The sequence below is a fragment of the Leptodactylus fuscus genome, chromosome 1, assembly GCF_031893055.1.
Source record: "Leptodactylus fuscus isolate aLepFus1 chromosome 1, aLepFus1.hap2, whole genome shotgun sequence".
Classification (NCBI taxonomy): domain Eukaryota; kingdom Metazoa; phylum Chordata; class Amphibia; order Anura; family Leptodactylidae; genus Leptodactylus; species Leptodactylus fuscus.
The window spans coordinates 38,586,180-38,730,358 of record NC_134265.1 but is presented as its reverse complement, the minus strand read 5'-3'; the positions used below and the strand labels follow the sequence as shown (position 1 = coordinate 38,730,358).

Genomic DNA, 144,179 nt, shown 5'->3' with positions numbered 1-144,179 from the left:
GGCAAATTGCAGAGGGAAATGTATAATGACAGAGTGTAAATCCTGCACGGTGGAGAAGCGGTCCAGGCGCGCTCCACACAAGACTGAGCAATGATCTGTTATGTTATAGGTTCCTTTCTATCTATTGGTATGAACAGAGGTTACAGTAACTTGAAGCTTCTGGGCCCCAATGCAAAACATGTAAGAGGGGGCCCCTCACCTACCATGTATCATTTATGATACCAATGACAGGGCCTGGATGCAAGTACTACCTGTGTACTATAGCTACTCCCCTAGATAGAAGAGACTTGATGTAGGTTGGTTAGTCCTTATACCAGCCCTGTGTAACAGATTTATCTACCATTACTTATATAGTGCCTGCATATGCCATGGTGCAGTACATAAAATTGCAATCATCATAGCTCCCCACCGTCCCAGATCTGACAGTCCCAATTTTACACTGCTGTATCGCCTTGGACGGCTTACAGCTTGTCCCGCTATGCCCCTGAAGTTTTGATCATTAACAAACTTTGCCCCAATCCAATGGCTCTTATCCCAGGTAAAGGCTAAATGCTACACTTGGTTAGGACCTTCTGATGTCAGCCAATCACTTGGTATTCTTTAGTCACATAAATAGGTAGGTACATCTTTGCTTTTAAGAAAATCCTTCTGCATGAAGAAAAGTTGTGTCCCATGCAGTGGAGGAATGTGGAGAGTTTCAGGTTGCAGAGTGTACTGTGTGTGTGTGTGGGGGGGGGGGGAGATGTGGGGTGTAGGGTGTACTGTGGTGGGGGGAGAGATGTGGGGTGCAGGGTGTACTGTGTGTGTGGGGGGGAGCTGTGAGATGCAGGATGTACTGTGGTGGGGAGAGATGTGGGGTGCAGGGTGTACTGCGGTAGGGGGGAGATGTGGGGTGCAGGGTGTACTGTGGTAGGGGGAGATGTGGGCTGCAGGGTGTACTGTGGTGGGTGGAGAGATGTGGGGTGCAGGGTGTACTGTGGTAGGGGGAGATGTGGGGTGCAGGGTGTGCTGTGGTGGGGGAGAGATGTTGGGTGCAGGGTGTACTGTGGTAGGGGGAGAGATGTGAGGTGCAGGGTGTACTGTGGTGGGTGGAGAGATGTGGGGTGCAGGGTGTACTGTGGTAGGGGGAGATGTGGGGTGCAGAGTGTACTGTGTGTGTGGGGGAGATATGAGGTGCAGGGTGTACTGTGGTGGGGGGAGAGGTGTGAGGTGCAGGGTGTACTGTGGGGGGGGAGATGTGAGGTGCAGGGTGTATTGTGGTGGGGGGAGATGTGAGGTGCAGGGTTTATGTGGTGGGGGAAGAGATGTGGGTTGCAGGGTGTAGTGTGTGTGGGAGAGATGTGGGGTGCAGGGTGTAGTGTGTGTGGGAGAAATGTGGGTTGCAGGGTGCAGTTTGAAGGGGAGAGATATGAGGTGCAGGGTGTACTGTGGGGGGGGAGATGTGAGGTGCAGGGTGTATTGTGGTGGGGGGAGATGTGAGGTGCAGGGTTTATGTGGTAGGGGAAGAGATGTGGGTTGCAGGGTGTAGTGTGTGGGGGAGAGATGTGGGGTGCAGGGTGTAGTGTGTGTGGGAGAAATGTGGGTTGCAGGGTGTAGTTTGAGGGGGAGAGATATGGGGTGCAGGTTGTACTGTGTAGGGGGAGATAGATGTGAAATGTAAGGTGTACTGTGAGGGTAGAGATGTGGGACGTAAGGTGTACTGTGTGGGGAGAGAAGTGGGGTGCATGGGTGTACTGTGGGGGGGAAATGTGGGGTGCAGGGTGTACAGTTTGGGGGAGAGATGTGGGGTGCAGGTTGTACGGTGTAGGGGGAGATAGATGTGGAATGTAAGGTGTACTGTGGGGGCAGAAATGTGAGGTGTAAAGGTGTCCTGTGGGGGGGGGGAGATGTGGGGTGCAGGGTGTACCCAAAGAGAAATGGATGAGTATGGACAAAGTCAATTTAGAAGTGGGTGGGGCTAAATTTGCTGCAGCGTGCATAGTGTGCCCACATTTTGTCCCTCTTTCTGTTGGGAGGTATGCAATTAATCCTTCTTCCCAGACTCAGGAACCTCACAAGTTATTCATCTTATTACAATGGGGGAATTTGCTAACCTGTCTATGCCAGTTGTGTCACGGGGTGACTAATGCTATACAGTCTCAGAACACTTCTCACTGACAAGTGTGTGATGTGATAATAGCAGTGGTAAAAGGAGATGTTTCTGTAATGAAAAATTCTATTGTAGTAATTCTTTTTGACCACAAGATGCCGCTGTGTTAGGTAAAGGAAAAACCAGGAAGTGACGAGTTCAGGAAGTGGACTGCTGTAGTGGGGGAGAAGAAGCTGGCTGTGAGCAGTGAGAGAGCTGAGGGACAATCCATTGCCATCCGCTGCCCTGCAACGCTTGTTTCAGGCCAGGGCCAGCTCTGGAGAAGCCCGAACCTGTTGCTGGTTCCCATGTCAGGAGAGTTGGAGACGATTGCTGTGCAGACGCCGCGGAGCGGATGACAAGAAGGACCAGCCCTTGTGACACCGTGTTCCAGTTGCCTGGAGGCAAAGAAATTCCTGTTTCCTTCGGAAAGTCCATCTGACTGTTCGCCCCCTTGCTAACCCGGGTAAGCGGAGCTCCGATTCACCTTTCATAAGGGTGAATAGTGTATACACGCAGTAAATAGTTTTTTTTTTTTTTTGGCGCCAAAAACCTATCATAGACTGGTTCCGGCCATTTTGCTTTAAAGCGAGTTCTATCCAAACGGAGATACAGCACGTGTTGTCCTGCTATTCAAAAGAGACACTATATCCTGGATTATAGTACCAGAAGTATGTCATAAGAGGAGTTATTTGTTTCACTAAGACTTGTGCAGCTAAGCACCAACTTCTGATAAAACAAAACCGGTTGCTGAAGTCTTCCCTGCAGGGTTGGGGTAGTGTGTTGAAATGTGGATATTGGGGAGTGGGTAAGTTAAATAGTAAACTGTGATATTGTTAACCCCAGTGTGACACCGCAGGTGATCTTCCTCTGCATACTTACATTGTTTTGTTAGCTTGGTATTAATAGGTAAATTGCAGCTGCTATATATATGTAGCCGCTAGTTAAAGGCATAGTTCACTAGTTCTGACATATTAGGTCACGGTGCAGTGTCACTCAGGGGTCTCAGCCCTCGGCTGAGTGTCTTGTAATTATTGATTTCATCAGGCCTGTTAGCCTGGAGTTCACCCCAAAAGGGTATAGAGTAAAATTTATATTTCTTACTTCGTGTCTGGTGTGGTTGTGCCTGTCCGTGGAACCGCTGTATCCTAAAAGTTCCTGCAAGAGCCCCGGTAGCCAGTCGGCTGCCGTGTCTTTCCCTTCCTCCTCCCCCCTTACATTTTTGGCGTAGTCGGCAGGATACGGTGCCACCATGGACATGGACAACGCATCTGGGGACGCGCCCTTGGTGGACGCGGACCGTGTGCCTAATGGCGGGGTGGCTGTAGGTGCTGTCCTCCCGCCTGTTGCACCTACCCTTGCACCGACAGCCCCAGTCAGGTGTTTACCAGCAGGTGCCATCTTAAACCAACTGACTAAATTTGACGGACATAACATGTTGCTGACCGATTGGACTGAACGACTGAGGAGTGCGATTAAACTGTGTAATCTAGCCCCCGAACTCCAACCGGAGGTAGCGATAAATGCTCTGGAAGGGAATGCCCGACGGACAATCACATTACTGCCAGAGTCCCAGAGGAGTACGGTGACAGACATAGTAAACAGGTTGGAGAAGGTTTACGGGAACCGTGCCCCGTCAGTTGATTTACTTGCCCGGTTTGTTAATCGGAGACAGAGGGAGGGGGAGACCGTCCCTGAGTATGCTAATGAACTACAGGGGTTGTTAGCTGATGTCCGGAGGGCCGAATCCCACGCCCAGCGTGCCCCTGAGGAAGATGACGAGCTGTTGAGGGACTATTTTATTCGGGGATTATGTTTGAGTACGGTGAGGCGGGAACTACAGAACCGCGTGCTGGCGGACAAGACCCTGACCTTTGTCCAGATTCTGGAGGAGACCATCGCCAGGACTCAAATGGAGGAGCCAGAGGTGGGTCAGGTCGCCATGCAGAGAGCTGGAAGGGTGATGACCAATGCTGTAGGGGGTGAGACAGAGGCCCAGATGAGAGAAATGCAGCGTACTATAGATGCGCTAACCCAACAATTGAGCCAGGTGCAGAGTAGGGTACAGACTCCTGCTGCTGGGAACCCGTTACCAACTCCCTCAGACGGGCCCCCATGTCAATGCTCGGCAAGACCCCCCATGTGGCAAACAGAGGAACCACAGGGAAGGCCATCTCCATCACGGCCGTGGTATCGCTCTCCTCCTGACCCCCAACTGCGACAAAGGCCACCACCTCGGGAGTGGGACTATAGCAATGTTCAATGTTGGCAATGTCAAGAGTTCGGGCATATCTCAAGGAACTGCCCAGGACCGAGAAGGGCCAGGCCCAGCAACTCACCGCCGTTAAACGGGAGACCTCCGCGATAAGAGGGCGCACCGCGGGGGTATCAGGGGGCCCAAGTGCTCCAAAAAGCCCACATGATTTGATCGCAAAAAGCCCCGTGCTGGAAGTGAGTTTTGAGGGAAAGAAGGTCCCCTGCCTAGTGGATACGGGTTCTGAAGTGACAACAATGCCCTTAGACTATTTTGAACGGCATCATGGCCACCTTATGCGACCAAACACCGGAATGGTTATCCGACTGAGAGCGGCAGATAATGGAACTATCCCTGTACATGGGGTAGTCTGGATGCGGCTTCGGGCCTGTGGCCAAGAATTAGGAGTCAAGGGAGTTATCCTTGTCAAGTCTACCTACTTGCCGGAGGTCCCGGTGATTCTAGGCATGAATGTGTTGCGAGACCTGAACCACGTGCTTTTCACCAAGAAAGGACCGGAGTACTGGAAGCGGACTACGGCACATAGGCCAACACAGCAAGTTTTCCGGCAAATTGTCCAGACTTGCCGAATCCAGAAGGGACTCCCTGAAAACCACCGGCTGGGGGCGGTGTATACCCCGAATGGTGCGCCCGTAAAAATACCTCCCCGGCAGGAACGGACATTGATGTTGCCTGTGGGGACCAATCTGAATGTGGACGGATTGGATGTCGAGCTGGAACCGGTAGAGCGGTGTGAAGAGATAACTGGTGTGATGTTTGGGCGAGTGGTGGCCACAGTCCGAAACGGGCGAGTGCCGGTGCGGTGCGTGAATCTACAGGATCATGAAGTGACCCTACCAAGGAGAGTCAAGGTCGCCAGAGTCTTCCTACACCAGGGTGAGACAGCCCGGAGAAGACCCTTTACTCTTAGGGAAGAGAGAGGGGACGTTTGGACCTTGGCGGTACAGATGGATCAACCTGAAAAACCCACGCCCGAGTGGAATGGGAGGAAGATCCTGGAAATAATGGGAATAAACCGTCCCTCTTTGAGTCCAGACCAAGTACGGCTAGTGGAAGAGACCCTATGGGAGTTCCAAGCTGCATTTTCTAGGCATGACGAAGACTTTGGCTGTACGTCTGCTATCGAGCACCGAATACCGACCGGGAACACGGCCCCAATCCGTGAAAGGTATCGACAGATCCCACCAAACATGTACCAAGAAGTGAAGGAGATGTTACATCAAATGTTGGATAATGGCGTGGTACAACCAAGTCAGAGTCCGTGGGCTGCCCCGGTGGTGCTGGTCCGAAAAAAAAGACGGCACCTTACGCTTCTGTGTCGACTACCGGAAGCTGAACGCAAAGACAGTGAGAGACTCTTATCCCTTGCCGCGGATCGAGGAATCCTTATCCGCATTGGGAAAGGCGAAATACTTCTCATCCCTAGACCTGGCGAGCGGATACTGGCAAGTGCCAATGGCAGCAGAAGACAGACAGAAAACAGCGTTCATCTTGCCGATGGGCTTGTATGAGTTCAGAAGGATGTCCTTTGGATTGTCCAATGCCCCCGGCACGTTCCAAAGACTCATGGAGTATTGTCTTGGTGACCTAAACTTTGAGTCAGTGCTCATCTATCTGGACGATATTGTGGTCTTCGGATCGTCCTTCGAACAACATCTTCAGAGGCTGAGACAAGTCCTGAAGCGCCTGATGGAGCATGGGCTCAAGGTCAAGCCCAAGAAGTGCCAGCTGTTCCAGACACAGATTGAGTACCTGGGGCATATTGTCTCTGCTGAGGGGGTGCAACCGGCAAGCAGCAAGGTGGAAGCGGTACAACGCTGGCCTGTCCCAAGAACCCTCAGGGAACTTCGCGCATTCTTGGGCCTAGCTGGATATTACCGGCGCTTCATAAGAAATTTTTCAAAGAAGGCAGGACCGCTGAACGAATTGCTGAGGGGGACCTCCCGGGGGCCAAAGAACCAGCCCATTCCATGGGGAGAGAAACAACAACAGGCGTTCGAGGAGTTGAAGGAAGCCCTGACGAGTGCACCAATACTCGCCTATGCGCAGTTTGACAAGCCCTTCATGTTATACACAGATGGGAGTCTCCATGGCCTAGGTGCGGTGCTCGCCCAAGAACAAGATGGCCGTGAGAGGGTCATAGCCTATGGAAGCCGGTCCCTGAGGGAGACAGAGAGGAACTTTGACAACTATAGTTCATTCAAGCTGGAACTACTGGCCCTAGTGTGGGCCATGACGGAGAAATTCTCAGAATACTTGACAGGAGCGGAAGTGACTGTTATGACCGACAACAATCCCTTGGCGCACCTAGACACTGCAAAGTTGGGTGCTTTGGAGCAGCGATGGATGGCCAGGTTGTCCAGGTACAAGTACAAGATCAAGTACCGATCCGGTAGAGAAAATGCAAATGCGGATGCCCTGTCTCGAGTGACGCCGGATGACTCCGGACGAGATAAGGATGGAGAGTTGGAAGACTCAGAGGTTCCCCACTTGGGTAGAATACCCTTGTTTGTGATACTGGCACGGACAAGTGGGGTGGTGACAGACCGACCAGTGTTGCTTGGGAAAACCCATGGAGATTGGGTATATGCTCAGAATGATGACGTGACCCTAAGAAAGATCAAGCAGTGGGTGATGGCAAAGGAGTGGCCTACCCCGATGGAGCGCAAACGCTTGCCACCTATGGGGGCAAGAGTAATGCAACAGTGGGATAGACTGAAGTGTGAGAATGGGTTACTGTACCGTAAAGTATATTTAGAGACTGAGTTGGAGGTGAGATGGCAACTAGTAATACCAAGTACCAGTGCCAGGGAAGTTGCCCGTGAGGCTCATGTGAGAGGGGCCCACTTTGGTCCTGATAAAACGTTCAAGTGGCTCCAGCGATTTGTCTATTGTCCTGGTCTTGAGCAGACAGTGCAGGACGTGTGCCAAGCCTGCAGGGCCTGTGAGCTCGCTAAACCCCCAGAACAAAGGGCCCCCACTCAGACGATTAGGACCACTGCGCCGTTGGAGGTGCTGATGATTGATTATGTCCTGATAGGACACTCCAACAGCGGACATCAGTACTGTTTGGTAATGACCGATCACTTTACCAAGTTTGCAGTAGCAGTAGCTACGAAAGATCAGACTGCCGAATCTGCCGCCAGGGCTGTGTGTAAGCACTTCATCCAAGTGTATGGGTGCCCCACTCGTATTCACTCAGATCAGGGGGCATGTTTTCAGGGGCGGCTCATGTCGGAGTTGTATCGGGTGTATGGTATCCACAGATCCCGGACGACTCCTTATCACCCAGAGGGGAATGGGGCCTGTGAGCGATTCAATCGCACCCTCCTTCAGATGTTGCGAACGTTGGAGAAAGATCAAAAAGCTCGGTGGCCAGAGAGCTTAGCTGAGTTGCTCTGGGCCTATAATAATCGGGTCCATAGTACCACCGGCTACACGCCATACCTGATGCTGTTTGGGCATCCCGGACGGGAGATTGAAGAATTGAACTTGACAAATCCTGAGAGAGAGGGCGCTCGCTCGCCCGATGACTGGGTAGAACTACACCGTCGAAAACTGCAGACCATACACCGATTGGTGATTGACAAAACCCGACTGTCCAGTCACCCAGACAAGACCCCGGTTCAACATGAACCCTTCCAACCTGGGGACAGGGTGTTAGTAAGGGCCAAGAGACCCTCGGGAAAGTTGGATGATCGGTGGGAGGCAATGCCATATCGAGTAAAACGAAGGGTCATCCCTGACGGACCAGTGTATGAGATAGAGCCTGAAAGGGGTGAAGGAGTTACCCGGACTCTTCACCGTAATATGCTCAGACCTTGTAATTCAGAGACTCCCACAACGGAGACTGAGGTGCATCGGTTGAATCCGACAGCCCCAACCTTCACACCTGCTGCACAGATTGATCCCGATGAGTGGTGGGATGTACCAGTTCCCATGTCTGAAACGGTTCCAGCCGTGGTGATCTTACCTCCACGGGAGGGGACGACACTAATGGCTGCTCCTGTACAGGAACCTGAGCCGACCTGTGGGAATGAAGTGACTGATGCCCCGACTTTACGCAGAACGCCAAGGTCTAATGCTGGGGTTCCCCCACAGCGATACGCCCAGGATGAGTTTGTCTGGGGAGGTCTGTCGAGGACGCCGACCTCTAGTGGGGTGGTGTGTCACGGGGTGACTAATGCTATACAGTCTCAGAACACTTCTCACTGACAAGTGTGTGATGTGATAATAGCAGTGGTAAAAGGAGATGTTTCTGTAATGAAAAATTCTATTGTAGTAATTCTTTTTGACCACAAGATGCCGCTGTGTTAGGTAAAGGAAAAACCAGGAAGTGACGAGTTCAGGAAGTGGACTGCTGTAGTGGGGGAGAAGAAGCTGGCTGTGAGCAGTGAGAGATCTGAGGGACAATCCATTGCCATCCGCTGCCCTGCAACGCTTGTTTCAGGCCAGGGCCAGCTCTGGAGAAGCCCGAACCTGTTGCTGGTTCCCATGTCAGGAGAGTTGGAGACGATTGCTGTGCAGACGCCGCGGAGCGGATGACAAGAAGGACCAGCCCTTGTGACACCGTGTTCCAGTTGCCTGGAGGCAAAGAAATTCCTGTTTCCTTCGGAAAGTCCATCTGACTGTTCGCCCCCTTGCTAACCCGGGTAAGCGGAGCTCCGATTCACCTTTCATAAGGGTGAATAGTGTATACACGCAGTAAATAGTTTTTTTTTTTTTTGGCGCCAAAAACCTAGCATAGACTGGTTCCGGCCATTTTGCTTTAAAGCGAGTTCTATCCAAACGGAGATACAGCACGTGTTGTCCTGCTATTCAAAAGAGACACTATATCCTGGATTATAGTACCAGAAGTATGTCATAAGAGGAGTTATTTGTTTCACTAAGACTTGTGCAGCTAAGCACCAACTTCTGATAAAACAAAACCGGTTGCTGAAGTCTTCCCTGCAGGGTTGGGGTAGTGTGTTGAAATGTGGATATTGGGGAGTGGGTAAGTTAAATAGTAAACTGTGATATTGTTAACCCCAGTGTGACACCGCAGGTGATCTTCCTCTGCATACTTACATTGTTTTGTTAGCTTGGTATTAATAGGTAAATTGCAGCTGCTATATATATGTAGCCGCTAGTTAAAGGCATAGTTCACTAGTTCTGACATATTAGGTCACGGTGCAGTGTCACTCAGGGGTCTCAGCCCTCGGCTGAGTGTCTTGTAATTATTGATTTCATCAGGCCTGTTAGCCTGGAGTTCACCCCAAAAGGGTATAGAGTAAAATTTATATTTCTTACTTCGTGTCTGGTGTGGTTGTGCCTGTCCGTGGAACCGCTGTATCCTAAAAGTTCCTGCAAGAGCCCCGGTAGCCAGTCGGCTGCCGTGTCTTTCCCTTCCTCCTCCCCCCTTACAGTTGTCTGGTGTAGATGGGTGTAAATGTGGCACATCTTTGACGCTTGGACTGTTTTTGTGCCATAAGCAACTCATCATTGTCTCTGTGTTCCACTTGCCACTTTTTATGAAAATGGGTGTAGCGGAAAGGAGGCCAAGGAAGGTCAGGGGTCCTCACTGGCGTGAATTATACCTAAAAATGACACCAGTACCAATCTATACCAGATCTTCTTTAATCAGGTTCATCTCGTGGCCGAGCATGCATCACATTACAGCACGTCTCATGGACCCAGAGACATTGAAAAGCTTAGGAAATGTTTTTTTAAAAGTTGATCCATTTTTCACAGACATCACATGTCCACAAAATGAAGACACATGGATAAGGCCTGACTATCCCTATAAGTAACTTTATCCATCCCATGTACCAGCTCAGCAGACAGTATCCCCCATGAAGGGCATAGGATCTGTGCAGGCCGGGTCTGAGGTGGTATAAATCAGGAGGACTTGATGCCGCATGATAGAAGGACATATGATACTGCTGCTCTCTTTCATTAACCCGAATCATAGAGGGGCGCAGTACCATTCACAGCCACTATACAAAGCAGTGCTTGTGTCGTTGCCTGCTCCATATTGCCGCAGCCATTTCGATCATCTGATCACAGGTGGTCCAAGTGTCTGATATTGACCTATTGTAAGAATAGGTCATAAATATTAACGGTGCAGAAAATTCCTACAAAACCACTATATTGCTGCAGAGTATCACTCCCTCCTTGGTGTGTTCCTCTAGGTGCTAGAGAACAGGTCTATGGCCGTGACCTCTTCATTATTCAAGTTCCATTTATGTAACGTTAATACATTGATAACAAGCCATCATTGTGCTATTGTTTCCTCCCTGATACATTGTATCAAATAGCAAACACCCATAACTGGAATGTTCCTGACAATGTAACAAGAATACGATTTCAGTTGTGTAACATTGACTTGTACATTTTGCTTGTAACAGCTTACTATTTAGGTGTCTTTCTTTCCAGTCTGTGGATAAGTGGCATGACCAAAAAAAAATGGGTACCATGTTGGGAGCACAGTGGGTATTATTCTGCATGGGGGCACTGAGAGGGAATTATACTGTGTATCAGGGCTAGGGAACGTACGGCTCTCTAGCTGTTGCAAGACTACAACTCCCAGCATGCATACTTGCTCTGCCATTCTTGGAACTCCCATGGAAGAGAATGGAGCATGTTGGGAGTTGTAGTTTCACAGCAGCTGGAGTGCCGAGGGTTGCTGATCTCTGCTCGATGGAGACCACTAACGATACATTATAGTGGGTGTGGACCATTAGATGGTGTGAGAGAGTGAAGGTGTGGTCTGTGAAGACAGGTATGTCCCAGCCAAGCAGCTAAAGGGTGTTTGGTAAAGGCCCACACCAGGGAGGTCAGCTGACTAATCAAGGCCTGATAATAGTCTGTGCATGAGGAATAGGAGCGGTGTCCCCGCACTGACAGAGCTGACCTCTCCATACCAAACCTACAGAGCAGGTACTGTGCCACCCGTTGTTGTTGCCATGGTGGGAGACTGATAGCCAGTCTCCTGTATAGTCAGGGAAAAGTTTCCTTATGTGTAAGTTAGTTCTCAGCCGAGAAGGGTTTTGTTTTGGTTATTTGTGCCTTTGCATAGGCAGTGAATAAAGCCTGAATCTGTGTGCAACCCAGTCTCTGTATCCCTGTTTCCTGCACTGCTAAAAGCATCTACCTGAGCCCAGACTGGGCTCACATGGGATCTAGCACTTCTGTTCTATGTGTCAGCATGACCGTGCAAAACTATCCCATCTATGTAGGAAATGCATTGGAAAATGGAGTCTAATATTTCGCTCCCTGGAGTCATTGTAATGCAATTCTGGGTTTCTTTAGATGTTCCCTTAACAGTTTTATGGAAAAACTGCATAAAATATAATGTTAATGTATTATTTTATTAACCCCTTCCCAACACAGACATTTCTCCACCTTCCAAAACCCATAACTTTTTATTTTTCCATTCACAGAGATGGCTTATTTTTTGCGGGACAAGTAGTGCACACATGATGGCGCCATTTATTATTCTGTGCAATGAACTGGGAAGCTGGGACAAAACTCAAAATGCAGTGGAATTGAAAAAAAAAAAGTAAATGTGCCATTTCCTTACAGGTCTTGTTTCTACATTGTTGACTGCACAATAAACATGGCGTGATAACTGCAGTATATTCTACGGGTCAGTACGATACCGTACCAATATCAAATTTGTCTAGATTTTTTCATGCTTAAAGGGGTTGTCCAGGAATGACAGTACTTAGGCAAGAGGCCAGGAAAACTGAAAAAGAAATCCACTTGTACTCCAGTGTTCCCTGCCACTGTCCAGTTTAGGACTGGTGAGATCACTCAGATACATTGCAGGTTCCTTTCCTTAGGCTGCTGCTTGGTCTCAGTGGCCACATGTGGTGAGGACTTCTGCAGGTACAAGCCCCGGTGCACATATCTATATGGAAGTCACCATTGGAGACTCCGTTGCAGAATCCTCCAAAAATCAGTGGAGAGAAAAGTCTTTCCTGGAGGATTTTTTCTCCATCGCTTGAGGACTCCATTATAGTCAATGGGGTCCACCAGTGTCCGTGTGTAACCATTGTTTTAGTGGTCTTGCTCTTCCCCGGTGAACCTGAACGATGGAGACCATAGCACTACTGTGAACATAGTATAAGGGCTGAACATTCATGAGTACAACAGAAACCATTGCCTGAATGCACCATTTTATTAAGGCTCTGAACAACAAAGGTAGAATCCAAAGAAGTCTGCCAAAAAATCGGCATGGGTGCACACTCCCTTACAGATGACAACCGGAGAAATAGATAAATGAAGATACGGCTTTATTGGAGATAACGCGTTTCGGGGCTTTGGTATTAAACAAAATACCACCCCTTCGGCAGATCTGCACCGTTGGTGAAGTCGGACATACTCCATCGGGCATGCCCAACTTCACCAACGGTACAAATCTGCCGAAGGGGTGGTATTTTGTTTAATACCAAAGCCCGAAACGCGTTATCTCCAATAAAGCCTTATCTTCATTTATATATTTCTCTGGTTGTCATCTGTAAGGGAGCGTGCCCCCACGCAAATTTTATGGTAGACTTCTCTGGATTCTACCTTTGTTGTTTGGTGTCTACATACAGCGCACCTTATTTGGCGGCTGTCATCTGTGTGGTTGCAACCCCCAGCCTTAGCGACAGAACAATCGCTTCAAGTGCTTCACCCTCCTCAAAAAGGAAAGAGTGGTGTCAATACGATCCAGAGAAAGTACATCACATTGGGTTCCTCCACCAGGAAGCAGAAACCCTCCATTTAGCCTTTTCGTCACCCAGCACATTTTCTTACGGCTGTGTTGTGTGACGTTTGTGATTTATTCCTTTACTTGAACTTGATGTTGCGCCACGAGTGCCACCATATTATCTCCATCACTACATGGACATCTTCATCATCCCTATTGCAGTGTTATAATGTGTAACTGCCAGCGGGTTTATCTTCTTGGTTCCTCTTTGTTCTGACATTGACGTGTACAGAAGGTTGAACCAAACTACTAAAAAAGGGAAAATGAAGCATCATGTGTGGTCAGACACAAGAATCAGTCCTCATTCCTTTTTTCTTGTGCAATGTAAACAATTTGTAGGAAAAAAAGGAACCCGTACTCAGATCCCTTTTATGAAGGGTATTTCCACTTTCACACACAAGTCACGAATCACCATATGTATAAAAATTAATGGATTTGACAATTCACTTCATTACTACATTAGGTTACACATACAAATACAAATATGGCGGCTTATCCTGTAAATGGATCTCAAAAGCCTAAATGGGAAGAGAATTTTTGGTTCAGGCTATAATACCAGTGTAGATAGGGGACATAACACGTTGCAGTGTGTGGTGCGCTGTAATACAAAACACAATAGTCAGTTGCTTTCCAGACATAAATATTACATCCGTGTTGGCCGCGTCCTGAATAAACTGCATAAAATATGGCAGATTTCTATATACAGTCACTATTATTAGACTCCTGGAGCGCTGTTTATATTCAGCTCAGGAACAGGAAGTTATTGAAGAGGAAATTCCCCAGATCCAGAAATAAGTAAGAGGACGAGCAACGCAAAAACCCAAGTCTACAGTGTGACCATACTGCCGAAATACCAGCCAGGAACAGAGTGTGGAAAGCTCTGGGGCCCCAGTGCAAAACATATATTGGGGCCCCTACCTACGTTGACCTACAATCGTGTTATATTTTATGTGTCAGCGGGACCTTATGGGTCCCTCTCAGGGTCCAGGGTCCTATAGCTGCTGCCACCGCTACACCTTCCATTGATACATGTTTGGGCACAAAGTAAAACTAGCTATGCTACTAGATGTTATTTCCATAGAGTCCTGGATGAGGTAAGAAGGGTGTATGTCTTACAGTGGCTGTCCGTTTCTTATGTTCAGAAAGAACTCAAGGGTGCATAGACTTTTAAGAGTAGTATTATAGCAGTTATATTCTTGTACATAGGAGCAGTATTATAGTAGTTATATTCTTGTACATAGGAGCAGTATTATAGTAGTTATATTCTTGTACATAGGAGTAGTATTATAGTAGTTGTATTCTTGTACATAGGAGGCAGTATTATAGTAGTTATATTCTTGCACATAGGAGCAGTATTATAGTAGTTATATTCTTGTACATAGGAGCAGTATTATAGTAGTTATATTCTTGTACATAGGAGGCAGTATTATAGTAGTTATATTCTTGTACATCGGAGAAGTATTATAGTAGTTATATTCTTGTACATAGGTGCAGTATTATAGTAGTTATATTCTTGTACATAGGGGGCAGTATTATAGTAGTTATATTCTTGTCCATAGGGACAGTATTATAGTAGTTATATTCTTGTACATAGGAATAGTATTATAGTAGTTATATTCTTGCACATAGGAGCAGTATTATAGTAGTTATATTCTTGTACATAGGAGCAGTATTATAGTAGTTATATTCTTGTACATAGGAGCAGTATTATAGTAGTTATATTCTTGTACATAGGAGCAGTATTATAGTAGTTATATTCTTGTACATAGGAGTAGTATTATAGTAGTTATATTCTTGTACATAGGAGTAGTATTATATTAGTTATATTCTTGTACATAGGAGTAGTATTGTAGTAGTTATATTCTTGTACATAGGAGGCAGTATTGTAGTAGTTATATTCTTGTGCATAGGTGCAGTATTATAGTAGGTATATTCTTGTACATAGGATCAGTAATATAGTAGTTATATTCTTGTACATAGGGGGCAGTATTATAGTAGTTATATTCTTGTACATAGGGGGCAGTATTATAGTAGTTATATTCTTGTACATAGGAGCAGTATTATAGTAGTTATATTCTTGTACATAGGAGTAGTATTATAGTAGTTATATTCTTGTACATAGGAGTAGTATTATATTAGTTATATTCTTGTACATAGGAGTAGTATTGTAGTAGTCATATTCTTGTACATAGGAGCAGTATTATAGTAGTTATATTCTTGTGCATAGGTGCAGTATTATAGTAGGTATATTCTTGTACATAGGAGCAGTAATATAGTAGTTATATTCTTGGCAGTATTATAGTAGTGGGGGCAGTATTATAGTAGTGGGGGCAGTATTATAGTAGTTATATTCTTGTACATAGGAGCAGTATTATAGTAGTTATATTCTTGTACATAGGAGCAGTATTATAGTAGTTATATTCTTGTGCATAGGTGCAGTATTATAGTAGGTATATTCTTGTACATAGGAGCAGTAATATAGTAGTTATATTCTTGTACATAGGTGCAGTATTATAGTAGGTATATTCTTGTACATAGGAGCAGTATTATAGTAGTTATATTCTTGTACATAGGAGGCAGTATTATAGTAGTTATATTCTTGTACATAGGGACAGTATTATAGTAGTCATATTCTTGTACATAGGAAGTAGTATCATAGTAATTATATTCTTGAAATCATGGTCATAAGTGTTAGCACCCCTGAAATTTTTCAAGAAAATGAAGTATTTTTCCCAGAAAATTAATACAATTACACATGTTTTGTTATACAAATGTTTATTTCCTTTGTGTTTTTTGGAACTTAATATTTGGTTGCACACTCTTTGGAAAAAGTAACTTAAATCAATCACTTACTAAACCATCAATAAGCTTCTTACTCCTCTCAATTGGAATTTTGGGCCCCTCTTATTTTGCAAACTGTTCCAGGTCTTTCATACTTTGGGGGCGCCTTCACTGCTCCCAACAGCAATTTTAAGATCTCTCCACAGGTGTTCAATAGTATTTAGATTTGGACTCATTGCTGGACACTTCAGGATCTCAAAAATACAAATGGCAACCGCTGCATCTGACTGGACTGTGGATACAATGTGATTACACAGGACAAACCCAGACTGCATGAGGTCAACAGCATCCAAATTCACAAAAAAGTATGTCCAGCAACCATTATATAAAATATAACCTTTACTTTGTTAATAAATAAAAAGGAAACCTCTTACATGTTCCAGGAACAAGAGAAAAAGAAAAACCATCAGCTTACGCGTTTCAGGACATGTTGTTGTTTCCCTTACTCATAACTTCTTGATTATGTTTCACACCATGGACAAAGGAACTTCAAGATCTCCTGAGATGGACTTGTCACCTTGAGATTGTTGATATTTTTCCACAATTTTGATTCTCAAGTCCTCAGACAGTTCTTTTCTCCTTTTTCTGTTCTCCATACATATTGTGGCACACACAAACACATAAGGCATACATTGACACAACTTCTCTCCTTTTTGTCTGGTTTCAGGTGTGATTTTTATATTGCCCACACCTGTTACTTGCTACAGGTGAGTTTGTACCAGCATCAAATGCTTGAAACGTCATTTACCCACAATTTTGAAAAGGTGCCAACAATTTTGTCTGACCTGTTTTTGGAGTTTCGTGTGAAATTATGTCCAATTTGTTTTTCTTTGTTATTTGTGTTGCCCCTATTCACACAAAGGAAATAAACACGTGTAACAAAACTTGTGCAATTGCAATAGTTATTTGGGAGAAATACTTCATTTTCTGGAAAAAGTTCAGGGGGGCCAACACTTACAGCCATGTTTCAGTATAATCTGTTTCATTAAGGTACAATGAACCTGTGACAAGTCCTCTTAATTATTCTGTTTTTTTTCCAGAGAATTCTTGGCTTGAACCTGACTCATTTTTGTCTGCACTTCCAGTTACTGTTATTTATTCTATAATGGGTATTGTGAAAACATGATTGACGTGTGTGGGAATATGACCTGATCCTGTGATCTTGTTCCATATTGTATCTTGCTGTGACGTGTCCCGTAAATGAAGCACACTTCATGCTGCCAGTTTTGCTAAGAACAGTGCAAACTATGTAGAGAACGTTGTGAAATCCTTTTCAAGAGCAAAACCACAATATGGTGCAACCTCGGTGGTATCCTTAAAATGCATTCACTTGTGGTCAGACTGCAAGCTCTTAAGTCCAGGAATGTGTCTATAACATTTGTATGAGGCTTTCATGTGTTCGGTAAGAGGGACTGATAATATTATAGAATAATATATACCTTAGATCAGGGGTGCCCAATACGTCGATCGCGATCTACCGGTCGATTGCGATCTATCGGTCGATCGCGGGATGCAGCCAGGCTGAGAATCATCTCTGGACACTGGCAGGCCGGGGCCTTGCACTCATTCGCAGTCAGGGCTGCGGCAGCCCCGCCTGCAAGTGTCCGGAGATGACTCTCAGCCTGCGCTGTGAACAAGCACTCCGCGCTCCCCGCTGTTAGGGATGAAGGGAGCCGGGGTGCTGCTTGTTCACAGCGCAGGCTGAGAGTCATCTCCGGACACTTGCAGGCAGGGCCGCCGCATCTCTGACTGCGAACGAGTGCAAGGCCCAGGCCTGCCAGTGTCCAGAGATGATTCTCAGCCTGCGCTGTGAACAAGCAGACACCAGAGAGCTGTTTCCTGCAATCATGCTCCGCCCCGCCCCTGTCTCCGCCCCGCCCACAGGCCCCACCCACAAGAAGTGGGTAGTAGATCTTATCCCTTGGTCAGTTTATAAAGTAGCTCACATGCTAAAAAAGTGTGAGCACCCCTGCCATAGATAAACTTCCATGTTCTAATATCTTTACCCCGTGCTGGTATCAAGAAAGTTTTCCCCTAGTTTTTATTTTATAAATTTTTAGCGATATTTTCCAAATTTTGACAACAAATTAATACAGTATAATTAATAATACTACCAAATAGCGCCAAGTAATGTTGCACAATACTGCTATATGGTACATTTACTACTGAATACTTAATAACATGTGCAAACGGAACCTCTATGCAACTAATACTCTACCATAATGTGACCACATAATACCTCCAGACAGTGCCAGACTATAGTAATATTAAACCCAAATAACGTTGCATGTTAGTGTCCAAATAATGCCATTATACGGTCTACATTGTACTGTGCTAAAACAATATTGCCATATACTGTACAGTCCACATATGACCACACTGTAGATCCCAAGTAATATGTGATATCCAAGAGATATCCACATGGTATCTAAAGCCATGGTATATTGCTGGTATACATTATGACTTTATGATCAGATGGAGCCTGACCTTTGAGACCCCCACAGAGTATGAAAGAATTGATGTACTTTTTTTTTCCTGACATCAAACCCCCGAAGCCTTCTGGAGAGGTAAGTAACAGTGTTTTTATGTTCCCCCACCTCTCCTAGGCCTCCGATCATTATACTCAGGGTCTGAAAAGTGCCCTAAGGTCCCGGGCCCTGTGGCAACCAATGACGCTGCTACCGCGGTAGTTGTGCCCCTGCCTACAAGGCACCATTCACGGTCTAGTCACTGTGTGGGGTCTCCTATTGTCAACTGTAAACTTCCACTAAGCCAATGGTGTCAATTTCAGAATAGACCAGAGATCAAAATAATCTTATTCTACTACGCACTGCAACGCTATAATATACAGCAGATAATGGATACTTCCTCCCTCTTGTTGTTTGGCCAAGAAAACCTGCTCCCATCTAAGCCAACAGAGAAAGACACTCAATAACGTTTGTCCATGTTCCCTCCACGAAGAGCCTTATGGATTGGGTATAACCCTCTCCATCAAAAATTATAGGCCCCTGGATTTTAGGTGTACTGGCCCTTTAACAAGTTCCTGCCATAGTAATTGTGTAAGGCTGACTGCAGTGACTAGCGATGAATATTATTGTAACTGTAGTCAGTAGAATACCATACTCACCAGTCACACCCACTGGCACCAGCAAGGATTAGTGATAGATAATGGGTGATAAAACGCCTGAGCGCACAATACCTGGCACTTCACCGACAAGATATGCACAATATGTCCGTGACTCAGTGACCAACGTTAGATAACGTGAATGAAATATTCATGATCCCGACAGTAATGTGACCGGGTTTCATCGCCAACACCCTTCTTACCAACCACCAGGAGAGGTAATTCCCTTAGTACAGTTCATACATCCATCAGCAAAATCTGCCTAATATTGTGTAGGTCCTCCACGTGCCACCACCAAACATAAACTCGTAAATTTACCAATGATAAGTCTTTTTTTCTTAATGTAGATTGTGAGCCCCATTTCGGGATCACAATGTACATTTTTTCCCCCTATCAGTATGTCTTTGTAGAATGGGAGGAAATCCACACAAACACAGGGAGAACATACAAATTCCTTGCAGATGTTGTTCCTGGCGGGATTCAAACCCAGGACTCCAATGCTGCAATGCTAACCACTGAGCCACCATGTTGCCCAATCAATGATAATTTTTGTTAGAATAGTGTCTTGAAACATTTGGATTAGGTCTCATATGTTTCCCAATCCCTACTTGCTGTTTACTTACCGATCTTCAGTCCTGCTCAAGGTCGCTTGCGCTTCCCCTTCTGCAGATGCAGCTGTGAGCAGGAGGGGGGGATCGGAAAGTAAGGCCACGGGCCCACGAACCCCAATAAATATTGTTATCATTATACTTGGGGGTCTTTTCAGACACAGAAACTGGAGACACCAGGGACTTCCCTGTAGGGTGCTTTACTAGATGTCAGATACAGTGAAACACCAATGCTTTCCTGGACCCCCGAGCTTCTGCTGGTGTAGGGGACGTGACATCTTCCTCCTAGAACCTGTATCATTGCTAGTGTCTGGCTAGTGCTCAAGCTGAACAGGGCTCCAAGAATCAAGCCACTTCTCCCCTGACAGTTGCACAAGTCCACCTCTCTTCCCAGTACTGGAACCAACGCTTAAAAAGTATGCCCCCTTCAGCCATTGACATCAATGGGTTGCTCCATGGGAGAGCACCACATGAATTCACCCACAAGGTAACCCCATTATGCCCATTGAGAGCCATTGCATGATCCACCTTCCGGAAATCTTCTAGAGCACAACCACTCAATGGCCTGCACCACCCACAATGACTTGCAGTGATCAAGACATCTACCTATAGTACAATGGTACTACTAAACAGGAACTAGAAATGGGTGACAGCATTAAACAATGGCAGATTATGAATCTCTATCAATGATCTTGCAAATGGTGTTTGGAATAGTGCTTTATAGATAGTCATATGAAACTGAATATCACATCGGCCTGTGAACCATTCATATGATGTCAACTTATCTTTCACCAGTGTCCATTGCAGAGAATATGAAGGTGTATCCTGAGATTCCCGATGAACTGATCTCTGGGGATACTTTTCTTACATAAACGCATTAGGTTAAATAACTAATGAATCTGCATTGTGTAAGGTGTTTGGCAGTAGCGCCGGCTCAGCATTGCACAACACGGTCCTACTAACCCACTTTGGCTCGAGGGAGAGTGAACACCTTGAAAGATTAATTAGAAGATACAGCGCAACGACAAAAAGCAGACCGAGGGAAATAAACAAGTCCCATCCCCGTGGGTTGTGCTGACTCTGAGAATGAGATCGGCTGGCAGGATAATACAAGACACACCCTGATGCACAAGGAGTCAATTCGATGGTTCATGAACCTTTTATAGCCTCTCATGTCAGGACTGGCACCATATGGGCAGCTGACACTAATGATTAGGTGGTGCACAAGTCCAAGACGCAGAACATCTTTACCTGTTGATATTGAACCTGGGAAACAGTGAAACTGATTATATTAATCTGTCCTCTGGGCCGCCCGTAGGTTGACATTGGCCAAACCAGGGGGTCGTGTCTAAACTAATCTCCTTCCTTTACTTCCAGTTGAACGCCATCGTTGATGCCACTCTAGGAGCTCAATGAGGTCAACGGCAATAAAAAGGGGTTGGCCTATTTGGATAACCCCTTTAAATGAGGATCTGGTAAGGATGAGCTCATCGCGGTCAGTCTGAGAGTGAAAATCTATGGTGATAAGTTGCAAACTTTTGCAGAAATATAATGTGGTGCTAATGCACACCTTAACCCAAGGGTGTCCAAACTTTTTGCAAAGCGGGACAGATTTGATGTGGTGAAAATGTGTGGGGGCCGACCATTCAGCCTGATATTCTTTCAAAAATTAGCATTAAACGCAAATTGGCTGTTTTATGAAATATTTGTTGCAAATGGTACACTTTTCATTTCTTCACACACTATCTGCTAGCCGATAAAAAATTAACCCTTTAATGCACCTCCCTAATGCCCCACACTTTCATGTCCACCACACAGGATATTAGCCCCCATCACTGACCCCACACAATACGATTGGCCCATTACTGGTCAGTGAAGTGGCCACTGTTTTGGGGGTAATAGTGAATAGGCTTCTGTATGGGTCATATAGTGGCCCCTTCTGGTCCCCCCATAGCAGTATTGGGTCATTCATGTCTGCTCCCCGGTCCCACTCCTTCTATATTCCAGGTGCACGGTTCTGATGTAATGTGTGCCCACAGCAGGACGAAGCAGGAGGCGCCAGAGAGCAGACAGGTGAGTATTGGTACTTAGCTGGTTGGTCACAGGCTCAATGTGGGCTGTGGCCTACAAGTTAGGGAGTGGTAGAACAGGAAGCCTACAGCTTCCTGCTGTACCAGTAGTACAACCTAGTCAATGGAGCCACTTCTTCCCTGTTCTGCCAGTCCGGTTGTTAAGACGCGGAGAACCTGGCTACATTCACATACTGCTCCCCACTCCCGCTCACAGCCTCTTCTTCCCACTTCAACTTTCAGTGGGCCCTGTTTGCTGCACATCAAGTCAAGATGTTGTGATGTGTGGCGCACAGGGGCTTCCAGGAGGCTAAGTTAGTAGGGGCCTTTACCAGACCTCCACTGCCTATTAAAAAAGCAGTGGGGGTCCAGTAGGCACCTCTAAAGGTAAGGGGTGCACTGAGGGATTCCCCGGGACTCCGGTGGTCCAGTCCGAGTCTGGAAGTCTGGCCAGTTTTGCTTTGATGCAATATATGGCAATATCAATGGTTAGCGATGAGCAATAAGCCCACAACCTACCAAGAGATCAGGTTTACAAGGGGTAGAAATAAATGGCAGTTTGGCGCAAACTCTACAAAGAAGACAGATGGACCAAAATGGCAAAGTTCAGTGCCACCAATGTGCCAAGTTATTATACTTACTCCAAATCACGACATTGCAGGGAGAACTTTGTAACCTTACTTACTAGACATATAATGCTCTGCTCAGTCTAGCATGAGATTTCCTTAGGTATCCTGTGCCAAAAGTTCTTGGCATTGGTAAACCAATCACACCCATCTAGGCATGAAAATGTAGGTGTGGTGATAGTGGCAGCGCTACAAACACCCTGACTCCGATAATGTGAAAAAAACAGTCGGAGCTGTACGCTCATATTCAGGAGGAGGGATCGGGTCACATTTGATCATAGGTCCTCAACTATATCATAAGAGAGTCTTGAATGAACAATTGTTGGAACAAGATTGACCAGACTTTAGCAACAATGAGAGGCTTAGCTGGCTTCTTCAGGATGCTACCAAGTAAGACACGTGACAGGTCAACAGAATTTTTTAAGTTACACCATGTTCATATCTGGTCTACCAGAGGACCAAAAGGACAGTAAAATGGCCAAAAAGGATCAGTGAAAAGACACAAATGGACCGCATTGACTACAATTTCTGATGGGGCTCCATTGGGCTGACAACTGGCACAGATGTGAATGTCCTCTTAAAGGGTGGCTCTTAAAGGGTTTGGTAGAATCAAGATACTGGTGACCTGTCCTTATGTTGAGCCATGAATGTCAGATCCTGGGGTTAGAACATCCACAATTCGGCTGTTTAAAAGGACCATGGATGGCATTCATGTGAGTCTGGCAGCCTCTTCATTGTATCCCTCAGTCCATCCACATGTATGCCATATGCTTATTAGTGGTAGTGCATGGTATTACAACGTTGTCACATTGAAATAAATGAAAAAAAAAGCTGCAATGCCATGCACCACCACTAATAAATGGCATGTGCAGCAAGCAATAGGGAGAGGCCAAGAGACTGGACGTAGTGGTGCTTGCAATGGTTACAGTAGCTAGAAGTGAGATCAAATCCGCCAGCTCTCCTCCTGGGCTGGTGCAGTGCTAAGGGGGCATGCAAAATAACTTATGGTGGTCATGTTTTCCACAGGGCACATCTTAGTTGTTGTAAGCCTCCTTGAGCCTGATGGTAGTTGGAGTATCCATGTTGGTCTTGCAGGAATAAGGCTCAGGTGACAAGAGGTTTGCAGAACAGCGTTCCTCACAGTCTGAAGAGGAACAGGGTCAAACAGCATCCAGTTACTAAGAAATCATTTGGGTTTGTAGCTATGAGGTCCATATTTCATTTATTGGGCACACTTTCACAATGTGAGCAGGGACTTTTCCCATCTCCTGAGTCTTAACTTCTGAATGATATAGACTGATAGCTTCCAGCCTTGCACGGGGCTCTGGCTCTCTTACTAACTCCAAGAGGAAGAGAAGACTCACTGTTTCTTCTCCTTTCCAGAACTCTCTCTGTCTTGGTCGTACCATCACACGGCACCCACTCTAAAGTGGTTTGGTCCAATAAAGACATCGATAACACAATAGATAACACAAAACAATTGTCCATCATGTAAGGGTTCAGTATGTCTGGATCCTACTGAGCTGCTAGAACATTGATAATGAATGACACTTATGTAAAAATAAAAAATAAAAAGTATTGTCTATCTGGTATTGAGCCAAACAGTCCCATACCTCCCAACCTTCCCGGATTCAGAGGGACAGTCTGAGTCCTGTCTCGTGGTCCAAGTCGACGGAAGGTATGAGCTGGATTCAACTCATCTGTGTCTGGAGAGGACACAGATGAGTTGAATACATTGATGTAACAGGAGCGGATAGCACTTGCCTCACCATTGTGTCCCCTCAGTGCAACGGCTCGATGTGATGATGTCACTCACATCACTCCTGCAGCTCCATGAAGACTCTGGGACAAGAGACTGGAGACTTCGCAGCAGGTGAGTGAGGAGAGATGAGTATCAGTGATTTCTCTGTTAAACTTTGTCAGATGAAGAGGGACATTAAACTGTGGGGACAGATGGAGGGGGTAACAATAAACTGGGGGGTATATGAGGGGCATATTAAACTGGGAGGGCATATGAGGGGGGACATTAAACTGGGGGGCATATAAAAAGGCACAATAAACTGGTAGGGCATATGACGGGGACATTAAACTCAGGGGGGCATATGAAGAAGGACATTAAACTGGGGCCAGATGGAGGGGGCATTAAACTGTGAGGGCTGATGAAGAATGACATTAAACTGGGGGGCAACTGGAGGGGGACATTAAACCAGGATAATAGCTGAAGGACATTAAAATGGAGAGAACTGGAGGAGGATATTAAACTGGGGGCAGCTGGAGGGGGACATTAATGGAGGCATATAATAGGGTGACTGTAGGTGCCTCATATTGTGGGGGGAGCACAAAGAGAACGGAATTGGAATGGGCGGAGTCAATTTAGAAGTGGGTGGGGCCAAATTTGCCACGCCCCACATTTTGTCCCTCTTTCTGTCCTTTGAGGATTGGAAGGTATACAGTCGTGTCATATGGTTTCTATGGTCTCCAAAGACCCAATCTGTATCAGTAAACTCAATTTTAAACACATAATAATTCGGATTGATAGTTGTGAAACTCCTACTGTAATATTAGTCATATTTCTGTCATTGCGAAATTCAGGTTCTTACCAGGGGCGTAACTACCGTGGTAGCAGCAGTAGCAGCTGCCACAGGGCCCGGGCCATTAGGGGGCCCGGTGACAGCCGCTACCGCTGCGTTTTTTGTTTTTTTTTTTAAAGTCCGTTACGGGCCCCATTCACTTGCCGATCCTGGCTGGGCCGGGATCGGCAAGTGACACCGCGGGGCCCACAGAGGCTATCATTATACTCGGGGGTCTTTGCAAACCCCCAAGTATAATGATCGGCGCACCGGGAGGGGTAAGGTAACATAAAAAACAGTGTTACTTACCTCTCCGCGATCCTGCCAGGCCTCCGTCATTTGTGTCTGACGTCTCTGACGTCACATGACCCAGGCCAGCTTCCCGGGTCATGTGACGTCTGATGTCATTAAAGCTGAACAAGAGCGGACAGGACCGCCGACAGGAACAGGTAAGCAAATGTCTCTGTTCTTTTAATGGTTTTAATCCCCCGGGTCTCCGATTATTATACTCTGGGGTCTTTTCAGACCCCAGAGTATAATAAATGTTTATAGGTGTCCACAGTGGGACATATGGGGACACTATGGGGGATAATACTGTGTGTGCAGGGGCACTATAGGGGTTAATAATACTGTGTGTGCAGGGGACACTATAGGGGTTAATAATACTGTGTTCATTGGATACTATAGGGGTTAATACTGTGTGTGCATTGGACACTATAGGGGTTAATAATACTGTGTGTGCAGGGGACACTATAGGGGTTAATACTGTGTGTAGGGGACACTATAGGGGTTAATACTGTGTGTGCAGGGGACACTATAGGGGTTAATACTGTGTGTGCATTGGACACTATAGGGGTTAATAATACTGTGTGTGCAGGGGACACTATAGGGGTTAATACTGTGTGTGCAGGGGACACTATAGGGGTTAATACTGTGTGTGCAGGGGACACTATAGGGGTTAATACTGTGTGTGCAGGGGACACTATAGGGGTTAATACTGTGTGTGCAGGGGACACTATAGGGGTTAATACTGTGTGTGCAGGGGACACTATTGGGGATTATACTGTGTGCAGGGCTTACTAAGGGACATAATAGAGTGCGGAGGAGGGGGTCAGTCGAGGTCTTCGGCATCGGTTTGGGGAGGGGGGGCCCCATGTCAAAAGTTCGCCACGGGGCCCCGCCATTCCTAGTTACGCCACTGGTTCTTACTATCACATACATAACGTCTATTAGTTATAGCCCTAAGAGACATATTCATACAATGACTGCCTTGTAACATATGAGCAGATGAAAAGATACGAGAGGATATTGCAATAAAAAGCCTACACCTTCTTCATGGCGCACCTTGGAAGCCGCCCGACACCACTCTGCTATACAACCAGTAGTTATAATCCCAAAATAACAGAGCGACGTGCTACACCTTCATGTTTCCATGCCCAGGTTACGAAATCTCAGCATTATTTGCACCCATGAAAATTTTTACTGATTATTTCCATAGCATCATTACATTTTACTTCAAGGGATCTGGTAAAGGCCCAAGGAAGATAACAATCTCTGGGCAGCTCCATTGAGGTTCATCGTTACGCAAAAACTGGCGGAGGAGGTTCCCGCTGTTAAGGTAACCCGGTAGCTGAGTCACGGAGCATCTGTATTCATGAATATACAGTACATATAGAAATATATTAAAAAGCTATTGAAAATTAATAAATGCCAGGGAAAAAACTCCTAATGAGCAGTGTATTATAACACCATAGAACGCAGGGCTGTAAAAGGATACTGATTCTTAGGACCTCGAATACCGTTCTTGGTGCCTTGTGGGATTATAGGGAGCCTACCACCTCCTCCAAGCATACTGACCCGTTCAAATCCTTAATTATGTATGCAAATGAGCATTAGGTGCACTGGGGCGGGCCGTCAGCTCTATGGAGGTGGTAGACTCCCTTTAAGCTTTGTATAGTAAGATAGTCTGATGCTGACCTTACACTTCTGGTAGCAGTTGCCAAATGCTTAAAGGGGTTTCCAGGATAACCCATTTTTTTTATATGAGTTAAGCCTATGAGACCTAAGCGTTCGTGTGCGGTAGGGACAATACAAGACACAGGAGCAACAGGACAGACCGTGGTAGGAGACACCAGAGCATCAGGGACAGGTGAGTATGGGTTTTCTTCCTATTTTTTTCATCTTCTCCAGCCTCATATTGAAAAACTATTTTTCCTGGACAACCCCTTTAACCAACAGCCATTCTCCTGAAGCTCTCCCTACACATGCATACTTGGCATGTATTTTGGTATTTTGAATGGTGAGGGATGATAAGTCGCTGCAAGACACCTCTGAGGTAGCTTATCTCTCCAAAGGGATTGGCCATCAAAGGAAAGTCAGGACACCCTTCTCCCATAAACAGTAGGTGTATTTTTTGAAAAAACATGCCCAGTTTTGTATAAAAGTTTATTGTTCCAGCAAAAACGCACAATTTTAGTGCAATTCAGTTTCCACGTCCGGTAGTTTTGGGCCGGCTTTTAGTTAGCTGACTAGTTTCCTTAGTTAGTGGTAGTTAGGCCACAGCAGGCAGTTGGGTCCAATGTCCCCCATAGCTTACAGAAGATACCCTTGTATGTGACTAAACATCTCCACTGCCATATCAGTGAGGAAACCTTGGTATCCATGGTCTAAATATGCCCTACATTGCCCAATAGTAACAGAGAGAGAGGGTTAAGTCTGAGGGGCCGCCATCATGAGCATCCTCCCCTGCACCATCTCAGCACTGCTACCTCTGGGGTATTGCATATGGGTTTTGAAATCTGCAGCCTGACTATTTCTGGATTGAGATGAAACCCATGGTTGCACAATATATTTAGCTGCAGGGTTGCAACAAGATGGGCGAACCACCAAATATCCCGAACCGGTCGTTATTTTGATGAAACTCCAACAAAATAAAATGGTATAATAGGTGGAGGCCCAGGGGAGGTAAAAAAATAAATCATTCATACTTACCTTCCCTCTTTTGGTCCCCCTCGCAGCATCTGGTGCTCTCCTGGTGATGAACCTGGGGTCACCACTGAGGCCTTTGGTTGGACCACAGTGGTCACACGAGCATACCGAGCATTATAACATCATGACACTTGGTGCGCCCATGTTACCTCTGAGGCCCAATCACAGGCCTCAGTGGTGACCCTGGACAAATGATGCAACAAGGTGAACAAGAGAGAGCCCTGAAGGCTGCAAGGAGGCAAAAAATAGGTGAGGGAGGTTGAGTATAAATGTTTCTATTTTGTACACCTCCCCTAGAGCTCCACCTATACTCCGAGGTGTGAAGAGACCCCAGATTATAATAATGTCATTTCCAGTTCATACCAAAATGAACCTGGAACCAGAAGGAACCTTTGGAGGTTTGCCCTCTATTTGCAACAAAATTCAGAGGTGGATTAGTGGTGGAAAAATATTGTGCTTGTGGACCTACCCTAACCTATCCTGAGACATGGCTGCTTAATCCTTTCATTTCCACCCTTACAATGTAGTTGGTTCTATTAAGTAAATGTCACTTCTCCTCCACTTTCATCCTGCGGTGGAAATGACGACACGCAGCCATTGATTGGAAAGAATATGGGTGTTGTATTCTTGAGCCGGGTGTCCCTGTGTCAGCACATTCCCAGATGAGCTCTATTCTCCATGTGTTTACTTTGGTTCCCGCGCATCTTTCAGCCCTCTGTATAGTCGTACTTTTCATCTGGTCACCTTTAACCTGCCTGAATCCAGTCGCTGAGCTTCCTGCCGCCTCTGAACAGCCTCCAGCAGCCACAAAACTGCTGCAACCAGGATTTCATTCTTACTGTGTAATGAAAGCCATTTACATGGAACAGGACAGCGGTGTCAGCACAGGCATAGGGAAATGACTGTTATTCATGGACGCTGAAGACACAAACATGAATAAGTTGCCTGTTTTCAGAAGACTGTCATGGTGCCAAGAGTCCATAGGAACACAGCAGCAAACACATTATTTAAAGGGAAACTCAAGCTACAATTGATGTTAACCCCATTGGTGCAGTAACACTCCTAGAATTTCTGGTGCATTTTATAAGTAGATAATGTATTATAAAGTAAGATAAATACCATTGGCAAAATTTTATAGCTTCCTGTAGCCACCAGTAGAGGGAGCTTATAAGTTTACTGCATCTTGTTTTTTTCAATGTACAAATTGAAGGCTCCCAAACTCCATCTAGTGGTGGCAACAGGTAAACGAAATTTTATCATTTAACTTTTGTCATTGGCATATGTGTTACTTTTGATAAGTAGGAAGGCATTCCCATAGAATCTCATACTCGTATTAAAAAGTGGTTGCAAAGGAAAACATGCCTGTTTATTTTCTGCCATTTTTCCAAAATAAACACATAGGGTAAAACCTGTTTATACCGGATTTTTGTGTGTCTGTCTCTGACTGTCTGGGTTCACTGCTGTTACCTCTGAGCCTACTCCCCCACATTTGGCGCTTCGGATGCGAGCAAGCCCAGTTTAAAACAGCTCTTAAAGAGACAGACACTTATTTTTTCCATTTTTCCTCCTACACCTTATGTCCTGGGTGAAGGCCATAGCAGAGCCAAAAAAGGACGCTGCCATCATGGAGGACGTGGTTAAACTACTGGTGCAGGCCCAGCTGGATGCTGAGATGCGTCAACAGTGTGCCATGGAGGCGACCGAAAAATGGCAGCGAGAGATGACCGCCATGGTATTTTGCACTCCATTTTCTACATGCAGATTGTGAAGCCATCAATGTATCCTGTGTTTCATGTTTGGTTTTGACTTCCTCTATTGTATGTAAAAATACAATAAAAAAAACTTGATACAAAAAAAAGTGAAAAACAGACACATTTTCCCTTCTCTTTGTTTATATTTCCCCCAAAATTAAAAAAAAACAAAAACGCAAAACTAAAAACACAAAAATAATGCCCTATGTGTCACTGAAAAAAAAAACCCATAGAAATTAGTTGAATAAACCGAATGATAAAAATGTTCCTCAAAGTGGAACATACAAAAAAAACATAAAAATGTGTCTGGTCCTGAACCAGAAATTGGCCGATACTGAAGTGGTGAATCTATTTTTTTTTTTAATAAACTCATTTTATTGAATATTATATAACAGTACCAATAATACAATCAACCCAAACACATCCTCCATATCGATAGCACAATAAAGATCAAAATACCATGGTGTCAGTAATCGCACATCATACCGACGCAAGGGGTCATGGACCTACCCAGCAGACGTCGTTCCTCAGGATGTAAAAGCGTCCAGCGCTGATCGCAATGAGGGGGCAGAGTATTGGGTTGCGGGGGAATCACACCACACTCCCCATACCTTGTTAAATTTCTGGGGACAACCCCTCCCTTTGTATATAATTTGGTTAAATGGAAGAATTGAATTAACCAACTTCCGCCACTGGGATATCGACGGAGACTGTGCGGCCATCCACCACAGGGAGATGGACTTCCTGGTGTAGAATAAACATTCCTGGAGGAAAATCTGGGTATGATGCTGCTACAATTCCTCCTCCAGCACGCCAAAAAGGCAGAGTTTGGGAGAAAATGGGACAGGGTGGTCCAAGACATCTGCCAAGAGGTCCACAACCCCCCTCCAAAAGTTTTGCACGATTGGACAACTCCACACCATGTGCCAAAAATCCGCATGAGGACAGGGACACCTAAGGCAGTTCGGACCCGGCTAACAACCCATCTTATGCAGACGGGCTGGGGTCAGGTAACATTGATGCAAGATGAAAATTTGAATAAATGTATTAGTGGCCGAAGGTGAAACGTACTGAGGAGACTCTAAAATGTCCTGAAACGTCTCATCCACCAACTCTGGAATATTGGTGCGCCAGCGTGTCAGAGCCAGGGCCACGACTAAGGACACTTTCACTTGAATTAAATGTTCATAGAGAATGGAAATAAGACCCCCAGGACCCTGAGAACACAGCACACTAATCAGCGGATATTCAGAGATGGCACTCAGCTGGGTAGGGAACAATGAGGAAAGAGCATGTCGTATTTGAAGAAACCTAAAGAATTGATGTCGAGGAATCTCATGTGAAGTAGTTAAGGAGTCAAATGTAACAAATACCCCTTGTGTGTACAGATCCGCCAGGGAGGTCACACCGTATCGTGACCAGTATCGGGCAACTCAGGCAAGCCAGGATTATCCCACAAAGGAGTTTCTGCTGGGGTATCAGAATAGGAAGACACCTTCCGATCTTACCTCCAAACCTGCACTTCTAAGGTGTGAATGAGCAAAAGCCTACCCCTAAATAGCTGAGACTGTTCCAAGTCCTGCAAGGAAGACTTTTTGCTCCTCTGGTTTCAGTATAAAAACAGTGGAAACCGAAGGAAACCTGACAGATCCCATCATTTCAGTTCTAAATTCCTAGCGTGATATACATAGTTGGTGGTGGTGGGGGGGATTTATCAAGACCCCCATGTTTTTCTTATTCTCTACTTTTTTTTTATTTCTTATCGTTGTCTGGGAAGGATGTATCTTTCTTTTGTGACTGTTTTTACTATGCTTTTGTCTCAGGAAAGTGGCTATTGTTTATCTGGGGTGAAACAGTGAATAGAAGATTTAGAAAATAAATGGTGAAAAGGGGAAGGTTGCAGAAGGGCTTTGGCCTATAATTTGCATATTCCATATGAGGTCATAGAATGATGTGATTTCATAAAGACATTTCCCTTACGTCAGTATCTGGGGCTGAGAATTGTCAGTTCTGTGTACTACTAGTGAGATAACAGTTCATTTCCCTGCGACCTTAGCGACTATTTGCTATTGGAAGCGATTTTTCTCAAAACCGTCTAATTTGATCTAGACCATGATGTGGCATCTAATGCTAATAACATCTTTCTTTATCGGCCAATTCCTCTGCTGCATACAATGCGACCCCAGAGGGAAAGAGGCCATGAATGAATTTAAGAACCTCATTTGAAGCCAAGTGGATGAAAATCCAGAGGCTTATTCGAACATCCAGCGGTTTGCTAAAGCCGCTCAACAAGAGCTCCTGGATTACCTTGAGGATGAAGTCGGGATGTTGGGTAAGTCTTATAGTTATTATTATTCTATAGATTATATGGAGGATGAATGATAGATTCTGGTTATAACTGCTCTGTTCTCATTCCAGATACCTATGCAATAACTGAACTAGTGTCCGAATATAAAAGATCTATTAATGTCATCGAAGGCACCAAGTTTAAAGGTAATTTCTGCATTTTCCACATCTGTAAATTCCTTTAGCAAAAAACCCCTGAAAATAGCCTTTATATTGGGGGCTCAGATTAATAGATGAGGGCTTGTATTTTATCTGATCTGTATTATTATTTCTCTTTGTGTATTCTAGAGGTCCAACTTCTTCATATCATTGCTCTTCATTTCCAAACACTTAAGAGCAAAGTCAAGGTTATTGCCCAGGACTCCACTAACAGTAAGTGTCTTCATTTCTAACAACACGGACTACAGGGATAAAGCCCCTGATATAAGTGGGTATTATTGTATATGTATGAGCAGTGGTGTAACTAGGAATGGCGGGGCTCCGTGGCAAACTTCTGACATGGCCCCACCCCCAAGCGACGCCAAAGACCCCAACGACTGACCCCCCCCCCACATTCCTGCGTGCTCTATTATGCCCCATAGTGGCCCCTGCACACAGTATTATGGCCCATAGTGGCCCCTGCACCCAGTATTATGCCACATTGTGGCCCCAGTACACAGTATTATGCCCCATAGTGGCCCCTGCACACAGTATTATGCCCCATAGTGGCCCCCGCACCCAGTATTATGCCCCATAGTGGCCCCTGTACCCAGTATTATGCCCCACTGTGGACACTCATGAGCAATTATTATTCTCTGGGTTTTTTTCCCCGAGTATAAAAATAGTGATTGTGGGGTCCGTGGCATCACTTACCGATCCCGGCCCCTGTAACTGAGTAACTCCAGCCGGTAACGGCCTATTAAGAAAAAAATCACAGTGGTAGCAGCTGTCGGGCCCCCTAATGTCCCGGGCCCTGTGGCAGCTGCTACCCCCGCTACCCCGGTAGTTACGCCACTGAGTATGAGTATATAGCATATATATGTAAATATAACTATATATACAGATACAGTATATAGGAAAAGAAAAAATGGCAGCGCTCCATTAGTTTCCAAACAAAAGTGGGTTCACTCCAAAACAGGCAAGCCTTGAGAAATGTTCCTGAGAGGAAACGTTGCCTGTTTTGGATTAAACCCACCTCTGTTTGGCAACCACCGAAGCGCTGCCACTCCTTCCCTTTCTATATATGCTATATGAGGATTTGCCACCCTCTTCTTTTGGACTTGCACACATCTTCTATTGTGCTGTTTGGGGTTATATATGTTGCACACCTAATGAACTAACACTGGTGTGGTTGGGGGGGGTTTATATTCTTTATTCACTTTATCTGTAATCATAAGGGACATGCATCAATATGGAGAGTAGGACCTCCCTTCTTCTTGCTATCTGAGGTGCACTACAATAAGTGTCCCACCAGAAACACACCTCTGAGATACATGGTCCCACTCTAGTGTCAGATTACAGGACCTGTAAACTGCTAGTCTGACACTAGGTAATATCCAAATTTTTGTGTGGTGGATCTTTCTGTATATATCTCACATTCTTCCCCACTAAATTAATGTCGTCCTCGACATTCCGCATTTCCACAATTATGTGGATTGTCTTAAGGTACTTTAGTAATTGAGAACAATCAATTGGTGGTGATATCTCCAATAGAGGTCAATGCCTCATTGTGACATATGTTCCTATAAAAATGTCACAAGTTATTTCTAGGTCCGTTGCTAGCTAAGAGACCTAGAAGAGCCAATGTTAGCACTGGTTCTCAGTAGTATTGGACCACCATGCATAACAATGCTACTACAATATCTGAACCTCATTTTATGAGGTGGAGATTGGTCAGGTCTAATTTTTGCATTAAATACGACCATATGACCTTGTAACCTCACAGTTTCTATCGCTAAACAACTAGAAACATTGCCAAATAAACAAACTAATTGTAAACGTAACAGTGCAATTGCTTTGAAGGTAAATAGTCTTTATATCCGCTCACAGTTCTCCAGAAAATATGCTGGTGGTAGGTACCATTCAGGTTGTCTCTCTTGGCCAATGGTGTTCACTACCTGTTTAGCATGAAAACTTCTTGGTACCCTACTTGGTTCTCCCATGGTATCATAAGTAAGTGTAACCGGCCTTCGCCTTTCTCTCGCAACAGAAGATCTTTTCAAAGTCTGTTGTCCTGAAGTTTCTGTTTCTTCATCTGTTTCTGGGTCTGTTGATTCAGATTTCTCCATCCATACTTCTTCCTCTGGAGTTGTTGCAGATTCCTCTGATGACTTTTCTGACTCTGACAGTAGACCTTCAGGTGATGCCAAGATCTCTGATGAATTTTGTGGTTCAAATTCTGCTGCGTCAGGATTAAGTTTACTGCCTTGTGCTGTATAGTTATCTGTTATAGGTGAACTTAATGAGCACATTTCATCTTCTTCATCAACACTATCAGTTTCATATCCTACATGCAATGTTGGTTTTGGTCGCTTTGCTTTGGAGGATCTCTCTTGGCCTAACAATTCAGCAGTCTGCTGTACATCTGGAAGATAGTCACAAGATAATAACAGATTACGGTGCAAAATCCTTGATCTGTTGCCACCTGACTCTGGTTTTACCTCATACACTAGACTGTTTTCGTGTTTTCTTCTCACGACAACATAAATCTTATCTTCCCAATAAGAGCGAAGTTTTCCTGGTCCTCCTTTCTCATGTAAGTTCTTCACTAGAACTCGACTTCCTGGAGTCAGTTCAGCACCATGACTTTTTTGATCATAGTATTCCTTGCTTTTACATGCTGACTTCTTTGCTGTTTCTGAAGCTATTTTATAAGCTTCTGCCATTCTCTTTTTCCAGACTGTAACATAATCTGCGTAAGTTTTGTATTTCTCTGATACTGGAGTGTCAAACATTATGTCAATTGGAAGTCTTGGTGATCGACCATACAATAGGTAGAAAGGTGAATACCCTGTTGCTTCACTTTTAGTACAATTGTAAGCGTGGACAACTTTTGACAAAGAGTTCTTCCAGTCTTGCTTTTCTTCCTCTGTAAGAGTTCTCAACATTGACAACAATGTACGATTAAAACGTTCAACCTGTCCATTACCCTCTGGGTGATATGGAGTTGTATGAGAATTCTGAATTCTGCAGTATTTCCCAAGTCTTGCAAATAACTGATTTTCAAATTCTCTTCCCAGAGAAAGCCAAACTTTAGAGCAAAATCATTAAATATCTTGTCTGCTGCAGTCTTACCAGACTTGTTTGTGGTAGCATATGCCTGTGCAAACCTTGTAAAATGATCCATTACAACAAGGATGTACTCATATCCTCCTTTGCATTTTTCCAGATGCAGAAAATCAATCGATACCATTTCAAAAGGATAGGTGGAGACAATGTTGTTCAATGGTGCTCTGGTTGGTTTATTGGGACGTTTGTCTTTTAGACACTTGCATTCTCTGGTGACATAATGCTCAATATCCTTCTGCATGTATGGCCAGAAAAAGCGTTCTCTAACAAGATTGACAGTTCTTTCTACTCCTAAGTGTCCCATTTGCTCATGGAGTTCTTTGAATACTGTCCTATGGTAGACTTTTGGCAGGACTAATTGTAAGTTATGGCTAGTCTTCCTATAAAGAATACCATCTGAAGTGAGGTATAACTTAGACCATTCTCTGAATAAGGCAGTTACAGCTGGTGGTTCTGTTTGTCTCTCCTTCTTAGCTGGAAATCTGTTTTGATGTTTGTAGTGTAGCAGTCTCCCAATGATCTTGTCTTCTTCTTGTGCTTTTCTGATAGTTTCTTTTGGGAGCTGGTTAACGCTTGCTCTGAGGCTTTGTTCAGCTTCTCCAGCTGTACTTTCTACAGTTACAGGGCACCACCATGGCATATGTTCCTCCTCTTGTATCTGAACTGCTTGGACAGTGCTACCAATAGCTTCCATGCTGATTTCTTGGGAACATTCCTTCATATACTGGTCAGGATCTAGTGGCATTCTTGACAATCCATCAGCGTCTGCATTTGCTTTCCCTGGGCGGTATTTAATGCTAAAATTGAAGTCTGCAAGTTCTGACACCCATCTATGGCCAGTTGCATTTAATTTCGCTGTAGTGAGAACATAGGTAAGTGGATTGTTGTCTGTATATACAACAAATGATGGACTATAGTACAAGTAGTCTCTAAAACGGTCACATATTGCCCATTTCATTGCCAAAAACTCAAGTTTCCCTGAGTGCAAATGGTAGTTTTTCTCTGCTGCAGTAAGAGTTCTTGAGCCATAACCAATAACTCTCAACTTGCCATTTTGCCTTTGATATAGGACAGCACCAAGTCCTTCCTGAGACGCATCACAGTGCAGTATGAATGGGATGTTGAAGTCTGGATATCCCATCACTGGTGGCTTAACTAACAAATCAATCAGTCTCTCCAGGATTTCTTGATGATGGGCAGTCCAATTGATGGGCTGATGTGCAGGAAGTTGACTTTTTTCCTTCTGTTTGGATCTATCTCTCTTTGCTTTCTTTTGTGTGGGTGATGGTGAACAAGGCCCTACCGACAGTAGATCATACAGTGGAGCGGCAATCCGGGAGAAATTTTGAATATATGTCCGGTAGTAAGACAGAAAACCTAGTATTTTTCTAAGCTCTCCCACTGTAGATGGAGGTTTGTTTTTCAAAGCCATTACTGGAGCAATTTCTGCTGGATCCATAGTATAGCCATCAGCAGAGACACTCTTACCTAGGAACCGGACTTGTCTTTTGAACAGCTCACATTTCTTCGGTGTTAGCTTGATTCCATGCTGTTGGTAGCGCTGAAGCACAGTCCGTACATGTTCCACATGTTCAGTGAAAGACTTACTGTGAACCAGGTTGTCATCAAGATATGGTTGACAGATACTGTCTCTCAGTCCTTCCAAGCATTCTTCCATGCTTCTCTGAAATTCCGCTGGAGCTGAGCTGAGCCCAAAAGGAATACGGATCCATTCATATAATCCCCAAGGTGTTATAAAGGCTGTCAAAGGCCTACTGGATCCTTCCATAAATCCTTGGTGATAGGCTTTCCCTTGATCAAGCACAGAAAACCATGAACTTCCTGACAAACTATTCAGCATATCTTGGATTCTCGGTATAGGATGACGGTCAGGAACTGACTTCTGGTTTAGTTCTCTATAATCACAGCAGAGTCTCAAGCTACCATCTCGTTTTCTTACACATACTATAGGAGAAGAGTAGGATGATTTTGACTTTCTAATCCACCCTCTATTTATCAGGTCTTGTAGGTACTCCTTCACTTCGTTATGAAGCGGTTTCGGCACGGAAGTATATGTCTTTTTAACGGGGGTGGTGTCTTTTAGATTAATCTTTAATTGGAGTGATGGAATACATCCAACATCAGACTCATCTCTGGAGAAGGCATGACATTCTTCTCTTAACATCTGCCTTACTATGCACTGTTCGTCTGCATCAAGATGATCCGTAGGAACCGGAGGATCCCATTCCTCTTTAACTGAAGACACTTCACCCTCTGCTTTGTCAACATTTTCCACTGTTTGTATGTTTGCAGTCAGAGAAGAAACTTGAACAGGTTTTATGCAAGCTGGATATACCGCTTTGACTGTTTCCAAGTGACCCAACATGGTTTTTGGATCCAGTACAATATCATGTTTAGTGGGGTTCATTACTGGAATGGTTACCCGAGCATAGTTGTCATAAGGTACAATCACAACTGTCTCATCTGTATATATTCCCTCTGGTAACTGTGCAGTGTTACTTGGCACAAAGAGCTTTTCCTGGTTCTTCTTATGAGGTCCCACATGGACACCACACTTGACACCCATTATAGTACCTGCAGGAATAATGGTACGACGTACTCCAGTTCTTACCTCCTTCACAAATGTTTCTGCTTGGCTCACTTGGACGGCTTTTACCACCATCTCTGCTCTTCTTGTCGGCAGTGAAAATGATGCAGCCAGTGTACTCACCAAACATGATGAAGGGATTTTTCTCAGGATGACTTCCTCAATCACATTATATCCAATGATTGGCTCTTCAGCTACATTATTGTCACTGGATACTAGAAAAGGCACCAGAAGTTCTATGTTGTCATTACCAGAGGACAGCTGGAAGGTTACTTCTATCCAACCAATGAAAGGAATTTCGGTCTTGTTTACCGCTCTCCCGCATAATGGTTCAGAGCCTAGTAATTCTTCCACTGCCCTTACTTCTGTTTGAGGAAGGTACTGCTGCCGCCAACTTTCATTGATGATACTTGCTTGAGCTCCAGTGTCCCATAATGCCTGAAGAGGAACCCCATTTAGTTTACATAGGACCATACACCTTTTTCCTATTAAATTGATGAGTTTTCTTTGGCCTCTCGACACACTTTCACTCATGTGTAAGTTAGTTGTCGTGCACTTCCTAGAAGTGACTTGCTGTATATTGTTCTGTTGAAGCTCCAGTTGTTGGATACGATCACATACATTTTGGAAATAAGTATGTAGCAGATTTTCTTTGGCTTCCATACCTGAAGATGGTACTTTCTTTGGTTGGGACTGGGGCTTGGCACAGGTTACTGATTGTCCCTCATCAGCAACCTCCTGTCTTTTAACTGTGCAGATCTGGGTGCACAACATCCCCTAGCATAATGTCCTTCTTTACCACATTTGTAGCAGTGGCGACATGTATGACCTTGATTTGATGTCTTGCAGGCCTCACAAATTGGATTCTGCTTATTTCTGGAAGTTACTTGGGATGAAACCAATCTTGGTTCTTGAGAAGTCTTAAGTAACTTTTTCAATTCTGACATCTCATTCCTCAGTTCTTTCACAGCCTCCTCCCAGTTTGTCACTTCTGTATCTCCTGGAGGTGGAACTTTCTTTGATTTTAGCGTAGGTGGGGCGGTTTGAGTTGTAGATGACTCTACTTTTGTGAGTAATCCTTGTTGTGTGGTACCAGCCTGCATTTCACCAAGTTTGCTGATTTTGCTGGAAGAGTACTTCTTTAATTTCTGTTCCCTCTCTTGTTCCCAACTGGCAGCTTCATTCATTTTCTTTATTAATACGTCATCAGTGACAGTGGGATCATCCAAATAAGGTTTCAATTGGAATTTAATGTGTTCACTGAGCAGTCCTGTTCCTACTGATCTCAGGAATTTCCTTTGAATCAAATCCGTTTCAAATTTTTCCTCTGCTCCCACTTCTCTAGAGGCAAAGAGAAGTCTGTCCTTTAGTTCTATAGCCCTGAAGAGGAAATTTTGAGGAGATTCTTTGCTGTCTTGCGAGATATTTACCAGCCGGTGGTATAAGTCCGAGTTGCTCTCCTCCTTGTAGTGTCCTTTTAGGATAGTCTTCAGCTGTGGCAGTGTTAGATCACTTTTCATCTCTAACATATTTCTTATACTCAGGCCAGGGCTTATTGCTTTAACTACTGCCTCAATCACTTCTAATTCACTGTAGCCCTTTTGCAGTCCCATGTCTATCTGGTGCATGAGATTTGTGTAAGACAGTTTGTCTTTTTGACCTCTTTCACCAATTTGACCACTAATTTTAAAGTCTTTCCGTATTGTCATTTCTGGCCACATGTTCTGTGGAGAAGTCCTGCAGTAAGTCTCTCTCTCTGACACCTCTTGCTTTGCTTGACTTGATGTCTCAGAAACAAGGGCTTTTTCTAACAGTTTGCTAGATTCCTGGAATGCTTTCTGCAAAGCAAGGTACTGTGCCTTTAAATCTTCCAATTGAGTCTGGGTCTTAGTCTCTTTTGCCTGTGCCCCGACCTCTGCCTCTGAATGCAGATCTGTAATGAACTGTTTGCACTTTTGGAGGAACAGACAGGTAATATCTTCATCCTCTGTTTCTCCCACTTCATCAAGCAGTTTATTGATAGCATTCAGCAGGTGCCTGCAGGTTCTGGCTTTAGAGATTTGCTCCCCTGGCACTTTAAGATATTTGCTAACAGCACCCAGTTCATCAAATGTTAGATGCAGCAAGGACTCACTAATGTCATTAATACAGCTCTCCACATCCATTGTCAGTCTGCTGGGCAGGATCTCACTGAGGGGACACTCACAGGATATCACTGAGATGGCTGCACTGTACAATTGGTTCTTTTCTATCTCTTATTGAGTGAATTCTGCTCTGTATCTTCTATGAATTGTCACTCAATCCCATCCTCGTCGCCATTTTTGTTGCACACCTAATGAACTAACACTGGTGTGGTTGGGGGGGGTTTATATTCTTTATTCACTTTATCTGTAATCATAAGGGACATGCATCAATATGGAGAGTAGGACCTCCCTTCTTCTTGCTATCTGAGGTGCACTACAATAAGTGTCCCACCAGAAACACACCTCTGAGATACATGGTCCCACTCTAGTGTCAGATTACAGGACCTGTAAACTGCTAGTCTGACACTAGGTAATATCCAAATTTTTGTGTGGTGGATCTTTCTGTATATATCTCACATATATACATACGGTATATATATCCCCACACTCCATGTATAGACATATTAATAAAGTTGAGTTTGGCTGCAATGATGTAGCAGGTTTCCCTGCAGTCCTATGCAATAATAATGTCTATTCCTGCAGTTCTCTATTAGTCTAGGTTGTGTATAAATGTATATATTCATACTTATACAGTGTGTCACTAGGCTCTAGTCATTTCTAATAAGACATTTTGTTTTCTTTTTTCACATTTTAGGGAAGTGCCCAAATAAACAAGGTAAGTTCTTCTCTATTCATTATTACTTCCTAGCACGTTACAGTAACATTCTACATACATGTAATACACGCCCGTGGCTTTATGGAGAAATCCTCGTAGGGACATGAACTAGCTGATTGGCTGCCAGGGATGTTTGTAGTAGTCACTGCTATCCTCTAGAGCGGCGCTGGAACCTCCTGGGGCAGCTCCGAGATTTCTGTTATTGGAAATCTCCCATAATACAAGACAGGACGTCGCTACCAGAATATAATAATATAGAAACACAAAGAATAGCATTCTATAGAAAGTTTACTGTTGAGTCTAAGAATAAAACCTTTCAGTAATCTGTTCTTGTTCTTTTCCCTCCTTAAGGTGCAGACAGTTGTGGTAAGTACATTTTATATGACTCTTCATCTTATATATATTATATTCTCTATAACATTGTAAGTCTCTAACACAAATGCTTTTCCTAGGATTAATGATTCAATCCTTCACCAACTGTAAGTCCTGTGTGGAAGAAAAGATTGTCTGTGCCGGAGGCCCTCCAAAAAATCAAGGTATAGTATGACATGTACAAGGTACAAGATACAAAGGGGCTTTATTAGCATGACCGAAGAAAAACATTTGGTGTTGCCAAAGCAAAGAATGGTTGGGGTTGGGGGAAGGGGGTGTGTGTGGGGTGTGTGGATTGGGGGTCTTTGGGTTGTTGTTGTTCTTGTTTGGGACGTGTGGGTATGGATGGGTGTGGGGTGGGCGGGTGATGGGGGCTTATAGGTCTTTGGGTGGTTGGTGGGGGGTTTAATAGTCTTTGAGGTCTCATCTTCCTCTTGTTTGGTGACAGCTGGACACGTATTGGGCAGCGATCTCCACAGTGGCCTCTTCTTCTCCCAGTAGGATGTAGAGTTTCCTCTTCTCGTCTGCAGATGTGAAGTCTGGGATTTGGGCAGAGAGTCTTTGGTAGTAGACGGCCCTCACCACTGAGTACTTGGTGCAGTGTAGCAAGAAGTGGGCCTTGTCTTCTAGGGCCCCTTGGTCACAGTGTTGGCACAGTCTGTTCTCCCGTGGCTTCTAGGTCTGCTCGTGCTGCCCCGTTTCAATCTCTAGATTGTGGGTGCTCAGTCTGTATCGGCTCATGGTCTGTCTATGTTTGGGGTGGGGTATTTTCTCCAGGTAGGTGGCCATGGTGTAGTCCCTTTGCAGGGATTGGTACATGGTGAGTTTTTTGGAGTTATTTATTTCATTTCTCCATTCTTTGATGTACTGCTCTTTGTTTGCCTCTGTGGTTGCCTTTATTTGGGCCTTGGTCATCGTCTGTTTGTCTTTTTGGTTTGGTGGTTAGCTGTTATTTGGTTGGAGGGTGTTGTGTTTGTTTCGTGTTATGTGGCTTAGCCATGCTTGGTGGTGGTAAGAGTCAGGGTTGCTGCTTTGGATGTGTGCCTGGAACACTAGTGCCCTCTTCTGTATGGTGAGCCATAGGGGGAACCTGCCTAGCTCCGCCCTGCAAGCTGTGTTGGAGGTGCTGCGGTGGACATGGAGCAGGTATTTGCAGAACTCCAGGTGGAAGGTCTCTGTTGGGCTAGAGTCCCAATTCAGCTGATCTGGGTAGGTGGCTGGACCCCAGATTTCGCTGCCGTAGAGAAGGATCGGGGCTATGACTGCATGGAAGATTTTTAGCCAGACCCTCACCGGTGGTTTGAGGTGGTACAGTTGTCTTCTGATGGCATGGAAGGTTCTGCAGCCTTTTCCTGTCAGGGTTCCTATTGCTACTTTGAAGCTTCCTGATTGGTTGAGCTCCAGCCCCAGGTGTAGCTGTTGGTTTTCTCCAGTGTGGAGACGTTCAGTGTGAATTGTGGGGTAGGGGCTTTGTTGTGGCCCTTCTTCTGAAATACCATGACTTCGGTTTTCTTGTGGTTGATGGGTAGGGCCCATTTGGTGCTGAATTTTTCCAGCACCGATAGGCTGAGTAGGAGGTCGTCGGCGTATAGTAGGAACTTGTATGTAATAATCCAGAGGAACTAGGATGACAGTCTTACTATTATTATAATACATGTCAATGGACTTCTTATTGATGTCTTTGTACATTATATGGGCGTTTTATGTTCACTGTGTTGTCAGATAGTTGTCAGTGATCTGCTGATCTTTGGATCAGGATAAGAAAGTTCCATGTGAGCGACCGCTGACTGTATACCTCCATGTAACTATGAGAGATGACAGCTCAGTAGGGGATGGGGGGGAAGCCAATACACAATGGCCGCTGTACTTGGGGGGCTTATTACACGTGGCGCTATTTAGAAGCTTGGCTATTGTGGTTGCCATTACCTTGGTGCACTCACTGACATGTTGTGAGGTTCTATGTGTCCAGCATCCTATGGAGACATTTGTGCATGATATTATAAAGATGTGTCTTCTCCTTCCATGCCGAGTGACTATATTCTCTTATATGGATGAAGTTATTTGTTATAACATGCTTTTTCTTTTTTTGACAGAATACTTTGATAAGTGTAGGTGCATGTGCCCCGGGAATAGATGCTCTGGTAAAGTAGCCCTTTATATTCCTATCTATAAATTCAGATATTTATTTGGTAAAAGCTCAGGACACGAAATACCCCATATATACTATATTTATATCCAGAACACTTCCAACAGTCACCAGATAATTCTAGAAAATCTGATTTACTGAGCCCAAAGGACAGTGAGATTAATATGACTCTGTCCAGAAAGAATCCTACATGTGCCACAAGCAGATAAAGCAATGTATGTGGCAGCTTGTGTTCTGTCATATACCCAGAGGTGATACAGATCACCATATGCCATAGATTCTTATATAGTCTCCGCTTACATTAGATAGTTTTATAGATTCTTATATAGTCTCCACTTACATTAGATAGTATTATAGATCCTTATATAGTCTCCGCTTACATTAGATAGTTTTATAGATTCTTATATAGTCTCCGCTTACATTAGATAGTTTTATAGATTCTTATATAGTCTCCGCTTACATTAGATAGTTTTATAGATCCTTATATAGTCTCCGCTTACATTAGATAGTTTTATAGATTCTTATATAGTCTCCGCTTACATTAGATAGTTTTATAGATTCTTATATAGTCTCCGCTTACATTAGATAGTATTATATATTCTTATATAGTCTCCGCTTACATTAGATAGTTTATAGATTCTTATATAGTCTCCGCTTACATTAGATAGTTTTATAGATTCTTATATAGTCTCCGCTTACATTAGATAGTGTTATATATTCTTATATAGTCTTTGCTTACATTATATAGTATTATATATTCTTATATAGTCTCCGCTTACATTAGATAGTTTTATATATTCTTATATAGTCTCCGCTTACATCAGATAGTTTTATCTTATATAGTCTCCGCTTACATTAGATAGTTTATATATTCTTATATAGTCTCCGCTTACATTAGATATTTCTCTTTTATCAGACCTGAAAACTGGCCTATTCTGCTTTCCCTGCAAAGACCATAAGACTCATGTTGCAGAAGCTATAAGCTGTGGAGGTAAGTAGATAGTGTTATATGCCAGTTACTAGGACTTACATAGTAATGGCTACCTATGCAGAGGTAACGCTCTACTGTAGGTAACAGAGGTCAGCGGGTGCCAAAGACTGAAATTATAACTTGTTTCCTTATATCTAGAGAGAAATATCGAAGTTATAGAGGATGACGACCTAATCCTTGACTGTAACTTTGGATGGCATGCCAGGTTGGAGCAAGCTTATAAGAATACATTCTGGAAGGTAAATACAATGTAAAGAGAATAATGATACAATATAGTATCAGTGATAGAAATAACCTGATTATAGAGAAATGAGACATTTGAGGATCTAACAATTGTTCATCTTTTCTTTTCAGCACGGCCATGTTGAACAAAGAGTCACTGAGGATCCCTACCTGGAAATCAAAGGGATACAGATGCAGGACTCCGGCCGCTACTCCTGTACAACCAGCCTGTACTCCGGGGTGCCAGTCAGCAGCATAGTCTACCATGTGACAGGTAAGTACACACTATCACCCCCAATAAACGTTCAGTTTTTAGAGTGAGTTTATTATCAGCATCAGAAGCTCCAGCCCAGATTCTATCAAATTTAATTTAAAAAATAGAGTTCTATATAATTCTAATCTATGACAAGAAGATCTGAGTCTGATATTCCAATATATTATATCTGTATAATGCTGATGATGATGATTATTATTGTTATGCCACCTAAAATGCCTTTATTTCTGCTATAAAATACATTTCTTTTTAATTTAGTTCTCAGCGGATCCGAAAGGGCGACAAAAAAGTACCAGGCTCGCCCTACACTGCCTGACGTGCTTGATGTCACCGCGCGGCCACTTCTTGAGGTCCTAGGAAAAAACAATAAGGTCCTCCCAATAATAATAGCCGTGGCCGGAGCCCTCACCGTCACCATCGTGTTACTCGCTGGCGTATGGTAAGTAATAGTTATAAGATACTTGTAGGATTAGCAGCAAACAAGCAAGAATCATAGAAGTGTAGTCAAGCCCAACAAATCTTGTCAGCTTTCTATTTGATATAAATGTCTGATCAGAAGATTCGGATCTGTTCCTTCAGTATTGGACATTTCAGTTCTGTCACTTTCTATCTATGCCGTTTTGGTTCATCATATCCAGAATCCCTTATGTTCAGTGGGATACTTGAGCCAACGGTTTGCTTGGGTTATCCTCCGCACCGCCAGGCAGAATAGCGCAGTCTGCTGCTCTCTTTATCCCAGTAATATGTTACAGCCATACAAAATACATAAACCTGACAGATCCCAATGAAGTCAATGCAGTGCTAAGGCTGCCATAGGGATCAGAAGTCCTAAGTGAGCGACATCTACACACATGACACCCATGTACAGTATAGAAGAACTCACTTGTACGTTGCAGATATCAAATAACTAATATTCATTTATCTTTCTTTCAGCATCTGCATATTCTGCAGGAAAAAGAAAAAACAAGAACCTGTGGAGCCAGTGTAATGGCGGACTGTAGAGCAGTGGCGTAACTAGGAATGGCGGGGCCCCGTGGCGAACCTTTCACATGGGCCCCCCCCCCCCGGCTGACGCCGAAAACCCCGCACGACCCCACCCCCCGCATTCCTACGCACACTATTACGCTCCATAGTGGCCCCTGCACACATTATTATACCCCATAGTGGCCCCTGCACACATTATTATACCCCATAGTGGCCCCTGCACACATTATTATACCCCATAGTGGCCCCTGCACACATTATTATACCCCATAGTGGCCCCTGCACACAGTATTATACCCCATAGTGGCCCCTGCACACATTATTATACCCCATAGTGGCCCCTGCACACATTATTATACCCCATAGTGGCCCCTGCACACATTATTATACCCCATAGGGGCCCCTGCACACATTATTATATCCCATAGTGGCCCCTGCACACACTATTATGCACCATAGTGGCCCCTGCACACAGTATTATGTCCCCATAGTGGCCCCTGCACACAGTATTATGTCCCATTGTGGCCCCTACACACAGTATTATGCCCCATTGTGGCCCCTTCACCCACTATTATGCCCCGTTGTGGACACCCATTAACAATTATTATACTCTGGGGTCTTTTCAGACCCCAGAGTATAATAATCGGAGACCCAGGGGAAGAACACTATAAAAAAAATTAAAAAAAACACTAACTTACCTGTCTCCCGACTCCCCACTGGCGGCCATCTTCAATGACGTCAGGGACGTCATGTGACCGGGAGCCTGCGTCGCGACGCATAAGGACGCAGGCCCCGATCATGTGACGTCTGAGACGTCACACAAGTAGGCCGAAGCCTGCGCGGAGCCTGGAGAGGTAAGTAACACAGTTTTTTATGTTCAGTTACCTCTCCTGCACTTCCGATCATTATACTCGGGGGTCCGAAAAGACCCCCGAGTATAATAGTGCTTGTGGGGCCCGCAGTGTCACTTACTGATCCCGGCCCCAGCCAGGATCGGTAAGTATATAGGGCCCGTTAGCGGCTGGAGTAACTCCAGCCGGAAACGGCCTATTAAAAAAAAACAAAAAAACGCAACGGTAGCGGCTGCCACCGGGCCCCCAATGTCCCGGGCCCTGTGGCAGCTGCTACTGCTGCTACCACGGTAGTTACGCCACTGCATGTACCCAACAATACAAACAGAAGTACATGTATCCAACAGAAATACAGACAGAAAGACATGTACCCAACAATACAAACAGAAGGACATGTATCCAACAGAAAGTCATAACACTCAAGAACACAGGCAGAAACAAAAGTATTGCTCAGCTATACAGACAGAAGGATATACATCTAAACAGGAGGTCATGGCTCAAAGAAATACAGACAGAAACTGGAACAGAGATTGGCTAAAGGAAGATTCCAGGTGGCTAGAAATGCTGGGAAAGGTAGTATTCTGGCAAGTGCAGAGCGCCGGCATTACATTAGAATGGTTGATCAATTTGATCACTAGTGGCCCCAGTTGATCACAATATTTAACTGTACTGCCGCTTCGTTCAATGTGTATAGTACTGACAGGAATCACCAAGTACACCATAGTCCCATAGACATAGAACGAAACAGTAACATGCACAGGAGTTTCCATTCAAATAGCATGTCTTTCTGTCTGTATTTCTATTGGATGCATGTCCTTCTGTCTGTATTTCTATTTGGATGCATGTCCTTCTGTCTGTATTTCTGTTGGATACATGTCCTTCTGTCTGTATTTCTGTTGGATACATGTCCTTCTGTATGTATTTCTATTTGGATGCATGTCCTTCTGTTTGTAGTTCTGTTGAATACATGTCCTTCTGTTTGTAGTTCTGTTGGATGCATGTCCTTCTGTCTGTATTTCTATTTGGATGCATGTCCTTCTGTCTGTATTTCTGTTGGATACATGTCCTTCTGTTTGTAGTTCTGTTGGATGCATGTCCTTCTGTCTGTATTTCTGTTGAATAGATGTCCTTCTGTTTGTAGTTCTGTTGGATACATGTCCTTCTGTCTGTATTTCTATTGGATGCATGTCCTTCTGTCTGTATTCTGTTGGATGCATGTCCTTCTGTCTGTATTTCTATTGGATGCATGTCCTTCTGTCTGTATTCTGTTGGATACATGTCCTTCTGTCTGTATTTCTATTGGATGCAGTGGCGTAACTAGGAATGGCGGGACCCCGTGGCGAACTTTTGACATGGGGCCCCCCCGACACCGAAGATCTCAACCGAGTCCCTCTTACGCATTCCTGCGCACTCTATTATGTCCCATAGTGGCCCCTGCACACAGTATTATGTCCCTTAGTGGCCCCTGCACACAGTATTATGTCCCTTAGTGGCCCCTGCACACAGTATTATGTCTCTTAGTGGCCCCTACAGGACTAAATACTGTCACCGCTGACCGCTATACCAGGACAAATTGTGGATAAAAAAAAATCTGGTCCTGTGCATTACAATTTAGTAACTCCATGTGCCTCATATTAATAACAGTTAACCCCATCATCTCCCTCACATTAACCCCTGTTTGCCTCACCATAAGAGTTACTGATATGTGAGAGACATGGAGGTAATAATAAAGTATCATCATTATTATTACCCCCAAATGTCTCACATATCAGTAACTCTTATGGTGAGGCAAACAGGGGTTAATGTGAGGGAGATGATGGGGTTAACTGCTATTACTATGAGGCACATGGAGTTACTAAAACACAAGTAATCCCCCCAAATGCCTGATAGTAATAAGTATAGTAACCCCAGTATGTACCTGTGTATCTTCAGTTTCATTTTCCTAGAGCAGCTTCTTCCTCTTCTCTTCTGTGCAGGACGGCAGGGATAAGCCCCGCCTCCTCCTCTCATTGGTGGGCAGAGGACAGCAGAAAAAGGGAGGGGGGAGAGAGGGGGAGCATCTGAAGCGCTGACAGGAGCCAGAGCTGCAGCTCCTGTGTCTCAGCCGTTGCTGCAGCTTCGGGGACCCCTGTTGGTGGAAAGTATTCCACTAACAGGGGGCCCCGATCATTATACTTGGGGGTCCGAAAAGACCTCCGAGCATAATGATAGCAGCAGTAGCAGCTGTCACCGGGCCCCTAATGTCCCGGGCCCTGTGGCAGCTGCTACCGCTGCTATGGTGGTATTTACGCCACTGATTGGATGCATGTCCTTCTGTCTGTATTTCTGTTGAATACATGTCCTTCTGTTTGTAGTTCCGTTGGATGCATGTCCTTCTGTCTGTATTTCTATTTGGATGCATGTCCTTCTGTCTGTATTTCTGTTCGATACATGTCCTTCTGTCTGTATTTCTATTTGGATGCATGTCCTTCTGTCTGTATTTCTGTTGGATACATGTCCTTCTGTTTGTAGTTCTGTTGGATGCATGTCCTTCTGTCTGTATTACTGTTGAATACATGTCCTTCTGTTTGTAGTTCTGTTGGATGCATGTCCTTCTGTCTGTATTTCTATTGGATGCATGTCCTTCTGTCTGTATTCTGTTAAATACATGTCCTTCTGTCTGTATTTCTGTTGGATGCATGTCCTTCTGTCTGTATTTCTATTGGATGCATGTCCTTCTGTCTGTATTCTGTTGGATACATGTCCTTCTGTCTGTATTTCTATTGGATGCATGTCCTTCTGTCTATATTTTCTGTTGGATACATGTCCTTCTGTCTGTATTTCTGTTGCATGCATGTCCTTCAGTCTGTATTTCTATTTGGATGCTTGTACTTCTGCCTGGATTCCTTTCCTGTTTCTGATTTAGTATTTTTCTCTGTTCCCTGTCATGGACTCTTGACCTTCTACTATGGACTTCTGATTTAGGACTTCTGACCTGCTACATGCACCCGAACATCTCGTGGAGATAGTGACCTTATAGTCTCCGTGCAACAAAGTGTTGTATGGGTGTCGAAGGGTGAATACCGGGGTTGACATATAGATAGCACTCTTGAGGGGGGCCCTAGCCTGATCGGTGACACAGTAACTACACTAACTGCTCTTTGCTACACATAAAGATTGGTCACACGTTGTGACTTGGGGATAATGAATTTTATTGTAATCACATTAAATAAATTGGTTGATCTTCTCTACTGCGATATGATGAAGGGGATATAAGATGGAATAGTGAAGACTGAAAAATCGTAATGGCTGCTAGTTGCATATTAAGCAAAGATTGAAACCGTATCTGCCCCTCCGCACCTTGATAAACCCTGACGGATTAAGTGAAAGCGAATTATGCCATCTGCACAGCCCTAATACCAGTCCTCTGTTGTGATGGCTACCTATGCCAAGCAGTACTGTGTATTTAGGCTGCTCCACTTACATTCTTTAAGACTTTGCCAAGATTCTCAATATATGTTAACAGATAAGCCATCAGATGCCAGCTGCACCGTATCAGATCACTCCTAGTACCACCACAATTATGCGATTATTGATTCATCCTGTTTATGTGGTCCAACGAAGTAAACCTTTAGGATGGTCATTAAATTACAATTAAAGCACTGGCTTGTGTATGGACAAAGATGCCAATGCATGGAAACCATCAAGGTTTGTATATAAAAGCCTTCTGTGATCCAAAACCACCGTCACCTGCACACCTGGATACTCCGACCAGATGGCTACTTGGGTTTGAAAGTTGAGGCCGGGGCCTATTCACCGATTTCATTGTGAAATTCCAATTTTTTAAGGTTTGCCTCCATTTCTAATGTTGTGTATCATGGAATTTTTCTCTGAAATTTAATGTCCCCTGTTACGTTATAGATAGAGCTAAAACTTCTGCTTAGCCATCTCCTGCCTTTGATAATAGAACGTATCAAAGAGAGAAATAGTTATGGATGACACTTTAAGATACGAGAACAATAAGTTCAATGGTTTCAACATTGTTGGTGGACATATCTTCTGTTCACCTTTGCCTGGTTTTGGCTTCCATTAGGAAAAACATGTTGAGTAAGAATAAATGGGCTTCAATTAAAACAAACAAATCCGGTTACCATGAGCCAACATCACCCCCGAAATGAGGTCCAACCACAAAATGAAATTTCACAGTTATTTAGGGTCTCACTAACTTTCTATAACTGGGCCTGAGTGGCCACAGAAATGTCATGGCTCATGGTGTTAAAAAGGACCTTCACCACCTCCATCAACTCTCTTTCCATCCTTCAATAGGCTCCATTCAACTGATTCCCAAAAAAGATAGACATTTTTCGATAGCCCCTACTTTACTTGAGCAATTGGTGCTGTTAGTTTCACAAAATATACTATGCATGCTCTCTACTATCAGGTGGGGGGTTCTTGTCTCACTGTTCCAGTCTAGGAATTCCCACCTGACAGAGTTTCGGCTGCATTGGGGGTTTCCCATTGGCAAAGAGTTTATTCTCAGAGAAAGTAAGCCACCGCCAGTGATGTCTGGCATTGTGGTAGAGCAGAGTGTTCTTCTGTATGGGGCACTTGGAGAGAATACCTGTTGCCAAATTAGCTTTCTTAGGTATATCGCCTACTTTAGAGTCCAGAGTTGACCTGGTTTCTTTGATTAAATGACTAGTGACAGCTTGACCCTCCTAGTTTAATACTTGGTACTGGAGTTTCCTCTATTTAGGAATAGCTTGGTTGGTGGTGTACTCAGGATTATATGACTTTTACACTAAACAGGTTCATATGGTTCTCATGGTTCAATGTCATGAGATTTTTGGCCATAACTGGGAGTCTAGTCACATGTTACACCCATTAGCTACAAATGGCTATCTCCAGTAGATCATTTTCCATTTGTTTGATGTCATCATTTACATTATGGTGCCCCCAGGGCAACTTAAGATAAAACAGACTGTGTGAAATCATAAAGTGTGGTGCAGAAATGTCAAAGAAGCTGGTTCGTCATGGAAAAAGGAAATACTAAGTCCCAAGCCAAAAGTCAAAGACGTAAACCAGAAATCCCAAAACAGAGGAAGGCAAAAACTCCTTGAGTTTGCTTCTCTAGTCCTCTATCTAAATAGTCAAGCCAAGGCAGTAAGTTTGTTGGCAGTCCTCTGGTGTCCACTACTTATGCGATGGCATTTAAGGCTTGAGCTAGATGACCAGCAAAACAGTTGTGGTTCATGATTGAGACAATCCGATTGTCTACATAACCCTACAATCCAAACAATCATTGTAGCTTCCCCCATTTACATTGTCTCCTGAGTATGGTGACTGCTGCACAGTACTCCATATTGTAACTCCATCATGTTTCCCATATTGCCCTACTCTTCAGAGCATGCTGTCTACTCTATATCTGTTGCGTATTTACCAGGACTTCACTTTACCTGATAGACGGAAAGATATTTGAGAATAGACATTTGCTGGGCTTGTAGGAGTGAGCAGGACAGGGCACAGGTGAGACAGTGACTCATGTAGCGCCAGATACTAGGGTGTGCCAGATAGTGGAGCACAGGGCAAACAAAAGAGATGGGCGATACTTTGTACCAGAATGAGGTGACTGGGTCATTTGCTACTATGACATGTCTCCGGTTTACTCTTCTTATAATGAATACTACTACTAGGAAATGCAGTATATTAGTATAACCTATAAAATGCAGAGGCAATATTACAGTACGTATATTCTTCTACATAGGAGGCAGTATTATAGTACTTATATTCCTGTACATAGGGGCAGTATTATAGTAGTTATATTCTTATACATAGGGAGAAGTATTATAGTAGTTATATTCTTGTACATAGGAGCAGTATTATAGTAGTTACTGTATGTTCTTGTACATAAGAGCAGTATTATAGTAGGTATATTCTTGTACATAGGGGCAGTGTTATAGTAGTTATATTCTTGTACATAGGAGCAGTTTTATAGTAGTTACTGTATGTTCTTGTACATAAGAGCAGTATTATAGTAGGTATATTCTTGTACATAGGGGCAGTATTATAGTAGTTATATTCTTGTACATAGGATCAGTATTATAGTAGTTATATTCTTGTACATAGGAGCAGTATTATAGTAGTTATATTCTTGTACATAGGAGTAGTATTATAGTAGTTATATTCTTGTACATAGGAGGTAGTATTATAGTAGTTATATTTTTATACATAGGGGCAGTATTATAGTAGTTATATTCTTGTACATAGGAGCAGTATTATAGTAGTTATATTCTTGTACATAGGAGCAGTATTACAGTAGTTATATTCTCGTACATAGGGGCAGTATTATAGTAGTTATATTCTTGTACATAGGGGCAGTATTATAGTAGTTATATTCTTGTACATAGGGGCAGTATTATAGTAGTTATATTCTTGTACATAGGAGCAGTATTATAGTAGTTATATTCTTGTACATAGGGGCAGTATTATAGTAGTTATATTCTTGTACATAGGGGCAGTATTATAGTAGTTATATTCTTGTACATAGGAGCAGTATTATAGTAGTTATATTATTGTACATGGAGTAGTATTATAGTAGTTATATTATTGTACATGGGGCAGTATTATAGTAGTTATAGTCTTGTACATAGGAGCAATAATTTGTGCTCTATTATGAGGCATAAAAATTGGGTGAAATTTATTTTATATATTTTTTTTACCATGTACTTTGTTAATTCCACAGCTTGTAAAATGACTCTTTAAGTTTTGCTCTCTCCAGGTTTTGACTGTATAGAGTAGAGCCACATGAAGCTGGAAGGCCGAATATGACTTATGGGTGTGTAATGTGACGCGCTGTACATGGATGCAGAGAGATTTATTGTAATTAGAGATCCCTTTCAGCCTGGCTAATAAAAAGTATCATTAGGAAAATATAACGATGTTAAGACCATTAATTAGAAAATTGCTTCCTGCCTGCTGTGTGGTCTGTATTATAGGGTTATTTATGCAGCTTTTTGTCTGTATTATTATATTGTTATTATCACATTAGGCACTCTTCATATCTCTATTGGGATTTCCATTTTTATGTTCTTTCATATGGTGGTTCAAGATGAACCCCATTATGTATGGGATATGCCATTTTGCCCTATAGGAATTTTTCATTAGTTTTATTTTTTTGCAAAGGAGTGAACATGACCTTATAATCTCTCATCTTGTAGTAGTGATATCTGATGCAGTGACTGGTCCTATAATGCCTATGGAGTAATGACTATAGCAGAACACACGACCTTGAATACTGACAGCCTGACGTGACGGCACAAAATATGACAGACATGTGAGCGGCAGCTGTGGATCAGATGTCAGTAACATGAAATGAACTCTGTATAGAAGATATTGGTGTCACACTGTTCCCCATATACTGTCACCCTTGACACTGACACCCCAAGTGTAATTTGGGTGGAGGGAGACGGCTGGTAGATTTGAATAGTGACTCCCAAACCGGGTCAGTGGGAAATAATAAAAAATTGTGGTTTAGCAGAATCCTCTCTATCCTGCATATCACATAGTGGAGGGAGATGCTGGAGATTCATCCCCGGCAGCCCCATAGAAGTGAATGCTGCTCACACAAGTGCACTGGTGCTCCTTCCACAGGGAGGCCTTAGGGGGATTTTAGGTCCCCTGTTCTCCTGATTCTCCTGATCACCCCCCACGAGCTATCCATGGAACAGAGGATACGTGTCCATAAAGAGACAACCCCTTTAACCCCTCCAACACACACACACACACACACACACACACACACACACTACTCCAGACCACCTGAAAAGCTAGTATTAACTCTGTTACTACCCTAGACCACTAGGGATAAAAACACCAACCCCTTCACTACTTAAAACAACCAGAAAAGCTGGTGTGTATAGCACTCAGCATACTGCTCAGTATACCGTTCTATAGTGAGCTACAAGAAAATGGCGCTCGGGCATGCGCAGTAGCGCTCAGAACGGAAGCGTTACTGCGCATGCCCAGGATTTAAAAGTGCAGGAGCGAGACTGGATGGAGGATGAAGGCTGTTACAGCAAATGAGGAGCACAAGCGATGGAGGGGGCGTGAGAGAGGTATGATGCAGAGGGTGCTCGCTGGCAATGGGGAACGCCCAGGGTGCTTGGTGAGCATCATTATCATATCGGTTTTACTGATATTTAAGAAAAATGGGGGGGGCGGGGGTCTTTTGAAAAACTAGTGGCAGCACCTGAATAGCCTTTTTAAAGGCTATTCAGGCATATCAGTATCTAAAAACACATTTTGGCAATGATAGAGCCCTTTAGAGTGGTTATCTGCCATCACAAAATTGGATGACTTATCCTTAAAATCGAACATCAATTTTAGATCAGTGGGGTTCCAAATTAGGGACAGCAATTTCCCAGAGTGCAGCTTCCAGTATTGTATAGATGCGGGGTGCTGTGCTGCTCACTCAATGTCCTTTGAACAGTGGCGATTATTGGTACTGCAGCAGTATCAGCTGGGAAAGGAAACCATTGATCTTCAGGGGTCCCAACAATCGGACACTTGCCAATCTAAACTTGGTGGCCAATTGTAAGGAGGGGCCATCAAAATTTTCACTACCCTAAACCAGGAAATATTTGGTTCCATATTTTCTGTTGAACTGAACTCAGGGAACCCTATTGCCTAAGTATAGTATTAAAAATATATAGAAATACACAATGTTCTTAAAATATAGTATGTAAAACTGTGAATCTTCAACACTAAGCTATGCCACAAATGCCGCCACCCCATTGAAATGACCTAACTGTACTGGAACACAACATTCCCAATCTTACTGTCTAGAATCAGGATTTAAGGATTTTTAAGGCGGACTCCCCTTTATCTACTAGTTTTGCTTTTCACAGGACGCTTCTGATTTATATACAAGGTAATACACATCCCGCACATGAAAACCCCTGATAATCCAGAACTGGCTCTGCAATAAACAGCCAATGGCAAAATTCACACCTATAAGACGTTAATTTCATGTCATCAACCTCAGACAGAATGAATTATGCCAAAGGGGATGCAGAGAGTACTGAGAAAGAAGCGGTTGTATAAGCCGAGTTCCTTCTCGTTTGTAAAAGTTACATAAAGCATTAGATAAACAATTGTGAAATGCTGCAAATGTCAGAATGTCTACAATGTCCTCAGTAAAATGACGTGCGCGTGAGTCAAGGGTTGTCTAACAAAGTGGAATCTGGTACAACATATAGGTCCTACTCTAAGCCTGAGTAGCCAAAGGATGGCCGTTCATATACTGCGAAGGGTTAACAATGTATACCTAGTCCTGGCACATAGTGAAGGTCCCTAACAGAGTACCCACTACTATGTCCCAAAGCGAGATACCTTGTGGAATAATATGTAACCATTGCAAGCTGTAGGTCAAGATGGCCCCGGTTCCCCGATGCTGGTTCCACTTTCCAAGTGTTGTGTTGCGTCTTGCAGACTGATTTGAAGCTACTTAGTCTTTGTGCACCAAGATGCTGCTCTTGTTCCCCATTCCCTTTGCTAGCGTCGCCCCCTTGCCACATGTTGTGTTCTTCCTTCAGTGAAAATGAGAGACAATGTAAGTCACAAAACGTGACCCTGGAGGCCAGGCTTGGCCAAAGGGCCTTGTGTTTGACATAGGTCATATTGAGATCTGGGAATATGAAGGCCAAGTCCCCACCTTGAATTCTTTGTCCTGATCCCCAGACCATCCATGAATCATTTTTGAAGTTTGGCAGGGGCATTACCCTACTAGCAGACATCACTGCTATTAGGGAGTCCCCTGCCATGAGGAGAGATACTTTATATGAACTATATTTACTTAGGTTTCTGCATGTCCAAGTCCCAAGGTTACCTAGGAGAACATTGCCCAGAGCATCGCACTGCCTCCACCCACATGGCTTCTCATAATGCATCTTGGTTCTGATACTCACATACCCAATATGAGGGGTCACTATGGGCACATGATTAGTCTCTGACTACTCATATCCATATCAAGCTAGCTGTGATGTCCTCTCCTGTAATGTCAGCTACTGTGCTCCAGTAGCTCTTCTGTGGGATCGGACCAGAACAGCTTAGCCTTCACATCACAAGTACGTCAATGAGCTATGGGTGACCATGACCCTAATTCACTGGTTGGTTTCTTTGAAGACTTTTTGTAGGTACTAACCACTGAATACTGGGAATAACATATAAGACCTGCCATTTTTGAGATGCTCTGAGCAAGTTCTCTAACCATCAAAATTTGCCCCTTTTCCAAGACATTCAGATCCTTAGTAGTAGTATACAGCTTGCACTTACTGGGTTACTGCAGACTTGATGTGGGTGATTGGTGGGGAGACCAGTGGCTGGCAAACCAACAATGTGACATCTATAGACACTTACAAGCACGTAGCAGGTTACTTGTGTGTGTTCAGTTGCTGTTTATTTTTTTAGTGTAATTGCAAGTAACAATGGTATTATTTTACTACACACAGACTACATTGTTCTATCTATTTATTTCTGACGACAGTGTTAATAAATTCATTGACTTTTGGACGTTTGTGTATTAAGGAATAATTGCTGCTCCAGTTACATGAAAATCTGGACTCAACATGGAAATCCAGACTCAAATTTGTATTGTTTACTCGAAATGTTTATTGTAATGATATATTTTCTATCCATAGAATGCAGGTTTATAGTTGTTATATTATTGACCATAGCGGCAATATTTTAATATCTGTATTTTTGTACATAAGAGCAGTATTATAGTAGTTATAGTCTTGTACATAGGAGCAGTATTATAGTAGTTATATTCTCGTACATAGGAGCAGTATTATAGTAGTTATATTCTTGTACATAGGAGCAGTATTATAGTAGTTATATTCTTGTACATAGGAGTAGTATTATAGTAGTTATATTCTTGTACATAGGAGCAGTATTATAGTAGTTATATTCTCGTACATAGGAGCAGTATTATAGTAGTTATATTCTTGTACATAGGAGCAGTATTATAGTAGTTATATTCTTGTACATAGGAGTAGTATTATAGTAGTTATATTCTCGTACATCGGAGCAGTATTATAGTAGTTATATTCTTATACATAGGAGCAATATTATAGTAGTTATATTCTTGTACATAGGAGCAGTATTATAGTAGTTATATTCTTGTACATAGGTGCAGTATTATAGTAGTTATATTCTTGTACATAGGGGCAGTATTATCCTATTAATATTATAAATGTGAAAGTTTGTGAGTTTGTGGGTTTGTGGGTTTGTGGGTTTGTGTGTTTGGATGTTTGCATGTTCGGATGTTTGTTCCTCAATCACGGAAAAACCGCTCGACCGATTCGGCTGAAATTTTCCACAAACATAGTTAATACACCCGATTAAACAATAGGCTACTTTTCGTCACAATAGCGCACATACGTTTGTGCCAGGACCCCCACAAAACCCAAACTCACACCACCATCTCTGCAATCTCACACACTTTGGACCATAGCAAGCCACAAAATTCATATTGCCCTCTGCAGCCTCGCCCCTAACCCCACACAATCACATATACATATACTTTACCACTTTGCCCCTCACCTTACCAATACTCCAGGAGGCTCTCTTTAATGCTCCGGAGCAGCCATGTTTGCCGACCCCCACCGCTCTGACAATCCGCGACACCGCCCACCCATGTCAATACCCCTAGGCGGTCTAATAAATGCAAAAAAAAGTTTAAAAAAAGTAAAAAAAATATAAAAAAAAAAATTAAAAGGATTAAAAATTCAAATCACCCCCCTTTCCCTAGAACACATATAAAAGTAGTTAAAACCTGTGAAACACATACATGTTAGGTCTCCCCGTGTCCAAAATCGCCCGCTCTACAAAGCTATACAAATATTTTTCCTGTTCGGTAAACGCCGTAGCGGGAAAAATGGTCAAAAGTGCCAAACCGCCATTTTTTCACTGTTTTGATTCTGATAAAAATTTGAATAAAAAGTGATCAAAGCAATAACATTTCCTGAAAATGGTAGAACTACAAAGTACACCCGTTCCCGCAAAAAAAGACGCCCTATACATCTCCGTACACAGACGTATAAAAAAGTTACGGCTGTCGGAATATGGCGACTTTTCAAAAAATAATTTTTTAACACAGTTTTGGATTTTTTTTAAGGGGTCAAAATGTAAATAAAACCATATAAATTTGGTATCCCCGGAATCATAACGAAACACAGAATACAGGGGACATGTCATTTTGGCTGCACAGTGAACGCCGTAAAACCAAAGCCCGTAAGAAAGTCGCAGAAATGCATTTTTTCTTCAAATCCACCCCATTCTGCATTTTTTCCCTGCTTCCCAGTACATTATATAGAATAAATAATGGTGGCATCATGAAGAAAAATTTGTCCCAGGTAAAATTAAGACCTCATATGGCTCTGGGAGCGGAGAAATAAAAAAGCTATGGGGTTTAGAAGGAGGGGAGTCAAAAACGAAAATCAAAAAATGCCATCGGCGGGAAAGGGTTAACTTCAAATACTTCTGTCCCAAAGTCACTATGTAAAGTTTCTCACAACACCGTATATATAGCAGCTCAAATACAAATTACCTTCAACACAAAAGTCTCACGTATTCTCTGAATTACTGGAAAAACAAGATACAAAGTTACATTTCATATCCCATACCTTATACACAGTACGAAAACCTTACCCGCGCCTGTATATACCCACTTATACAATCACCGCAGACGAAGTCGCGGGTACCAGCTAGTAGTAGTTATATTCTTGTACATAGGAGCAGTATTATAGTAGTTATATTCTTATACATAGGAGTAGTATTATAGTAGTTATATTCTTGTACATCGGAGCAGTATTATAGTAGTTATATTCTTGTACATAGGAGCAGTATTATAGTAGTTATATTCTTGTACATCGGAGCAGTATTATAGTAGTTATATTCTTGTACATCGGAGCAGTATTATAGTAGTTATATTCTTGTACATAGGAGCAATATTATAGTAGTTATATTCTTGTACATAGGAGGCAGTATTATAGTAGTTATATTCTTGTACATCGGAGCAGTATTATAGTAGTTATATTCTTGTACATAGGAGGCAGTATTATAGTAGTTATATTCTTGTACATAGGAGGCAGTATTATAGTAGTTATATTCTTGTACATAGGAGTAGTATTATAGTAGTTATATTCTTGTACATAGGAGCAGTATTATAGTAGTTATATTCTTGTACATAGGAGCAGTATTACAGTAGTTATATTCTCGTACATAGGGGCAGTATTATAGTAGTTATATTCTATATATAGTAGTTATATAAAATGAACCCTCCTCTGTCCCCGCTCCCACATTTCCTCACATGATATGATGCCATTTCAGGTTAACTTTATATGTCCATGCATCCATCCCTATGTTAATGGACACGACTGGTGATGGCTCATACCGTTTTAAGTTTGTGTAATGACAGTGACCTCTATTACAAAATTGTCTGACCTCTGCATAAGCAATGCCGCCCCTGCTACCTCTTGTGTCACCCCCTCTACCTCATAGATTGTAAGCTCTTGCAAGCAGGGCCCTCAGTCCCATTGTGTGAAGTGACTATTTCTTTGTAATGTATCTTTTTGTCTGTAATTGAACCCTACAAATTGTACAGCGCTGCGGAATATGTTGGCGCTATATAAGTAAAATATATTATTATTATCCTCTGCCAACTATGTAGCCATCTCCTATATATGATTCACAATGGTATTGATAATGGTATCTGCTAGGTTTATATCACACAGGAGGCATTTTACCGAAGCAGATGTGGACAGAGCCTGTTTAGATCTTGAACCAGCTGAGGTGTGTAATATGAAGTCAGTGTTTAGAGATGAGCGAATACCGTTCGATCAAGTAGATATTCGATCGAATTTTAAGGTATTCTACATATTTGATACCAATCGAATACCACACGGTAAACGCAGTAAAAATTCGTATGCCCTCCCACCTTCCCTGGCACTTTTTTTTGCACCAATAACTGTGCAAGGAAGGTGGCACAGGAAGCAGGAAAACGTAAGCATCAAAAAAAATAAGGAAAAAGTCATTGGCTGGCGAAATCATAGTGTCAGCCATATTTGTCTCAGATGCGGATTGGAGAGCTAGGGAAAGACATCATGAGCAGGGTGAGAGAGAAAGTTGATCTTGTGCTAGGCAGGAAAAGTGAAAAACAACAGCTCTTTTCAGAGCTATACTGCAGGAACAGTGTACACATACAGTGAACCTGCCAATGATGTGTCAGTATAGCATCAAGGGACGGGGCGGGCACGTGGACGTGGAAATCCAGCTGGGGATCCAATCCACAGTCCAGGTACTGGAGAGGGGCTGCCAGCAGTGCCCCTTGTCAGTAGCACAAGGGGGCGAGGACGTGGAAATCCAGCTGGGGATCCAGGCCGCAGTAGCTCGACTCCAATTATGTACTGGAGAGGGGCAGCCAGAAGTGCCACAACATCAAGCGGGGTGCAGGGTGTAGTGCTGACGAGGCCCGAGTACTAGGAACCTATACCAGGGTGGATAGCAGATATTGTGGACCCGCAACCAGCATGTCCCATCCACAGTACTGAGACACAGTTCCATGTGTTTGTGCCAGCACACAAGTTCTTCGTCCTCCTCTTCGTCCTCCTCCTCCTCCTACAACACCACCACCTTTACCATATATAAATATGGGAAGAATATGCAAATCTGCCTTCCATGATGTAAATAGGAAGTCAGTTGCTGCCTCAGTATTGCAAACCAATAGAGGGCGCTCACTGGAATGTGCAAGCCTGTCTTCCCTGATGTAGTTAGGAAGACAGGATTTCAGTGAACCAACCCAATAAAGGCTGCTCCCTTTTGCATCATGCCCCACCTTCCAAGAGGCCTTTGTTTTGCAATGACGCTGGGATTATTACCAGGTATAGTCTCCCAATCGAGGACGGTCATTTCGATGTACTTGCATCTCTTCAGCTCGATGTAGAGGGGACTATAACCTAGTTAAAAAAAAAACCATTAATGTTTTAGGGCTCCCACCAAGGGCCCGAAATTTAATTTTTTAGGGGTCACCCCAAGGGCCAAAAAGTAAAACATTGCTGTTTAAAGGCTCAATTCACCCAAAGGGCCAAAAACTCTGCTGGTGCAAGGCTCAGGGCTAGGGCTCACGTGAAGGGCTGGAAAAGTAATTTTTGGAGGTCTCACCACATCACACACACATAAACAATGGCAGTTAAGGGTGGGGGCTTTTGGATTTCCCATTGCCTATGCCAGCTGTGGTTGTGCATGCTAATGTTTCTTTAGCTTTAAATTTGTGTTTCTTTCCATACTAATGTAGAGGAAAGAAGGTTTCCAAGTATTTTTCCACTTTCATAGAGGTTCTATTAAGTTTGGAAAGTGTCTATTTGATAGGCTGTGATAGTGGGGTAATACTGTGACTTGGGCGTGTTAGATGCACCCAGGCATGCTTCCCCTGCTGTGCCAGTTGCATTCCTGAGGTGTTGGCATCATTTCCTGGGGTGTCATTGTGGACTTGGTGACTCTCCTGAGTCAAATTGTGGTTTCCCCTGAAACAAGCATTTTTTCCCTATAGACTATAATGGGATTCAATATGCGGTTGAATATTGAGGGGCTACTCGAAACGAATATCGAATATTTCACTACTCGCTCATCTCTATCAGTGTTATGTTCTTAGGAACCCAGTCTATAAAATAAGAGACCCCCCCCCATTCTCAATTGCAAAAATAACAATGCATATAGATAATATTCTGTAGTTCTATTATAAAGTAAAAAGCCGAGAAAGAACAGTTGTTTGTTTTTTTTTTTTGTTTTTTTTTTATTATTATAGGATTTTTCATTTTTTGTGACAGTTTCCTCTACAGCAGTGGCGTAACTACCACCATAGCAGCGGTAGCAGCTGCCACAGGGCCCGGGACATTAGGGGCCCGGTGACAGCTGCTACTGCTGCTATCATTATGCTCGGAGGTCTTTTCGGACCCCCAAGTATAATGATCGGGGCCCCCTGTTGGTGGAATACTTTCCACCAACAGGGGGCCCCGAAGCTGCAGCAATGGCTGAGACACAGGAGCTGCAGGTCTGGCTCCTCTCAGCGCTTCAGATGCTCCCCCTCTCTCCCCCCTCCCTTTTTCTGCTGTCCTCTGCCCACCAATGAGAGGAGGAGGCGGGGCTTATCCCTGCCGTCCAGCACAGAAGAGAAGAGGAAGAAGCTGCTCCAGGAAAATGAAACTGAAGATACACAGGTACGTACTGGGGTTACTATACTTATTACTATCAGGCATTTGGGGGGATTACTTGTGTTTTAGTAACTCCATGTGCCTCATAGTAATAGCAGTTAACCCCATCATCTCCCTCACATTAACCCCTGTTTGCCTCACCATAAGAGTTACTGATATGTGAGACATTTGGGGGTAATAATAATGATGATACTTTATTATTACCTCCATGTCTCTCACATATCAGTAACTCTTATGGTGAGGCAAACAGGGGTTAATGTGAGGGAGATGATGGGGTTAACTGTTATTAATATGAGGCACATGGAGTTACTAAATTGTAATGCACAGGACCAGATTTTTTTTTATCCACAATTTGTCCTGGTATAGCGGTCAGCGGTGACAGTATTTAGTCCTGTAGGGGCCACTAAGGGACATAATACTGTGTGCAGGGGCCACTAAGGGACATAATACTGTGTGCAGGGGCCACTATGGGACATAATAGAGCGCGCAGGAATGCGTAAGAGGGACTCGGTTGAGATCTTCGGTGTCGGGGGGGCCCCATGTCAAAAGTTCGCCACGGGGCCCCGCCATTCCTAGTTACGCCACTGAAATACAGGACTCCTATCCTCACGTTTGGTGGGGTTCACTACAATGGAGCCTCAAACACATACCACCTAGGAGTAGAAATGAGGTTACTGGTTTGGATCGGGCCGGCTTCAACCTACATTTTTCAAAGTTTCAGGCCTGACCTTAACCCAAACTTTTGGGATTCATCACCCAGGAATTATTATTATACTACAGGTTCTTTTAAGACCCCAGGGTATAATAAATAGAGGTCATGGTGAGGTGAGTAAACATAATACACACGCACTTTGCCTAACTTCTCCTGGGCTCCCTTGGGATCCTTTTGTATGGTCTTCCAGCCTCCTGCATGACATCACAGATTTAACGGAGGGCCACAAAGGCCTGTGATAAGTGTTATGACAATGTCAGGACCTTGAAGAAGTACTGGATGATGTGAGGGAGCCCAGGAGAGGGAAGGTGAGCATCAGTGTTTATTATGTTTCTGCACCTCCCCTGACCCTCCTTATTATACTCTGGGGTTTTAAATTCATACATTCTATTCATTCTATTGGACTGTTGGAGAAAACCATCACTGAAGTCCTATAGAAGTAAATGGAACTCTGTGGGAACATGAACGCGATACCTATGGGGCATTCTTGGAAGGTTGCAGGCCCCCATTCTCCTGATCGCTGGATTCTTTTTATCAGATGTCAATACAAATACATCTACTAATAGCATTAGGTGTTATCTACTAAAAAACTGATTTTTTTTTTTATTAGAAGAAAAAGTTGAAAAAAAATCCCTGAGAAACTCCCGATTTTTGTGACTGTCTCCATGGTTAGGACACAAGTGAGTTGTTATGACAGCTGAGAGCAGCTTGTGTGCTTGGGTAACTCTGATCCCGGGGAGTTCTGAGAAGGATTTGTGGTGTTTCTTGTATTTACTTTGGGCTTCCCTAGTAAATACTTTAATATAACATATAACTTAATGGAACTGGAGAAATACAAATGTCAAATACCAACATAAACATGAGGCTTACATGACGTCATCGGCTTGGGTCCGGCTACTACAGAGTATCATTGATGTACGGTGAACACTCAGTATCTCCAGATGCTCATGGGGGTGGTGGACACTGCATGGTTTAATAGGGCTTTGTTACGGTGATGTATGTTTACCTTTTTTTAACCCCTTAACCCTTTAAGGCCGCAGAGTATCTTGTATATTAATGCTCGGTGACTTTTTTTTCGCATGCATAACTTTTTTATTTTTCTATTAACATACCTATGTGAGGGCTTATTCTTTGTGTGACAAGTTGTACCTTCATTTGCCCATCATTTTGGGGTACATATAATATTTTGATTAGTTTGTATTTACGTTTTTGGGGGTCAATGTGAAATAACACACAATTTTATCTTAATTTTTTTGGATTTTGCAGCTTCGTCCGGTGGGTTATTACGATGGAGCATTAAACTGTGGAGGGATGCTGGGAGGATTTTATTCTGTGTGTGGAGCCACTGTGGAGCATTATATACTTTATGGGGCCATTGTGGAGCATATAATACTGTTTGTGGTCACTGGGGAGCATTATACTGTGTGGGGCCACTATAGAGCATTATACAGTGGGGGTCTCTGGGCAGCATTTTATACTGTGTGGGGCCACTATAGAACATTACACTGTGTGGGGCCACTATGGAGCATTATACAACATGGGGTTCTGGGCAGCATTTTATACCTTGTAGGACCCTTGTAGAGTATTGTACTCTGTGGGGGATCCTGGAAGCATTGTATTCTGTGTTGGACCACTGTAGAGCATTACATTGGGTGGCTCTGGAAGCATTTTACATGTTGTGGGGTCACTGTGGAGCATTATGTTGTGTGAAGGAACACTAGATCACATTTGCGTAGGGTCATTTAGGACCATGATACATACTGTGTGACAGCCACAGGATAGAAAACTGTATGATACACAGGGAATTAGATGGGCCGCAAATTTTCACAGTATAGGGCCCCAAAATTCCTTATAACAGCCCTGATTATGACTGTTAGTGTTACAGAACATAAGGCATCACTTTAGGGCACATATAATATGTCCGCCCCTGATCCGTATATTGTTTTATATACAACAAGTGACAGGTGGGACCTCTTCCATCATCTAGGTTTCATAACCTGCCATGTATTTAGCCCATGATTAGGCAGGCCTTGTATTCCATGATTTATAGATCTCTATCAGGTAAGTACCGCACCCTGTCATTTATATAATAATTACCTGGTCTGAGGTGTTTTGTAGAAAACTACATTAAGTTAATAAGATTCATTGCAGCGTAAATTATTATCTGGGCAGAATTTTTATTTTATTACGAAGGTTAGAAGTCAGACCTGGGTGTGCACAAGTAAATAATGTATGGGAGGAAATGCATCAAGATCTGGTGCATGATATAGAAATGTCAGAGTTTTGTCATCTTTTAATTACTGAGAACTAGTAAATGATATATAAACCCCTCTATATACGCTGACTTTCTAGAATCTAAATTATCTACACATAGATAGATAGATAGATAGATAGATAGATAGATAGGAGATAGATAGATAGATAGATAGATAGATAGATAGGAGATAGATAGATAGATAGATAGATAGATAGGAGAGAGATAGATAGATAGATAGATAGATAGATAGATAGATAGATAGATAGATAGATAGCTGGATGATAGTTAGATAGATAGATAGATAGATAGATAGATAGATAGATAGATAGATAGATAGGAGATAGATGGATGATAGATAGATAGATGATAGATAGATAGATAGATAGATAGATAGATAGATAGATAGGAGATAGATAGATAGATGATAGATAGATAGATAGATAGATAGATAGATAGATAGATAGATAGGAGATAGATAGATAGATAGATAGATAGATAGATAGATAGGAGATAGATAGATAGATAGATAGATAGATAGATAGATAGATAGATAGATAGGAGATAGATGGATGATAGATAGATAGATGATAGATAGATAGATAGATAGATAGATAGATAGATAGATAGATAGATAGGAGATAGATAGATAGATGATAGATAGATAGATAGATAGATAGATAGATAGATGGGAGATAGATAGATAGATAGATAGATAGATAGATAGATAGATAGTTAGATAGATAGATAGATAGATAGATAGATAGATAGATAGGAGATAGATGGATGATAGATAGATAGATGATAGATAGATAGATAGATAGATAGATAGATAGATAGATAGATAGGAGATAGATAGATAGATGATAGATAGATAGATAGATAGATAGATAGATAGATAGATAGATAGGAGATAGATGGATGATAGATAGATAGATGATAGATAGATAGATAGATAGATAGATAGGAGATAGATAGATAGATGATAGATAGATAGATAGATAGATAGATAGATAGGAGATAGATAGATAGATAGATAGATAGATAGATAGGAGATAGATAGATAGATAGATAGATAGATAGATGGGAGATAGATAGATAGATAGATAGATAGTTAGATAGATAGATAGATAGATAGATAGATAGGAGATAGATAGATAGATAGATAGATAGGAGATAGATAGATAGATAGATAGATAGATAGATAGATAGGAGGGAGATAGATAGATAGGAGATAGATAGATAGATAGATAGATGATAGATAGATAGATAGATAGATAGATAGATAGATAGATAGATAGATAGGAGATAGATAGATAGATAGATAGATAGATAGATAGATAGGAGGGAGATAGATAGATAGATAGATAGATAGATAGGAGATAGATAGATAGATAGATAGATAGGCGGGAGATAGATAGATAGATAGATAGATAGATAGGAGGGAGATACATAGATAGATAGATAGATAGATAGATAGATAGATAGGAGATAGATAGATAGATAGATAGATAGATAGATAGATAGGAGGGAGATAGATAGATAGATAGATAGATAGATAGGAGGGAGATAGATAGATAGATAGATAGATAGATAGATAGAAGATAGATAGATAGATAGATAGGAGGGAGATAGATAGATAGATAGATAGATAGGAGATAGATAGATAGATGATAGATAGATAGATAGATAGATAGATAGATAGGAGATAGATAGATAGATAGATAGATAGATAGATAGGAGGGAGATAGATAGATAGATAGATAGATAGGAGATAGATAGATAGATAGATAGATAGATAGATAGGAGATAGATAGATAGATAGATAGATAGATAGGAGGGAGATAGATAGATAGATAGATAGATAGATAGATAGGAGATAGATAGATAGATAGATAGATAGGCGGGAGATAGATAGATAGATAGATAGATAGGAGGGAGATAGATAGATAGATAGATAGATAGATAGATAGATAGGAGATAGATAGATAGATAGATAGGAGGGAGATAGATAGATAGATAGATAGATAGATAGGAGGGAGATAGATAGATAGATAGATAGATAGGAGATAGATAGATAGATAGATAGATAGGAGGGAGATAGATAGATAGATAGATAGATAGATAGATAGGAGATAGATAGATAGATAGATAGATAGATGATAGATAGATAGATAGATAGATAGGAGATAGATAGATAGATAGATAGATAGATAGATAGATAGATAGGAGGGAGATAGATAGATAGATAGATAGATAGGAGATAGATAGATAGATAGGAGATAGATAGATAGATAGATAGATAGATAGATAGATGATAGATAGATAGATAGATAGATAGATAGATAGGAGGGAGATAGATAGATAGATAGATAGATAGATAGATAGATAGGAGATAGATAGATAGATAGATAGATAGATAGGCGGGAGATAGATAGATAGATAGATAGATAGATAGATAGATAAATAGATAGGAGATAGATAGATAGATAGATAGGAGGGAGATAGATAGATAGATAGATAGATAGATAGATATGAGATAGATAGATAGATAGATAGATAGATAGATAGGAGGGAGATAGATAGATAGATAAATAGATAGATAGATAGATAGATAGATAGATAGATAGGAGATAGATAGATAGATAGATAGATAGAAGATAGATAGATAGATAGATGATAGATAGATAGATAGATAGATAGATAGATAGATAGATAGATAGGAGATAGATAGATAGATAGATAGATAGGCGGGAGATAGATAGATAGATAGATAGATAGGAGATAGATAGATAGATAGATAGATAGATAGATAGATAGATAGATAGGCGGGAGATAGATAGATAGATAGATAGATAGATAGATAGATAGGAGATAGATAGATAGATAGATAGATAGATAGATAGGAGGGAGATAGATAGTTAGATAGATAGATAGGAGATAGATAGATAGATAGATAGATAGATAGGAGGGAGATAGATAGATAGATAGATAGATAGATAGATAGATAGATAGGAGGGAGATAGATAGATAGATAGATAGATAGGAGATAGATGGATGATAGATAGATAGATGATAGATAGATAGATAGATAGATAGATAGATAGGAGATAGATAGATAGATGATAGATAGATAGATAGATAGATAGATAGATAGATAGATAGATAGATAGATAGGAGATAGATGGATGATAGATAGATAGATGATAGATAGATAGATAGATAGATAGATAGATAGGAGATAGATAGATAGATGATAGATAGATAGATAGATAGATAGATAGATAGGAGATAGATAGATAGATAGATAGATAGATAGATAGATAGATAGGAGATAGATAGATAGATAGATAGATAGATAGATAGATGGGAGATAGATAGATAGATAGATAGATAGATAGATAGATAGTTAGATAGATAGATAGATAGATAGATAGGAGATAGATAGATAGATAGATAGATAGGAGATAGATAGATAGATAGATAGATAGATAGATAGGAGGGAGATAGATAGATAGGAGATAGATAGATAGATAGATAGATAGATAGATAGATGATAGATAGATAGATAGATAGATAGGAGATAGATAGATAGATAGATAGATAGATAGATAGATAGGAGATAGATAGATAGATAGATAGATAGATAGGCGGGAGATAGATAGATAGATAGATAGATAGATAGGAGGGAGATACATAGATAGATAGATAGATAGATAGATAGATAGGAGATAGATAGATAGATAGATAGATAGGAGGGAGATAGATAGATAGATAGATAGATAGATAGATAGGAGGGAGATAGATAGATAGATAGATAGATAGATAGATAGATAGATAGAAGATAGATAGATAGATAGATAGATAGGAGGGAGATAGATAGATAGATAGATAGATAGGAGATAGATAGATAGATGATAGATAGATAGATAGATAGATAGATAGATAGATAGATAGGAGATAGATAGATAGATAGATAGATAGATAGATAGGAGGGAGATAGATAGATAGATAGATAGATAGATAGGAGATAGATAGATAGATAGATAGATAGATAGATAGGAGATAGATAGATAGATAGATAGATAGGAGGGAGATAGATAGATAGATAGATAGATAGATAGATAGGAGATAGATAGATAGATAGATAGATAGATAGATAGGCGGGAGATAGATAGATAGATAGATAGATAGATAGGAGGGAGATAGATAGATAGATAGATAGATAGATAGGAGATAGATAGATAGATAGATAGGAGGGAGATAGATAGATAGATAGATAGATAGATAGGAGGGAGATAGATAGATAGATAGATAGATAGATAGATAGATAGATAGGAGATAGATAGATAGATAGATAGGAGGGAGATAGATAGATAGATAGATAGATAGGAGATAGATAGATAGATAGATAGATAGATAGATGATAGATAGATAGATAGATAGATAGATAGGAGATAGATAGATAGATAGATAGATAGATAGATAGGAGGGAGATAGATAGATAGATAGATAGATAGATAGGAGATAGATAGATAGATAGATAGATAGATAGATAGGAGATAGATAGATAGATAGATAGATAGATAGATAGATGATAGATAGATAGATAGATAGATAGATAGGAGGGAGATAGATAGATAGATAGATAGATAGATAGGAGATAGATAGATAGATAGATAGATAGATAGATAGGCGGGAGATAGATAGATAGATAGATAGATAGATAGATAAATAGATAGGAGATAGATAGATAGATAGATAGATAGATAGGAGGGAGATAGATAGATAGATAGATAGATAGATAGATAGATAGGAGATAGATAGATAGATAGATAGATAGATAGGAGGGAGATAGATAGATAGATAAATAGATAGATAGATAGATAGATAGATAGGAGATAGATAGATAGATAGATAGATAGATAGAAGATAGATAGATAGATAGATGATAGATAGATAGATAGATAGATAGATAGATAGATAGATAGATAGGAGATAGATAGATAGATAGATAGGCGGGAGATAGATAGATAGATAGATAGATAGGAGATAGATAGATAGATAGATAGATAGATAGATAGGCGGGAGATAGATAGATAGATAGATAGATAGATAGATAGATAGATAGGAGATAGATAGATAGATAGATAGATAGGAGGGAGATAGATAGTTAGATAGATAGATAGGAGATAGATAGATAGATAGATAGATAGATAGATAGATAGATAGGAGGGAGATAGATAGATAGATAGATAGATAGATAGGAGGGAGATAGATAGATAGATAGATAGGAGATAGATAGATAGATAGATAGATAGATAGATAGATAGATAGGAGGGAGATAGATAGATAGATAGATAGGAGATAGATAGATAGATGATAGATAGATAGATAGGAGATAGATAGATAGATAGATAGATAGATAAATAGATAGGAGATAGATAGATAGATAGATAGATAGATAGATAGATAGGAGGGAGATAGATAGATAGATAGATAGATAGGAGATAGATAGATAGATAGATAGATAGATAGATAGGAGGGAGATAGATAGATAGATAAATAGATAGATAGATAGATAGATAGATAGATAGGAGATAGATAGATAGATAGATAGATAGATAGAAGATAGATAGATAGATAGATGATAGATAGATAGATAGATAGATAGATAGATAGATAGATAGATAGGAGATAGATAGATAGATAGATAGGCGGGAGATAGATAGATAGATAGATAGATAGATAGATAGATAGGAGATAGATAGATAGATAGATAGATAGATAGATAGATAGGCGGGAGATAGATAGATAGATAGATAGATAGATAGATAGGAGATAGATAGATAGATAGATAGATAGATAGGAGGGAGATAGATAGTTAGATAGATAGATAGGAGATAGATAGATAGATAGATAGATAGATAGATAGGAGGGAGATAGATAGATAGATAGATAGGAGGGAGATAGATAGATAGATAGATAGATAGATAGGAGATAGATAGATAGATAGATAGATAGATAGATAGGAGGGAGATAGATAGATAGATAGATAGATAGGAGATAGATAGATAGATGATAGATAGATAGATAGATAGGAGATAGATAGATAGATAGATAGATAGATAGAAGGGAGATAGATAGATAGATAGATAGATAGATAGATAGATAGATAGGAGACAGATAGATAGATAGATAGATAGATAGGCGGGAGATAGATAGATAGATAGATAGATAGCTGGATGATAGATAGATAGATAGATAGATAGATAGATAGATAGATAGATAGATAGATAGGAGAGAGATAGATAGATGATAGATAGATAGATAGATAGATAGGAGATAGATAGATAGATAGATAGATAGATAGATAGATAGATAGATAGCGGGATGTTAGTTAGATAGATAGATAGATAGATAGATAGATAGATAGATAGGAGAGAGATAGATAGATAGATAGCTGGATGATAGTTAGTTAGATAGATAGATAGATAGATAGATAGATAGATGATAGATAGATAGATAGATAGATAGATAGAAGATAGATAGATAGATAGATAGATAGATGATAGTTAGATAGATAGATAGATAGATAGATAGATAGATTAATAGATAGATAGATAGATAGATGATAGATAGATAGATAGATAGATAGATTGATTAATAGATAGATAGATAGATAGATGATAGTTAGATAGATAGATAGATAGATAGATAGATAGATAGATAGATAGGAGATAGATAGATAGATGGGAGATAGATAGATAGATAGATAGATGGATAGATAGATAGATAGATAGATACAGTCCTATGAAAAAGTTTGGGCACCCCTATTAATCTTAATCAGTTTTAGTTCTAAATATTTTGGTGTTTGCAACAGCCATTTCAGTTTGATATATCTAATAACTGATGGACACAGTAATATTTCAGGATTGAAATGAGGTTTATTGTACTAACAGAAAATGTGCAATATGCATTAAACCAAAATTTGACTGGTGCAAAAGTATGGGCACCTCAACAGAAAAGTGACCTTAATATTTAGTAGATCCTCCTTTTGCAAAGATAACAGCCTCTAGTCGCTTCCTGTAGCTTTTAATCAGTTCCTGGATCCTGGATAAAGGTATTTTGGACAAACAATTCAAGTTCAGTTAAGTTAGATGGTCGCCGAGCATGGACAGCCCGCTTCAAATCATCCCACAGATGTTCAATGATATTCAGGTCTGGGGACTGGGATGGCCATTCCAGAACATTGTAATTGTTCCTCTGCATGAATGCCTGAGGATTTGGAGCGGTGTTTTGGATCATTGTCTTGCTGAAATATCCATCCCCGGCGTAACTTCAACTTCGTCACTGATTCTTGAACATTATTCTCAAGAATCTGCTGATACTGAGTGGAATCCATGCGACTCTCAACTTTAACAAGATTCCCGATGCTGGCATTGGCCACACAGCCCCAAAGCATGATGGAACCTCCACCAAATTTTACAGTGGGTAGCATGTGTTTTTCTTGGAATGCTGTTTCTTTTTGGACGCCATGCATAACGCCTTTTTTTATAACCAAACAACTCAATTTTTGTTTCCAAAATGAAGCTGCCTTGTCCAAATGTGCTTTTTCATACCTCAGGCAACTCTATTTGTGGCGTACGTGCAGAAACGGCTTCTTTCTCATCACTCTCCCATACAGCTTCTATTTGTGCAAAGTGTGCTGTATTGCTGACCGATGCACAGTGACACCATCTGCAGCAAGATGATGCTGCAGCTCTTTGGAGGTGGTCTGTGGATTGTCCTTGACTGTTCTCACCATTCTTCTTCTCTGCCTTTCTGATATTTTTCTTGGCCTGCCACTTCTGGGCTTAACAAGAACTGTCCCTGTGGTCTTCCATTTCCTTACTATGTTCCTCACAGTGGAAACTGACAGGTTAAATCTCTGAGACAACATTTTGTATCCTTCCCCTGAACAACTATGTTGAACAATCTTTGTTTTCAGATCATTTGAGAGCGGGCTGTCCATGTTCGGCGACCATCAAACTTAACTGAACTTGAATTGTTTTGTAGAAAGAAATGGTCCAAAATACCTTCATCCAGGATCCAGGAACTGATTAAAAGCTACAGGAAGCGACTAGAGGCTGTTATCTTTGCAAAAGGAGGATGTACTAAATATTAATGTCACTTTTCTGTTGAGGTGCCCATATTTTTGCACCGGTCAAATTTTGGTTTAATGCATATTGCGCATTTTCTGTTAGTACAATAAACCTCATTTCAATCCTGAAATATTACTGTGTCCATCAGTTATTAGATATATCAAACTGAAATGGCTGTTGCAAACACCAAAATATTTAGAACTAAAAATGATTAAGATTAATAGGGGTGCCCAAACTTTTTCATAGGACTGTAGATAGATAGGAGGGAGATAGATAGATAGATAGATAGATAGATAGATAGATAGATAGATAGAAGGGAGATAGATAGATAGATAGACTGTAGATAGATAGATAGGAGATAGATAGATAGATAGATAGATAGATAGATGATAGATAGATAGATAGATAGATAGATAGATAGATAGATAGATAGATAGGAGGGAGATAGATAGATAGATAGATAGATAGATAGATGATAGATAGATCGATAGATAGATAGATAGATAGATAGATAGGAGGGAGATAGATAGATAGATGATAGATAGATAGATAGATAGATAGATAGATAGATAGATAGATGATAGATAGATAGATAGATAGATAGATAGATAGATAGATAGATAGGAGGGAGATAGATAGATAGATAGATAGATAGATAGATAGATAGATGATAGATAGATAGATCGATAGATAGATAGATAGATAGGAGGGAGATAGATAGATAGATGATAGATAGATAGATAGATAGATAGATAGATAGATAGATAGATAGGAGGGAGATAGATAGATAGATAGATAGATAGATGATAGATAGATAGATAGATCGATAGATAGATAGAACCTCAGTTTTAATCGCTTTGTTTACATTGCATGGGTCCCGACCTAAGGCCTTGCTCACATTTGCGTCGGTAATCCATTCGGGGGAGTCCGCATGAGGTCCCCCCTGAATGAACTACTGAATGCATCGACAAGCGTTGTGCAGTGAAAGCACATGGATCCCCGCAGACCATAATGAGGTCCGTGTGCTTGCCGCCAGTTCTCCAAAGGGAACATGCAGACAGAAAAGTAGTACACAATCTACTTTCCTGTATGCATAACTCGTGAGGAGACTACGCGGAAAGCACACGGCCCCATCTAGCACCCATCCCTAAACAGCGCTCACAAGCAGAAACGGTTGCAGTGAGCCCAGACATACACGAAGGTTAATTTTGAGACAGTCTTGTTTACTGATGAGTGTCGAACAATCCTGAATAGTCCAAATAGTCTATAAACACATTAGACATCTGTAAATCCAAGAATGTCCAAACTATTAAAATATAAAAACATTTGTCCCATACAGTAAACACCAAAGCAGTAAAAAAAGAAAAATCAAAATGGCTGAATTGGCGTTTACTCGGTAATTTGCCTCTCTAAAAAATGGAATAAAAATTGATCAAAATAGCATACATTCCCCAACATGGCAGCATGGTATCAATAAAAACTACATACTTGTCATGCAAAAATCAAGCCCTTACATGACTACATGAACGGAAAAATTAGAAAGCCATGGCTTTTGGAATGCAGTGAGTGAAAAACGAAGACACTAAAATGAAAAATACTGCAAATTCATCAAAGGACCATTTTTAATTTATTACAACCTAGAAAATGTTTAGAAACTCTGATGTGCATAATAATATGGAACAGTGGATTTTGATTTTTCAATTTGTAAAGAAAATGTTATCATTGGGAGTTTCGTCCAATAATATTTCATTTACAGTCTAACAGTTTACACTGCCTGTCATTTGCATTGACTACAGATGAGCGAGTAGTTAAATATTCGATATTCGTTTCGAGTAGCCCCTCAATATTCGACTACTCGAATTGAATATCAAATCCTATTATAGTCTATAGGGGGAAAATTCTCGTTTCAGGGGTAGGCAACATTCAATCAAATTGAACTTAGCAAGTCCACGAGTGAGGATCGGGCTGGATTCTCCAAGAAGTCTTCTCCTTGCAGCGTCCACACGGCATCTTCTGGCTCTGAATTCACTCTGCCAGGCATCGGGCCTGGGCAGAGCCGACTGCGCATGCCCGCACTACAAGAAAATGGCCGCTTACAGTCAAAGTGTAGGAGAAGAACCAGTGTTGATTGGCCGACTGTATAGCATTCAGCCAATCAACGCTGGTTCTGCATCGAATTTTTCCATTCGAAAAGCGAGTGGTACTCGATCAAGTACGAGTATTTCGAATACCGTAGTATTCAATCGAATACCTACTCAATCGAATACTACTCACTCATCTCTAGCATCGACCATTTAGGAAAAAAATAGAAAAACATCATTTAAATAATGATTTGGAATGTGGTGTAGATAGATAGACAGATAGATAGAAAGATAGATAGATCAGATAGATAGACAGACAGACAGACAGACAGACAGACAGACAGACAGACAGACAGACAGACAGACAGATAGATAGATAGATAGATAGATAGATAGATAGATAGATAGATAGATACTGTAGATAGATAGATAGATAGATAGATAGATAGATAGATAGATAGATACGATAGATACGATAGATAGATAGATAGATAGATAGATAGATAGATAGATAGATAGATACTGTAGATAGATAGATAGATAGATAGATAGATAGATAGATAGATAGATAGATACTGTAGATAGATAGATAGATAGATAGATAGATAGATAGATAGATAGATAGATAGATAGATAGATACTGTAGATAGATAGATAGATAGATAGATAGATAGATAGATAGATAGATAGATAGATACTGTAGATAGATAGATAGATAGATAGATAGATAGATAGATAGATAGATATCAATATTCTGCAAACTATTCTGAATGAGCAGTGACACAACAAGAGGGAGGTTTCTTCCCATATGAGTTTACAATCTAGACACTTTTGCCCAATCCTGAATTTATCTCTATGCAAATTCCTGGATTAAATTATTGAAAATCTGAGTAGAAATAAAAATAACTTGCTCCACCAGTAATCCATCATGTCCGCTCGGCAGAAGTGGGAAAGCATTTTATATAACAAATGACATAAATGTTTCCATGTTGTGGCGACAGTAACAGATGGGTGCAACGCCTGTGGCTTTTAATGGATTCAGGAAGGGGTTGTTACTCTGTTTTCTGTGTATGAGATCTCGAGGCCTCGTACCCACACTTTATATTTTCTCTAAATAATGGAGAATGAACATAGAATGAAATTATTCTGCATATTTTTTACTTTCACCAAAAATGACATATCTCATATCATACCTACAAAAATAATCTGCATAGAATTCTACTTATCCTGTATTGATCCTGAGTTACATCCTATATTATACTCCAGAGCTGCACTCACTATTCTGCTGGTGCAGTCACTGTGTACATACATTACATTACTTATCCTGTACTGATCCTGAGTTACATCCTATATTATACTCCAGAGCTGCGCTCACTATTCGGCTGGTGCAATCACTGTGTACATACATTACATTATTTATCCTGTATTGATCCTGAGTTACATCCTGTATTATACTCCAGAGCTGCGCTCACTATTCTGCTGGTAGAGTCTCTGTGTACATACATTACATTACTTATCCTGTACTGATCCTGAGTTACATCCTGTATTATACTCCAGAGCTGCACTCACTATTCTGCTGGTACAGTCACTGTGTACATACATTACTTATCCTGTACTGATCCTGAGTTACATCCTGTATTATACTCCAGAGCTGCGCTCACTATTCTGCTGGTGCAGTCACTGTGTACATACATTACTTATCCTGTAGTAATCCTGAGTTACATCCTGTATTATACTCCAGAGCTGCGCTCACTATTCTGCTGGTGCAGTCACTGTGTACATACAGTACATTATATAACTTATCCTGTATTGATCCTGAGTTACATCCTGTATTATACTCCAGAGCTGCACTCACTTTTCTGCTGGTGCAGTCACTGTGTACATACATTACTTATCCTGTACTGATCCTGAGTTACATCCTGTATTATACTCCAGAGCTGCGCTCACTATTCTGCTGGTGCAGTCACTGTGTACATACAGTACATTACATTACTTATCCTGTATTGATCCTGAGTTACATCCTGTATTATACTCCAGAGCTGCACTCACTATTCTGCTGGTACAGTCACTGTGTACATACATTACATTACTTATCCTGTATTGATCCTGAGTTACATCCTGTATTATACTCCAGAGCTGCGCTCACTTTTCTGCTGGTGCAGTCACTGTGTACATACATTACATTACTTATCCTGTATTGATCCTGAGTTACATCCTGTATTATACTCCAGAGCTGCGCTCACTTTTCTGCTGGTGCAGTCACTGTGTACATACATTACATTACTTATCCTGTATTGATCCTGAGTTACATCCTGTATTATACTCCAGAGCTGCACTCACTATTCTGCTGGTACAGTTACTGTGTACATACATTACATTACTTATCCTGTACTGATCCTGAGTTACATCCTGTATTATACTCCAGAGCTGCACTCACTATTCTGCTGGTGCAGTCACTGTGTACATACATTACATTACTTATCCTGTACTGATCCTGAGTTACATCCTATATTATACTCCAGAGCTGCGCTCACTATTCGGCTGGTGCAATCACTGTGTACATACATTACATTATTTATCCTGTATTGATCCTGAGTTACATCCTGTATTATACTCCAGAGCTGCGCTCACTATTCTGCTGGTAGAGTCTCTGTGTACATACATTACATTACTTATCCTGTACTGATCCTGAGTTACATCCTGTATTATACTCCAGAGCTGCACTCACTATTCTGCTGGTACAGTCACTGTGTACATACATTACTTATCCTGTACTGATCCTGAGTTACATCCTGTATTATACTCCAGAGCTGCGCTCACTATTCTGCTGGTGCAGTCACTGTGTACATACATTACTTATCCTGTAGTAATCCTGAGTTACATCCTGTATTATACTCCAGAGCTGCGCTCACTATTCTGCTGGTGCAGTCACTGTGTACATACAGTACATTATATAACTTATCCTGTATTGATCCTGAGTTACATCCTGTATTATACTCCAGAGCTGCACTCACTTTTCTGCTGGTGCAGTCACTGTGTACATACATTACTTATCCTATACTGATCCTGAGTTACATCCTGTATTATACTCCAGAGCTGCGCTCACTATTCTGCTGGTGCAGTCACTGTGTACATACAGTACATTACATTACTTATCCTGTATTGATCCTGAGTTACATCCTGTATTATACTCCAGAGCTGCACTCACTATTCTGCTGGTACAGTCACTGTGTACATACATTACATTACTTATCCTGTATTGATCCTGAGTTACATCCTGTATTATACTCCAGAGCTGCGCTCACTTTTCTGCTGGTGCAGTCACTGTGTACATACATTATATTACTTATCCTGTATTGATCCTGAGTTACATCCTGTATTATACTCCAGAGCTGCGCTCACTTTTCTGCTGGTGCAGTCACTGTGTACATACATTACATTACTTATCCTGTATTGATCCTGAGTTACATCCTGTATTATACTCCAGAGCTGCACTCACTATTCTGCTGGTACAGTTACTGTGTACATACATTACATTACTTATCCTGTACTGATCCTGAGTTACATCCTGTATTATACTCCAGAGCTGCACTCACTATTCTGCTGGTGCAGTCACTGTGTACATACATTACATTACTTATACTGTACTGATCCTGAGTTACATCCTGTATTATACTTCAGAGCTGCACTCACTATTCTGCTGGTACAGTCACTGTGTACATACATTACATTACTTATCCTGTACTGATCCTGAGTTACATCCTGTATTGTACTCCAGAGCTGCGCTCACTATTCTGCTGGTGCAGTCACTGTGTACATACATTACATTACTTATCCTGTACTGATCCTGAGTTACATCCTGTATTGTACTCCAGAGCTGCGCTCACTATTCTGCTGGTGCAGTCACCGTGTACATACATTACATTACTTATCCTGTACAGATCCTGAGTTACATCCTGTATTATACTCCAGAGCTGCGATCACTATTCTGCTGGTACAGTCACTGTGTACATACACTACATTACTTATCCTGTATTGATCCTGAGTTACATCCTGTATTATACTCCAGAGCTGCGCTCACTTTTCTGCTGGTACAGTCACTGTGTACATACATTACATTACTTATCCTGTACTGATCCTGAGTTACATCCTGTATTATACTCCAGAGCTGCGCTCACTATTCTGCCGGTACAGTCTCTGTATACATACATTACATTACTTATCCTGCACTACAGCCTACAATGTACTTCAGAGCTGCACAAGATATTATAGTCATGTTCACAATTGTTTCACTTATTGAGAGTGATAGGAGTTTATCCAGTGTATGGATATATCATTAGACTGACTCGATAGTGAGCAGTGTGAGCCCCTCAGTACACTATACTATGTCACAGCACACACTTTACTTCTACAACACTTATAACGTCTTGGCCTATACAAAGAGTCAGAAATCAGCTATGTAATATTATAGGTTTACTCTGTAATCAGATAATCATCCTATTTAGATTGACGGATTCTTCTACAATACATTGACCCATAAATCTCGCCCTCTGCTCGCTGGTGACGTGAATACAGCTGCAGCCTGTGTTTTCTTCCATAGGACAAGACTAATCCTGTCAGCCGGGTGTTCCATGATCCTCCCTGTAAAGAGGGACGCGCCTAAGGAGAGGGAAAGAAACTCATCCCTGCTCCAAAAACAAAACGGTTGTGATCTGCTTTGGAGGGGATTCACAGGTTTTTTTTAAACAGCATCACATATGTCCACAGGCAGTGTGCGGTATTGCACCTTAGCCCTATTCACTTTACTGTAACCATGTTCTTTTAATTTTGTACAACCCCTTTAAAGGGATAACAGCTAAGTTGGTAACCAGTGGGGGGCCGTCCACTTAGACCCTCTCTGATCCCAGAAATGGGTTGTTTTACCCCATTTTGAATATAGCAGTGTCACTTCATTTTCTACAATGGGAACACTGGAAATAGAAAAAAATATAGCCCTCAGTTATCTCTGGCGCTGTGATTGAAATGAATGGAGCGGGGACTAGAGATGAGCGAGTAGTGAAATATTCGATATTCGTTTCGAGTAGCCCCTCAATATTCGACTATTCGACCGAATATCGAATCCAATTATAGTCTATGGGGAAAAAATGCTTGTTTCAGGAGAAACCACAATTCGACTAAGGAGAATCACCAAGTCCACAATGACACTCCAGGAAATGATGCTAACACCTCTGGAATGTAACTGGGACAGCAGGGGAAGCATGTCTGGGGGCATCTAACACGCTGAAGTCCCAGGATTACCCCACTATCACAGCCTATCAACTAATGCAAATCTAATCTCCTGGATGGAATTAGGAGAACAGAGTGCACTCTGTACACCACCCTATAGAGGACAGCATCCTTAACATCATGAACGACTCAGTTATAAAGTCTTTTAATCATAATGTGGATTTAATTGCTAAATCAGTATTTCTGTCCCAAAAGGAACAGATTCCCAGCTATGGACAGCGCTGTTTCGGCCTATTGGGCCATCCTCACCATAGTGTAGGGATACTGATTTAGCAGAGTGAGAGACTATAGACCAGGGTATGGGGGCACTCATCCACATTAGGGAGAGTGTTCACCTACATAGCCCCATACCCTGGTTTATAGTCTCTCACTCTGCTAAATCAGTATCCCTACACTATGCTGAGGATGGCCCAATAGGCCGAAACAGCGCTGTCCATAGTTGGGAATCTGTTCCTTTTGGGACAGAAATACTGATTTAGCAATTAAATCCACATTATGATTAAAAGACTTTATAACTGAGTCGTTCATGATGTTAAGGATGCCGCCCTCTATAGGGTGGTGTACAGAGTGCACTCTGTTCTCCTAATTCCATCCAGGAGATTAGATTTGCATATTTTTTACCCATAATCCCTAGCGGAGCAGGAATGACTTGTAAGTCTCTATACTGCCTATGTAGGCAAACATTCTCCCTAATGTGGACGAGTGCCCCCATACCCTAGCCTATCAACTAGACACTTTCCACACTCAATAGAACCTCTATGGAAAGTGGGAAAATACTTGGAAACCTTCTTTCCTCTACATTAATATTAACAAAAACACAAATTTAAACCTAAAGAAACATTAGCATGCGCTCATCACAATTCCTGACTTGATAGCTACGTTAAGTAGGGTGCAGGCTACAACGCTGACGAGGCCCGAGCACCAGGAACAGGTGTTACGATGGCTAGCGGATAATGCTTCCAGCGGCTTTTCCACCAGCCAGTCAGCCACTACATCCAGTCGTGTTCATACCCAAGAATCTGCCCCTCCTTCCTCCCAACATGCCCAATCTTCCCAGCAGGGTCATCCCACCCTTACCCCCTCCCAGGAGCTACCAGAATAATTTCTTTGTCCTGATGCCCAGGAAATCCAGCTGGGGGCCCAGGCTGTGGTCAAGCTACTGCGGATGCAATGCCTACTGGTGAGGGGCAGCCAGCACTGTGCTCATCCACAATCCCTGGCTTGATGGCAACGTTAAGCAGGGTGCCAGGTACAACGCAGATCAGGCCCAAGCACCAGGAAAAGGTGTTACAATGGCTAGCGGATAATGCTTTCAGCTGCTTTTCCACCAGCCAGTCAGCCACTACCTCTAATCCTGTTCATACCTAAGAGTCTGCCCCTCCTTCCTCCCAACATGCCCAATCTTCCCAGCAGAATCATCCCACCCATGCCCCCTCCCAGGAGCTGTCTTTGGGTTCTTTTCCACACTTCACGAATCCAAGGAGCTAACAGACCTAACACTTACATCCTCTATTATCAGAACCTCCCACGCTCGTATACAAGACTTCTCCCGAGTTGCACCACTGCTCTGGAATGCTCTACCCCGGACAATCAGATTAACTCCCAATTTCTACAGTTTCAAACGCAAACTAAAGACACATCTTTTCAGACAGGCCTATCACAATTTCTAACGTAAACCCTTCCGTACTATAATTAGAATCCCCAAAATTTAACCTTCCTCTGTCCCCACTCCCACATTACCCCACATAATATGATGTCTTTTCAGGCTAACTTTATTTGTCCAAGCTTCATCCACATGTTACAGGACACCACTAGTGATGGCTCATAAAGTTTTATTTGTGTAATGACAGTAACCTCTATTACAAAATTGTCTGAATACTGTATAAGCAATGCCGCCCCTGCTACCTCTTGTGTCACCCCCTCTACCTCATAGATTGTAAGCTCTTGCGAGCAGGGCCCTCAGTCCCATTGTGTGAAATGACGTTCTTTATTATGTATCTGTCTGTATCTGAACCCTACAAATTGTACAGTGCTGCGGAATATGTTGGCGCTATATAAATAAAATGTATTAATATTATCAACAGACGAATTTCTCTGTCCTGATGCCCAAACACTGGAGCATCTGCCTTCTCCTGCCAATTTTGTGGTTGTGGACCCGCAACAAGCGTTGCTCGGCCTTAATGATGATGACGAGACTCAGCTGCCATCAGGGCAGGCTGTGGTTATGTGTGGTTTACAGTAAGAGGAGAGTGAGCATTTGGAAGAGGAGGTGGTGGAGGACGAGGCCACCGACCCAACCTGGACAGGGGTGATGTGTAGCGTGGAAAGCAGTGTAGATGTGGAGGCAAGCGCAGCACCAAAAAAGGTGGCTAGAGGCAGAGGCATATCCAGAGGCAGAGGACAGCTGCTTCACAGAAGCCAGGCCAGAGCCAGCAAGGCCCAAGATGTTCCCTGTACTAGCCACTTACCCAAAAGTCACCCATCGAGGCCGAGTCCCTCGATGGTGTGTAGATTTTTCAACATTTGCACGGAGGACCAACTGAATGCAATTTGCACACTGTGCAACTCAAAACTGAATAGGGGCACTGAGAAAAGCAACCTGACCACCTCAGCCATGCGCCGTCATTTGGAAGGCAAGTATTGGGCTCACTGGGAGAGAGCAAACGCAGGACAATCATCGGCCGGCGTTGCCGACACTGCCTCTTCTACTGTTTCCATTGCTGGTGCTGCAGTCCAGACCACCAGCCAGGACACCTCCACATCTGCCTCTGACACTTTGGGGACTTCACCTTCATCCTCCCCTTTTCCTGCCTCTGCTCCTTTTGCCTGCACCATCATGCGCCTCTATCCAGCAAATCTCCATCTCCCAGGTGTTTGATCACAGGCAGAAGTACAGCGTAACCCACCCACATACCCAAGCCTTAAATGGCCACATCTCAAAACTGCTGGCCCTGGAGATGTTGGCGTTTCTGCTTGTGGAGACTCAGGCCTGATGGCAGCTGCGGCACCTCGCTATGTTGCCCCTAGCTGTCACTACTTCTCTTGGTGTGCCATCCCGCCTTGCTCCAGCACATGTCCCATAACATCAGTCGGGCCCTGAGTTCCGCGCTTTGCTCTAAGGTCCACTTGACCACCGACGCATGGACAAGCGCATGCGGTCAGGGACGCTGCTTCTCTATAATGACAGGCTGGGTGAATGTAGTGGAGGCTGGGCCCGGCTAGCAAACTGGGGCGGCCTATCTCCTCTCCCAGCCCAAAATTCATGCCAGGGGTTCTCAGAAAGCCTACTCCTCCGCTGCAACATCCACCCCACCTGCGAGCAAAAGTGTCTTAGTTGTCCATAGCAACCAATCACAGCACAACTTTCATTTTACGTCTACCCTTTAAAAAATGAAAGCTGCATTGTGATTGGCTGCTACGGGCAACAAAAACAGCTTATTATTTAGGCCGTGTAATAAATCTGCCCCACAGTGCCTTGTAGTACATACAATTCCTCCACAATTCTGCCCCAATGTGCATCCTCATATATAGCAGAGGTTTAGAGCCTATTCACATGACAGGATTTAACATCCGAGAACTGTTTCTTAAATGGATAGGACATGGCCCCATGAAATGAATGGATCTATTCACACGACTGTCCATCACCAATTCGATTAGAAATAGAACATGTTACAAACTAACCAACAATAAATAAGGTATATGTACCTAATATTATACCATAGGGTACACTAAAGTTTTAGTGTACCCTATTTCATTGTTGATTGAAATAGAACATGTTACATCACAGATGATTTTCATAAGCCGAAGGACTCCATAGAAGTCAATGGATGCATGAAAAATACTGTATGATACTGCTGCGCTAGGAGACCTGGGCAATCCCTGCCGGACTCAGGCCTCGTTCACGTGTTGGTAATCCATTCGGGGGAGTCCGCATAGGGACCCCCGAACGGACTATTGAATGCACTGGCAAGTGGTGTACAGTGAAAGCACACGGACCCCGTAGACTATAATGGGGTCCATGTGCTCTCTGCATGCTGCCGCACGGAACATGCGGACAGAACAGTAGACTGTGATCCCTATAAAATCATAGCTATATAATAGATTAGTTTGGATGAAGTCGCAGGTCTGATAATATAGGGTCAACCTATAACCCTACATTATTCATCCAGAGGAAGATAATATACCCCATGAGGTAATGCCAATTCCCCCAGGTCAGGGGATAAAATTTTCCTAACTCCTAAACCGGCAATCAGAATGAACCCTGGATTAATTTGTAATATTCAAAAATCTAAAACTTTACATTGCCTATATTTTATTATTATTAAATATTAAACTAATTAACCCCTTTGCGACACCCTGCCTTCCTAACCACATAACTTAGATTTTTTCCACATTTACAGGGACATATGATGTCCTAATGTTTGAGGGTCCAATTTAACTTTGTAATGGTATCATTTAATATTCCAGATCAAGTACTGAGAAGCTGAAAAAATTCAAAATGGGGTGGAACTGGAAAAAACTGTGTTTCTGTGACTTTCTTAGGGGTTTTGTTTTTATGACGTTCACTGTGCAACCAAAATGACGTCATCTATACTCTACGGATGAGTATGATTATATAGCTTTTTTATTATTATTACTATGTTTTAACCCCTTAAAAATAATGTAAACTTTTTTTAGCAAAAAATTTTCTTGGCAGTTGTCATAGCTATAATACAATGACAAATCTGGGAGTCTTCATAAGACTCCCGACTGCCAAGGAAACAGGACAACTCCCACAGTCTCGCTGCATGGGAACCATTTTGCAACAATAAAGGTATGGGGCTGGTGGCGAGCTGCCTCGTGGGCCATTTTTTTTTCAATTTGGGGGAATTGAGGGTTGTTTCCTGACTAGTAATGCAGCCAGAGTGAACTTTTAGCGCAGGTATTAGCTCCAGATATGGACGCCGATCTGCAGCACTGTAGCCACCATCTTTAAAGACCTGACCTCCGCCCGTAATTGTACTGTGGATGTCGGGGAGAGGTTAAAGGATGAGGACCCAATACTGACCCCTTTCGTACCCTGCCGGTGACTGTGACCCCTCCAATACTGCCCCGTTGGACCCCAGTGGTGACTATGGTCCAGTCCAAGTATTAACAAGCAGACTGTACCGATTTCCCTGTAACTGATACATTAGCCCAGTTACATGAGTGATACAGTATCACCCTACAGAGATGATCAGGTTACTCGAGGACCCAGCAACCCCTGCAGTTCCTGGCACCTATCACATGCCCGCTAGGGTGGGCAGAAAACCACAGTGGGGTTGTCCAAACTGACAACCGGCTCCACGCACCTGCACGATCTTGTATAGCTGCTATTCCTGCAAGAGACGTACAGGTATGTCCTTGCAGAAACAAACAGCGACCGCCCATACGTATATAGTCAATGCGCGGTCACTAAGTATTTTTTCACTTTTTTCATGGCCGAGTTTAACAGCAACATCATGTGACTAGACCCTTATGTGAATCGGCTTCTGTTGCGATTCCTGTCCATCGTAGCAGTGGATATGTGTTTATTGCCATGAAAAACAAGACAATATTGCAAAATCAAAGCAGTAAAAGGATCCCAAGTTTCTGAGAATAATAAGAGACAGACAATGAATGGAGTGAGGAATGGTGAATGGGTCTCCTTAATGGAAGCGTGCAGTCATTACTGGAGCTGGCACAGACTTATCCCTTGGCAGCTGCACCCAGGATGCCAATTTCTGGCATCAATCCCACATCAAATGCAAACCTTAAGTCTCAAGGAGTCTCCTGTGTAATTTGCTTTCAATATAACTTGCTGGAAAGTTGTGGCCACCGAACATATAAAGTGCAGGATGATGGGAGTCACCAAGAGTGCCCTGTCTAGTTTGACTGGCACATTCATCACTATGGAGGGAACCATCCGACAGAACCTGCCCTGACTGCTCTGAGGTTGCAGAATGGCGAGATCATCTCTCTACAGGTTGTAACAGGGACGAGTCCTTATTCTTAGGTCGGGAGGTTGCACAATTTGCCAGACTGCTTGCGGCTATTTTACCAGCGCTGGTTCAATCCGGTTTTCCGCACTCATCAAAATTATTAGCGATAACTCTGTAATTAATTCTCACACTTCACAAGGCATGTCAGGCCAGAGGGCGGCTTCTGCCAAGTGCAGTCACACGATTCTGCTTCCCATAGGATTGCTTTTAGATGCCACCGGTGTATCTCAGCAAACATACAGGGTTGGCCTCTACAAAAACAGTTGCACCCCAAAAGCTGTTATGTCTAGAGGGTGGCTAACTAAACCCCCACACCATGTTCAGTGATGTCACTGCAGTTGGTGATAATGCACCAGATGCCAGATGCGGTGCACTGCATGGCCTCACAATGCACTATGGGGGACGACCATTGGGAGAGTTCGGCGGGTGTCCAATACTGGTAACACTCTATAGGTGTTCCTCCACTAGGCACATGGGACCAACTGCCACCCACCTAACCAATAGCAGCACCCTATGGGTATAGACCACTGGTAGAACTCTGTGGGTGCCCACTAGTGGTAACACTCTACAGATGTCCCCCACTAGTATTCTGGCATCACCTGCCACCCACCCTGCCTACTTTTAGCACTCTATGTTTACTGACCAATGGGTAGAGCTCTGTGGATGCCCACCACTCGTATCGCTCTACGGGTGCAGACAACTATGTAGCGTTCTGTGGGCACCCACCATTAGTAGCCTGGAACGAACTGCAACCCACCCAACGACTGGTAGTGCTCCACAGTTTCCCACCACTAGTAGCCTGGTACTATCTATTACCCACTCAAACACTGGTAGCGCTCTACAGGTGCCCACCAATAGTAGCCTGGCACTAACTCCCCACCCAAACACTGGTAGCGCTCTACAGGTGCCTACCAATAGTAGCCTGGCACTAATTACCCACCCAAATACTGGTAGCGCTCTACAGGTGTCCAGTTGAAGATATGAAGAAAAAGTCCAAGTCTATATCACGGCTATAGAGTCGGTAGGCTAAACCACACTATAATGCCTCTATTTTTCCATAGCCTGACTGACTCCTTCATGGTCAGTCAGAAACAGTAACAGTCTTCTAATTTACAAAAATTCATTGATTGTGGTGCAACACAGTGGCTCATTGGATAGCACTGCAGCCTTGCAGCGCTGGAGTCCTGGGTTCGAATCCTGCCAGGAACAACATCTGCAAGGAGTTTGTATGTTCTCCCCATGTTTGCGTGGATTTCCTTCCAGTCTACAAAGACATACTGATAGGAAAAATAATGTACATTGTGATGCCTATATGGGGCTCACAATGTACATAAAAAAAGCCATTGATTGAATTTCCATTAATTGTAATATGTAACAAACTATACAATATTAATTATTCTATAATATCATTCAAAATAATTATTTTATTTTGTAGCAGAATCGATTTCTTACTTCAGACTCCAACGCCACAGCCCTGGTCAGTCTAAAACACAGCAACGCCCCTAGTGGCCATATGATGAATGAATGTGGTAGTAGGTAGGGGCCATTTAGTACATGTGACATTCCATAATTTCAGGAATTTCATATTTATTATGCAAAAATGTAGATCTGTCCTAAGTACAAATACATCAGTATAATGGGCAGATGACAGACTGTATAATATTGACAAGTCTCTGAGTCTTCCGGAGGGGTACAGGCTTTGTGTCTTTTTTTGCTTAGAGTCTGCCTCCCTGTGGCAGCAGCCTATATAGGCGGTCGGTCTTCTGGATCCCCCGATGATACAAGCAAAAAATAAAAAAAATTGCTTCCTTCATACAAAAAGGTGCAAATTCTCTCTATATATGTGACATTGCCAGGTCAATCGGTCTTGAGTTCTTAATAGTAGATAAAAAAAATCTTATTTTAGAGAATAATTCACAACGGTCCCTGGTTAGTCTCTGCAGTCCTTCACCTCCTGACCGCCCATATTCTTCACACGGATGTCCAGTGTTTCTCCTCTCCTGGTTCTTAGCGTCCACCGTTCAGATTTTCCACCTTTCAGACTGACACTCTACGCTTTTGACCAGTCCCTCCCCTAAAATGTTAAAATCCTCCAAAATGGCTTCCACATTGGGCGTCAGTAGCAAGCCGTTACTATTGGTGTCTACTATCCTTCCATTCACTTTGGTCAACTGCAAAAAAAATAAATGGGCAATTGTTATAAAAACTACAAAAAGAATAATAATATTTTTTGTGTGTGCTGAATACAATCTATTGCTCCCTGGTATCAGCCATTTGAAGTGAAGCCAAGTATAAGATGGCTTCAAAAACCTAGCCTATCCTTAGGACAGATCATCAATATCAGATTGGTTGGGGTCTGCTGCTGCCGATTCTGCAAAGTTAAGGATCCGGATGCAGACAAGCTCTGTATACGGTGTAGTGACTGTGCTACACTACTGCAGCCCAATAAAAACTCAGAAATACTATAGGAATGGCGGATAGATCAATGTCATGAGCTTTGGTGTTGCATAGCATGATGGCTCCCTGGAATTGTACTGCATATACAATGTATATTATACATATGACATATTTATTATGTGCGCTGCCCCAGTCACCCAGTATAATTAATACCATATGACATATATAATCACGTCAGGCAGGTTATAATTATTGACCGTGCACAGCCCCCGAGGACATTGACAGAGCGACTAATGAACCATAGAGTGAGTCCGCCCCACCCCGCTGCAATTATGTAATGCTAAGTGCTCGGCTCGCTGAGGATGGAGCGCTTAGGGTGCACGTTCACATCCGCATTGTCAAATCCTAAAACAGACCAGAAGATTGGATTAAATCAATAAAGATGATCCGTTTAGTGACTATTGACTATAATGGGATCCGTCACGTATCCGTAGTATTCAAAGTCACAGTGCCAGATGAAAAAAAAATAAATTAAAAATTTGCCCTTGATTTTAAACCCTGCGCAACAAGGGGCTGCAACGTAGACATCAACCTACGTTCCTTCCGGATATACCAGTAACAGCCAGAGAAACCAATGGGTCAATTTATACGGTGTTTACAGTGTATATTGGAGGTGTAAGGGGGCGTGCACACTTGCGCCCCTGTGCGCCCTGTGTCCACCCGCTAGGTTTTCGTCCTATTCCCCGGAGAAAATGGATAGGGACGGCTTCCTGGCTGGTCTCCTTATGCAGCCTCTCGCGGTGAAACCGTTTTTTTTTGGCCAGAGACAAAGTCCTGCATGTCCGACGCTGGGTAGATTCTCTGGGGACTAGGACGGAAACACTGTGGACTGACATAGGGCGCAAGTATGAACGCCCCCAAAGTGGGAGGATTTCCCCATATATATGTACGCCATACAGAGGCAAATATCACAGATATACTAACATATACAAGCCTGGCAGAAGCTAAAAGAGTGCAGGCTTGTATATATTAGTATACAGAATTGGGGCTTATGGATATGTTTGACATCTACAACAGGATGAACGTGGTCTTACACTTGCAGTAAACCTGGAAGTAGCAGCGGTCCCATACGGCATATGATCAGCACACCTCGGTACCGTCATACATACCATGTGACTATTATAGGACTGAGCTTGGCCAATACTCACTTTAAAAGGCTGTGGGGTGAAGCTGGATGGATTCCAGATAACGCCAATCACTTCTCCTCCGTGAGCGTCATAGAAGAACAACGCAAATTCCCCAAAAGACTCCTAAAGCGAGACACAAGAAAAAAATCTATATCACGGCTATGAAGATGAGCGGCTGCAGATCTAACCAGACCAATAGCAACTCCATGTCTGGGAGATTACCGGCATCTGCAGCAGAGATGTGAGTGTAAAATGGTAGATGGGTTCTTACAATGTGTTAGATGTCTACTTACAGAAAACATATAGCCATGGGGGTATAATACAATGGGAGTATAATATAATTTTTAATATTACAATTTAGGTTTTAAGGTTATTGATCAGAATCAGAAGTATATAATAATGGTGAAAGCGTTAAAGGGGTTTTCCAGGAGTTTTCATTTATGGGCTATCTTTGTACTGTACAGTGCACAGAGCCAGAAGCAGATGGCTCTATACACTGCATACTGGTCAGGCACTGCTAATACAGCTATTTCCATTGCCTTCAATGGGAGCTGAGCTGCAATACCCGTGCCTGGCCACTATACAGGGCTTAGGAGCCATCTAGTCCTGGCTCTGTACACTGCATAGTACAGGAACCGGATGTACTCACAGCCTTAAATAACAAAAAAAAACGTCCTGGACAACCCGTACATATAATTGGATGGGTCATTTTAATATGCCTGGAAACCTATAGGCAGTAAATGGCCCCTCACCCTGAGTTCACTCAGATATAACTGGACCGGATCATAGTCCACTACAGGGAAGCGGGTATTACGGCAGGTAGCTTTCTCATTCAGAAGCCCACGGACAAAGGACTTGACTGGCTGGTCCACGGCTTCTCTGTGGCGGGGGATGTGCTTGGGGTTTAGGTGGATGAGAACATCATAAAGGTCCAAAGGAGGGCGGAAAATCATCTGTGCAAGAGACAAAAAGAGTACATTATAATTCATTATTTAAAGGGCATGTCCATCCTGTTCTAGGATCCTTAAAACTCATCATCACTAGAAGGGCTTATATCTGTGGAATGACTGAACAGATTTGGATAAACAAAACACCAACATTTTCAGGGTGACAACGCCTATCACACCATGTATGTCATTGGGCTTTTCAGACCTGGTGACGGCTCCTCTTTAACTCTTTCAATTCCAATAACACAGGCTGTAGCAGATAAATAAAAGCAATCCCTAAAACTTAAGACTGATTCTGACTGACTGACTCTGACTTAAAGGGGCTGTCCAGAACTAAAAAAAAACATGGCCGATTTCTTTCAAAAGAGTGTCACGCCTGTCCATGGCCCATTTACTTAAATGGAGACGAGTTACAATACTAGACGTGACCTATGAACAGCTGGTGGTGTGGTTTTTAGAAGAGGAAGCCATATTTTTCTATTACTGTACAGCCCCTTTAAGGTATACTACTATTGCCTTTAATGGAATGTGCACCTTTATCCCTACCCATAGGACTCTTTATGCTCTTCAGTTCTTTAGGAGTCTGGATGTGGCAACTTCTTGGTGCCTTCATATTGTGAATACATGCATATTATATAGCATTGATCCCTTTAAACCAGTGATGTAGTCATGACATAAGTATACCCTCGGAGGTCTGTACTCACCTGCACCCACATAATATATGGCACATGTCAGACACACATGCAGGAGACCCCGCATTTCATCCATGTATCCAGCCATAGCTGTGTGCCTTCTTATACATCACGGTGGTGTATGTTGTGTCAGCTTTCACCCCCAGATAAGGACACAGACACTCACATTCACTTAGTGTTATATAACAAAAATTGTGCAAGCTCGGGCCTGACAACACAATGCTGTGTTCAGTGCACAGGCAACAGTCAGATCCGGGGCTTGTATAACCTGGAGCTGACAATCTGGGGATTCACAATAGACATGGCGGGACTGGCACAGCTTAAAGGGAGAGGGAGGGGGCACGGCAGAAATCTAACTTAGGGGCAGAGCTGCATGTTGGAACGGCCGCACTGCACCTGTTACCATATCAGGAGCTGCCATTCACAAAACCTCACTCAGATCATTAAATTAAGGTCATTACTTATCTAAAGGGCATGACGAAGCAGCTCTCACCCCAAACAGACTGGGACACCAACCGTATTACCTGCAACTTTGCCTTGCCATGGATGCCCTGCCCAACTTAGCTAGGTTTTGGTCATGTGCAGCTAAGTGTTAGGGCTTGTTCACACGGGGGCAGGTGGCACGGATTTTGGCACCGGGAGTGACGCGGGGATCACTCTCGGGCCAAAACCCGCCTGCCACGACCGTCGCAGTTTCCCCCTCTGGAGTCAGCTCAAATGAATGGGCCCACACTGGAGGTTGCCGATAGCGGGAAAAAAGAACGCTAGTGGTCTCCATAGACCACCATTGTATGGAGGCAGATTTTGAGGTGAAATCCGCTGTCAAAATCCGCCTCCTTGCCCCCCGTGCCCTTAAAAGCCCATTATTCTCCAAATGAGTGAAATGGAGGGGTGAATGTAGGACAGAGGCCCCTATAAATTCTAGGCAGATAGCAGGAGCGGTCCCATGAGCTATATGGTTACATATGATTTGGGATTGCTAAATCCTAGTACTGATGGCTGCAGGGGTACCCACCACCTACTAACAGGACTCATATAGGGTACATAGCTAGCATATATTCACCAACACAGTCAGATTAGAATTTTAGCAGGAAGGAAGGAGTTAATAGCGATGACACAATAAAACAATGAAAACTCAGCTCAAACAAAAACCTCTCTACAAACACCTTGTTCATGAAACAAAGTATCAGTCTGTTACCCTTACGTCAACGGTTATGGAATGTCACCCCGACACATTGTATCAAGTGCAAAAAACAAGGGACGAATTGGTTACATTCAAGATGAGCCATAATCTTAAACCTACCGCGGCACCCCCTGCCCAACTTTCCCCCACATTTGTGTCTCACCACCTGTTACAGATCGGCACGTTCATGACGTCTACTCCACCCTTAAAAGGGAACCTTTTTCTTTTTTTTTTTTTCTTATTGAAACCCAATAATGAACTATTTTGCTTTTATCTAGTCCTAGTTCTACAGATTTTATTTAGCATTTTATTTTCTGTACATGATTAAGGAGCCGGCCATCTTGCCTAAGCCTTTCCTCTGCCCATTTAACAGCATTTAGTGGCATGCTTTACAGCAGTCATGGTTATAGGCAGCGATAGACTGGAGCTGACAAGCTCTGTGCAGAGAGGAAAGTAGATAAGTTGCGACACCATGTATTGTCAGTAGTGGATGTATAGAGGCGTTATCTTCTATTGTAACACCGTCTGTGATGTAAATAAGATGACTGCGGCAAAGAAAAGCCCTCCAGAATTTGCAAGCATCTGCGTATTATTAGGCTTAGTGGCCAAGGTGAAAACTGCAGGATAACAGGGACATGGAAATTTAAAAAAAAAAAATCTTAAAAATAATAGAATCGTGGTTTAAAAAAAAAATTTAAAATAATTTTCTGGTGACACATTCCTTTTAAGTAAAGATGACATATATATATATATATATATATATATATATATATATATATGTGTGTGTGTGTGTGTGTGTGTGTGTGTGTGTGTGTGTGTGTATATATAACTAACTAGCATGAGTCGGGAAGGCAAAAAATCATTCAGAGGCATCACCCCATGATTTTAGGAGTTCAGTCGATGCACCATATCTAGTAGGAATGACCAAAACTGCATCGAACTAGACCAGGGCCACAACACAGCAGAATGGCAGGAGATGGACATTTATAAGGTGCCGAGAGGAGATAGAATAGCAAGAACGCAGCATATGATGAATGTATGTTCAGGGATGTATATATTTATATCACAACAGTACAATTTACAATGGGTACAGCCAGTGCCCCCTAATAATAAGCACAGCAACATTAGCCCTCCAACAATGTGGGCAACAGCAGTGAACTTGAAAACAGGAATACCCGCAGTGCCCAGCTTCACCCACAGAGACAGCTATAGTGCTCCTCCAGCAACAAAGGGAGAGTTGTAGCGCCTCCTAACAACCGGAATAGTGCCCTTGCCACACCTGCTCTAATCTAGTACTTCCATGCCACACAGTAAGTTACATGCTAACAGCCAGCGCAGGGCAGACACAGCAGGGCGTCAGACTGTGGGCAGCACTCCACTGTCTACATCAGAAGGATACGGCTGTTTCTTTAGACTTCTGATGTCTCTGCATTAATTCACTTTGTCTGGCTCTATGGCAGGTTAGGAGTCTCTGCTGTACAATGTGCAAATCTACAGCAGCCAAATCTCTCCTGTCCAGATAGCGAGTTACTATATATCAGTGCAGGTACGGTAACGTCCATTGATCTGGAATTCGAGTTCACAGATGTCTGTCTGGATACAACTGTAGCAAACCTTCAGCTATGAAAAGCACTGGGTCATATGGATAGGCAATAATAGGAGATGTCTGTGGACGACTTCAGGATATTTCTGGAAGCCCTGCTTTGTATAATCCTCATGCAGTTGGCATAGAGGATAAAACTGAAAGATTGGCGCAGCTTTAGGTCTAAAACATGGTAATATATGATGGTAATAAAGGCAGACCATGACTAACCCCGCAGGACCTAACATGCCGCACTATGGATTAAAACTGGAATCTGCATTCTCTGGAGTAAGAAGGGCAATTCATTATGAAAGGTGCCCTAAAGATGACATGTGTATGCGGCAGTACCAGGACCCGGACAGCAGATGTCAGGGGGCAAAGAGGGGTTGGGCATGTCGGACTTCAACATGCCTTGTTTTCAATGGAGATAAGCTGCCGTCTTCAGATGTGTCTAGCAGATGCCTTCTCCTGTCTGCCAGCAATTGCAAATGTGTAGATATCTCCACAGTGTGCGTAATATATATATATATATATATATATATATATATATATATATATATATATATATATGTATATAGGCGGGCACTGCAGCGTGGCCCCCATTCACATGAAAGCATAAGTTCAGCCCAGAGTCTACTAGCACTTGTACTTTCAGCTGCTTTTTAGTTTTACAGAGACTTCCTTCTCTCTTTTCTTCTCTGCTTTACATTGCAGCATTGCTTGTTCAGATCGGGACACGCTCAGTAAGAGGCCAATGCTTGGAGAGCCAACTTTCATTACAGTAAGGACTGAGCTGCAATAGCGGACCTGACCTAAATGGTGGCGCTGTTTATAGAATGTATATAGATCCTGGCTTCTAATAGCAGGCAACCCCTGCAAATATCTACCCAATCCAGATATAACACACAAACCACAAGTCTGCCCATGTGACAAAAGTAAATCAATGCCAGTCTTGTAATGAAATCTAGTGGAACAGAACAGGACCAGGGCTGAAGCCCGGGGAGGGGGGTAGTGTACAGACAGGGTGTTCTCTCCCCAGCTACTCCATGTTTGTACTGAGGTCCTATTGTGCCAAGCCCACACCCCTTTGATCAGTTCTGCTTCATTTAAGACAAAACAAAATGGATATTGCTAAATGCAAGAAGCGCACTTGTCCGGCAGTATACAATACAGGGTAGCATAGCAGCCATAACACAAACAAAACGGGGTGGGGTACAGTACCCTGGTCTCAATCTAACTCTACACCACCATTCCCTGGTCTACACTCCACTCTTTACATATAGCTGAACCACAGGTGTATGTACAGTAGGGTCACAGGACACAAAACCGAACACTAAAAAAAAAACCCCGTCAGAATGAAAAGCCTTATAACATGCAAAACGCTCTTTATAGGTATGTAAATGACAATTGGCAGGTCACAGCAAACTATCCCCAAAAGTGCTGCCATCTGCCACTGGTATGGGGTAAAAAGTGTCATATAGAGATAAGCCACAAACTGTTACAGCACAGAAACCATACTGTGACAGTTTATGGTATATACAGTATAAGCCTCTGTGAGGTTATGTCCATCAACCCATCCACAATTCCTTCCATACCTAGTGGATAGGTTTGAAGCCTGCCCCCTGCAGGGGTTATTCACTGTACTGCAAGCAGTCAGGAAAGAAGTGCATGCACATTTTGCAAAGATCTGCAGACCCAACACCTAATACTACTGATGCAGGACGGACACTATGACACATGCAGAAGACACGTCTCCAAGGTGTAGCCGCTACTCGCCTCCTTCTCCATATTCCCTGGCTAGTTGAGGTTACTGCCATTAAGACATAGGCAGCAATAGACTGCAGCCAACTCATTACAGACATAAGTTGTGACATCATCTATCATCAGTAGTGGATGCAATGATGAGTCAGATGTATTTATCTACAGAGGCGTTACCTTCTATTGTAATCTTGTCTGTGGTGTAAATGAGGTGATTGCTACAAAGAAAGCCCCTACAGAATTTACAAGGATTGTCTATTATCAGGCTTATTAGGCAATAGTCAAGATTAGAGATGAGTGAGTAGTATTCGATTGAGTACCACTCGCTATTAGAATGGAAAAGTTCGATGCAGAACCTGCGTTGATTGGGTGAATGCTATACAGTCGGCCAATCAACGCTGGTTCTTCTCCTACCTTTAGAAGTCTTCTCCATACAGCTTCCCCGCGGCGTCTTCCGGCTCTGAATTCACTCTGCCAGGCATCGGGCCTGGGCAGAGCCAACTGCGCATGCCCGCACTACAAGAAAATGTCAGCTTTGACTGTAAGCGGCCATTTTCTTGTAGCGCGGGCATGCGCAGTCGGCTCTGCCCAGGCCCGATGCCTGGCAGAGTGAATTTAGAGCCGGAAGACGCCGCGGGGACGCTGCACGGAGAAGACTTCTCGGAGGATCCAGCCCGACCCTCACTCGTAGACTTGGTAAGTATAATTTGATCGAATGTTGCCTACAACTGAAACGAGCATTTTCCCCCCATAGACTATAATGGGGTTCGATATTCAATTCGAGTAGTCGAATATTGAGGGGCTACTCGAAACGAATATCGAACATTTTACTGTACGCTCATCTCTAGTCAGGATCACAAAAAAAAAATCTCTTTGAGTTTAGGAGCGTTAGTGTTACCTATAGAGGTGTAAACTTCTATTGTGATTCGGTCTGTTTTGTGTTTTATTTTATCTATATAAACAAAATATGCCATCTTCACGACACATTCCCTTTAAGAGTCTTCTTTAAAAGGTTTAGATTGTTCTTTCCTTTCTTCATTCATAATTGATCGGGTTTTACATTAAGTCCTCGCCACTGATAAGACTAATATTCTTCACTCATCCCCGACTAATTGTATAATGCTGGCAGTCACCGTGCTTCTCCGCTGACAAATCTGACCTTACAAATGGAAATCACAGAAATAAAAATGTCCATTACACCCGTGATCCCACTTGCCTATGGCAGGAAGATACATTTTTCTTCACAATGTCCTGCACCTCTCCTCTAGTGCTGCACCTACACCCTGGCAGGCTTTCCTTTTCTATCACTGCCCACTTTTCCAATAAATTATCATTATTTTTACATAGCAAAAACCTATCCCGGAAGATTCTTCATGCTGGACCCAGGGGTTCCGACCCCAAAGTCACGTGACTGGAACCAGCGCCGATGCCCGAGTTGCTCTGTCCCCTCCTTCCTCTTACAGGTAACTTACCTGAGCTATGGGGGCTGGTTTTACTATAGGCAAGGGAGAGGAGGGTAACGAAGAGGACCTTATTTATTGTCAATGTGCCAAGACAGATTTGTGCCCCTAGAGGCTGCAGGGACCAAGTCCTGGCATGCCCAGGTGTAGTCAGCAATGTCTGGAAATCTCATACTCAAGTCACAAGGATGAAGAGTGTCTTACTCTAACCCTATGACGAGGACATGCAAGGAAACATGGAAGTTCACTTCCACATGCCTGGTATTATCAGACTGGCTGACGCACAGATATGGGAATAGCAACCCCTTAACTACAATAATTTTATACACTAAACTTACAATTGAAGGGAACGTATTGAGTAACTTTACAAATCTTTATCTTGACGTACATAATATATTACACAACAGGCACATCCACAGCTCAGGTTGGTTCCCTATTACATCTCAAGATTTCCCTTATGCTAGTTCAGCCATTTTTGTACGCCAATATATTTGTACCAACCCTTTAACTATCCAGAGCTGCACTCACAATTCTGCAGGATGTTATTGGAAACAGTCAGCACACTGCGGTCAGATATAACTGCTGACATCTTCCATCATACAGAGAGAACCTGTTTTTCCAAATTAATGTACAGTGTCTGGCATAATGCAAAGTCCTAGAGAACACTCTGCAAGTACACTGAAGAGCAAGGATGGCTGGGAGAGGGCAGCTCTGGAGAATACCAGCGGGGGTCAAAACCAGACTGGAACTCCTGGGGTCCATCATAAACAATCCGCCGGGCGAGTCAAGGTAAATGTAGCGCCCAAGACAATCCTTTTAAGGTACTAATTTGTCATAGGATTATCTCCGAAGCTGCACATTGGGACTCCCCTCTTCCACAACTTTGGCGCGTGTAATTTACATTAGTATTAGACAAGACGGAGGGTCCTTTATAAGACAATAAAGGTAATTTGCAGTATGTTTTTATGTACTAGTGCCGCACTACTAAACTATATACTATTTCCACCCCATGCTGAATGCATTGGGCGCTAAATTCAGTCACCGACCGCATCAAGCTTCATTAGAAGTGGTCACAGACTTCCACTGCCGAGTCAGCAAAGCGAGCATAGGGTACTAGAGACCAAGGCGGTAAACTATATATAATAGCCAGTAACATGCTGTAGACCTATTGGGTGCCTTGTCTCTGAATGCAATAGGTATGGGGGGATGGAGAGCTTTCCTATGATCAGAGAAAGTGGTATTTGGCCTGGAGGAGACCTGCTGTGACCACTGGGAGTATAATAATAGGCTTCATGTTGTGCATATTATAGAGGCGGGCCCCGTTCCTCTGACTAGTAGGGAGTAGGTGGCGTTCCTTTATGCTGGCTCCGAGGTCAGGTATGATTTATTCAGGTTTAGTTTATGTCATAGTAAGATAAAGCAACAACAGGTTTCCTGTACCTTAAGCATGTTACCGCAGGATCCGTGTTGGGAACATACAACCTATGCAATATTGATATCATCAGTACATATGCTACTCAACCAATTTGCATAATACTAGCGTACACCTTTATTTCAGGGAACTCTAAGCACAAAAACAATCCATATTTACTTTCCTCACGTGTAAGCTTAATATCATAAATCCGTCTATTGTGTACTTTATACTTCTGACTAATCCCAATATATCATCCGCAAACAAGGCAGTCCCTGCATGAAAGTAACTAGATCTCAAAACTTTTAGAGTCTTCTGTCATGTGAGACGTATTACAGAAGCCAGGACACATCTGTTTCTTCTTAAACCTCTTACTGAGGCTGTGAAGATATAGCGCCCCCTTCAGTAGGACTATGAAAGGGTAGAGAAGAGAAACAAATTCTTCGGAGATCAATTTCTATGTCGTGTAGCATGTGTTCTTGGGGCTCAACAGTCCAGTCGGGAGATACAGGATCTGTAGAATTTGCCAGATAATTTATACAAACCTAAAATTGTTCTATTAGGCTAGGTGAACTGTGTACGCGGCACCCCCTAGTGGGATCCAGCATTATTAAGGTCATGATATGGGAAGCTTATCATTAAAAAACAGAATAAAATGACTCAGCACAGTTCTGAGAAAAGCTAAGTAACAAGCAGTGGCATCACCCTGGCACCTCAGGGGTGGTTACCCTCCCCTGATCACCCACAGTCGGTGCTTCAGACTTGGCACTCGAAGCTTGAGAATTGTTAGGCAGGCGGTCTCTGCTACTCAGCACCGATCACAGACACTGATGCGCCAGAGACGAGAGTTTTGCCAATTATCAGCACAAAACTCTATTTGTTACAATGTATCAGTACAGGAAACATGTTTCAGCCTAATGTTTAGGACTGTCTAGACTGTCTGCAATTATAGCAAATGCTAAGCTGTGAGGAATACCGGATCAGGAGTCCAGAATTAAGACACAAATGAAGTTAGAAAGTTGTCTTCAAGGTTATCTTAATATGTCACCCACCTTGATGTCACTGCTCTCGGACGGCTGCATCAACTGCTTCTCCAGGTTCAGCATTGACTCTGAGGCGAGGATGATGAGACGCTGCAAGATCTGGAGAAAGATGCACAGAGCTTATAGAAAGAAGTCCCAATACAGCAGAGGAGCATGCACCTAATTTACTATGACTATGACCTAGATTGCCAGTCCCCATAGTACAGGTGATACAAGCGAACATGGACAGGAGGGGGGGGGGGGGGGAGGAGACCGTGCGCCTCAAATGCGTGTGATGATTTCAATAGTGACCCAAGATTCTGAAGGAAAGGGAGTTTAGAGAATAATGTCCCTGAAGAATGTCATAGATATTAGGGACACCACAAAGACAGAAGGTTTCTTCCCCTGATCAAAGGGGCTCCTTGCAGTGATCTGTATTAGGTCCCATTCACCTGTCCGTACATTGTCCACAGGGGTCTTGCAGCGCTCCGTTCTGAAGATTATAGCGCAGGTCCTATCCTTCCTTGAGACATCAGATCAGAATAGGTCCCCATTGAAATAAATGGGGGAAGGAAGGCACTTGGAAGTGCTTTCCACTATAAAATCATCCCCCCCCCCTTCAGCCTGCACACTAGGTCATGTACAAGAGGCCTAAGCATTACAAAAGACAGTTCTTCAACCCAATACAATAAAGCTCCAAATCCTACAATGCAATACATCCAAACTTGGTCACCGATAAATGCCACTGTCATTGCAGTCTGTAAAGATCAGACAATACACCAGCATAGATTATGGCTCAGTCATGCCACCCGCTGACCGGCCCTGACACGATGGGCTACATAGGAAGGGCTGGTATGCCTGGCAGCAATCTCCTCTGCTCAGACTTGCTATCCTCACAATGACTGCTGTATACTTAATTACAATAAATTTTATATATTCAGTCAGAATAGATGAGATCACACGTTTAAAAACTTATTTGTCAATGGGCCAAGGCAGATTTGTGCCCCTGGCCTCTGAAATGGAGGCTGCAAGAACCAAGACCTGGCATGCCCAGGTGTAGTCAGCAACATCTGGAAATTTCATACTCAAGTCACAAGGATGAGGAGTGCCTTACTTTAACCCTATGGCCAGGGTATGCAAGGAAACATGGAAGTTCCCTTTCACATGCCTGGTATGATCTGACTGGCTGATGCACAGCTCTGAAGCTCTGCCTGCAGCTCTGGAGAACAGTACAAGCTGTAACAAGATACGAAATGTAATGTATACAGAGTACAACTGAACTGTCAGTGCAGACCTGGATGACCAAGTGCCATTTGTCCAACAATGAGCAGTTCTTCCCTGTGCAAAAAAAAACAAACCTGGTTTTGGCAGGGGGTGGCATGTTAATGTGATGACATGGATTCCCTCACCTGAGCTGTTGGCTTTTGCTTGGTCCAAACTGATGTTTTTCTGTCTTTTGGAGTAGCGATGAACATAACCGGAAGCTGATCACGTGCCGAAGTAAAGTCGTTGTGAATCTCTGTCAGGTCAGCGGCTGAGGAAAACAGGCAAAAAATAAATACATACAATACTGCCATAAAACCTGAAAACCTGGGTGACCTTTCACCATTGGAATCTAAAATAAGAGCTCATTCACACCACCTTTCTGTGCACTTGGCCAGTACAAGGTCCTTTTTTCACAACCGAGTGTGCACCCAAGTGTTACCCGCTTTCACGGATCGCTCATAGATTTTATATATTCCGTGAAAACGGCCCAGGAAATCCTATAGTTTATACTTTCACGGACTGCTTAAAACTATGGTTCTCTGAATAGACGTTATATATAAAAAAAAAACTAATGGGATTCATTTATGACCTTGTTTAACTATTCATCGTCTGTCAAACACTGTTCCAATATTGTATATTATATAGCAGTGTTTAACATCTACTGGCTCAGAAGCCACCTCTATCTACTGCTACCCCAAGCATATGGCTGCTGCATGGCACCAAGGAGGTCACCTCTGCCGGGAAACCTGGTACCCAGGTCAGAATTATTTGACTGATATCTAACACCAAGTAAAGAGCCATAACACTGTCCCTTGTTTCCTGGGTCAGGCTCACACAACAACCACTATGAGGACCTTGCACCAACATGTATATATAAGACACCTCCATGGACCAATATATAGTCATCCATGAATCTACAAAAGCAAGAGGTACACTTCATATCAGGGCCTAAATAGGATTTGTGACACTTACCAGTCAGATCTCCATTGAGATTTACAATGATGGGGCTGTTTTTCCAATCAAATGAGGCCAAGAGATTGAGGAATCGGAGGAAGCCCACTTGGGGAGAACTGAAAGAAAAGAAAATATGACACAGGCTCACACAAGGAGAAACTCAAGTTCTCATCTCTATAAAGCGCACCTAACCTTACACCAAGATATGACTCAAAAGCGCAATGTGTGTACAGGAGGAATAAAACCAGTTCTGCCCATTACATGACTTGTATTCTTCATTTATTTTTAGCAGTTCTCCCCTCTGCAGGCTCTATCCTTTTCTCAGTTCTCCCTGAGCTCTTGATGGAGACTAGCTGCTTTGATGGTTGCCATGGACAAGATACTGGAAGCAGAGGAGATTCTGCTCCATAACTCTCTACATAACGTTCTGTTTGGGCTAAACTTTGAGTTCCTGCATCACACCCTGGAACCTGTGATCAGAACCAGTACTAAAATCATTCTGACGCCTCTGCTGTATTAGGGTGAGTTTACACGATGTCTTTTGGCTCGTAATCTGGCACATCTACGCCGCGGGAGCTTTTGCGGGCCGTATACGCTCCCACTGATTTCAATGGGAGCCAGGATCGTATACGCGGCGTTATTTTGTGGCCGTGAATTTGCGGCCGCAAAATAGCACCGCGTATACGATCCCGGCTCCCATTGAAATCAATGGGAGCGTATACGGCCTGCAAAAGCTCCCGCGGCGTAGATGTGCCAGATTACGAGCCAAAAGACATTGTGTGAACCCTCCCTTACAGGTATATACATGGGAGAGAAGGGAGTAGGCAGATCGACTCGGCTGCTGGTTCCAGTCATGTGACCCAGAGTCAGAACTAGCCCGGGAACCCATGACTTTGGTCCCAAATAGAATGGTTTCAAATTTCTCATTATTTTTGTAGTGATCCATCTTAGCTGCAGATCATACCTTGGAGCGGTAAAAGGCGCAGGATGCAAGAAGAGATAAGCCACAAGGAGATCCACGCACTCCTCTGAGATGCTGTCGGCAAGGAGCTGAGCACTGATCCAGCGCTTGGCAAGACGTGACGTACCACCGAAAGCTGGGAGCTGCTGATGGAGGCTGAAGAAACAAAAATTACATTAGAACCCTTCCTAATATTAAAGGCATGCTACCTTTGTACTCAATGCAACATAAGTGGATTTTCACATTGAAGGGGTTTTCAAGCCTTTTATCCATTAATGACCTAGGACTGACACTCCTGATTCACGCAGATCAGCTGTCTAAAGCCAGTGAACACCATTCCCACTTCACATGGCCTGTTTGCAGCTCAGTCCTATTCGAACAAATGGGGGTAACATTGCCTGAATCACTATTCCCACTACTCACCCATGTAGTGTGCTTGTCAGATGCGGCAGGTGAATGGTTTCCAGCTCAAGCTGAAGGGATTCCTCAGTTTCTCGAGACTTCAACATCCCGTCTGGAGTGAGAAACTCCTTTATGAATTGAGGCTCCCTGTGATACGCAACTTGAAGGCGGAAGACGTAGTCATCCTAGGGAAAACATAAAGCAGTCACAAGTAAAGCCATATATGAAGAAGGCATACACGATGAAAAAGAAAGGGTGAGGGGTCAGCATGGTAGACCGACCTTGTAGACATCAGTGTAAGAAGCGGTGGGAAAGCACAGTAACTCATGCTGGTCTTGTAATAGCTCTGCCAGGCGGATCTGAAAGGCAGCCTTCACCCTCTTAATGGCATCTTTATCTTGAGGCCATTTCCCACTTCCTTCCATGTGACAAATCACTGCGGGGACAAAAGTGAGGAAATAGTGAAAATTGTAAATGTATGTTTATGTTCAGTATCTTTGCTTAAAAAGTATTTTCCGGCCCTATAAGACTGATGACGTATCCTTGTAAGATCAGCAGGGGTGCAGCACAAGGCACACATGACATTATATGGCCTGTGAATCGGAAGCAGAACTCACAGAGCACTGTTGTCGATTGAAACTACTGAAGCACAGGGGTCCCAGGTGTCAGACCCCTACTGATCTTCAACTGATGAACTGTATGAACCCAGAAAACCCCTAAATAATCCTCTGTCAATTCAGGTCTTCTACTCCAGCTACATCTAAAGCTGCATTTTAAATCCTGCTAGTTGCTGTCACCAGTCCATCACAATAACTAACACTACAGGGAAGACACTATAATAATAAGTAATCTACATGGTGAGGAAATAGTCTACAGACCATGAAACAGAGACTATGCAAACTACATGGGTCAGTAGTCTAGCTAGTGTGTGAAACATGCTCTGCCGAAGTTAGTTTGGTATAGGTAGAGGCAACATTGGATTGGGCAAGTTTAATTTCAATATGCCCACTCATTTGTTCTCAAGAGAAAGAAACTGATACCAAGGTATGTCTGGCAGCATTTCCTTCCCTATTCCCACTGGATACATGTGCACACTCAGCCGAACCAAGCATGCATGTGTATGGGGAGTCTAGGCCGACAGATATAGAAAGCATATGGAGAGTTCTAGAAGCTGCCGGCACTGACAGACATCGCCTAAGACACCGAGCTCTTGCATCTCAGGGCACGCGGTGGTTGCTGCAGGAGGCCACTCACCTTTTATAGGAGAGACAAAGGCAGGACATGGCTTATCCTTCGAGGGAACAAGATGCTTTTTGTCAGACCGTTTAAAGAAAGACCATTGTGGCTTCACCGGGACAGGAGGAAACACCTAGAAGACAAAGGAGAATCTATACATAAAAGCGTCAAGTCATAAGTCTGATTTATGTGTAACCGGGCATCCATTTATATGGTTTTAGAGGAGGCTTGCGCCTAAGAATAGGGCCTTGCAACTCACATCACATACTAATAGATCGCATTGTGGTGCTGTGTGTATCGCAAGTAATGAAGAAAATTGGGACCTGCAAGGTGCCCCAACCAGCAACTTTGGATTCTGCCAATTGTCGCAGTCGTGTCGACTTGCCGTCAAAACGTCATTCAGTTTAATGGACTGCGATGCAGTCAATGCTACAGTTCTATCTGTGGGCGCGCAAACAGAATCACCAAGTAACCATAGCCATGACTCCCCACAGTCCTGGACGAATCCTGCTTGGAGCTGAAGCAAAGGGCATTATAGTACACTCTAAGCAGGCGTCCAGGGATACTGTAACTTTAAAGGTCTCCAACTTTGGAGTTAGAATCTTGGCTTTAAAATAAGACCAAGGTCGTGCCTGTAGTCAATATAGATCTAGAGATGTCACTGGTTAAAGCGGAGTTGCATATACTCACAGCTTTCACTTTAACCAGAGCATAAGAGAACACGAACAGCTGACAGGAGGAGAGGAGAAAATTATTTATTATTCTCCTGTCCCTGTCACTTCAGATGACACCAGGGGAGGGGGTACCATGGACTTTTGTTCATGATATCACCCACCCAATTATCAAACAGACACATACTTGCCATTTAACCCCTTATATGCTACAATGAATGTTGACTGCAGCACCTAAGTGGTTTTACAGAAAAAAAAAAAAAGTAAAAATAGACAAAAAAAAGGTAAGCTGGATGAGAACAAATATGGCTGCCACTAAAGCTCCCTCACCTACCGTTCCTAAAAATCCTGAAAGGCAAACCCACCCAGGTACAAAGCAAAACACCCCCTCTCTTTGTGAGGCGGTCATATTTGTCATCACCCAGATTTGATAAGCAGTAGAGCCAAGGATTTTCTGGGGTTTGGATTCTTATTTTAGAGAAGCATGATAAAGATCATCGGGACGGTAGAGGTCACATGACCATGGCGACACATGGGTAGAACTTACATTTGTGTAGCGCAGCGCTGGGTGCGTCCCCTGCACAGCAGTGACTGTAAGAGGCAAATCTTTCAGGTTCCATAACTTCCTACTTAGGTCATCATAAGATTGGATGACACTGACCATCCGTTCTTCTCCTGTACCGGTCTGAAAAACGCAAGACAGCTAATGAGGCTTGGAATAAGCGTCTTAAAAGTGTTGGACAGAAACATGGCTGCTTTCTTGCAAAAACAGCACCACACCTGCCCACAGGCTGTGTCTGGTAATGCAGTTTAGCTCTCTTTAAATCAAAAGAGATGAGCTGCAATACCATAACTAGCCCATAGACAGAGGTGGCGCTTCTAATGTAATAAAAGGAGCCATGATTTTCGTCTAACCTTGTACAACCCTTATAACTGCTTAGGAAGGGTCATGCTCCATATGAGTGAATGGGATTATGGGTTGAGGTAAAGGTATTGTACTCACCTTCTTTCCCTTGCATAGTACGCAGTCCAGGAGGTTGCCAGCATAGTTGATGGCAGGTTCAGGAAGGTCGGCATGTCTAAGACAGATTGGAAAAAGAAATATCAACCTATTCATTATAGCGGTGATCAAAGTCCTCTAAACTGCAAGCCATGTCCAAGGGTTAAAGCGCCACAACTGGAGTCCCTAAGTATTGCGGTCAAATAAATTGCAGACAAATACAAACAGGTGACCAAAGGAAATCCAAGGTACTATTAGATGAGTGTCTCTAATAAAGTGGCCACTCAGTGAATACATTTATCTAATTTCTCACCGGAGGAGAAGATGTCTTATGATGAGTTCAGGGATGCCGCGTTTCTCTTCTAGGAAATTCGCCGGCCATACTACAGCCTCGCATATAGAGGCATCCTGAAAGCGACGCAGCTCAGACTTGTCTCCCCAGAAACTTCGGAAATCTGCAGCCTGGTAGCGAGAAGGTTGTACACGAGACGTTAATTTATTAGGTTTGTTAATATATCATATCTCATATCACACGGCCACGATGTACAGGTTAACTCCCTGTAAGATGTAACCCTGTAATATTTGATACAATATAGTGATGAATACAATAGGACTATTACTATAGGACTACTCCACCCACCTCTGGACTATCCGCCGCCGGTCCCTTCTCCAACACACTGGAAAAGAAATCTGCACTGAGCATCAGTCCTATGGTCAGGCAACCAATGTCCTTGTGATTTGCTGGTTCCTCCGCGATGTCCCACTGAGACGAAGAGAGAAAACAAAGACTACTCAGAATAACCCCTGACTTATGGACAGTCGCCAATGCTTAACCACTTCATGACCAGGCTATTTTCCATGGTTCATAGCCAGACATATTTTCGGGGGTTTTGGTACACTCGCTTTTAAAGGCTGTAATTTTTTTATTTTTTTTTTATTTCGCTAGGTTGTTCATATTTTCGAGTCTTGTTGTCACACATAGGGCTACGTTGTGATGTCATTTTTGATTTTGAATGTTTTGCTTTAGAACATCTTTTCATTTTCTGGAAGGATTTGGTCATTAAAAAAATGCTGTAATATATGCTAACAAATTTTAGCTCCTCTCCATGAAATCCTGAATTTTTGCACTCTTTAGGCCGGGTTCACACAATGTATTTTGGCACGTAATGTGCCACGTAGACGCCGCGGGATCTTTTGCGGGCCGTATACACTCCCATTGTTTTCAATGGGAGCCGGTACCGTATATGCAGCGCTATTTTGCGGCTGCCGCAAAATCACGGCCGCAAAATAGTGCCGTGTATACGGTACCGGCTCCCATTGAAAACAATGGGAGCATATACGGCCCGCAAAAGATCCCGCGGTGTCTACGTGACACATTACGTGCCAAAATACATCGTGTGAACCCGGCCTTACCTTGCTTCTGTACTGAGAGCTGTTCCTGCTTCTCATTGTTTATGGAGTAGAGACTGTGCGAGGGGTGTACAAATATAGAAACTTGCTTTTGGCGTCATATGACAGTGGACAATCTCATCTGGGAAACAGTTCTACACCATATATATGTGTGTGTGTATATATATATATATATATATTATATATATATATATATATATATATATATATATATATATATTACTAGCTGTACCCGCGACTTCGTCCGCAACCACCCCCCACCCTTGCGCGGCCCGTTGTCCCTGACGCCCCTTTCCTTGCGGCCGCCGTGGGCCTCTCCCACACCCTGTGGGGATTGTCCACTATCAGATGTCACCAAAAGCAAGTTTCTATGTATAATGCCCAAGATATATATTTATTATTTATTATGCTTACTTATATAGCACCATCATAATCCACAGCGCTTTACAGATATTGTCAGTCACTGTCCCATATAGGGCTCACAATCTACATTCCCTATCAGTATGTCTTTGGTGTGTGGGAGGAAACCGGAGTACCCGGAGGAAATCCACGCAAACACGGGGAGAACATACAAACTCCTTGCAGATATTGCCCTTAGCAGGATTTGAACCCAGGACTCCAGCGCTGCAAGGCTGCAGTGCTAACCACTGAGCCACCTTGCAGCCATTTGAAGTGACCACCCTCATATCACAAGCCCATATACAATGAGAAGCAAAGAACAGCTCACATGAGCGATAATGGACCCTTGGGGGGACATTTTCACAATTTTTTTTATTTTTTATTTCCACTGTAACTGAAGCTGATACAATAGTCCCAGATACAGAAAGAATACAGCCTCCTTGCACTTGATCTGGGGCCTCTAGGACCTATCGCCCCCCAGTATCACATAACGCCAGCTCCCATAATTGTACACACAGAGCTCATTTAATCAGAAAGACAGGAACGGTAATAAACCATCCCTGCCTTCCCTTTGCGGAGTCTGGCCGTCTCTTCTCTCATGCAGCTTCACAATCTTGCACTGCTGCAAGGAAATACAGATACATGCCTGCACAGCTAACAGGCACTGCCTGCATATATGTAGTCAATGGGATTTATTTACATTAAATTGGAAAATCCAAAGATCAACCTCTTGCCTTAATACAAACATGGCCGCCTGCCAGACCTGCACAGTCTCCAGAATAGTAGAACCACTTACGCCTCTACATCACCCACCCATAACTTTCTCAAAAGCGTACCTCGGGTATCTGCGGCAGTACATGTGACAGGAGGGTCACGCGCTGGTTCAGGCCCTTTTTGAGCAGTGACATGATGAAGGGCAGAGCGGCCGACACATAATCGCCTCCTCGGTCTATTAGTTCATTCGTCAAATTCATCTTCTTGCAGGTTTCTTGCAGTGCCTTCACATGTGTGATGCTGAAACGAAACCAGAAACCGGTCAGAGAGGACATGCCACATGACTATGAGACTGTGCAGTGAATTCTGGGCTGCCATATCACAATTCAGAGAAGTCAGGGGCACTTGTTGCCCAGTATATAGAAGGGGTTATGTTTGCTGTCAATGAATGGAAACTCACCCTTACTTATGCCTGAACGTAACAAGCAGAAAGGATCTTTAAACCAGGAGTCCATGATGGGTAATACATCACAAGTAGAGATGAGTGAGTACTGTTGGGATCAGCCGATCCGAACAGCACACTCGCATAGAAATGAATGGACGTAGCCGGCACGTGGGGGGTTAAGTGGCCGGCCGCCGTCAAAGTGGAAGTACCAGGTGCATCCATTCATTTCTATGGAGCGTGCTGTTCGGATCGGCAGATCTGAACAGTACTCGCTCATCTCTAATCACAAACCTTTGCCTACAACAATACACTGTACCGAACCCTCAGCTGTGTAATGAGGACTAGTCTAGGATGAATTATCAAACGGTACAAATTCTTCATTTCTCACTCATTTATATGCTCCTGCCATATTTTTTCCAATACCTGGACACAATATATTAAACAAACCAGTTCTTGCTGCTGCAGCCTTTATACTAACAGATTAGCATGGCTCCTGAGCAAAGATGACACGCAAATTCATAAAGTATTCCATATTTTGCGCCAATTCTTCATGCAGTCAGGAGGAATAGTAGTAGTCGCTGCCAGCCAAATGCATGTTTGACAGATATACTGACTCAGATCCCCTAAACCAATATGGACCCTGTTCCTGACCCCCTAAACTACTACACAACCCAAACCTCCTATAGAAATGAATATCCCAGATCACATCACCTAATCTAAGACATATATCAGACTCCCTACACGATTGCAGACCCTACACCCCCAAAAAGCTACCATAAATATAAGCTATCCCTAGGGGGCGCTACAGACTGTTCCAAATATTACATCACAATAAAACAGGTCACTTCAATACTTACTGGAAAACGTGGTCGAAAGTCCGTACAAAAGGCTTGGGCACCATGAGCACAAGGAGGAAGCCGTTGCTGTTGGTGTCATCTAGGACCCGGAGAGACTCCTTGGCCTCAAACTGAATCTATAAGGATAAAGAAGTGAGGAGTCATTGGGTGTCAGACATTTTCCCTGGGTGCTATGAAACTACAAATCTCAGCAACACACATTTTCCTTCCTACAGCTGGCGTGAGAACACAGAGACCCTGTAGAGCTTGAGAAAGGAGGCTAGAGGGCTCACCTGTCTGTACTTGGCTGCCGTCATATCAGCGCAGAGATTCACAATCCCCAGGGGGTCCACAAAAACAACTTCAAACGCCTGGTGAAAGTCTGATATGGAGGGCTACAAAGGAGAAAAGATGCCAGTGGTTACATGAAGACTCAATATGTCATAGCGGCAAACTACAAAACAAGTTGGGAAACAAACCTCACATCTGAAATTTTTTGTGGGTGTAAATTAATGTTACTAGGATGAGTATATGGGAGTGCAATACCAAGGTTTAACCACTAGATGTCACTGTACTAAATCTGTTAAAAGTACCCTAGGAAACAGCATTAAAAATCTCAACAGGCCCTCAAGCCTTCATATCTGAGCATATTACTGAAAAAACCCTTCACATAACACATTTACTCAAACATCATATTCCTGCGGGACAGTCGGCACTTACCGTGGAACTCTCTGTGGATTCTGACATTGCAATTCCATTGACTGTTAAATCTGTACTGGCTGCAAAAAGACACAAAAAATATTTCCCAAAAAAATTGTGGCAAATAATATTATTATACAGTAGAATAACAATAGCATCCCTCCTAATACATGGTGGATTGTTATGGCCTGGTAGAAATAACCTGTAGTAATTAACACCATAAACACATGGCACCTGTAATTCCATTAAGGAGTTCTCCCATAAACGTAACCATATAAATAAGTGACAGTATTAAAGATTTTTCTCTGACCATCTTAGTGGTGACATCTTTTGTCTTGATCAGTTACCAATAGATATGACCATGAAAGCAGGAACTTTCTATGGTTTTGGACTTGTCAGAAACCAAGCCATGATATCCTACATGTATGAGAAGATAACCTGACCACAATAAGGACATCATGGCTGGTTATCAGGAGGAGACACTACATGTATGAGAAGAGAACCCGACCACAATAAGGATATCATGGCTGGTTATCAGGAGGACACTACATGTATGAGAAGATATCCCGACCACAATAAGGACATCATGGCTGGTTATCAGGAGGAGACACTACATGTATGAGAAGAGAACCCGACCACAATAAGGATATCATGGCTGGTTATCAGGAGGACACTACATGTATGAGAAGATATCCCGACCACAATAAGGACATCATGGCTGGTTATCAGGAGGACACTACATGTATGAGAAGATATCCCGACCACAATAAGGACATCATGGCTGGTTATCAGGAGGACACTACATGTATGAGAAGATATCCCGACCACAATAAGGACATCATGGCTGGTTATCAGGAGGGACACTACATGTATGAGAAGATAACCTGACCACAATAAGGACATCATGGCTGGTTATCAGGAGGACACTACATGTAGGAGAAGATAACCCGACCACAATAAGGACATCATGGCTGGTTATCAGGAGGACACTACATACAAGAAGATAACCTGACCACAATAAGGACATCATGGCTGGTTATCAGGAGGACACTACATACAAGAAGATAACCTGACCACAATAAGGACATCATGGCTGGTTATCAGGAGGGACACTACATGCATGAGAAGATAACCCGACCACAATAAGGACATCACGGCTGGTTATCAGGAGGACACTACATACAAGAAGATAACCTGACCACAATAAGGACATCATGGCTGGTTATCAGGAGGGAACACTACATGTATGAGAAGATAACCGGATCACAATAAGGACATCATGGCTGGAGGACACTACATGTATGAGAAGATAACCCGACCACAATAAGGACATCATGGCTGGGTTTCAGAGCGTGCATAGTTCCTGCACTCATGGTCATATCCATTAGCAACTGATCAAGACAACAGATGTCCCCACTAAGATGGTTAGAAAATCAGTAAATATCTGCAAAATTTTTAATCATTAATATTTGCAAAAATGTTTAACTTAATTATCTACATTTGTAAATCTGGTTATTTAAAGGGATTCTAACTAATTTGCATACTGGTAAAAACCGGTATTTCTAAGGAACGGCGCGGCGGAGATCACATCTAAAGGTAAGAGACGAATAGCCTTTCTAAAGGCTATTCCGACATGTGATCGACAAAAAAATTCATTTTAATGGTAGAATCCCTTTAAGCCAAATAATTTGAATGAACAAATTTCTTAGTGGCCGTACAATTATTATGCAATTCACATTACGCAACGGTTGCGAACGTTTAATCTGAATTAAAAAGGCTTGAACTATAATCACTGCTAAAGACCCTTACAGGGGCAGCCCAGTCTTAAATTTACCTTGATACTACCAGAAGATATCTTCAAGACTATGCAATGTAAAATCCCAATACTTTTACTGGTAACCTCCAACAGTATTAATAGTAATGTCATGACAAGCCTGGGAGGCTGAAATCGGCTCCTGGCTGTCATGGTAAACCTGAATCTTGTTTTAGTGGATGGCAACCCACACCAAAATGGCGACAGCAATGTGATGCCTGCAAAATGGTGCCCTGGTCAGTTTTTTCTGGGACATCAAAAGGGTTAATGCCCGCAATCAGTGCATGCACTGATTGCAGAAATTGCTGGTCATCTGCAGTACCAGGTCTACAAATACGTGCCCTTCCTTTTAGGATTCAGGGCATTGCAGAGATGCCCTAATATAAAGCCCTGGTGGGTTCCATTTGAGAGCAGGTTCTACAATGCAATGATGTTGTCTGCAAAGCGCCCCCTACAGTCAAACATACCTAAGAACTGCAGGGTGTTCCTCAAAACCTGATGTCCATTCATGGCTTTGTTGATTTTATTCCTGGAGAGCAGATAGGCCACAAGCATGGACGCCATAAAGCCATTGAAGCCTCCGTAACCCTAAAGGAACAAGGTGAAGACATTTACACACGTACACAACACCGCATGGAAAAATCAGGTACTGAAAGAAGAAAATTTACAATATATATCGCCTTTACCCTGCCCCCAAGTAAACCTCTCGTGTTACCTTGTCAAGCTGCCGTTGGCGTAACCAGACTTTAAGGATAGAGATTCCATCTTTCATGCCAGGGAAGTCGGACACACAGCTGGACAGGTGGTGGAAATGCTGCTCCATAGCCAGGTCACACAGGACGGTGTTGTTATAGTGGGGGGTTGGGGGCTCAGTGGCTCCCTCTGCAGGAAAGAAGAGAAGCACAAAGGTGTCAGAACAGAAATGTCAGTTTACACAATAACAATTTACAAAATCTATTGGAGTCATTGGAGCAATAAACTCAGCTATGATAGGAGCGAAACATTGTCTGCAAGACTGGGTGATCAGATTGTGAGCTCCTGGGATCAGAAGTGATGCACTGTGCGTGAGAGAGGGTTACAGTGTGAGTTTCTCAAGTTTGGCATCATGAGATTTTATACACAATGTATATAATAGGGCGTTATAGAGCCCAGTAAGGTCTGAACTCCGACAGTCTCCAACACAAAGCAGCAGGCAATCTCTTGCTCAAAGATATCTGCAACTGGAAATCAATTTTTGTATGGTCGGTGAGCACGGTGGCTCAGTGGTTAGTACTGCAGCCTTGCAGCGCTGAGTCCTAGGGTCAAATCCTGCCAAGGACATCTGCAAGGAGTTTGTATGTTCTCCCCGTGTTTGCGTGGTTCCTCCGGGTACTCTGGTTTCCTCCCACACACCAAAGACATACTGATAGGGAATGTAGATTGTGAGCCCTTTATGGGACAGTGACTGACTATGTCTGTAAAGTGCTGCGGAATATGATGGCGCTATATAAGTAAGCATAATAAATAAATGGTCAGTTGTGATGGACATCTGCAGAGGGTCTACAGCTCACATGCCGCTGGTCTTTAGGAAGCCAGGGACCGTCCAAAGGCCAATGACTATAGCTCATCCCCTGTGCAGGCCCATGACTCCTATATCAATGACCAATTCTTACCATGAGGGACATTTTCATCTCCCGTGTACCAGGCAGCCCGTACATTGTTCTTTTGGGGGGCGAACACCTTGGACTTAAACATCCCCGGAGGAAGACAAACGTGAATACGGACTGTCAACATCTTCTCATTCTTACCTGTGAAAAAACAAGAGGAGTAAACACTTACATGAAATGAGGACAAGAACAGGGTCTTCCTGTAACCAGATCCTGACCATTCATTGATTATATAACATCTAACTCTTCAGGGACATGCATATATACAATTATACAAGATCGGGCAGCTGGAGGAGCAGAAAGATGAAAATTACAACAGCCAGGCATCCCAGGGAGAAGGAAGAGGCGGTTTATTATGGTACTTGCTCTCCGGATTGCAGCATATGTAGGTATGACTGCCACCATGTTGCAGCTTCCTCCCCTGCATGGCGGTCATGTGACACGTAGAGGGGCCAGAGACTTTATGTAATAAAGCCCTAAAAGGCCCAAAAATGATTCCAATAAGGCAAATGAAAAAAAAAATGTTTTAGCCCTCAAAAGCAAATGTATGATAAAAGAACCCAAAAGTGTGTCCGGCCATGAAGTGGTTAATAGGGTCATCCATTATGAATCGTTGTAGAATAAAGTTCTGAAAGTTTCACGTTGTCACTATAGTTCAGATCGCTGTTAGCAGTCAGCGAATAGAAACCATTCATGTTTACATCCAGAGGCACAAAACAGATGCTTTTTGATTTTAAAGATAAAACATTGCTTTGTTTGTGACCTTGCGTTACAATAATCTTACAGTAATCACATTTTTAGGATATGCCGTCACTTTACGATGAGCCCTCACTAATCCTGACATCAGCCATAGGTGTGGGATTAGCATTGTGTCCCCTGCACTGCCATGCTCCTGGACACCCAACTACAGTGGCCTACATTCACTATCATGCGACAGCAATGCAGTTTCCTGCGAAGTTGGTAACTCTTTGGGTTGGTGACCCTACTGTGGAGGGTAAGAAAATGAAGAGGATACATTGCTAGACCAGCTCTGCAGCCCCTTCATTGTCAAGATTGCTGAAAATCCTACAAGTTGCACCCACACCGATCACGATGTGATGGTATTTCCTGGTGATATGCCATGACAATGTGTGATGGGAATATATCCCTTTCTGCCTATATGATGATGTGTTGGGTAGAGATCACTTATATGCAGACTCAGGACTTCTACTCACCATCCGGCCTCAACAGAAGCACCGGCTTCAAGTGATTGCTGTTCATATATGCAAACTTGACGCTGCTGAATATCTTGCTCTTAGACAGTTTGGCAGCAATGTATGCCAGGTATAGTGCCCTCTTCCTTAGGTATCTCTGGTTCATGTTGTCTTTTGCTTGGAGAATTTCCTGCATAACATGAGTAAATTGAAGAATCTCAAACCACGCAACAATAATCCAGATTAATCATGGACTGCACGTAATGTAATGTATGTACAACAGAATAGTGAGTGCAGCTCTGGAATATACTACAGGATGTAACTCAGGATCAGTACAGGATAAGTAATGTAATGTATGTACACAGTGACTGTACCAGCAGAATAGTGAGTGCAGCTCTGGAGTATAATACAGGATGTAACTCAGGATCAGTACAGGATAAGTAATGTAATGTATGTACACAGTGACTATACCAGCAGAATAGTGAGTGCAGCTCTGGAGTATAATACAGGATGTAACTCAGGATCAGTACAGGATAAGTAATGTAATGTGTGTACACAGTGACTGCACCAGCAGAATAGTGAGCGCAGCTCTGGAGTATAATACAGGATGTAACTCAGGATCAGTACAGGATAAGTAATGTAATGTATGTACACAGTGGCTGCACCAGCAGAATAGTGAGCGCAGCTCTGGAGTATAATACAGGATGTAACTCAGGATCAGTACAGGATAAGTAATGTAATGTATGTACACAGTGGCTGCACCAGCAGAATAGTGAGCGCAGCTCTGGAGTATGATGCTAGGTTCACACCTGCGTTCGGCTCTCCGTTCTGTGGTTTCCGCCTGCTGCATGCAAGAAGACGGAAACCACAGACCGGGTCCAGCCGTGAGCGGCGGTGAGCGTTTTATGCTCTCCGCCACAAAACCGTTTTTTTTAATCCGGACACAGAGTCCTGCATGTCCGACTCTGTGTCCAGATTAAAAAAAAAAACGGTTTTGCGGCGGAGAGCATAAAACGCTCACCGCCGCTCACGGCCGGACAGCTTTCTCACCCATTCAAATTAATGGGTGAGAAAGAGTCCTGCAGGTTTCCGTATCCTGCCTCTGTTTTGTGCAGGAAACGGAGACCTGCAGAACGGAGACCGGGCGCAGATGTGAACGAGCCCTTATACAGGATGTAACTCAGTATCAGTACAGGATAAGTAATGTATGTACACAGTGACTGTACCAGCAGAATAGTGAGCGCAGCTCTGGAGTATAATACAGGATAAGTAATGTAATGTATGTACACAGTGACTGCACCAGCAGAATAGTGAGCGCAGCTCTGGAGTATAATACAGGATGTAACTCAGGATCAGTACAGGATAAGTAATGTAATGTATGTACACAGTGACTGTACCAGCAGAATAGTGAGCGCAGCTCTGGAGTATAATACAGGATGTAACTCAGGATCAGTACATGATTAGTAATGTAATGTATGTACACAGTGACTGTACCAGCAGAATAGTGAGTGCAGCTCTGGAGTAGATCAGGATTAATCATGGACCGCTACTTCTTCAATGTCTCTTGTTTTCTATGTGGATAAATTACACTCCAAGCAATGCAAACACCTGAGGCTCACATGGTTTTATAGCAGCTGGCCCAAAATTTTAGTTAATTTTTCAAGAGTCAATTCTGCTGTGACGGACTACCCTCACCACACTTGTTGTCAGGACCAGCAATATACTTGTTATCAGACTGCTGTCAGCACTATCACTACAACCCCCGTCCACACCCAGAGAGTAATTCTCTTAAAAGCGGCCTCCAGTCTGGCTGATCCAGCATGTCTAATGCTTCACATAGAGGATCATTCATGGGAAAGGCAGCCATATAGTGCACAAATTCTGCATAATGCAGAGGATATGTATGGCATCCCTTGGAAATAACAGGGGACTCTCTTTTAAAGCCTGATTTGTCTTGGTATTAAGTGTGATTTTATAATAATTCTGTGATACTTGTATGACCTGTCAGATGACCCCTTCAACTCAATTCTCCCACTAAATATTGCCTCAAAGCAATCCTTACCGGTGGCATGGTGACCGCAACATCCACATTGATCTCTGGCTTGATGCAAGTCCCCAACAGGTAACTCCCCACCACCTTGATGGAGGATGGGGGTAGGAATTGAAATTTGCCCTTTACTTGGTATGGAACCTGCAGGAACGGAACCTTCACAGATTTGGGAAGCCAGGACTGGTCCACTAACTGCAGGGGGGGAGAAAACAAGTACATTAAATCAAACAGTAAAAGGAATGGGTAACAGTGACGCCGTCTTTTCAAGTCTTACATCGGTGTTTGGGGTCTTGGGGATTTTCTCTATAAGGTCACTGATCTTCTGCAAGAATTCATCAATGGTTTTCCTCTTGTTGTCTTTGAGTCTCACTTCTTGCAGCAGCTCATCAATCTGTGAATGGAAAAGGGATGTGTAAGCCCATAGGACCTAGCGGTACTTTAGGTGAAGTATCTCACGTCTATGGTTATGTGATAAAAAGAGATTTCTGAAGAATTCTTCATTGTCTTCAACAGAAAGAGAAGAATAAGTCAATGCCAGTCACATCTCTGATGGAACGGATCAGGCTTGCTGAAACACAGCTGTCCTCAGCTGATAGTTAGGACTCCCCCATATACAGTAGACGCCAAGATCTGCTAACTTTTCTATAAGGAGCATCTTAAAGGGGTTTTTCAGGATTTAAATATGGATGACTTATCCTTGGGATAGATCAATATCTGATCAGCATGTGTCCAAAACAACATGAGACTCCACGCAAAGATTATATGAATGAAGCGAAAGCGACACATCTTCTGAACAGGCCAGTGACGTTATGTTTATTTGTCATATGGCCTGTATACAGCGCAGTCCCATCCAAGTGTATTGGGCTGAACTGCAAAATCCAGCACAGCCCCTACGTAATGTATAGCGCTGGGCTTGGTGAGCAGTGAAGAAGTTACATTGCCGATCCTGGGTGGAAGACCTTCACTTATTTCATATTGATGACCTATCATCAGGATGGGTCATCAATATATTACACTTTCAACATCCTGCAAGTGTTTGGGGCTGAGGTGCGGTACAAGACACAACCACATGTACTAAGAGGGAAAAAAAAAAAAAAAAACGTGTCCAATGCCCAGATTGTTGCACCAATGTCAAAATAAAGACAAGTTAGGTTCAGACCATCAATGTCTATTCTTAGAAGGCCCCTTCAAACCTTTCTTTTGATTTCTAAAACAAAATCATTCAAGCAATTCTTATTATCTTCTGAACTATGATATGGATGACCTATCCTTACACTACGTTGATGGGTGTCTGACACCTGGCACCCCCACAGCACACCTTAGCAGACACCACTTACTGTTCTCAAATGATGGACATCACGTTCATTGCCTGTTTGCAGTCCAGTCCCATTCAAATGAATGGGACTGAGCTGCAATACGAAGGCGTAAAGGGGCTGCAGCGCTCATCCAGTCTCTGTGGCCTGATAAACAGGGCCCCTAAACCCCAGCAACATGATGATATTCTGCTGGTTTAAAGACGCCAAACCTGCTGACAGACTCCCTTTACATTATGTCTTCTTCTATCACTAGGACAGCTCCATTAGTTTTTGTCATTTCTTTAGGGTAGCAGTGCTGGTAATAAGCTCTGCCGCATAGATACCTGCATACGCAGTAAACTGGTGTGGTATAGCTGCTCCGTCTCCTTCAGCTTTATCAGCTCCTCGGTACTCATGGGTTTGCTTTCATTGGACTTCTTCATCTTTGCAGGTCTCTGAGTATTAGGCTTTGAGGGTCTCTTTGCTGCTTTTTTAACTTTCGGCTTGGCAGGCAGAGGGTCACTTGACTCCTCAGGAGTCTCAGACATGATGATGTCCTCTGCATGGTCATCCTCCTGTATAAAGAATAGAAAAGGATTAAAGAAAATATGACCCTAATATCGACCTTGGTATGTTCTGAAAATGAAAACATTTTGACTGCAGAAATCCAAGGATGACCCAGAAATTTCTGCTAGGGATTTATTATTTTTATTATTATTATTATGATTATTGTTTATTTATGCAGCACCGTTAATTCCATGATGCTTTACATTTGGGGGTTTACATACGGTAAATAAAATATACAAAACAAATACAATACTAACAATGACTGACTTGCACAGTGGGATAGAGGGCGCTGCCTGCAAGGGAATACAATCTTTTGCAGCTGGTTGTGCAGCAGATCTGCTTGAGAGGTAACCGCACTATCAGACTTCATTCTATATTGTGTATAGAATATATATATATCTATAATATTCTATATTATATTCTATAATACTATATTGAGTCTGGGATATGTGAGCACCGGATTCCCAAGCCTGTGCCTTATGCTGGGAGGACGCCTGCCATCCTACACAATTATAATACTAGGAGTCCTTCTACCAGCATAAGGAACAAGCCTGGAAATCCAGCACTCACGTGCACATAGTTTCAAATCCCAGACTCATTCAATGAGATTTTTCTAATCTTCCCTACAATGTGGCAGCTGCAGAAGGAAGTAGCATGTTGTTAATTTCTTATGTGGCCCCCGAAACGGTTCTGATGTCTATTAGAGACTATACAAAAGGATAGGTAAAAAGTATATGATTGCTGGGACACCAATTCATCATGAGAATGCAGGACCTGGAGGGCTGAGTGTGAATGGAGTGCTAGTACACATCAATGTGCACTATGGCAGGTCTAAGAGGAAGAGTCAGGAGTCTTTAGTATGCAGTGTCCACGTGTGACACTATGATGGAAGGCTTCAATATAGGTGGCATGGTGTCCATTTATAGGGCACTATGATATGATAGAAAGACTTCAGTATGGGGGCCATGGTGCCCATGTGTAGAGCACTATGATGGAAGGCTTCAGAATGCGGGGGTCATGATGCCCATGTATAGAAGAATATGATGGAAGTCCATGGTGCCCATGTATAGGGGAATATGATGGAAGTCTTTAGTATGGGGGCCATGGTGCGAATGTGTAGGGCATTATAATGGAAGTCTTTACTATGGGGACCATGGTGCCCATGTGTAGAGCACTGTGATGGAAGGCTTCAGTATACAGGGGTCATGGTGCCCATGTGTAGGGGAACATGATAAAAGGTTTCAGTATGGGGGCCATGGTGCCCATGTGTAGAGTACTATCATGGAAGGCTTCAGTATACAGGGGTCATGGTGCCCATTTGTAGGGGAATATGGTAAAAGGTTTTAGTATGGGGGCCATGGTGCCCATGTATAGTGGAATATGATGGAAGGCTTCAGTATACAGGGGTCATGGTGCCCATGTGTAGAGTACTATCATGGAAGGCTGCAGTATGGGGGTCATGGTGCGAATGTGTAGAGCACTATCATGGAAGGCTTCAGTATGGGGGTCATGATGCCCATGTGTAGAGTACTATCATGGAAGGCTTCAGTATGGGGGTCATGATGCCCATGTGTAGAGTATTATCATGGAAGGCTTCAGTATAGGGTGCTATGGTGCCCATGTGTAGAGTACTATCATGGAAGGCTGCAGTATGGGGGTCATGGTGCGAATGTGTAGAGCACTATCATGGAAGGCTTCAGTATGGGGGGGGGGGTCATGGTGCCCATGTGTAGGGGAATATGGTAAAAGGTTTTAGTATGGGGGCCATGGTGCCCATGTATAGTGGAATATGATGGAAGGCTTCAGTATAAAGGGGTCATGGTGCCCATGTGTAGAGTACTATCATGGAAGGCTGCAGTATAGGGGTCATGGTGCGAATGTGTAGAGCACTATCATGGAAGGCTTCAGTATGGGGGTCATGATGCCCATGTGTAGAGTACTATCATGGAAGGCTTCAGTATGGGGGTCATGATGCCCATGTGTAGAGTATTATCATGGAAGGCTTCAGTATAGGGTGCTATGGTGCCCATGTGTAGAGTACTATCATGGAAGGCTGCAGTATGGGGGTCATGGTGCGAATGTGTAGAGTATTATCATGGAAGGCTTCAGTATGGGGGTCATGATGCCCATGTGTAGAGTACTATCATGGAAGGCTTCAGTATGGGGGTCATGATGCCCATGTGTAGAGTACTATCATGGAAGGCTTCAGTATGGGGGTCATGGTGCGAATGTGTAGAGCACTATCATGGAAGGCTTTAGTATGGGGGTCATGGTGCGAATGTGTAGAGTACTATCATGGAAGGCTTCAGTATGGGGGTCATGGTGCCCATGTGCAGAGCACTATCATGTAAGGCTTCAGTATGGGGGTCATGGTGCGAATGTGTAGAGCACTATCATGGAAGGCTTTAGTATGGGGGTCATGGTGCGAATGTGTAGAGTACTATCATGGAAGGCTTCAGTATGGGGGTCATGGTGCGAATGTGTAGAGTACTATCATGGAAGGCTTTAGTATGGGGGTCATGGTGCGAATGTGTAGAGTACTATCATGGAAGGCTTCAGTATGGGGGTCATGGTGCCCATGTGCAGAGCACTATCATGTAAGGCTTCAGTATGGGGGTCATGGTGCGAATGTGTAGAGCACTATCATGGAAGGCTTTAGTATGGGGGTCATGGTGCCCATGTGCAGAGCACTATCATGTAAGACTTCAGTATGGGGTGCTATGGTGCCCATGTGTAGAGTACTATCATGGAAGGCTGCAGTATGGGGGGGGGGGGGTCATGGTGCCCATGTGTAGGGGAATATGATGGAAGGCTTGAGTATAGGGTGCTATGGTGCCCATGTGTGACAGTGCACCGCTGATTGCTATATGAGAGCCATAGGGGAGCACACACACATATAAATACCCCACTGCACATTCTATATGATCGGTACATCGCCCATCATGAATATTCATGAGCTCCCTCCCGTGGACACGCCTCCACACCGGCACTTTACCTGCACTCGGCCCCGTTTCCCCTTCATCTCCTCTCCGTCTGAACACGTGTGTTACCGATTCCTCCACCTCAGACCACGCCTATCGGTGCTTCTCATTGGACTAGGCGTTCGTCGCACAATCACGTCATGATTCAGGCGCTCAGGAACTGACGTCAAGCGATGAGGCGATTCTGCGGGGAGATGTGGCGGCCATGATTGTTTCTGGCACTGCTGCCCCCCCCCCGGTTGATTTGTAGCCTAAGTAGCGATCGTGATTTGTGCTTGGGGACAGGGAAGCTATGGTGTATAGGGGCAGCAAGTGAAACAGAAGTACACAGAGAGATCTGCTGAGACTCTTCATGGAGAGTGACATGTTACACAGCGGGGTGACATCTGTATGGTGGCCACACTGTGATGGCCTGATATTTATAGGAAAGCTGGGTAGGAATGGCTATAGCTCTCAGGCACCCAGCTTTTCCATGTAGATATTTAACCATTTCTGGGCTATTCAGGACTGGACAAATTTTAGTTTTTTTCATACGCGTGGTTTTTAGGGCTGTGCCGTTTTTTTCCTTGGTCAAATAACTTTTGCGCCTTTTTTCAGTGATAAATGGCTTTATTTTTCTATGCTTTTTCATTATTTTATTATTTGAGAAAATTTGAACGAATACAGAGGCTAAATGTGGCAGTTTTTCACATTTTTCAGTTTTTTTTTTGAAAGTGTCACTAGTTTCTCCTCTCTGCTGTGGTGATTCTTATTTAGTTGACACTTGTTCTGTCACAGGGTGTTAGGGGTAGAACCTGCAACGTGGTAGAGGTATTATTATTTATTTATTTTCTATTTCATATAAAGTTTGTTCCCTATAAAGTTGTATAACTTATAGGCAGTGTCGTAACTAGTAGAGATGAGCGAACGCTGTTCGATCGAATACAAGGCCGCATACGATGTATTCGTTCACAATCGAATACAAGGCCGCATACGCAGTAAAAATTTGTGTCCCCTCCCACCTTCCCTGGTGCGTTTTTTGCACCAATAACTGTGCAGGTGAGGTGGGACAGGAACTACGACAACGGAGGCAGTGAAAAAAATTGAAAAAACCCATTGGCTGCCGAAAACATGTGACCTCCCATTCATAAGAATGGCCGCTGCCCTATTCGCCATTTTTGCGGTCAGACATAGGGAGAGAAAAATATCTGCTGAGGGCTAGATAGCGATTAGCTTCAGATAGGCAGGCAAGAACTAAAGAAGAAAACCAACAGCTCTTCTCAGAGCTATACACTATAGGGACATCAGTCCAGCTTTCCCCGGACGGTGGAAAACAGGGATATACAACTTCATATATAGCGGAGAAATAGCTTTCATTTTTGGCTGTCCACACACAGAATAGCCAGAATCCACAGCAATTACAAGTTCATATCGCTGGAAAAAGCCTTGAATTTTTTTTTATTTATTTTTTTTTTTTTTTGGGGGGGGGGGCCTGAAACATAGCATCAATCCACAGCAATTACAAGTTCATATAGCTGGAAAAAGCCTTGAATTTTTTTTGGGGGGCCTGAAACAGCAGCAATCCACAGAAATTACAAGTTCATATAGCTGGAAAAAGCCTTGAATTTTTGGGGGGCCTGAAACAGCAGCAATCCACAGCAATTACAAGTTCATATAGCTCGAAAAAGCCTTGAATTTGGGGGGGGGGGGGCCTGAAACATAGCAGCAATCCACAGCAATGACAAGTTCATATAGCTGGAAAGAGCCTTGAATTTTTGGGGGGCCTGAAACAGCATCAATCCACAGCAATTACAAGTTCATATAGCTGGAAAAAGACTTGAATTTTTGGGGGCCTGAAACATCGCAGCAATTCACAGCAATTACAAGTTCATATAGCTAGAAAAAGCCTTGAATTTTTTTGGGGGGGCCTGAAACATAGCAGCAGTCCACAGAAATTACAAGTTCATATAGCTGGAAAAAGCCTTGAATTTTTTTCTTGGGGGGGGGGGGAGGGCCTGAAACATAGCAGCAATCCACAGCAATGACAAGTTCATATAGCTGGAAAAAGCCTTGAATTTTTGGGGGGCCTGAAACAGCATCAATCCACAGCAATTACAAGTTCATATAGCTGGAAAAAGCCTTGAATTTTGGGGGGCCTGAAACATAGCATCAATCCACAGCAATTATAAGTTCATATAGCTGGAAAAAGCCTTGAATTTTTTTGGGGGGGCCTGAAACATAGCAGCAATCCACAGAAATTACAAGTTCATATAGCTGGAAAATGCCTTGAATTTTTGGGGGGCCTGAAACAGCAGCAATCCACAGCAATTACAAGTTCATATAGCTCGAAAAAGCCTTGAATTTGGGGGGGGGGGGGGCCTGAAACATAGCAGCAATCCACAGCAATTACAAGTTCATATAGCTAGAAAAAGCCTTGAATTTTTTTTTTTTTTGGGGGGGGGGGACCTGAAAAAAAGCAGCAATCCACTGCATTTACAAGTTTATATAGCTGAAAAAAACACTTGAATTTTGTTTCTTGAAAAATTGCAGCAATCTACTGCAGTTACTTCTTGCTATATACATGCAAAGCAGCTTTTCAGGCTGTGTAACCCCAAAACAAGGATACAGAGCAATTAGGTCAGGCTATGTCTGCTCAAATCAGATATCCAGGGTGTGTAACCCCAAAACCTAGGTGGGAGAGGCAGAATTTCAATCAGACTATGTCCGGTCAAACATATATAAGACAGAAATAATAAATGGGGTGATACAACCAAACAGAACAATGAAGGCCCAAGATGGAATACTAATGGTTGATGATGAATAAATGACACTTACATTACATATATATAAGGATATGTGAAACATCCATGGTTTCTAAAGTGCATATATAACATATAGTTTTTTAAAGTGCAAATATTCTGTGAAATAACATGATACCAAGTGGTAAATTACCTATGGGTGGACCTTCATGTAGTGAACGCGCCCCACTACGCGCCCCACATGTAGTGGGGCGCGTTCACTACATGAAGGTCCACCCATAGGTAATTTACCACTTGGTATCATGTTATTTCACAGAATATTTGCACTTTAAAAAACTATATGTTATATATGCACTTTAGAAACCATGGATGTTTCACATATCCTTATATATATGTAATGTAAGTGTCATTTATTCATCATCAACCATTAGTATTCCATCTTGGGCCTTCATTGTTCTGTTTGGTTGTATCACCCCATTTATTATTTCTGTCTTATATATGTTTTAAAATGTATTTAAATAAAGCTTTATATATTTTTTGCTAAACATTTTCTGTGGCAGTGCGCTTTTTTAGCATAGTGTTCTATTTATATTGCTTTGCCAATTTTTTGCCCTATATTTAGTTGTGTATATTTATGTCCGGTCAAACCAGTTATCCAGGGTGTGTAACCCCAAAACCTAGGTGGGAGAGACATAGCATCAATCCACAGCAATTACAAGTTCATATAGCTGGAAAAAGCCTTGAATTTTGGGGGGACCTGAAACATAGCATTAATCCACAGCAATTACAAGTTCATATAGCTGGAAAAAGCCTTTAATTTTTTTTTCTGTGGGGGGGGGCTGAAAAAAAGCAGCAATCCACAGCAATTACAAGTTCATATAGCTGGAAAAAGCCTTGAATCTTGGGGGGGGGCTGAAACATAGCAGCAATCCACAGCAATGACAAGTTCATATAGCTGGAGAAAGCCTTGAATTTGGGGGGGGGGGGGGCTGAAACATAGCAGCAATCCACAGAAATTACAAGTTCATATAGCTGGAAAAAGCCTTGAATTTGGGGGGGCCTGAAACATAGCAGCAAACCACAGCAATTACAAGTTCATATAGCTAGAAAAAGCCTTTAATTTTTTTTTTCTGTGTGGGGGGGGGGCTGAAAAAAAGCAGCAATCCACTGCATTTACAAGTTCATATAGCTGAAAAAAAACACTTGAATTTTGTTTCTTGAAAAATTGCAGCAATCTACTGCAGTTACTTCTTGCTATATACATGTAAAGCAGCTTTTCAGGCTGTGTAACCCCAAAACAAGGATACAGAGCAATTAGGTCAGGCTATGTCTGCTCAAATCAGATATCCAGGGTGTGTAACCCCAAAACCTAGGTAGGAGAGACAGAATTTCAATCAGGCTATGTCCGGTCAATCCAGATATCTAGAGTGTGTAACCCCAAAACCTAGGTGGGAGAGACAGAATTTCAGTCAGGCTATGTCCGCTCTTTTTAGTTTTTTACAGTGTGTAACCCCAAAACCTAGGTGGGAGAGACAGAATTTCAATCAGGCTATGTCCGGTCAATCCAGATATCTAGAGTGTGTAACCCCAAAACCTAGGTGGGAGAGACAGAAATTCAGTCAGGCTATGTCCGGTCAATCCAGATATCCAGGGTGTGTAACCCCAAAACCTAGGTGGGAGAGACATAGCATCAATCCACAGCAATTACAAGTTCATATAGCTGGAAAATGCTTTGAATTTTGGGGGGCCTGAAACACAGCATCAATCCACAGCAATTACAAGTTCATATAGCTGGAAAAAGCTTTGAATTTTGGGGGGCCTGAAACATAGCAGCAATCCACAGCAATTACAAGTTCATATAGCTGGAAAAAGCCTTGAATTTTTTTTATTTTTTTTTTATTTTTTTTGGGGGGGGCCTGAAAAAAAGCAGCAATCCACTGCATTTACAAGTTCATATAGCTGAAAAAAACACTTGAATTTTGTTTCTTGAAAAATTGCAGCAATCCACTGCAGTTACTTCTTGCTATATACATGCAAAGCAGCTTTTCAGGCTGTGTAACCCCAAAACAAGGATACAGAGCAATTAGGTCAGGCTATGTCTGCTCAAATCAGATATCCAGGGTGTGTAACCCCAAAACCTAGGTGGGAGAGGCAGAATTTCAATCAGACTATGTCCGGTCAAACCAGATATCCAGGGTGTGTAACCCCAAAACCTAGGTGGGTGAGACATAGCATCAATCCACAGCAATTACAAGTTCATATAGCTGGAAAAAGCCTTGAATTTTTTTGGGAGGCCTGAAACATAGCAGCAATCCACAGCAATGACAAGTTCATATAGCTGGAAAAAGCCTTGAAATTGGGGGGGGGGGCTGAAACATAGCAGCAATCCACAGAAATTACAAGTTCATATAGCTGGAAAAATCTTGAATTTTGGGGGGCCTGAAACATAGCAGCAAACCACAGCAATTACAAGTTCAAATAGCTGGAAAAAGCTTTGAATTTTGGAGGGCCTGAAACATAGCATCAATCCACAGCAATTACAAGTTCATATAGCTGAAAAAAACACTTGAATTTTGTTTCTTGAAAAATTGCAGCAATCTACTGCAGTTACTTCTTGCTATATACATGTAAAGCAGCTTTTCAGGCTGTGTAACCCCAAAACAAGGATACAGAGCAATTAGGTCAGGCTATGTCTGCTCAAATCAGATATCCAGGGTGTGTAACCCCAAAGCCTAGGTGGGAGAGACAGAATTTCAATCAGGCTATGTCCGGTCAATCCAGATATCTAGAGTGTGTAACCCCAAAACCTAGGTGGGAGAGACAGAATTTCAATCAGGCTATGTCCGGTCAATCCAGATATCTAGAGTGTGTAACCCCAAAACCTAGGTGGGAGAGACAGAATTTCAGTCAGGCTATGTCCGCTCTTTTTAGTTTTTTACGGTGTGTAACCCCAAAACCTAGGTGGGAGAGACAGAATTTCAATCAGGCTATGTCCGGTCAATCCAGATATCTAGAGTGTGTAACCCCAAAACCTAGGTGGGAGAGACAGAAATTCAGTCAGGATATGTCCGGTCAATCCAGATATCCAGGGTGTGTAACCCCAAAACCTAGGTGGGAGAGACATAGCATCAATCCACAGCAATTACTAGTACATATAGCTGGAAAAAGCTTTGAATTTTGGGGGGCCTGAAACACAGCATCAATCCACAGCAATTACAAGTTCATATTGCTGGAAAAAGCCTTGAATTTTGGGGGGCCTGAAACATAGCAGCAATCCACAGCAATTACAAGTTCATATAGCTGGAAAAAGCCTTGAATTTTTTTTTTTATATTTTTTTTTTTTTTTTTTGGGGGGGGGGGGCCTGAAAAAAAACATCAATCCACTGCATTTACAAGTTCATATAGCTGAAAAAAACACTTGAGTTTTGTTTCTTGAAAAATTGCAGCAATCCACTGCAGTTACTTCTTGCTATATACATGCAAAGCAGCTTTTCAGGCTGTGTAACCCCAAAACAAGGATACAGAGCAATTAGGTCAGGCTATGTCTGCTCAAATCAGATATCCAGGGTGTGTAACCCCAAAACCTAGGTGGGAGAGGCAGAGTTTCAATCAGACTATGTCCAGTCAAACCAGATATCCAGGGTGTGTAACCCCAAAACCTAGGTGGGAGAGACATAGCATCAATCCACAGCAATTACAAGTTCATATAGCTGGAAAAAGCCTTGAAATTTTTTTTTGGGGGGGGCCTGAAACATAGCAGCAATCCACAGAAATTACAAGTTCATAAAGCTGGAAAAAGCCTTGAATTTGGGGGGGGGGGGGGCTGAAACATAGCAGCAATCCACAGCAATGACAAGTTCATATAGCTGGAAAAAGCCTTGAATTTGGGGGGGGGGGGCTGAAACATAGCAGCAATCCACAGAAATTACAAGTTCATATAGCTGGAAAAAGTCTTGAATTTTGGGGGGCCTGAAACATAGCAGCAATCCACAGCAATTACAAGTTCATATAGCTGGAAAAAGCTTTGAATTTTTTTATTTTATTTTTTTTTTTGGGGGGGGGGCTGAAAAAAAGCATCAATCCACTGCATTTACAAGTTCATATAGCTGAAAAAAAACACTTGAATTTTGTTTCTTGAAAAATTGCAGCAATCTACTGCAGTTACTTCTTGATATATACATGCAAATCAGCTTTTCAGGCTGTGTAACCCCAAAACAAGGATACAGAGCAATTAGGTCAGGCTATGTCTGCTCAAATCAGATATCCAGGGTGTGTAACCCCAAAACCTAGGTGGGAGAGACAGAAATTCAGTCAGGCTATGTCCGGTCAATCCAGATATCCAGGGTGTGTAACCCCAAAACCTAGGTGGGAGAGACATAGCATCAATCCACAGCAATTAGAAGTTCATATAGCTGGAAAAAGCTCTGAATTTTGTGGGAGGGGGGGGGGGGCCTGAAACTTAACAGCAATTCACAGCAATTACAAGTTCATATAGCTGGAAAATGCCTTGAATTTTTATTTTTATTTTTTTTGGGGGGGGGGGCCTGAAACATAGCATCAATCCACAGCCATTACAAGTTCATATAGCTGGAAAAAGCCTTGAATTTTGGGGGGGCCTGAAACAGCATTAATCCACAGCAATTACAAGTTCATATAGCTGGAAAATGCCTTGAATTTTTTTTGGGGGGGGGCCTGAAACATAGCATCAATCCACAGCAATTACAAGTTCATATAGCTGGAAAAAGCCTTGAATTTGGGGGGGGGGGGCCTGAAAAAAGCAGCAATCCACTGCATTTACAAGTTCATATAGCTGAAAAAACACTTGAATTTTGTTGTTTCTTGTATGTACACTCAATCCGGATATCCAGGGTGTGTACCCCCAAAACCTAGGTGGGAGACACCGAAATTCAGTCAGGTTATGTCCGCTCATACAGTTGTTCACAGTGTGTAACCCCAAAACCTAGGTGGGAGAGACAGAAATTCAGTCAGGCTATGTCCGGTCAATCCAGATGTCCAGGGTGTTTAACCCCAAAACCTAGGTGGGAGACCCAGAAATTCAGTCAGGCTATATCAGCTCAACCCAGTTTTTAAGGGTCTACCCCCTAAAGCTAAGTGTGATACACAGCAATTCAGTCAGGCTATATCAGCTCAATCCAATTTTTTTGTTCAATCCAGTATTGTTTGCACTCCATGATGTGAACTATGCCTTTGTCTCTTGAAAAGCAACCCAACATGTAGTCAGCCATGTGTGCCAGTGTGTTACTTGGCATGACTTTGCTGCCCCCAACTGTAAGGGTCACTCTCCATTTCCTCCATTTTCCACTCCCCTTCACACCATCTGTGGTGAAGCAATGGGATGCACTGAAGTGCACCCTCAAGCCTCGTGTGGGACAGTGACATCAAATGCCACTCCATCCCCCTCGTCTTCCTCCGCCAGCCAACGGTGCGAAGATGAGAGGAGTGTGCTCTGAATGTTTTCTGCCTAGCAGAGCCTACTTCTCGCTTACGAAAATGGCCGCACTTTGACCAGTATATCAGGCACAATGGTGTAGGTTTCAAAGAACCTTTGCACAAACAAGTTGAAAACGTGGGCCATGTGTGGACTGTGTTTGAGTCTGGCAAGCTCCAGATCTGCTACCAGGTTCCTGCCATTATCACACAAGTCAAAAGTCAAACATGCCAGGCCCGAGGTGTGGCAGGGAAAAACACATTGCCATCTCAGCCAGGATGGCATCCCTGACCTCGGAGGCACTGTGCTGTCTGTCCCCCAGTTGATGAGCTTCGGCGCGTCCTGCTGACGTCTCCCCACACCAGTGTTACAGCGTTTACCGCTTGTAGCTGGGGTGGAGGTTGCAGCGTAGTAGGCTTTCCTGTATATCTTTTCTGGTGATTGGTGAACCCTCTGGACTCACCAATCACCATAAAAGATATACAGGAAAGAATTGCCCTGCTGCAAGGCGAAAAGGCCATCGGCCCTGACGGCATCCTACCAGAAATGATCAAATACAGCCCATCAGCAATACACGCGGCACTGACAAAACTATTCACCCTCATCCTCAATGCAGGACACTTCCCCGAAGACTGGAACAAAGGCCTCATAACCCCCATCTACAAGAATGGGGACCAATATGACCCCAACAACTACAGAGGGATCTGCGTCAGCAGCACGCTAGGGAAACTGTTCAACAGCATCATCAATAACAGAATCCTCACCTTCCTCACACAACACGGGGTCCTCAGCAAGAGCCAAGCAGGGTTCATGCCAAACCACCGCACCATGGACCATATCTACACCCTGCACAGCCTCATCAAGACACACGTCCACAACACCAGAAGAGGCAAGATATTCGCCTGCTTCGTGGACTTTAAGAAGGCATTTTATTCAGTATGGCACCCAGGCCTGCTCCTGAAACTCCTAGAGAGTGGAATAGAAGGAAGAACGTACGACGTCATCAAGAGCTCCTACACCGGAAACCAGTGCAGTGTGAAGGTGAATGGGAAAAGGACAGCATACATCCAACAGGCCCGAGGGGTCAGACAAGGCTGTAGCCTGAGCCCAACGCTCTTCAACATCTACATCAATGAACTGGCTACAGCCCTGGAGGCCTCACCAACCCCAGGCCTCACCCTGAACAATCGGGAGGTGAAGTTCCTGCTATACGCCGACGACCTCTTACTCCTGTCTCCCACCGAGAAAGACCTCCAAGAAAGCCTGTCAGTGCTGGAAAAATTCAGTACCACATGGAAGGTTTTTGGTTCTGTTGATTTCCCCTGTAACTGGCGCCAATACATTAGGCATGCAGGCTGTTACTGCAGAGCTGATTTCGGTCATCAATGACCCAGTATTTCATGCAGTTCCCGGTACCTGGTGCTCATTTGATTGATGGGTCAGTAGTGAAGCCACAGCATCATGGCGGCTCCCAAAGTTGTGTACATAGACATCGAAGCAGGGACAGGGACTATCCTTTATTCCCCTCTGGGAGTTTGGCCAACATCCCACTCTTACATCTGCATGATTTTGTGCTTAACTTTGCATGGGTTAAGTGTGGGCTACCTGGACGTATTTAATAAACTGGCGGTCTAGAACTGGTTAAAGTTTACCAAAACGGTACCAATAATACCCTGAACTCAGCCCACAAGAACAGTAATGTAATATGTATCAAAAAAGTAAAAATTGTCCCACAAAATAACCTGACAAGAGACTATATAAAAATGTATCTGTTACACATGGTTAAAACTGTATCTTTCTACAAGGGGTTAATATTAGTGACAATATCATATTAGTGACATTATTATTTTAGATCACCATAGACTATAGAGTCTTAAAAAATCTACATGCAAGGATTTACATGAAATTCATGAGGGTTTTCCTTGTATGATAGTGAGGAGTTGTATACCAATCCCTAAGGAAAAATAATCAACTGCAATGTTTCCAAATGGACAGTAGGTGGCAGTTATAAATTATCCACCAATAAGTTTAGATAAACCAATTACCAATAAAATAAAATAATCCTTTAAAGGGATTATACCATTGAAAACTTTTTTTTTGTCGTTGACACGTCAGAATAGCCTTAAGAAAGGCTGTTCTTCTCCTATCATTAGATGTCTTCTTTGCCCCACCGTTCAGTTAAAATTCCTTTTTTCGTTGGTATGCAAATGAGTTCTCTCGCAGCACTGGGAGCGGACCTCTGCGCTCAAACAGCACTGCGGGTGTCCCCAATGCTGCAAGTGAACTCTCCAGCGCTGGCGCCGCCTCCATCTTCTTCTGGAACGTCATCTTCATGCGTCTTCTTGCAGTGCAGGCGGTGAAACACCCATTGTGTGAAGTGACTATTTCTTTGTAATGTATCTTTTTGTCTGTACTTGAACCTTACAAATTGTACAGCACTGCGGAATATGTTGGCGCTATATAAATAAAATTTATTATTATTATTATTATCCTCATCCAACTATGTAGCCATCTCCTATATATGATTCACAATGGTATTGATAATGGTATCTGCTAGGTTTATATCACACAGGAGGCATTTTACCGAAGCAGATGTGGACAGAGCCTTTTTAGATCTTGAACCGGCTGAGGTGTGTAATATGAAGTCAGTGGTATCAAAAATGCATATTGCGATGTTCTGCAGCAGCTGAGGTGTTCTGTAGGGAGTCTTAGGAACCCCCATTTACATGATATTTAGGCCCTCGGTAATAATAGTAATAATACATTTATTATCTATACTGTGAAAAGGTGATAATTGTTTGTCGTGGAAACCCAGTCTATGAAATAAGAGACCCCCCCCCCATTCTTAATTGCAATAATAACAATGCATATAAATGATATATAATGACATCATCTCTGTAGTTCTATTATAAAGTAGAAAGCCGAGAAAGAACAAAGTTGTTGTTTTTTTTTTTTTGTTTTTTTTTATTATTATAGGATTTTACATTATTTGTGACAGTTTCCTCTACAGTCCGCCATTACACTGGCTCCACAGGTTCTTGTTTTTTCTTTTTCCTGCAGAATATGCAGATGCTGAAAGAAAGATAAATGAATATTAGTTATTTGATATCTGCAACGTACAAGTGAGTTCTTCTATACTGTACATGGGTGTCATGTGTGTAGATGTCGCTCACTTAGGACTTCTGATCCCTATGGCAGCCTTAGCACTGCATTGACTTCATTGGGATCTGTCAGGTTTATGTATTTTGTATGGCTGTAACATATTACTGGGTTATAGAGAGCAGCAGACTGCGCTATTCTGCCTGGCGGTGCGGAGGATAACCCAAGCAAACCGTTGGCTCAAGTATCCCACTGAACATAAGGGATTCTGGATATGATGAATCAAAACAGCATAGATAGAAAGTGACAGAACCGAAATGTCCAATACTGAAGGAACAGAACCGAATCTTCTGATCAGACATTTATATCAAATAGAAAGCTGACAAGATTTGTTGGGCTTGACTACACTTATATGATTCTTGCTTGTTTGCTGCTAACCCTACAAGTATCTTATAACTATTACTTACCATATGCCAGCGAGTAACACGATGGTGACGGTGAGGGCTCCGGCCACGGCTATTATTATTGGGAGGACCTTATTGTTTTTTCCTAGGACCTCAAGAAGTGGCCGCGCGGTGACATCAAGCACGTCAGGCAGTGTAGGGCGAGCCTGGTACTTTTTTGTCGCCCTTTGGGATCCACTGAGAACTAAATGAAAAAGAAATGTATTTTATAGCACAAATAAAGGCATTTTAGGTGGCATAACAATAATAATCATCATCATCAGCATTATACAGATATAATATATTGGAATATCAGACTCAGATCTTCTTCTCATAGATTAGAATTACATAGAACTCTAAAAATCTAATTTGATAGAATCTGGGCTGGAGCTTCTGATGCTGATGATAAACTCACCCTAAAAACTGAGCGTGTATTGGGGGTGATAGTGTGTACTTACCTGTCACATGGTAGACTATGCTGCTGACTGGCACCCCGGAGTACAGGCTGGTTGTACAGGAGTAGCGGCCGGAGTCCTGCATCTGTATCCCTTTGATTTCCAGGTAGGGATCCTCAGTGACTCTTTGTTCAACATGGCCGTGCTGAAAAGAAAAGATGAACAATTGTTAGATCCTCAAATGTCTCATTTCTCTATAATCAGGTTATTTCTATCACTGATACTATATTGTATCATTATTCTCTTTACATTGTATTTACCTTCCAGAATGTATTCTTATAAGCTTGCTCCAACCTGGCATGCCATCCAAAGTTACAGTCAAGGATTAGGTCGTCATCCTCTATAACTTCTATATTTCTCTCTAGATATAAGGAAACAAGTTATAATTTCAGTCTTTGGCACCCGCTGACCTCTGTTACCTACAATAGAGCGTTACCTCTGCATAGGTAGCCATTACTATGTAAGTCCTAGTAACTGGCATATAACACTATCTACTTACCTCCACAGCTTATAGCTTCTGCAACATGAGTCTTATGGTCTTTGCAGGGAAAGCAGAATAGGCCAGTTTTCAGGTCTGATAAAAGAGAAATATCTAATGTAAGCGGAGACTATATAAGAATATATAAACTATCTAATGTAAGCGGAGACTATATAAGATAAAACTATCTGATGTAAGCGGAGACTATATAAGAATATATAAAACTATCTAATGTAAGCGGAGACTATATAAGAATATATAAACTATCTAATGTAAGCGGAGACTATATAAGATAAAACTATCTAATGTAAGCGGAGACTATATAAGAATATATAATACTATCTAATGTAAGCGGAAACTATATAAGAATATATAATACTATCTAATGTAAGCGGAGACTATATAAGAATCTATAAAACTAATGTAAGCGGAGACTATATAAGAATATATATAACTATCTAATGTAAGCGGAGACTATATAAGAATCTATAAAACTATCTAATGTAAGTGGAGACTATATAAGAATCTATAATACTATCTAATGTAAGTGGAGACTATATAAGAATCTATACAACTATCTAATGTAAGTGGAGACTATATAAGAATATATATAACTATCTAATGTAAGCGGAGACTATATAAGAATCTATAAAACTATCTAATGTAAGCGGAGACTATATAAGAATCTATAAAACTATCTAATGTAAGCGGAGACTATATAAGAATCTATACAACTATCTAATGTAAGCGGAGACTATATAAGAATCTATACAACTATCTAATGTAAGCGGAGACTATATAAGAATCTATAAAACTATCTAATGTAAGCGGAGACTATATAAGAATCTATACAACTATCTAATGTAAGCGGAGACTATATAAGAATCTCTAAAACTATCTAATGTAAGCGGAGACTATATAAGAATATATATAACTATCTAATGTAAGTGGAGACTATATAAGAATCTATAATACTATCTAATGTAAGCGGAGACTATATAAGAATCTATAAAACTATCTAATGTAAGCGGAGACTATATAAGAATCTATGGCATATGGTGATCTGTATCACCTCTGGGTATATTACAGAACACAAGCTGCCACATACATTGCTTTATCTGCTTGTGGCACATGTAGGATTCTTTCTGGACAGAGTCATATTAATCTCACTGTCCTTTGGGCTCAGTAAATCAGATTTTCTAGAATTATCTGGTGACTGTTGGAAGTGTTCTGGATATAAATATAGTATATATGGGGTATTTCGTGTCCTGAGCTTTTACCAAATAAATATCTGAATTTATAGATAGGAATATAAAGGGCTACTTTACCAGAGCATCTATTCCCGGGGCACATGCACCTACACTTATCAAAGTATTCTGTCAAAAAAAGAAAAAGCATGTTATAACAAATAACTTCATCCATATAAGAGAATATAGTCACTCGGCATGGAAGGAGAAGACACATCTTTATAATATCATGCACAAATGTCTCCATAGGATGCTGGACACATAGAACCTCACAACATGTCAGTGAGTGCACCAAGGTAATGGCAACCACAATAGCCATGCTTCTAAATAGCGCCATGTGTAATAAGTCCCCCAGGTACAGCGGCCATTGTGTATTGGCTTCCCCCCCATCCCCTACTGAGCTGTCATCTCTCATAGTTACATGGAGGTATACAGTCAGCGGTCGCTCACATGGAACTTTCTTATCCTGATCCAAAGATCAGCAAATCACTGACAACTATCTGACAACACAGTGAACATAAAACACCCATATTATGTACAAAGACATCAATATGAAGTCCAATGACATGTAGTATAATAATAATAATAAGACTGTCATCCTAGTTCCTCCAGGTTATTAGATACATGTCATACTATACCTTGATTTTTTGGAGGGCCTCCGGCACAGACAATCTTTTCTTCCACACAGGACTTACAGTTGGTGAAGGATTGAATCATTAATCCTAGGAAAAGCATTTGTGTTAGAGACTTACAATGTTATAGAAAATATAATATATATAAGATGAAGAGTCATATAAAATGTACTTACCACAACTGTCTGCACCTTAAGGAGGGAAAAGAACAAGAACAGATTACTGAAAGGTTTTATTCTTAGACTCAACAGTAAACTTTCTATAGAATGCTATTCTTTGTGTTTCTATATTATTATATTCTGGCAGCGACGTCCTGTCTTGTATTATGGGAGATTTCCAATAACAGAAATCTCGGAGCTGCCCCAGGAGGTTCCAGAGCGGCTCTAGAGGATAGCAGTGACTACTACAAACATCCCTGGCAGCCAATCAGCTAGTTCATGTCCCTACGAGGATTTCTCCATAAGGCCACGGGTGTTTATTACATGTATGTAGAATGTTACTGTAGCGTGCTAGGAAGTAATAATGGATAGAGAAGAACTTACCTTGTTTATTTGGGCACTTCCCTAAAATGTGAAGAAAGAAAACAAAATGTCTTATTAGAAATGACTAGAGCCTAGTGACACACTGTATAAGTATGAATATATACATTTATACACAACCTAGACTAATAGACAACTGCAGGAATAGACATTATTATTGCATAGGACTGCAGGGAAACCTGCTACATCATTGCAGCCAAACTCAACTTTATTAATATGTCCATACATGGAGTGTGGGGATATATATACCGTATGTATATATAACCCCAAACAGCACAATAGAAGATGGGTGCAAGTCCAAAAGAAGAGGGTGGCAAATCCTCATATAGCATATATAGAAAGGGAAGGAGTGGCAGCGCTTCGGTGGTTGCCAAACAGAGGTGGGTTTAATCCAAAACAGGCAACGTTTCCTCTCAGGAACATTTCTCAAGGCTTGCCTGTTTTGGAGTGAACCCACTTTTGTTTGGAAACTAATGGAGCGCTGCCATTTTTTCTTTTTCTATATACTGTATCTGTATATATAGTTATATTTACATATATATATACTCATACTCAGTGGTGTAACTACCGGGGTAGCAGGGGTAGCAGCTGCCACAGGGCCCGGGACATTAGGGGGCCCGACAGCCGCTACCACTGTGTTTTAGTTTCTTAATAGGCCGTTACCGGCTGGAGTTACTCAGTTACAGGGGCTGGGATCGGTAAGTGATGCCAAGGACCCCACAATCACTATTTTTATACTTGGGGACCCCAGAGTATAATAATTGCTCATGAGTGTCCACAGTGAGGCATAATACTGGATGCAGGGTCCACTATGGGGCATAATAGTGGGTGCAGGGGCCACTATGGGACATAATACTGTGTGCAGGGGCCACTATGGGGCATAATACTGTGTGCAGGGGCCACTATGGAGCATATGGCCCCGCCATTCCTAGTTACACCACTGCTCATACATATACAATAATACCCACTTATATCAGGGGCTTTATCCCTGTAGTCCGTGTTGTTAGAAATGAAGACACTTACTGTTAGTGGAGTCCTGGGCAATAACCTTGAGTTTGCTCTTAAGTGTTTGGAAATGAAGAGCAATGATATGAAGAAGTTGGACCTCTAGAATACACGAAGAGAAAAAATAATAATTCAGATCAGATAAAATACAAGCCCTCATCTATTAATCTGAGCCCCCAATATAAAGGCTATTTTCAGGGGTTTTTTGCTAAAGGAATTTACAGATGTGGAAAATGCAGAAATTACCTTTAAACTTGGTGCCTTTGATGACATTAATAGATCTTTTATATTCGGACACTAGTTCAGTTATTGCATAGGTATCTGGAATGAGAACAGAGCAGTTATAACCAGAATCTATCATTCATCCTCCATATAATCTATAGAATAATAATAACTATAAGACTTACCCAACATCCCGACTTCATCCTCAAGGTAATCCAGGAGCTCTTGTTGAGCGGCTTTAGCAAACCGCTGGATGTTCGAATAAGCCTCTGGATTTTCATCCACTTGGCTTCGAATGAGGTTCTTAAATTCATTCATGGCCTCTTTCCCTCTGGGGTCGCATTGTATGCAGCAGAGGGATTGGCCGATAAAGAAAGATGTTATTAGCATTAGATGCCACATCATGGTCTAGATCAAATTAGACGGTTTTGAGAAAAATTGCTTCCAATAGCCAATAATCGCTAAGGTCGCAGAGAAATGAACTGTTATCTCACTAGTAGAACACAGAACTGACAATTCTCAGCCCCAGACACTGACTTAAGGGAAATGTCTTTATGACATCACTATATGACATCATTATATGACCTCATATGGAATATGCAAATGAGAACATGCTAGAAGACTAGAGGGAAATTGTTCTTATAATATCATCATCATATAATATATGGAGTCTGAACATATGAGATATTACACATTTTAAGTTAATTCCCCTTTAAGAACAATTTTAGTTGACATATTATAATGTTATTTCTTGTGACTTGTGAACATTTTGTATATTTTAGAAGAAACATTCTCCTATGTAAATTGCTCAGGATGACGATATCTCTTTGTTAGTACATTTATAGCACTACAACAATTAGTATTAGAGATGAGCGAGTAGTGGAATATTTGACTACTCGAAATTCGATTCGAGTAGACCTCAGTATTCGACCATTTGATCAAATATCAAATCCCATTATAGTCTATGGGAAAAAAATGCTTGTTTCAGGGAAACAAAAATTCGACCAATTGGAGTCACCAAGTCCACAATGACACCTCAGGAAATGATGCCAACACCTCTGGACTGTAACTGGGACAGCAGGGGAAGCATGTCTGGGGGCATCTAACACGCCCAAGTCGTAGTATTACCCCACTATCACTTCCTATCAACTACACACTCCAAACTCAATATAACCTCTATAGAAAGTGGAAAAATACTTGGAAACCTTCTCTCCTCTACATTAGTATGGACAGAAAGACAAATTTTAAGCTAAAGAAACATTAGCATGTACTCCTTTAAATCACGTTGCCCATGACAACCACAGATGGCATAGGCAATGAGAAATCCAACAGCCCCCACCCTTAACTGTCATTGTTTATGTGTGTGTGATGTGGTGAAACCTCCAAAAATTACTTTCCAGGCCCTTGGGGTGAGCCCTCCCAAACTTAGCTTCTGGCCCTTGGGGTGAGTTGAGCCTTGTACCAGCAGAGATTTAGACCCTTAGGGCCCCTTCACATGGCTGATGCGCTGGCTGCTTTAGAACGTGTAAACGTTCCGAAGCAGCGGCGTCTAAAGCAGATCGCATTGTTTTCTATGGGAGCCGGCATACGTGCGCTCGCCATAGAAATGAATGGGCTGCTTTTTCCATTCATTTCTATGGGGAGCGCACGTATGTTTGTTTGCTGGAGTAACTCCAGCCGGTAACGGCCTATTAAGAAAAAAGAAAAAAACGCGGCGGTAGCGGCTGTCACTGGGCCCCTTAATGTCCCAGGCCATGTGGCAGCTGCCTCTGCTGCCTCCGCTGTAAGGCCGGGGGACAGGTAATAGTGTTTTTTATGTTTTTATTCCCCTGGGTCTCCGATTATTATACTCTGGGGTATAATAATTGTTTATGGGTATCCACAGTGGGACATAATACTGTGTGCAGGGGCCACTATGGGACATAATACTGTGTGCAGGGGCCACTGAGGGACATAATACTGTGTGCAGGGGCCACTATGGGACATAATACTGTGTGCAGGGGCCACAGTGGGACATAATACTGTGTGCAGGGGCCACTATGGGACATAATACTGTGTGCAGGGGCCACTATGGGACATAATACTGTGTGCAGGGGCCACTGAGGGACATAATACTGTGTGCAGGGGCCACTATGGGACATAATACTTTGTGCAGGGGCCAATATGGGACATAATACTGTGTGCAGGGGCCACTGAGGGACATAATACTGTGTGCAGGGGCCACTATGGGACATAATACTGTGTGCAGGGGCCAATATGGGACATAATACTGTGTGCAGGGGCCACTGAGGGACATAATAGAGCGTGCAGGAATGCGGAGGAGGGGGTCGGTCGAGGTTCTTCGGCGCCGGTGTTGGTGGTGGAGGGGGGCCATGTCAAAAGTTCGCCACGGGGCCCCGCCATTTCTAGTTACGCCACTGCATGCATTGTGACATCACTGTGTTTATTACACCTGTACTGTGACATCACTGTGTTTATTGGTTCTAGTCTGTCACATTTTAGTCACGTTACTCCTGCTACACTTTATTTGTCCTAGCCCTGTCTATATGACGTGTTATGACTGGAGGGTATCTCAGTAGACACATGTGGCTTCTTTCCTATCTGCTCTGTTAATTATTTAACCTCTGCTGATTCCTTTTGTCTTTCACAAGATGAAGGTAAATGTTTACCCTGCTCACTGTGGGACTCTCAGTACTCACCGCATCTTCCAATAGTCCGCTGTCTCGTCAGAGTTGTGGAATTCACTCTTAGTTCAGACTAGGGCAGCATTGGCTGAGATTTTCCAGACATGTTTATAGTATCCACTCATGAAATATTCAGAAGATTCCTGAATCATCCGAGAACAGAAACTCTGCTCCAAACCCCAAAGTGCATTTCCACCCAAAATTTGTAAAGCCACTGTGTTTTTTTCTGCGTCTTGTGTCAGACAACATGTTAAAGGGTTCCTCCAATTATAAATAACTTTTCATAAAGGAATAGTTCAGGTTATTATAAGAAATTTTGTAATATAACTTATTAAAGAAATATGTTTTTTTTCCACTGTTCATGCAGTTACTTTCTCCATATTAGTCTATGAAGAGGGAAGGAGGAAAGAAAAGACACTAAAATAATTGCTGGGTTTTTTTGCTCTGCTATTTTGAACTCTTCTAACACTGCTAGGTTGTAGATAAGAGGTTAGGAATGAACAGAATGAGGCATTAAATAAATTATATACTCCAAATTTTTCAGCACAGTTTTTGTGTGGAAAAAGCCCCCCATGGCTTATACTTGAGTCAAGCAGAAAAAAAAAAAAAATTATTTTTTTTTTTTTTTTTTTTTTTTTGGGGGGGGGGGTGGAGGTCTATGACCAGAAGTTTTAAAACAATAATAATAAAAAAAATAAATAAATAAATAAAAGTTCTAAATCCCTCCTTTCTCTAGAATACATATAAAAGTAGAAAATGACTGTGACACACAAACACATTCCTGTGTCTGAAAGTGCCCGCTCTACTGAATATAGGGGATCTGCAGTGCTCCTGTTCCATTGGGAAGGGGTTAATAGGAGCAGTGCAGATACCCTATATTCAGCCAGACTGAATTCCAAGTGGGGGAAAAAACCCAGTAAATATAGAAAAAAGTTTTTGGAGCTCACCATGTATATAATGGAACTCTTCGGGGTGCACGAGACTTCTCCCTCGGACTCTGAGGGCTTCAACATAAGCAGGAAGGAATAGAAAAAAGCTCCGCAACTCTCCGAGGTTTTCTTTTAATAAAAAATTAGTTTTTATTCCATATTATAGTAAAAAAGAGGACATACAAAAGAAAAGAAAAACAAGAGATAAAAAAAACGCCAACGCGTTTCAGAAACTACTGTTCCTTAGCAACATGGCAACATGTCATGACTAAGGAACAGTAGTTTCTGAAACGCGTTGGCGTTTTCTTATCTCGTTTTTCTTTTCTTTTGTATGTCCTCTTTTTTACTATAATATGGAATAAAAACTAATTTTTTATGAAAAGAAAACCTCGGAGAGTTGAAAAAACCCAGTCCTCAAGCTCAGGGAAGGGGCAGACAGACAACCAAAACACCCCCTCCCCTTTCCCAGCAACTACTGCACCCAAAAACTCCGACCATTTTAATTTTTGAAATTTTCCAGTAGCTGCTGCATTTCCCCCCTGGCTTATACTCGAGTCAATAAGTTTTCCCAGTTTTTTGTGGTAAAATTAAGGGCCTCGGCTTATATTCGGGTCGGCTTACACTCGAGTATATACGGTAACTAGACTGCAGGAGAATCCCACTCCACTCCTCCCTTCTCCATAGAGCTGTATGTGTGGGGCTGAATACGGAGAGATGAATATAAT

General features: G+C 42.6%; 2 protein-coding genes across 2 annotated transcripts; both read right to left on the bottom strand.

Moving 5' to 3' along the window:
* Positions 1 to 88,972: 88,972 nt before the first annotated feature.
* Positions 88,973 to 123,630, bottom strand: NOL6 (nucleolar protein 6). Its single transcript, XM_075269677.1, has 26 exons — positions 123,549 to 123,630; positions 120,331 to 120,561; positions 118,966 to 119,082; positions 118,704 to 118,883; positions 116,663 to 116,831; positions 115,455 to 115,589; positions 114,518 to 114,684; positions 114,270 to 114,390; positions 112,011 to 112,069; positions 111,584 to 111,685; positions 111,312 to 111,427; positions 110,132 to 110,309; positions 108,127 to 108,249; positions 107,800 to 107,948; positions 107,490 to 107,565; positions 107,034 to 107,171; positions 105,834 to 105,948; positions 104,861 to 105,015; positions 104,601 to 104,764; positions 104,181 to 104,333; positions 103,235 to 103,332; positions 102,406 to 102,530; positions 101,027 to 101,116; positions 91,694 to 91,894; positions 90,963 to 91,064; positions 88,973 to 89,528 (listed from the first exon to the last, which is right to left on the bottom strand). The coding sequence occupies exons 1-26, from the start codon at positions 123,573 to 123,575 to the stop codon at positions 89,379 to 89,381; spliced, it is 3,441 nt and encodes a 1,146-aa protein (XP_075125778.1). The 5' UTR covers positions 123,576 to 123,630; the 3' UTR covers positions 88,973 to 89,378.
* Positions 123,631 to 134,738: 11,108 nt separating this feature from the next.
* IZUMO1 (izumo sperm-oocyte fusion 1) lies at positions 134,739 to 140,246 on the bottom strand. The gene is made up of 12 exons (XM_075268985.1): positions 140,027 to 140,246; positions 139,866 to 139,940; positions 139,638 to 139,721; positions 138,618 to 138,638; positions 138,252 to 138,266; positions 138,082 to 138,165; positions 137,558 to 137,572; positions 136,218 to 136,292; positions 135,979 to 136,079; positions 135,722 to 135,863; positions 135,288 to 135,468; positions 134,739 to 134,793 (listed from the first exon to the last, which is right to left on the bottom strand). The coding sequence occupies exons 1-12, from the start codon at positions 140,244 to 140,246 to the stop codon at positions 134,739 to 134,741; spliced, it is 1,068 nt and encodes a 355-aa protein (XP_075125086.1).
* Positions 140,247 to 144,179: the final 3,933 nt, after the last annotated feature.

Bases quoted from the DNA above. Each gene is read 5' to 3' on its own strand.
- NOL6 (XM_075269677.1), bottom strand. From the start codon at position 123,575: ATGAAGGGGAAACGGGGCCGAGTGCAG. The intron at 120,562-123,548 runs GTAAAGTGCCGG...TTCTTTATACAG, and splicing joins GGAAACGGGGCCGAGTGCAG to GAGGATGACCATGCAGAGGA. The intron at 103,333-104,180 runs GTATGATCTGCA...CTTTTCTTTCAG, and splicing joins GCGCCTTTTACCGCTCCAAG to TTCTCCCCAAGTGGGCTTCC.
- IZUMO1 (XM_075268985.1), bottom strand. From the start codon at position 140,246: ATGATGTGGCATCTAATGCTAATAACATCTTTCTTTATCGGCCAATCC. The intron at 139,722-139,865 runs GTAATTTCTGCA...CGTGTATTCTAG, and splicing joins CAAAGGCACCAAGTTTAAAG to AGGTCCAACTTCTTCATATC. The intron at 134,794-135,287 runs GTAAGTAATAGT...TCTTTCTTTCAG, and splicing joins GTGTTACTCGCTGGCATATG to CATCTGCATATTCTGCAGGA.